The following is a 107,477-nucleotide window of genomic DNA, read 5'->3' as shown; positions in this document are numbered from 1 at the left end:
GCCTGGACTAACTACCAAACGTCCCTTAAGGTTGTAGCACCCTCGGCCAATGAAGCTAGTCAGCAACGCAACATCCCTTCCGGCAGTGTAGGGCCACCATTTTCCGCACCACCTGCAGTATCTGTGCAGGTTTCTTTGCCAGGCCAAAGCAGTCAGGGTCAGGGAATCACCAGTTTCGTAGTAGGAAACACTGCATCTAGGGCACCGGTGGCAACAATACCATCTCCCACCGTCTCTCAGTCTGCCATGTCCACCGGCACCCCCGCTAGTTCCACGATCTCCAGCTCTCCAGTCCAGCTCACCCTACATGAGACTATGGTTAGAAAAAGGAAGTACTTAGCCTCGCATCCGCGTACACAGGGTTTGAACGCACACATAGCTAGACTAATCTCGTTAGAGATGATGCCCTATCGGTTAGTTGAAAGCGAAGCTTTCAAAGCCCTGATGGACTACGCTGTACCACGCTACGAGCTACCCAGTCGACACTTTTTTTCCAGAAAAGCCATCCCAGCCCTCCACCAGCATGTTAAAGAGCGCATCGTCCATGCACTCAGGCAATCTGTGAGCACAAAGGTGCACCTGACAACAGATGCATGGACCAGTAGGCATGGCCAGGGACGTTACGTGTCCATCACGGCACACTGGGTAAATGTGGTGGATGCAGGGTCCACAGGGGACAGCAAGTTTGGGACAGTTCTGCCTAGCCCACGGTCTAGGAAACAATTGGCTGTAGCCATTCGCACCCCCTCCTCCTCCTCTTCGTCCTCCTGCAGAAGCGAGAGCTCGTCCACAGACCGCAGTCGCACAACCACTCCATCCGCAGCTGCCACTGTTGCACACCAGGTCTCCCATTATGGGGCAGCTACTGGCAAACGTCAGCAGGCTGTATTGGCTATGAAGTGTTTGGGCGACAACAGACACACCGCGGAAGTTCTGTCCGAGTTCTTGCAGAAAGAAACGCAGTCGTGGCTGGGCACTGTAGATCTTGAGGCAGGCAAGGTAGTGAGTGATAACGGAAGGAATTTCATGGCTGCCATCTCCCTTTCCCAACTGAAACACATTCCTTGCCTGGCTCACACCTTAAACCTGGTGGTGCAGTGCTTCCTGAAAAGTTATCCGGGGTTATCCGACCTGCTCCTCAAAGTGCGTGGACTTTGCTCACATATCCGCCGTTCGCCCGTACACTCCAGCCGTATGCAGACCTATCAGCGTTCTTTGAACCTTCCCCAGCATCGCCTAATCATAGACGTTGCAACAAGGTGGAACTCAACACTGCACATGCTTCAGAGACTGTGTGAACAGAGGCGGGCTGTTATGTTTTTGTGGGAGGATACACATACACGGGCAGGCAGTAGGATGGCAGACATGGAGTTGTCAGGTGTGCAGTGGTCGAAGATTCAAGACATGTGTCAAGTCCTTCAGTGTTTTGAGGAATGCACACGGCTGGTTAGTGCAGACAACGCCATAATAAGCATGAGCATCCCCCTAATGCGTCTGCTGATGCAAAGTTTGACGCACATAAAGGATCAGGCGTCTGCAGCTGAGGAAGAGGAAAGCCTTGATGACAGTCAGCCATTGTCTGGCCAGGGCAGTGTACAGGACGAGGTAGCGGGCGAAGAGGAGGAGGAGGACGAGGAGGATGATGGGGATGATTATATTTTTAATGAGGAAGCTTTTCCGGGGCCACTGGAAATTGGTGGCGCGGCAAGGCCGGGTTCTGGTTTTTTGAGGGACACAAGTGACGTGGATTTGCCTGAAACTGCCCCTCATTCAAGCACAACCGCAGATTTGAGAACTGGAACTTTGGCCCACATGGCGGATTATGCCTTACGTATCCTCAAAAGGGACACACGCATAACTAAAATGATGAATGATGACGATTACTGGTTGGCCTGCCTCCTTGATCCTCGCTATAAAGGCAAATTGCAAAATATAATGCCACATGAGAACTTGGAACTAATATTAGCAACCAAACAATCAACTCTTGTTGACCGTTTGCTTCTGGCATTCCCTGCACACAGCGCCCGTGATCGTTCTCACACGAGCTGCAGGGGCCAGCAGACCAGAGGAGTTAGAGGGGCAGAAATCAGAAGTGGCGTTGGCCAGAGGGGTTTTCTGACCAGGTTGTGGAGTGATTTTGCTATGACCGCAGACAGGACAGGTACTGCAGCATCAATTCAAAGTGACAGGAGACAACATTTGTCCAGTATGGTTACAAACTATTTTTCATCCCTTATCGATGTTCTCCCTCAACCGTCATTCCCATTTGATTACTGGGCATCAAAATTAGACACCTGGCCAGAATTGGCAGAATATGCATTGCAGGAGCTTGCTTGCCCGGCAGCTAGTGTCCTATCAGAAAGAGTATTCAGTGCTGCAGGTTCAATACTAACAGAAAAAAGGACTCGTCTGGCTACCCAAAATGTAGATGATCTAACCTTCATTAAAATGAACCACAACTGGATTTCGAAATCTTTTGCCCCACCTTGCCCGGCTGACACCTAGCTTTCCTATGAAAAGGTCTTGCCTGTGGACTATTCTGAATGCCTTTTCCAATCTCTTAATTTTCTGCACCTGATTGTCCAGCATACGACATGTTTACACCTCACTAAATGGCCAAACTCCCCACACGGGGCCGTGGTATCGACACTTGGCGACAGCACCCGTGAGAGTGCAGTTTGTCTGAAGAGGTGGGTGAGCCCGCTTTTGGTCGACGGCACTGCCACTGGGTCCCTCCTAGTACAATAATGTGTCTTTGGCGGTGGTGGTGCGCACCCAACGTCAGACACACCGTTGTAATATGAGGGGCCCTGGGCCTGTACCGCCGGCCACAAGACAGTTTCCCCCCACCCCAGCTCAAACAGTGCTCTACCACTTGCAAAATTATCTCACAGCTCCACCAATGTTTAGTATATGCGCTGACATCCTTCAATGCCTGCCACTGACAATACCATTGTATTGACATTTTTGTTATGTTAGGCCTTCGATGCCTGTCTGTGGTCACTCCTTCCACTAGGCCTCCACTGACCACACCACTGCTGCCCGTGTACCCCTGTAACCAATTTAAAATTGCCTACAGCCATGTGTTATTATTTTAGGCCTTCGATGCCTGTCTGCGGTGACTCCTTCCACTAGGCCTCCACTGACCACACCATTGCTGCCCGTGTACCCCTGTAACCAATTTAAAATTGCCTACAGCCATGTGTTATTATTTTAGGCCTTCGATGCCTGTCTGCGGTCACTCCTTCCACTAGGCCTCCACTGACCACACCACTGCTGCCCGTGTACCCCTGGAACCAATTTAAAATTGCCTACAGCCATGTGTTATTATTTTAGGCCTTCGATGCCTGTCTGCGGTCACTCCTTCCACTAGGCCTCCACTGACCACACCACTGCTGCCCGTGTACCCCTGGAACCAATTTAAAATTGCCTACAGCCATGTGTTATTATTTTAGGCCTTCGATGCCTGTCTGCGGTCACTCCTTCCACTAGGCCTCCACTGACCACACCACTGCTGCTCGTGTACCCCTGGAACCAATTTAAAATTGCCTACAGCCATGTGTTATTATTTTAGGCCTTCGATGCCTGTCTGCGGTCACTCCTTCCACTAGGCCTCCACTGACCACACCACTGCTGCCCGTGTACCCCTGGAACCAATTTAAAATTGCCTACAGCCTGCCCAATTTTTTTATTTTAGGCCTTCGATGCCTGTCTGCGGTCCGTTCTTTCTACTACTACTACACTGACCAGGCCACTGCTGCCCGTGTACCCCTGGAACCAATTTAAAATTGCCTACAGCCATGTGTTATTATTTTAGGCCTTCGATGCCTGTCTGCGGTCACTGCTTCCACTAGGCCTCCACTGACCACACCACTGCTGCCCGTGTACCCCTGGAACCAATTTAAAATTGCCTACAGCCATGTGTTATTATTTTAGGCCTTCGATGCCTGTCTGCGGTCACTCCTTCCACTAGGCCTCCACTGACCACACCACTGCTGCCCGTGTACCCCTGGAACCAATTTAAAATTGCCTACAGCCATGTGTTATTATTTTAGGCCTTCGATGCCTGTCTGCGGTCACTCCTTCCACTAGGCCTCCACTGACCACACCACTGCTGCCCGTGTACCCCTGGAACCAATTTAAAATTGCCTACAGCCATGTGTTATTATTTTAGGCCTTCGATGCCTGTCTGCGGTCACTCCTTCCACTAGGCCTCCACTGACCACACCACTGCTGCCCGTGTACCCCTGGAACCAATTTAAAATTGCCTACAGCCATGTGTTATTATTTTAAGCCTTCGATGCCTGTCTGCGGTCACTCCTTCCACTAGGCCTCCACTGACCACACCACTGCTGCCCGTGTACCCCTGGAACCAATTTAAAATTGCCTACAGCCATGTGTTATTATTTTAGGCCTTCGATGCCTGTCTGCGGTCACTCCTTCCACTAGGCCTCCACTGACCACACCACTGCTGCCCGTGTACCCCTGGAACCAATTTAAAATTGCCTACAGCCATGTGTTATTATTTTAGGCCTTCGATGCCTGTCTGCGGTCACTCCTTCCACTAGGCCTCCACTGACCACACCACTGCTGCCCGTGTACCCCTGGAACCAACATCAGAAAATATAAAAATAAGTATTTTGCTTATAAAAAAGAAAATACTGGAGAGATATCAAATGCAGACATTTTAACATTAAAAACAAACACATACAACAAAAATCTGGTACAGTACTAAAAATGGCCACCAGCTACAATAACTTTCTCCTGCAAGTAGTTAACTGAAAGGTTTTTTCAATTTTAAACACAGATATGGCATCCACCGAGTGTTGTCCTGTCGCGTCTTCTTTATATTATTGCCAAGAAGATGCAAAACAATGAAAATAATAAAATCATTATTTACCAAAAAAATAGAGTAAGTCAAAACCACATTGCAAATAAACATTCATTACAAATAAAGAAGCAGGGCGCGTCCGAGGGTGAGTATATACCTAATAAGAATATAATCACCCTCAGACGCGCCCTGCTTCTTTCCGACAGCCTTCCTTCCTAAGAATCAGCCCTTCCGTGGTGTAGAGAGAGGGTTTGTTACACTCCAAGGTGTTCCCCAGGTTGCCTTTCCTGAGCTTCGATCTTCCGGCTCTCGTTTAGTAGTTGTTGGAAACTACGCTGCATTGGGCCTACAAATTGGGTATGGGGTGTAGAGAGATGGTGTGTTCCACTCCAAGGTGTTCCCCAGGTTGCCTTTCCTGAGCTTCGATCTTCCGGCTCTCGTTTAGTAGTTGTTGGAAACTACGCTGCATTAGGCCTACAAATTGGGTATGGGGTGTAGAGAGATGGTGTGTTCCACTGTAGAGAGATGGTGTGTTCCACTCCAAGGTGTTCCCCAGGTTTCCTCGCCAATGCTTCGATCATCATGCTCTCGTTTAGTAGTTGTTGGAAACTAGGCTGCATTAGGCCTACAAATTGGGTATGGGGTGTAGAGAGATGGTGTGTTCCACTCCAAGGTGTTCCCCAGGTTTCCTCTCCATTGCTTCGATCTTCATGCTCTCGTTTAGTAGTTGTTGGAAACTACGCTGCATTAGGCCTACAAATTGGGTATGGGGTGTAGAGAGATGGTGTGTTACACTCCAAGGTGTTCCCCAGGTTTCCTCTCCATTGCTTCGATCTTCCGGCTCTCGTTTAGTAGTTGTTGGAAACTACGCTGCATTAGGCCTACAAATTGGGTATGGGGTGTAGAGAGATGGTGTGTTACACTCCAAGGTGTTCCCCAGGTTTCCTCTCCATTGCTTCGATCTTCCGGCTCTTGTTTAGTAGTTGTTGGAAACTACGCTGCATTAGGCATACAAATTGGGTATGGGGTGTAGAGAGATGGTGTGTTACACTCCAAGGTGTTCCCCAGGTTTCCTCTCCATTGCTTCGATCTTCCGGCTCTCGTTTAGTAGTTGTTGGAAACTACGCTGCATTGGGCCTACAAATTGGGTATGGGGTGTAGAGAGATGGTGTGTTCCACTCCAAGGTGTTCTCCAGGTTGCCTTTCCTGAGCTTCGATCTTCCGGCTCTCGTTTAGTAGTTGTTGGAAACTACGCTGCATTAGGCCTACAAATTGGGTATGGGGTGTAGAGAGATGGTGTGTTCCACTGTAGAGAGATGGTGTGTTCCACTCCAAGGTGTTCCCCAGGTTTCCTCGCCAATGCTTCGATCATCATGCTCTCGTTTAGTAGTTGTTGGAAACTACGCTGCATTAGGCCTACAAATTGGGTATGGGGTGTAGAGAGATGGTGTGTTCCACTCCAAGGTGTTCCCCAGGTTTCCTCGCCAATGCTTCGATCATCATGCTCTCGTTTAGTAGTTGTTGGAAACTACGCTGCATTAGACCTACAAATTGGGTATGGGGTGTAGAGAGATGGTGTGTTCCACTCCAAGGTGTTCTCCAGGTTGCCTGTTGTGAATTTTGTGGCTGAATTCACTCCTGTGGTCACAAGTGGTACTGCAGCTTCTGAGCTTCCTCCCTCAGGTGTTCTGGTGAGCTCGTTAACTGCTTCATTCCTTAACTCCGCCTGATGCTGCTATCCTTGCTCCTTGGCAATGTTTCAGTGTTGGATCTGAGCTTCTCCTGATTGTTCCTGTGACCTGCTGCTCTGTATAGCTAAGTGCTTTTTGCTTTTTTGTTGCTTTTTTTTTCTGTCCAGCTTGTCTTTTGTTTTGCTGGAAGCTCTGAGACGCAAAGGGTGTACCGCCGTGCCGTTAGTTCGGCACGGTGGTTTTTTTTTTTGCCCCCTTTGCGTGGTTTTGCTTTAGGGTTTTTTGTAGACTGCAAAGTTCGCTTTATTGTCCTCGCTCTGTCCTAGAATATCGGGCCCCACTTTGCTGAATCTATTTCATCCCTACGTTTTGTCTTTTCATCTTACTCACAGTCATTATATGTGGGGGGCTGCCTTTTCCTTTGGGGAATTTCTCTGGGGCAAGTCAGGCCTATTTTTCTATCTTCAGGCTAGCTAGTTTCTTAGGCTGTGCCGAGTTGCCTAGGTAGTTGTTAGGCGCAATCCACAGCCGCTTTTAGTTGTGTTTAGGATAGGATCAGGTGTGCAGTCTACAGAGTTTCCACGTCTCAGAGCTCGTTCTTGTATTTTTGGGTATTTGTCAGATCACTGTGTGCGCTCTGATCGCTAAGCACACTGTGTTTCTGGATTGCCTTCATAACACCTGTCATTAGCAAACATAACAGTTGCCTTTCCTGAACTTCTATCTTCAGGCTCTCATTAAATTGTGGTTAAACGGAACAACTGCATTTGGCGTACTAGTTGGTTTGGGGCCTACTATCGGTGTCTGCCGCTCCTTGCTGTTCTCCTGGTTTCCTGTCCTGAAATTCCGTTTTCAGGCGCTCGTTAAGTAGTTGTTAATGTTAGACTGCATTTGGCCTACTAGTTGGGTTGGGGCCTACTATCGGTGTCTGCCACTCCTTGCTGTTCTCCTCCACTGAACAAAGCTGTGCCGCCTGTTTACTACTGTTGCCAATTTTGAACTGCATTTCGACTACTTACTGATTTGGGCCTACTCTCTGTGTCAGCCTCTCATTCCAGTTGTCCTCCACTGCAATGCCCCCTGATTAGTCCTGTGTTACCAATTTTGAACTGCATTTAGCCCATTTTATTCTTTGGGCCTATATCTGTGTTTCCTCCTCATCCTGCCCATTGCCCAGCCAGTGATAGATGAGTCTGCTGGTACATTGACCCATAACGCAACATTTCCCGTGCACGCTACACTGCAAGATTGTGACCCTGCTGAAAGTCAGGTCCCCCTTCCCGCATACCATACCACCTTACACGGGGACAAACAGGAAGGTGCAGATGAAAGTGCAGGTTCCTTCATCAGGTGGGGGGAGGAATACTAATTGGCGACGTCACTGGCACAGGGCCTCTCATGGTACGCAAAAGTGTTGCTGCCGGTGGGAGGCGCCCCCGTCGTGCAAACACACCGCTGTACTTTGAGGGGCCCTGTGCCAGTGCCAATGCCAACGAGTGGGCCCCCCCTGCTTGCTCAGGATCACAGCACTTGCAAAGTTGAAATACTTACCTCTCCCTGCTCCACTGCCGTGACGTGGTCCAGATGTCCTTGGCCCACTAATTGCTTGAACCAGCCGTACCCCCCACAACTTTAGCCAAATGACCCCCAATTTCAAATGCCTTCCAATTATTATAAGGTAAATTACGCTTGACAAGCTTCATTAAGAAGAATGTATGGTTTTGACATTAAAATGGGCACTCTAGGTGTTTTCCTGGCCCCCACTCACTGCCGACTATGCTGCCCTATTGACTTGCATTGGGTTTCGTGTTTCGGTCGATCCCGACTTTACGTCATAATCGGCCGATTTCACTCGACCCGACTTTTGAGATAGTCGGGTTTCGCGAAACCCGGCTCGACTCTAAAAAGGTCAAGGTCGCTCAACTCTACCAGGAAGTACTTGTTTTGCTGCTGCCGGGGAAATTTGCCATTTTTCAGGAGGTCTTCCCTCTTTTCCAGAATTCCCGAATTCATGGCTATTATTAGCCTTGTACATTATTAATTAGCTCTACAATTATGTTCATGTCTATTAGTTCTATGACATCACTGTTTTTATTATAGATGTTCTGTGACATCATAGCTGTAAAACAGCTGTTTGCATGAGACCTCATATCTTTGTACCAGGTGCATGATCCTTTAAGATAAGATTATATTATATATTTTCATTAACAGAAGTATTTAAAAAATTATATTTAATGTTTTTAAAAATACAGCTATATACACAAAAAGATACAATATAACAATATTATACATTTATGGAGGGAATAGAAGTGTCCATTACCCTCAATGGCAGCATACACAATATACATAACTTACAGTATCACTGTTGTAATATTTGTATACACCCTGGTGACAGTAGTATATGTCTTAGTCATGAGATTCACTGTTTTCCAAAAGTTGTTTCTTTTTGCTAAAAAAAGACTTTAAGGTGTGGTCACCTTCAAAGGGCTCACAACTAAATTCCCTGCCAGGGGTAATAATACTGTGTGCCGTGTGGCTTTTTAATGTCACCAGGACTTAAATGTTTCATGCTCAGCATGTTATAGGAATATTTGAGTTCTGTACAGTCTTATTTCAAGATATTACCCTCTTTGATAGTTCCTTTATTCCACAAACTGAATGAATACATTCTCCACAGTATTACATAGTATCAAGATGCTTAAACATATTCTTCCTGATGATGGCACAGATGAGAACCCCATGGCGGTTCCCAATGTTTTGCTGCAGAATACCTAGATCATCTAGTCTTACTGCAGCAATCTTGTGTATGGCCTGTCTTCTTTGCTTTCTCTAGGTCTTCTCTTGTCCTTCTATAATCAATCACTGCTCAGTTTTAAAACATAACTTCTTCACAGCTGCCATAGTCACTTTCTGCCAGATCTGGAGCCCGGAAAGTTGAATTGGTCATTGGTGGGACACTACAGTCAGCATAAGAGGGCTGTGCCACACTCAGCCGTACGTTAAGACGTTGGACTCCATTCTCAGTTGGATAAGGTAAGCCTTTAGGCTGCATGAGTTGTGAGGGATAATAGCTGATGGCAGTGTATTGGTCATTACAAGTAGATGGTTGCTCAAGAAAATCATCCAGGTTGCGGTTGCTATAACAAGGAGAAATTGGGGCTCTTCTTTTGCTTGTTTCCAAAGGAAATGGGAACCCACCAAATAAGGGCTCCTGCTCCGGTTGTCTTGGAAGAGGTGGGATAGGAGGTGCAGTTGAGGGTTTTGATTGTGGATATCTCTGTATTTCCATAGGATTATAGCCAGACTGCCAAAATGATGAGTCTCCTGCATACACTGGAACATAAGAAGAAAAACAGTATAAGAAGGGGGATAATGGCCAAGGAGTAGGCTGCTAGCTCTTAAAGGGCATTTTCATCTGAGATCGAAAAATCCCAATTACGTCCCAAGTTGTTTTCTTATATCAACTGAGCAAAAATTATATTTTAGCGTCATTTCTTAGGTATTAGGTATATTGTGCAAAACCAGGAGTGAAAACCAATATGATCGGAATTATGGTTTTAACGGGAGTTGTCACCTAGCTTTATAAATGGCAGATCTGCCCAGTTGTGCAGTTTTACATCATCCATTTCCATATCGGGCATATCTGGAAAAGATCGTATGCTATGCAAAATAACAGATCTAGTTCTCTTTACTGATTGGGGAAAAAATTGCATTCATTAGACTACTTGTCACAAAGGGTAAAGCTAGAAAGTGCGATAATGTCATAGCCGTCCACTCCCAGAGCCGACAAACAAAGGTAGAGACATTACTCCGACATTCCTGCAGCTTACAGAGAGTAAGGGCTGTCAATCAAAAACATGTAGATACACCGCAGGGAATTCCAGGCCTCTGACTGAAGCCAGTGACAACAAGTAGCATCTTTGCTGCTGTCACTCACACCGGCCACAAGGGGTCAGTAACATCACAAGTCTACACCTCGCAGTGCTGCCTTCTAGCAGATTGGCATTTCTCTTAAAGGGACTCTTTATAAAAGTTTAGAAAAGGTGTAATGTCTAGGGAAAACCAGCTTATAGCAAGAGTTAAAGGGGTTTTCTAGGAAGTAAAAAATTGATTACTAATTTTTTGACTTGTTCATCAATATTAAATTGGTGGGGGTCTGACTTCTGGCACTTCAATAGTATGTGGTGCTCCTCTAAATTGTCCAGTTTTAGCTCCATACTGTTACTAGTGGCTGTGCCTGGTATTACACGTCAGTCCTAGTCACTGTAATACAATGTACAGACACTGCTTTGCCTGGTAATCAAATAAAGGTAGTTGATTACTGTTGGACTCTCAATGATTCCGTATGGTTAAGCCGTTAATATTGTAGTCCTAGGAAACCACTTGAGGAGCTATGTTTGATTCTTTAAAGGGAACCTGCAATCAAATTTTTCCTATAAAAGCCATTGACACCAAGTTTTTGCGGCCTGTCACTAGGATTTTGCTATCCCATCTGAGAACAGAATGATGAAGGAGCAGAGACCTTGATTCCAGCGATGTGTCACTTATATGGCTGCTTGTTGCAGTTTTGATTAAAATCACTTTTGTAGATCTTGCAGTTCTCTGATTGTTGAGCTCTGTATAACCCCGCCCACACCACTGATTGGCTGCTTTCTGTGTACACTGTGCAAAGGCAGAAAGCTGCTAATCAGCGGTGGGGACGGGGTTTTACAGCTCTCATGAATATGGAGGACTACATGGCAGCAGGTTTGCTAGTGAAAATCTCCTGCTGATGACAGTGGTTTTATCAACTACAGCAAGCAGCCCAGTAAGTGACACATCACTGGAATCAGGGTCTCTGTCGCTACATTATGATGCTCTCAGAGTATGTGGCACAAATCTGGTGACAGAGTCCCTTTAATACATTTCTAACATGCCCACTATGTCCCCCAGACAGCGCCATTTCCCTTTGAAAGCGCTGCATCCTAATGAGCACCAAGCATTCTGATGGTAATTTCAGGACCATGCTTGGTGCCCCCTCTTATAACACCTCTTCTCCATCTATGATTGATGGCTTTTTGGGTGAAGTAAAAGACATCCTCCTCATTATTCATGGGTGGAAGGGTGGCATTAAAAGGCAGAGATGGCACCGAGCATGGTCAGAAGAGGCACATTGGACCTCTCGGGGCTCACTGGACAAATCCAAACTTTTTTTTTTAAGGTATACACCGCTGTCTTTTGGGAATAGTGAGCTTGTTAAGAATATATTACAAGGCTAAAGAACGTGGTGGCAACAGCTTTAATAGGGAAAAGCTGATGACTGATTCCCTTTCAAAAATTATTTCAGTGCTGGACATAATATTAGAGTATATTCTTGACTAACTTGCCTGTCTACGATATGGGCCTTTGCCCCAAGAAAGCCCATCTACGGCTTTGTCTCATGTGTTGGTTCCTTCTAGCTGCAACATTAGACCATACAGATATCATAGACTGGGGTTCCCAATTTGGGACCCTATTTTAGCCCTTCTTATCCATACAGATTGCACATTGATGTTCTCTGTGACCCTCTCTTTAGGTCAGGGTGAATGGACCTTAGCTTGAGCCTACTCTTTCTTTACCATCTAGTGGAGCTTGGCATCTGAGAAGATAGAAGAAACACTTACTGCTCTCGTCACAATCCCAGTTGTTCTTGGCAATTGACTCATTGTCAGAACTGGACGGAGGAGCTGGAGGTAGATTAGGAGCCACACTGCAGACGGCCGGACCCCGGGTTCCCTGTGGTTTACAGAAGATGAGTAGCTCTGGAACATTGTTTCTCCTTGATTGACCTTCAGCATCCAACTGATTCCGAGCTACAGAACTGAGAAGGTTAAGTTCCATGGGTGCCCCTTGGGTGCCCACTCCTATGTCCCTGGATATATATTGCTTGATGTCTGGATCTTCTTGTGGAGTGGCTTTATGGCTACTGGCCCGTTTGCAAATACGTTTTCTGAAAATGACGAAAAGCCCCACTAAGAACAGGACTGCAAGGACTCCTCCTAGGATCTCAACGATCTCCTGAGCTCCAGAGATAAGGGATCTTTTATCTTTTCCTGGCATATCCACCTCGGCACACAGCTGCCCACCATTAACATCACTGCAGTTGCACGTGCCGCTGGGTGTGCAGAGGTCAGCCGGTCCACAGGACCCATCTTGACAGCTTCTCGTCGCAACGTGACATCTGAAAGAAAAAAAGGATATTTATAATTGCTGAATTCAAAATGGCTAGCATTCGCATTAAAGGGGCTTGTTTGTGTATCTTTAGTAGAGGGAACCACTTCCAGGGCTGGTTGACACCCTCACAACCTTAACCATTTTAGACCAGAGTACTTGTCGTAACGCTTGTTAGTCCTCTACTTTCAATAATTCTTGACTTGATACCCACACTCAAAGTGAGAAATCTGGATGAAGCCACCTTTGATAACCAAACGTTGGTCCCAATTCTCCAGGACATCACACTACTGCTAAAAGCTACCTAATCTTGTATAAAATAGTGCTGGATACTCACCTCTCACCCTCATATCCCGGAGGGCAGCTGCAGGTGAAACCATTGGACATGGGTGTACACGTTCTACCATGCATGCAAGAAGATGTGGCACATGGGTCTACATCCAGATCGCATTTTGGACCCATAAATGGAGAATGACAAAGGCATGAATATCCTGGAGGAATAAGGGTAATATAAGTATATATATTTGCATACCGAGTACTGATCAGATAACTCTTCGTAGCCGTTCAGTAAAGTACTTACCACCGTTGACCAAGTCTACGCACATCCTGCCACTGGCGCACGGCTCTCGGCTACAGGCGTGGGTATGTTCACAGCAGGGCATTATCCCTTTCTGATGAAGAGTTGGTCCCAGGCTTGAAGCTGTTTGCCCATTAATGATTATGTCGTCCATACAGCCCTGAAATCCCTGAGAGACGAGGTCTTCTAGTAGGAGACCACCAATGATCAGGTGAGATGTCAGCCCAGGGCATGGCGGTAGCGGTTGCTCCATGTCCACACCATCCACATGCAGTTTGACTTTGGCACTTGTTACCTCTAGCAGAATGGTATGAAAAGCCCCATCATTTACTTGTGACTTCAGTCGCAGATTGTGGGTGGTAGCTCCTTGGCAGAGATGCTTATAATGCAGATAGCCATTATCAACCTGTGAAAGGGTAAAAGAAAAAAATAAATATTGCGATAGGCCATATACTCATATGTGACAAGACAATATTGCCCAACTGTATATTCACTATTTAAGACAGAAAAATACATCTTTATAGTGAAACTCAACACATCAAAACCATATTATTTTTTTAGTCTAAATGGATCTAGTCCTACTAATGAGCGTTAAAGGGGCGGTATCATCAGAGGCCGCTGGGGTGATCAGCTGATCGCCTGCGGGAGAGTCACTCTCTTGGCATCCCTGGCAAACAGCTCTCCGATCTGACTCAAGGATGGGCCTCCTAGCGGGGGAACCTTGTTATAATGCCCATGTGCTCTACTATAGCACCTGGACAGGTGTTATTTTCATGAGACAACCCCTTTAAAGAGGACCTGCCACTTACTATAGATATGTCATTGTTATACCTGGCGTAAACGTGGCTGTTCTCCTGAATCCGGCGATGTTCTCCTTTTGTTCCTGCTCCTCTCCGTTCCTGAGATATTGCCTTCTCATCCTCGTGTATAAATCTGGTCTTGTTAGCCAAGTGGGCTGATCCTCAATTCTTTTCTGGGGGTGTCTTCTTGAGGACCACACCCCCTTGTCTTAAATAACTAGATGTTTATGCTGTCAAGAAGGGGCCATATCTCAGGAACGGAGAGGCGCAGGAACAAAAGAAAAACATCGCCGGATTCAGGAGAACAGCGACATTTACGCCAGGTAATGAAATGACATATTTATGGTAAGTGATAAGTCTTCAATAAGTGTCAATATTTTGGTTTTCCTGCAGCCACCACTAGGAGGAGCGTAAAAAATCTCGACAAGACTAAAAATGTATCTGGCATTCAGGTCTGAAAGTAACGGCAGTGCACCCTGTCACATGGTTAAACAATCTCTTAATTATATCAATTATCATTTAAGCTAAGTGTCTACTCATGGCAAATGCCGCCACTGAATTAACGAGCAGTACCCAGAGTGACCAGCAGGGGGCAGTCATAAAACCATAGCGCCATTTCCAGCGTTTTGATAACTGAAGTGATTGTGTAACTGAATAATGACTTCTTCAAGGACACGAACCGATCCTAGGAGTACAGTGAGCCGTCTTAATTACTTCTCGGACCAGGTGCTAAATCTTCAAGCACTTAGCAAGCAGAAACCAGAAGCAGCAAGTCCGGCGGCGCACACATTTACGGACAAATTTTGAAACTAATTTATTTTATCAGCTACAAAATGTCAAAAACACCCAGAACTTGTTTTCTCTTGTAGCGATCAGAGACAATGCCAGCCGCCGCTGCCGCCCGAGGTGCATGAACTCGGGAGTCTCCTCCTCGTTGGTTTGGCAGCAGATCAGGGACTGGTTGTAGATGCAATAATGATTGACACTTCTGATATGGCCGCCACCAGTGATGAATCTCCTCTCCTGCTAAATCGTGAAGTCTTCACTTTCCATGTTTCAAAAAAAAAAAAAAGGACAAGAATTCTAGTTGAGAAGACATCTGGGCAAGCGGAGACGTGTCGGGATCAGGATGCCTCTGGGCAAAGCTGCCTGCTCATCCATACATCCTTCCTGGTCACATTATGTCTTGTAGCTATAAAAACGTCAACAGCGGGCAGGAACATGGCACATGAATTGTAATGCTGATTAAAGTCATGCAACTAAGCCGTAGTGTGCTACATGTATAATAAATGGGGAAAAAATGAAGAAGGACTTGTGTGTTCTGGCTACGAGAATGCTCAGCAGCAGCGCTCAATGTCAAGCAGCAGCTGCAAAAGCAAAGAACATTTTAGGGTATGTGAAAAAAGCTAAACTTGTGATCTCAATGTAATATTACCCCTCTATAAATCCCTTTTAGGAGCACATCTCGAATGTGGAGTCCAATGGTGACATCCACCTAGTAAAAAACAGCGTTTGAGAAGGTTTAAAGGCGAACAGGAATGGGGTAGAAGATCTCTCTTAGGGTACGTGAATACGAATAGCCGCCAAGTTTTCCAAGACAGTTCACGAAAATGCGGGGCATTAAGTTAATTGTTTGAACATTTTTTTAGCTCTTTTTTTAGATGGAATCCACCTGAAAAAAGAGGGTGTGTAACCCTTAGTTTGTGTTCAGACTGAGTTTTTTTTTATTTAGGAGTTTTTGGAGCAGAAACTGTAGGGAAACTCTCAAAATCCTCCTGAGAATTGGAGGTTTCCACTCCGTTTCTGCTCCAAAAAGTCTTAAAACTCGTTTACGAAAACCTCCTTTGTGGGGAAGTTTTTGGAGGAGTTTTATATTTCCTGATGCCGTTTTGAAGAGTTTTTAAAGCATTTTGGAAGAGTTTTTTTTTTCCTGAAACATTTTTTATAGCCTTTTTTTGTGCCATTTCAAAGTGGTGACACGGATGTTCATTTTTCCCAGTATGTTCATACTGGGTCTTTTGCCGCTTGTTTTTAAGAGGGTCTAGTCAACATGACGGAGCTAACAAAACGATCAAAAGAATGTTGCTATTTTTAGGGGAAAATTATCGTGCTTGTTATCTAGCCTTTTTCTTATTTTTTAAGGGATTTAATAAAAACAAAATTAATTAAAAATGTGCTCCAAAAAAAGCAGAAAAAAACGCTTCAATAAAACAGGTGGAAAAAAGCGCTCAAGAAACAACCAAAAAAATTCTAAAAATAAGATTTTTTCAGCTTTAGAAAATTCCTGAGAAAAGGAGAGGTGTTAGCCGAGTGTCTTCGGCGTGCTAGAAAAATATGTCCGAGTTGCATGTCTCACGGCTGTTCGACAGCCTAGTAAACAGGCAATCCCTGCGTGTGTTGTGGCTCGAACAGCCGAGAGACATGGAGCCGCGGGGACTCAGACGTATTTTGCGAGCACGCCGAAGACACTCGGTTAGCGCCCGAGCATGCTCAGATAACACCTGATCCCAGTATGTTCGCTCATCACTAACTGCAATACCAGACACAACCTGTTAACAAGAGTGGCACTGTTACTAGAAAAAAAAAATAATAATTTTTTCTAATCCTGGAAAATCCCCTTTGAAGAAGGTGTAAAAGATTAGTAGGGGTTCTGTTTTGGAGAAGCTTATCTGCAGCTGCACAATGGACGCTGAAAGAGTGGTACTGAAAACTTGGCATCCTGTTATAGCAGGAATTTGGCATGTGTGTAAGGACGGCTACTCTAACAGCAGAGGAGGACGGGGAATGAGATTACAGGGGGCTGAAAACTCCCACTATCCTCTGCCACCTGTACAGGAGATTAATGACCCGCTCCGACAGGGCGCACAGGTCTACGGATTCCCTAATTGGAGCAAATAAAAGATCTAATAATCTTCCATCCTGAAGCTGATGTCTGCTAAGGCTCTGTTCACACATTATTTCAATTTTCTGGATCCGTTTTGATCATAAAAAAACAGAAACAAAACCATCCAGTACAAGACACATTTATCTGAAGGGGGGACAGAAAAGTCATAATATTTTTTATATTTCTTTCCTTTCTAGCCGCTATAAAAAAAAAAATGGATAGGAACTGGGAAACGGATCATATCCAATGTTCATCTATTATTTAATCTAACAGATCCGGTTTTTTTTCAGCACAGAACACTACCTCCACAGTAGGAAAACCGGATCTGTTAAAAACGGAACGAAAACAGTTGAAAAATGGAAGTTTTTAAACTTACCCTTTTTTCGGGGGCTTTTGTAACAATTTTTATTTTTTTAATGCATGTATTTTGGGCTCAAAATCATGTACAAATTTTGCACCATTTGCCTTCTATAGTCTCGGTTTTACACTGTCTATTGCCGGCTGCAGAAAGAGTTAAATGAGGACCCATCAGTGTGCCGGCTTATGATAATCTGATAGAGAAATATCTATCGTTTTATCTGCTGATTTATCATCACATTAATTCTGAATATGCAGGGGAAACAAGAAGCCTGTAAAAACCTAATAATGATTTTTTTTTTATAAAACTCAATTGCTTAAAAGATTTTTAACCCCAAATACATGCATTTAAGTTAAAACAAAAATAAAAATATTGGGCCAAAAGATGGACAACCCTAAAGACGTATCCATCCAAAAATGGAACCTGTGGTTTTGATTTTGCATTCGTTTTTTGCTTTTTTTGTAAGGGCTCCAGTTTTTTTTTTTTCAGTGTTACAGACAGGTGATGACTGGACGTGTGATCGGAGCCCTAACCTATATATACTGTATAATCTAACAGATCGTGATACTAAATGGTTCCACAATCGTCGGTAAAATGTTATATTACATATTGTTAGGAGTAAGATAAATACCACAAAAAAAACCCCTATACTGGATTTGTAAGAATTGGAGATCGAGCATGCCCACTACTGCGCCATACAACTCTATAGGAGTCATGAAATAACTTGAATGACAGTTCTTGGTGGAGAGGAAGTGGAGAACGTGGTCTACTAGCACTTGTCTCTTGGCTTGTTCCTTAACTATCATGGAGCTGCGTGGAGTGGTAGTGGGCATGCTTGACCTCCAAATATCTAAGTTTCCAAGGAATGGAAATGTTGCCGGGGCTTAGATCTTGAAATGTTCTACCATTTCTTTCCTTTCCAGACTTAAACTCAGTTGGACGAAGTCAGGTGCCCTCATTCTAGAGATAGGTCCAGGTCTCAGACATGTCTGATTTCCCATGGATCTGTCGTAAATGTCTAAGATAGAGATAAGGGCTCCATAACTAGTTAACCTTACAATAAAAAAATAGTTTATTTAGTAATACTTTTTGACATACATCCATTAATTTTTTTTCCATCTTTTTAGCTTACCTCCAGCAGAGAAGAGGCAGAACCATTAATATGCAACACAACAAATTGGGGTTGATGGGTCTTAAGCCTTAGCTTGATCTTCCATTCTCTGGAGATGTCTTGACGATAATGCAAAAAGCTTTGCCCATCAAATCTTGAGGCTGTACCTAATGATGAAAGATTTGGATAAAACTTTAGATGTCGATCCTTCTGTATGCCGAAGACTTTGACATTTTTCTAGACCTTCTTGACAAAGAGAAACCAAAATAATTTCATAGGAATGAAGAAAGCCCCCCCCCCCGTAAGGATATACCTACAATGATGGACTTACTGTTGCACGTGCACACTTGTTGTAGACTGTATTGTGGTGTAATAACGCTCAGACGGGCAGTGCTGTAAGAGGATAATACTGACTGGTCCAATTTTATCACTTCATGGCAGGTACGACTTTTGCATTGGGCTCCATGACATGGCAGGTAAAATATGTTGTCCATGTGTAACCCCACAGTCTGGTCCAGCTCACGCCTGGCCGCACTGATTTTCTCTGAAATAATTTGAGGACTTCTAATTGAGTTGGAACTTGTTCCAGTCACCAATACAAGGTCCAGAGAAGAAGACTCCTCGTTCTTCTGTAGACTGGCCATCTGAATCTGTTGGCGGTCCATGGTTAGAAGGTTTCCAAGAAACCTTTGGAAGCTTCTCCAGTGGTCACCTATGAAGTCCTCCGGAGATAGTTTTCTGAAACGTAGAACCAATGCTTGCTGAAGAGCTTCGTCACTAAAGCACCATACATAGATATGTACCGAAGCTATAGATGAAAATGTCCCATCGCTGACTGTGACGTTGAAGAAGTAATGTCCATGTTGAAGACTTTCAAGCGCTATCACTTTGCCATCTGTTATTCCTACAGAGAAGAGGCCTTTTCGCATTTCCTCTTCGGCCAACCTGTACATCAATGTGTCATGAGGATCCTGGTCTGTGGCATGAAGCTTGCCCAAAACGCTGCCATGGAAAGACACCTCACTACTGGTGATGAAGATCTCTAATGGCAGCACTGTAGGCGAGTGTCGGCTTCGGTCAATGACTTGAATACTGATAAATGTGGACGAGGAGAGATGAGGAGTGCCACTGTCCGTAACCTACAAAATAATAATTAGAAATAAGTGGGGGCTAATGCTATTTTAGAGAACCCAAGCTGTCGACTCATTTTTATTTCCAAGTTAACAGGTAGCAAAGATCACATGATTTTATCTACCGTTGGCACGGCATAGTCAATATAGACCATGAGTGATGGACACATTACTTATTGTTTTCTATTAGAATGAGATTCAAGAAAAAGAAATAATGGGTTTCGATTCAGATGACCCTGGTCACCTACTAAGCCTTATTTCACATAAATCCTTCTTAATTATGGACTTTCTTAATAAAAGGAACCCACCTAATTGAAAATCCTGTACACTCTGTAATCACCATCTTTTAGCCAAACAGACCAATATATAGTTTGTGGGAAAGTATTTAGTAAAACTGATAATTTATTCATGATTATTTAGTTTAGAAGTCCAGTGGGTGGTCCTTTTACGTAATCGGGCACTATGTTTGGAGTTCAGGCTTGTATATTATATAATTGTCTGATTATTCCAGTTTTTCCACTTGAAGTACACTGTGGTTAATCATATTTTCTAATATGAAGAACCCATTCTTACCTGGATCTTTAGCACATACTTCTCCCTCACACTTTTGGTGAGAATAGACGTCGTAGACAGGAGACCATCTTGGCTAATGTGAAACACATTGTCCTCATTTCCTTTAAGGATTCGGAAATTGAAGGGTGGTCCATGCTTGGGGGAATCTTTATCGGTGACTATGAGTGTCATAACACTAGTACCGGCTGGAGATCCATTCTGAGGAAATGAAGTGAAAAGTCAATTAAGAGAAATCTTTAGGAGTTGATGAAGAAGCTCGCACATAGTAGTGACCCGTACCTGAAGCACAAGACTGTAGTTGGACTGTAAGAACATGGGAGGGTTGTCATTCACATCCAGTACGTGGACATGGACGAGTCCTTCACTGAAGAGTGACGGGACACCGTTGTCTGTGGCTCGCACCGCAAGGGAATATTTGGATTTCTGGTAAGGATGAAGAACGTAGAAATATGTGTCATGGAGAGGAACAGATTTACATATTAGATGATCTCCAGGAGAAGACATTTAGAGATCATCAAATCTTTTGAACTTCGAACATGGTAGCTTTAGTGATTTTTTTACCAAAAATATTTACTCCAATTGCCCTAAACACTTTGAAGACTCCAAGTACTGTATCCAACTCATTTTAATCTCACAAACACAGAGTTAATAATGTCAAAATTACCCCAAACTTTATGACTTTGGTAATGTTCCTCTTTCCTGACTTGTCACTCACAATATCTGTACAGTATATTTGGAGATTTTTTACTTTTTCACCCTATTTCTAATGCTAAACAGTGACATTCTCTCACTAAACAGATTCACCCCAAAATGGTTGCAGCGCTTCATTCCCTGCTTTGGCTTTTATATAGGATATGATAGCCTGTGCCATACTATATAATGGGATAGCTGCCTTGGCATTAAAGGGCGCAATCGCACCCAAGGTCATGTGAGCCTTCTATGGCTAATGCAATCTTCTGAATTGTAGCAGTCAGAATATTTGGCGATTCACTCAAAATCTCAGATTGTTCGAATTTGCCAGGTCTAATTTCCAAAAATTCAATATGAACTCGATTGGTTCATCTTGAGAAGCATTTTATTATATTTTGTGCTGTGTTTATTGTTAATATTTAATTTCATACTTTACTTTATCACCAGCAGAATTTCGTATCTGATTACAGCAGGCTGCATTTTGTTAAGTTGATTTTTTTTTTTTTTACCATCATTTTTATGTGCAAATCAATGAGGGATGGGATCTGGGCACAGTTCATCATTTTAGATCTTCCAAGAAAGTGAGCAAAATTTATATACAGATTATTTTACAATTCCCATGTGCTGAAATCCAATCCTAATTTTGTACAAATGATGTATGGAAGAGCCATCTCTCAAAAATGAAACGCAAAGGGCCTTATACTGACACTGATTAGTACATGGAACAAGATGCTTCAATGTGATAAGACGTACATTATACAGGCAGCATAGCATGTGAAGAGTAAATTAACCAGAACAGGACACACATCAAAGCTAAAAACTCGCATAACATTTTGAATCAAACTCTAAAAATAGCTGGAAGAACAGAACCAGACATGCCCTGAACGCTCAACCATTTTGTGCACAAGATCTCACCTTCTCTCTATCTAGCCGACTTAAAACCCTTAGGTCTCCTCGCTCGGGGTGTATTGAAAAGTGGCCCATAGGGTCCCCTCTCACAATTTGGAAGGTGACCTTATTGTTGCTTGGTCCATCCAAATCGATAGCCGATACCTACAGGAGGTAAGAAAATTTAACCAATGGAAAAAACACACACACACATAGCATTACTCTTACTGACATGAAAAGAACATGTCAGGTCACTGTCTCCTGCATTATCAACATACTCATCTCCTGCTGTAAACATTCTAGTGATAAGGTCACCACTCACAACAGATAAAAGTGGACCAATGAATGACCTCGTTTTGGTTTGTCAGTGGTTAAAAAAAAAAAAAAGCATTTCAGGCCTCCTCAACCTTGCTAGATGATACAGCCAGCACTGATCTTCGGATAAAAAAAAGTCCAACATGCTCGATTAGTATTTTGAACAATAATAATCACTTTTTGGACGAACATAGCTAAAAGGTCTCCATGCATATTAGATAAAGGTGGCCCGAAGGTGGTCAGAAGAACGGTTGTTCGTTGGTGGTAATAAAAAGTCTCTCAGGCCTGGTTAATAGTGTTAGTTTTGTTTCACTCAATGATGCAGCCAGTGCTGATCATCTGCCGAAAAGTGATGTTTGAAACAATAATTTAAGATCAGGCAGTGACCAAAAGGAACATTCATTAGCTTCACCAAAACAGTCGAGGAACATTTTTACGGTCAAAATTTTGGCCAACTTTTATCTTATGTCTTTGGGGTCCTATAGGCTCAGTTTGAAGGTAATGGGTCCAACATACCACGTGCCAATTCCGGTGTCTCATTTGGCAAAAGAGCCTTTAGGGACTTTCAGGGAAAAAGGCCCATGTGCTACTGCTACCTCTGTATTCTCTTGATTTCAATAATGTAATTTTGCCCTCTTTAAAACCACTTCAATAAAATGGCTCCACAAATTTGTAAGTCCTCGTAAACAACCATGGCTGGGAACCCAAGAAGAATAACATCCTGACTGCCCTTCTCTATTTTATAGTGTATAGTAAAATTGAAGAATGATCTTATTCACCATCACAATTAGGTCGCCCACAACAGCATCCTCTCGGATTTCGGTCTCGTACTCCTCCAGGCTGAAGATAGGCTTGTTGTCATTTACATCTGTGATGTTGACCACAAGGACCGTGACGTCACTCAGGGGTGGAGAACTCGCCCTTGTGCCTTCGACTGACAGGTAGAACTGATGTTGAGATTCATAATCCAACTTTTTGTTCAAGTATAACTTGCCTGCGATCGAAATTAAAAGTTTTTGAAATACAACAATAAGTTACACCTATCTGAATGAAACCTGAAGAAAATGGAACAAGCAAATAATGTCTCCACACATTGGGATCCAGGATGGATCATCTGGGTAAAGACATATTGGGTATGCTAGGTTAGATATCAATTTAGCATTAAAAAAAAGTTTATGAAATCACATTAAAATCACTGCAGATAAGACAGATTCCCTTTAAGTACAACTATGTTTTGTCTTCCCTTAGGTTATTACACGCAGAACCGTTTTCTAAGTAGACCGAGAATTCAAAGCTTTTCATGATGTATTGCTCTTAGTTTTACTAGAAACAAGACAAGACTAAAGCCTAAAATAGTTTACAACAAGGAAATTATGCCTGTAGGGATTGAAGAATTTTCTAACATTGGTGCCCGGGGTGCCAAAACACCTTGTCTTCCTACTAATTTGACCTACCGTGATTTCTGTAGTCAAGTAAATCTAAACTTCTATACATACAGACAACCGTACCTGTATCATGCAGAAGGAATATTCCATTTTCATTTCCACTCAAGATTTCATAAGTGATCTTTGATTTGCCATCCAAGTCTTGAGTCAACTCTGACAGATTCAAGAGCTCTGATCCTAAAGCCTGGTTTTCCGGCACCAATATAATTTTTTCAGGGTTTCCGAAAACCGACCGGTAATAACTCAGAGACACTACAGATACTGAAATGGGCTGACATGTTGAAAGTGGACGGGGGAAACCACGGTCCGTGGCACAGATGATCAACTCAATCACTTGGTCTTCCATGTTTTCTAGAGGCTTTTCAAGATAGACCACTCCGGTATTTTCGTCTACAGTGAACAGTCCATTGGCAGAGTTTTTGAGGGAATATCGAACTTCAGAATTCAAACCTAAAGGACAAAACCAACAGAACAATTTTATTCTCGCTATGAAGACTGCCCAAAGGACGCCCTTGCCATGATGATTCCCACACACAAAGAGAAAGAAAAATTGTTCAATCAAGTTCCTTCTGATAATTCAACCAATTTTAATTGAATCCCATTTTACAATTCGCCCATCGACATCTTTATTTTGACTATCAAGTACAGTGTCATAATTATTTTCTATTACCTTCATCTGGATCTTTCGCGGAAACGACTGCAACTGGAGTCTTCAAAGTAGTGTTATCAAAGACGGTGACGGAGTAGTGGTCCATGGAGAATGCGGGGCTATTATCGTTAACATCTTCTAAATATAAGACTACATCTGCTTGACACGACAGTCCTCCTCCATCTGTGGCCTTTGCAATCATGTGGTAAGAGGGTTTCTTCTCTCTGTCCAGTGGAGCCAACGTTGTAAGCTCACCTGGTGGACGTGATGAAACATTAAATGGTTATATCAGTCAAAAAAATGTAATACCGATATTTAATGCTCTTCTAATAGTAGCAATGATAACATGTTTCTAGGATTTGTGGATCATGGGGTCCGTCTGCTGAGACCCTAGCTAGTTGTTAGGTAGGACAACAACAATTGCAAGGACCACAGTTCCGATATGCTTCAAGATAAGCACCACTGGCTTTTCGACACTGGATGGGATCTTCATTGAGAAGATCACCTTCAGTCTCTTAATTGGTAGGGGTATATGCAATCAAACCCAAACATGGAATAATTTTTGACTATGTGTGCATGTTTTTTGTTTTTCTTTAAATAGGGATAAAGGAATAGCCATGTCTAGACATTGTCCCAACTCCACCAAAAACTGTCTATTCAGCTTCCTTTTTTTTTCAAATGAATGGCCAGCTCAAAGGTCGACATACACCTAAAGGTACCTTCACACATAACGATATCGTTAACGATATCGTTGCTTTTTGTGACGTAGCAACGATATCGTTAAGGAAATCGTTATGTGTGACAGCGACCAACGATCAGGCCCCTGCTGGGAGATCGTTGGTCGCTGAGGAAAGTCCAGCACTTTATTTCGTCACTGGACTTCCCGCTGACATCGCTGGATCGGCGTGTGTGACACCGATCCAGCGATGTCTTCACTGGTAACCAGGGTAAACATTGGGTTACTAAGCGCAGGGCCGCACTTAGTAACCCGATGTTTACCCTGGTTACCAGCGTAAACGTTAAAAAAACAAACACTACATACTTACCTTCAGCTGTCTGTCCCCGGCGCTGTGCTTCTCTGCACTCCTCCTGCATCCTGTGTCAGCGCCGGTCAGCCGTAAAGCACAGCGGTGACGTCACCGCTCTGCTTTCCGGCTCTGTGCTTACACAGTGCAGAGGAAAGCAGAGCACCGGAGGACAGACAGCTGAAGGTAAGTATGAAGTGTTTGTTTTTTTAACGTTTACGCTGGTAACCATGGTAAACATCGGGTTACTAAGCGCGGCCCTGCGCTTAGTAACCCGATGTTTACCTTGGTTACCGGGGACCTCGGGATCGTTGGTCGCTGGAGAGCTGTCTGTGTGACAGCTCTCCAGCGACCAAACAGCGACGCTGCAGCGATCGACATCGTTGTCGGTATCGCTGCAGCGTCGCTTAGTGTGACGGTACCCTTAGATCAGGGGTGTCAAACTGCATTCCTCGAGGGCTGCAAACAGGTCATGTTTTCAGGATTTCCTTGCATTGCACAGGTGATAATTTAATCACCTGCAGAGAATGATTCCAGCACCTTGTGCAATGCTAAGGAAATCTTGAAAACACGCATGGTTTGAGGCCCTCGAGGAATGCAGTTTGACACCCCTGCCTTAGATATCTGTTGCCAAAGAAAGCTATCTCCCCCAAACCTTTCAAAACTTGCCTACTGGTTCAGAGTTCTGGTGGCGACTTATCTCTCATGAGAATAAAAGGATCAAACTTGCTGAAATCCAATATGCCTGATCCTCCTTTCCTCCAACATCAGGACACTAGATGCATAGACACTGGATGCATGCTTCCCAATATTTCTGTTGGAGGAATAGGGACAAATATTGCCCAGTAATGCCTCCTTCTTATCCAGGAACGTCCTTTATAGATTTTAGATGCTCTAAATTTGCTGCATCGTGTCTGAAAAGTTTTGACATGTAGATAGTTGTTCAGCCGAAACAAAGAATTGGCCATGTTGAAGTCTATCGTGGCTGGTCCTTTTTTCCGTTGTTGTGAATACCTGAGACACCACATACACATTTAGATTCAACAGTCATCTAATATATAGTCATGGATGAAATTGTTCCATAAAATTAAGTATTTCTCCAAGAAAATTACTGCAATTATACATGTTTTGTTATTCACATATTTATTTCCTTTGTGTGTATTGAAGCAACAAAAAAAAACAGAAAGGAAGGCAAATTGGACATAATTTCACACAAAACCTTCAAAATGGTCCGGACAAAATTGGTGGCACCTTTCCAAAATTTTAGGTAAACAACTTTGTTTCAAGCATGTAATGCTCGTTCAAACTCACCTGTGGCAAGTAACAGGTGTGGGCAATATGAAAATCACACATGAAATCAGATAAAAAGAGGGGGCGTTGACTCATTCTTTATATTGTGTGTCTGTGTGTGCCACACTAAGGATGGAGAAGAGAAAGAGGAGAAGAAACTATCTGAGGACTTGAGAACCAAAACTGTTGAAAAATATCAACAATCTCAAGGTTACAAGTCCATCTCCAGAGATCTTAATGTTCCTTTGTCACTGGTGGATAAACAGCCCCAATCAAGTTCCAAAGAAATTCAAGCTGTCCTGCAGGCTCAGGGTACATCAGTATCTGTGCAAACTATCCATCGACATTTGAATGAAATGAGACGCTATGGCAGGAGACCCAGGAGGACCCCACTGCTGAGACAGAGATATAAAAAAGTTAGACTGCAGTTTGTTAAAATGTACGAGTAAGACAAAATTCTTCTGGGAAAGTGTCTTGTGGACAAATGAGACCAAGATAGAGCTTTTTGGCACAGCACATCATTCTACTGTTTACTGAAAATGGAATGAGGCCTACAAAGAAAAGAACACAGTACCTACAGTCAAATATGTTGGTGGTTCAAATATGTTTTGGAGTTGTTTTGCTACCTCTGACACTGGATGTCTTGACTGTGTGCAGGGCATCATGAAATCTGAAGATTACCAAAGGATTTTGGAAAGCAATGTAGTGCCCAGTGTCAGAAACCTGGGTTTGTGTGTTAGGTCATTGATTTTCCACGAGGACAATGACCCCAAACATACGTCAAGATGCACCCAGAAATGGATGGAAACTAAGTGCTGTAGAGTTCTGAATTGACCAGTAATGAGTCCAGATCTAAATCCAATTGAACACCTGTGGAGAGATCTTAAAATTGCTGTTGGGAGAATACGCCTCCAGATATGAGAGACCTGGAGCTGTTTGCAAAAGAAGAGTGGGCCAAACTTCAAGAAGAGAGGAGTAAGAAGCTTGTTGATGGTTATAGGAAGCGATTGATTGCAGTTAGTTATTCCTAAGGGCATGCAACCAAATATTAAGCTGAGGGTGCCAACAATTTTGTCCATCCCATTTTGGGGCTTTTGTGTGAAATTATGTCCAATTTACCTTTTTTTTTTCCTCTGTTTTTTTTTGTGTTGTTCCAATACACATAAAGTAAATAAAGGTGTATAACAAAACATTTATAATTGCAGTAATTTTCTGGGAGAAATACTTCATTTTCTGAAACAATTTCAAGGGTGGCAATACGTTCGTCCATGAATGTATATGGCTGCCTTATATTATGCAAAGGAGATTCCAAAAATGTGGGTGCCTATACAGTGACATCACAGAGCAATGTTTTTTTCGGTAAATACCTACCAGTATATTGGTCCAGTCGGAACTGATCATCTCCAAGTCCATAAAGTCCGTACGTGATCATGGCATTGTTGCCGATGTCGGAGTCTCTGGCTGATATCTTGAGGATAAATACGCCAGGAGGGGCATCTTCTGCTACTTTTGCTGTATAAAGCATCTGATAAAAAAGAGAATTATCTTGGTTTGTTTTTTTTTTTCTTGATTCTCCATGGAACCAATTCAACCGTTTCAGGAATGTGGAATCCTAAACAAAGCTGAATAAGAGCGTCTGTTCTGTAATGTGCTGTTATTTCTAGCTGAGTAGGGACTAGGTATCTCCTACCAGGTTCTCCGTGCACTCAAACAAGACACGTATCAAGATGCCGCGGCTTATTATCGGGGTGATCAGAGCAACTCACATTGACAGCCCCTTTCATCTGCAATTTTTGGAATCAGCCAAAGCAAAAAATTAAATTTCAGCCACCAGAGAGCTGGTTCTTCTTATCTTATCCCTTCATTTGAGTTATGAAGATGTGGCAGACTGCTATCCTTCAGAAGTCTTCCTCGTTTGAAGCATGTACACTTCTACATATGAGCCATAATCCACTGCATAACTGTCCCCAAAGTCCATGAAAAATACATTTTTGGGCCAGTACTGCATTATGGTGTCATGCATACTATTGAGGCTTAAAGAAGTGTGGGTGCAAAATTGATGCACCGTATTATGCCAAAAGTGGTGGACATTCATGGATTTTCTTTTTAGCGTTCTCAAATTTTTGTGCGGTGCTATACTACAGGTCCATCACTACTTGTCAGTTTTACCTAACCTAGTGGTTGGAGAATAGTTGGTATGATGTTTCCCATACAAAGTACAAAGAGACACAAGGGATTCCTGCTTCAGACGTGGCATGAAAGACATTACTCAGAAGTGCTAAGCAGTGTAGCTGTGAATCCAGCACATGCACAGATAAAAATATAACAGAAGTAGCGGTGTCTGCGTGTGTGTCACTGTCTCTTACCAAATCTTTTCTTATTCTTCCCTATCCCTTTTCCAAAATATTAAATCATCTCTACTCTCATCCCTAAGTGAAGGGTTAAGTCAGCTTTATTGGACTGATCATCACAAATGGCCGGGAGAGGAGAACAGGAGTCTGATAAGTGGAGAAAGAAGCATTTCTCTTAAATCAAATAAATTATTATCAATCTTCTTTCATTTACTATTGATTTTTTTGTGGGGAGAAAAAAACACCAGTGACCCTTTAAAGAGAACCTATCGCTTGCCACGAATATATCATTTTTTTATTACCTGGTGTAAATACCACTGTTCTCCTGAATCAGGCATTGTTTTTTTAACCTGCTCCTCTCCGTTCCTGAGATATGGTCCCTCTCCCTTAAATATAAATCTAGTCCTTTTATCCAACTGGGCGAGGTCCTCAGGAAGTCATGAATAGAGAAGAGTTAAGGACTACGCCCACTTGGATAAAAAGACTAGATATACACTGAGAATAAGGGGCCAAAGCTCAGGAATGGAAAGGAGCAGGAGCAAAAGAAAAACAACACCGGATTCAGGAGAACAGGGACATTTACACCAGGTAAAGAACAAAAAATGATTGCAAGTGACAGGTCCTTATTAATGTAACTTATGGCAAATGGAATTTATTTAGCAGTTATTTAGATGTAGCTTTTTTTTGACAAATTGTGGAAAAGGCCTTCACAAAATCTCAGCATAGATCCCTAAAACGTGAAATACAAAAGAACTCACAATTATGGTTTTCCTGCCTTAAGGCTTCACTCTTGTTTTTGTCTCAAAAAAGCAAAAATATATATAAAAAAAAAAAACAACTATAAAATTGAAAGTAAATAAAAAAGAAAAGTCTTATTCAAAATTTGCCAAGATTATAGAAATATACAAATTTTGTATTGTTTTATTAACTTTTATAACACATATTTATCGACCACTTACCTGCTGACAATCCGGAATATTATCATTGATGTCCAACACAGTGATTTCCACATCAGTAGTTGCCTGGAATTTCCCATCAGAAGCCGTCACTCTCAAAAAATGTCTCTCTGTCTCTTCCCTGTCCAAGGAGCTTTTAGATAAAATCACCCACTGGTTCCCAACTTCGTTGATGCTGAAGAGGCCATATGGGTCTCCGTCTGTCAACAGAACATTATATTTTCCATTGATGACTACTATCTCTACTGATGTCATGTAAAGAAGCTGCATGAGGCTATGAAGTCCAGGAATCACAGTCATAATCTTTAGAAGGTCTACAGGTTACTTTTCTACATTTACTCTTGGCTTAATAGACTCAACATGAGTGACACGAGATGACCAGATTAAATTACTTTTTTGACCATTACAGGTCATGTTTCACTCCACTTTGGGCATCTAGAGCCAAGAGGAAAGGTAAGGGAAGACATACCAGTATATTATGGAAATGTGTCTAACTTACCTGTTATGTAACATGTGACTTTCCTGTTGTTTTCGGTTATATCACTATCCCCTGTCTTGATGGTTGAGATGACCTGTCCTGGTTGGCTGTTTTCAGCTACAGATCCTCGGTAGACCTGAGAGGTGAACCTTGGAGGGTTATCATTATCATCAGTGACGGTGACCTCTATGAGTGCTTCTGAAGAAAGACGTATTTTTTTGCCTAGATCTGATGCCACCACGTAAAAACGGTAGACCTCTTGATTCTCACAGTCTAGCTCCTTAAGGGTTGTGATCCAACCATTGTTAGTATCGATGGTAAAGAATGTATGGATCATGTTATTATCTCCTTTCAGACTGTAAACCACTATTCCATCGTAGCCAGTGTCCTGGTCATTGGCAGTAACCTGTATTACAGTGGTTCCGGCAGGCAAATTTTCCATTAATGAAGCTCGGTAGACATCTGCTTCAAAAACAGGTTGATTGTCATTAATGTCCTTCACTTGAATGCTGACTGAGACTAAACTCACCAAGTCTTTCCCCAAGTGAGGGCAGTTGGCCTGAACATCTATATGGTACCATTTGGTTGTCTCATGGTCTACACCCTTCTTCATTATCACAGCTCCCGTGTGCTTATCTAAACTAAACACCCCATCTTTGTTACTTTCTGGGGTCGTTCCTTCAACCAGGCTGTAGACGATTGGTTCTGCAGCCATTGCTTTCACCAAACCTAATTCAGTACCTGTAGGCAGATCTTCCGATGCTGAAAAACTATACAGTGGTTCTGTGAATTTGGGCAAATTGACCTCTGTTGGCACAACGTGAAGTTGAACAGGTACCAATGTACTCCAGTTGGGTGGTGCCCCATCCTTGGCTATAACTGTAAAACTAATATCTTTATTTTCCAATCCAAAAAGACTTCTCTTGGCTATGATAGTACCATTGTAGGGATTAATCTGAACCAGATCTTCATCATATTTATCTATAGAGTATGTGACATCAGCATTTTGTCCTTCATCAGCGTCATATGCAACCACCTGAATAATGGGCATTCCATTACTTAAATTAGATTGGACAGATAATACATATTCATTTGCTATGAACACTGGAGCATTGTCATTTTCATCCGTGAGAATTATTTTTACTGTACAGAAAGAAGCCCTTCCACCTCCATCTGTGGCCATGACTTTAATAGCTATGAATCTCTCCGTTGCATTCTCTCTGTCTAATTTTCTTAAAGTTGCAATATGTCCTGTATTATCTATTGAAAACATTTCCAAAGCCAACTTATTTATTATAGTGTAATTCACAGTCCCGTAAGGTCCTTCATCAGGATCGATTGCTATCACTTCAACCACAGTTGTCCCAATTTCTGCATTTTCGGCAAGTTCTACCTCATACAAATCTTGTTGGAAGAACGGCGTATGCTTATTTGCATGGGTGATATTGACATAAACCGGTACAATATCCCTGTAGACACCATCTGAGGCTGAGACTTGTAAATGGTAAGAGACATTTAAACTGCTCCGGCATAGGTTCGAAAGGGATATAACTCCAGATGCCTTGTTTATGGTGAAATGTCTATGGTGATTACCAGAAAGGATCAGATATTCCAGCTTTCCAGCATCAATATTATCCATGTCAAGAGCTTGGACTTTAACAACAATATGTCCACAGTTGGCCAGTTCGCTTACATTGGCCTCATATTTCTCTTGCCTGAATTTTGGAGGGTTGTCATTCACATCAGTAACATTTATGATAACCAGAGCATCTGAGTACAGAGGAGGAACACCATTATCTGTAGCCCTCACTTTGAGTTGAAACTGACGTGTGGTTTCATAGTCCAGTTCTTGGGCGGTAGAGATTTCGCCTGTTTTGTGGTTTATGTGGAAGAATTCATGAGTTCCATCTGTGTCATTTCCTATAATGTGATATGAGACCTCTTGGTTTTTTCCTGAGTCTTGATCTGAAGCCAGAAGTTGAATTACGGCTTTGTAAGGAGGTAGTTTTTCCATGACATGGCCTGTGTAAACTGACTGTGAGAAGATGGGTGAGTGGTCATTTATGTCCTCCACATTAACTGAGACCTTTGCTTCTGAAAAGTGACCCAAGGCTGAGTCTGTAGCTCTTACTGTTATCAGATGAGTGGCTTTTGTCTCGAAGTCCAGCTGCCCTGAAACGCTCAGGGACCCTGTCTTAAAGTCTATGCTAAATAGACTAAGGGCCTCATTCTCAACAATATTGTAAATTACTCGAAACCCCTCGGGACTCCGAGCCTGGATGTGCAGTATGGGAGTGTAAGTTGGTACATTTTCTGGCACGGTAACCCTATAGTACAGACTTTGAAAAATTGGGTTAGATTTGTTTCTTACAATGATGACTACCTCTTCTTCGGCTTGCAATGCAATTTTACCATGATCTCTGACAATCACTTTCAGAACATACTGATTTAATGCTTCATAGTCAAAGGGTTGTTTGAGAATGATATCTCCAGTCGAAGGATCAATCCAAAAATATTTGAAATCTTCTTTCAACTGGTATGACAGTTCACTATTTCTTCCATAATCTTTATCAATAGCGGACACTTGGAAAATAACATCTCCAGGCTCTAGGTCATCCACCACAGCTATGTAATATGGGGTGTTCATGAATATCGGAGCGTTGTCATTGAGATCTTCTATATACACCTCAATCTTACTTTGAGATACTCGAGGTGGATTTCTACTGTCTTTTACTTCCACCATCACTTCATATTTGTCCCGATACTCTCTGTCAAACCCCACGCCTTTAGTCTGGAGAAGTCCAGAAGATGCACCTATCTGGAACTGCTCTGTACAAGTAAGAATGGAGAAATAAACCGGCTCATTTATTTGGTTTCCGACCACATCTACCACCATTAGATCCAAGATGCGAGGATCATTTTCAGTAACATTTACTGTATAAAATGGCTTATCAAATTTTAGGTTGGTTGTTTGCATCTCAGTCACGTTAATCTTTACAATTGCGGTATTTTGGAACATCCCATCCCAAGCTTTTACTGAGAGTTCATGGTAAGAGCTCAAGTGGGAAGAATCATTTACAACAAGGCGACCAGTGTGGGGATCAATGGAGAAGATCTTGTCTGTGTTGCCTTTTAAGATACTGTACTCCACTTTGGAATCTTTATCTTCGGCCGACAAATTCAGGAGCTGCATATTGGTATAAACTGGTGAGTATACATTGAGTTCATACACGTCTTGTCGGAACTGAGGTGGGAAATCATTGACGTCAGTGACTTGGATGGTAATCTTGGTTGGCTGAGAGGCGTACAAAGTTGGATTTCCTGAATCATATACATGTACATAGAAAGAAAACTGTGTAGTCTGTTCGTAATCAAGTTCTGCCGCTGTAAATATTGTTCCCATATTTGGATTGACCATAAAGTAATTCTGCATTTCAGGGTCCAGAATTTGGTAAGTCAACAAAGCATTCAACTCTGTGTCATTATCAGTAGCATGAATGATTAGAGGAGTAAGGTCCAAATGGGTCACCATGGTTCCAACTGGAGCATCTTCACTGACTTGACCCAAGTAAGAGGCTCGTGAGAAGACCGGGGCGTTGTCATTCTCATCAATGACATAGATAAAGACTGTTGTGTCGCTGGAAAATCCAAGGGAGCTGTAACTGCGTATCTTGAGCTGGTAAGATGAGGTTGTTTCAAAATCCAATTTTTTTTGAGTAGTGATAATTCCCGAATAGCAATTGATGTAGAACACTTCTTCCTTGTTCCCGTCTTTGATGTCGTAATTGATGGAGGAGCAGCTGGTTGCAGACACCATCGTGACAAAAGCTCCGACAGGCACTGATTCACTTATCTCCACCACGTGTTCTGTAGAGATAAATTTGGGTGGTGAGGCATCAGATGCTTTGACTTTTAGGATGACTGAGGCTACGTCCTGAAGTTGTGGTGTGCCTTGATCAACTGCTAGAATGCTCAAGGAAATTTGGCTTTTTGTAGATTGCTGCAGTGGTTTTGCGAGGGTGATCAGACCTGAAGATTCATCAATCTGAAAATATCCTTCATTGTCACCTGTTAAACAAAAACAAAAAAAGGTCAAATTTCTACAGTTACATGACAACAAAAAGTTATTTTTTTTACTTCTAGAAACAGCACCACGATTTTCCATGACTGTTGAATGTCACCTCCATTCAATTAGGGATCACACATGCGGTCTTGTGGTGGTACATGGGGTCTTGACAATTATATATCACACACACATAGACATTTAGCTTCCCCGTAAAAGTGCCTGTGTTCTCCCATACAATCAAATCTTCTAGCGCAATACAGCATAACATGGGTTAAGGAGGTACTTTAAAAAAAAACTTTTTTATGTTTTCCATATTAATATATGAAAAAACACCCTGTACAACAATAGAGGAAATACATTCTGCATCCAGACTATAGGAGCATTGGAGATGATGACTCCTTTGCCATACATATGAATGTGACTTTGCTTAGTATTGCAGTGTACTTTAATGGGTTTTCTGTGATTAATTTTTTTTTATTCTACATTCTGTTTTATTCCTCTCTGCCGCTGCTCTGTTCTTTGTTGACAAGTTGCAGCGGTGACCCAATTACACCAAATGACACCACTGCAGTCAATCACTTGGCTATGGTCATGATGACTTCAACACTACAGCTTGTCAATAAAAAATGGTGACAGCGGCAGACAGGCTACAGTAGAACAGCGATCTGTGAGAATGACAGCTTTTGATATTTTTAACCTTCCCAAGTCCATAGAATAAAATTATTTAACAACAGAAAATCCCTTTAATTTTTTTTACAATACCAGGCAGAGCGAAATTCATATGTTCAGCTTTGGGTTTCGGTAAAAATGAAAACTCCTTTAAAAAGGTTGTCCCACAATTAGAAATTATCACCTATTATTGTGCTTGATTGTTTGGATTTTCCCCCACCTTCAATCTTAAAGATGGGGGCCTGTGTCTTACATTTGAATGGAGTGGAGATCACGTATGAGCATTGCTGTTCCACTCATAGTTTACGGCACTTATGGGGATATGCGAGAATTTCACTATCTTTGATAGCCAGTTTAAGTGTGCAGTCCCTGACAAAACCACACTCGTGATTGGTACTGTGCCAGTGTGTGGTGCTGTGCCTATGTATAGTACTGTTCCCATATATGGTGTTTTTCCCGTGTATGGTGCTGTGCCCATGTATGGTGCTTTTCCCATGTATGGTGCTGTGCCCGTGTATGGGTCTGTGCCTGTGTATGGGTTTGTGCCCGTGTACGGTGCTGTACTTATGTATGACGCTGTGTGTGGATGGTACTGTACCTGTGTATGGTGCTGTATCTATATAAACAATGAAAGGACCATTGATTTCACTTGTAATATTCTGGTCAGCCCCAAAAACATGAATGACTGCTGCTTCATTCAAGCAGAGGACACAGGACCCTATTATGGTGATCTGTGGGGTCCTGGTGTAAACAAAAGAGGACCATGACCATTTCATTCTGCTGATGCTACAGACAGTTCAGATAGAACTACCGATGTAGTGAGGAATGGCGCTGTTATGGCACAACTGAATACGACTCAGCTGATTACAGGACAGGAATGGCGAGTCAGCAGTCTGCACACCTATCTACTATACTGCTCTCAGCACATTCTTCTGTTAATAAAATCCTTTGTCTCAATCGTGGAAGGCTGCTGTTTATCCGGTTTGACAAACTATTGTTATGAACCATTCAGTACATTTGCGGAAGGATTCAGATGATATATTTAAGAAGAAGAGCTATTCTACATTATTATATTGATCCATATTCTAGTCTAAAACTATAGACTGGATTTGAGTAAATACAATGTGCTACATAAATTTTAGCCGAAAAATCACAGTCAATATTTTAATGGAATAATCACCTGACTGTATGGAGTACTGGATATTTGCATTAAGTCCTTGGTCCTTATCTGTAGCACGTACTTGAAGAACCTCAGTTCCAGCACTCCATGAGTCTGAAACGCTTCCTTCATATGCAGATCTAATGAAGTGAGGTGAATGGTCATTAATGTCTTCTACCTGAATGGTGACTCTTACAAAGTCTCGCTTTGTTTGAGCTCCCTGATCTCGTACCTAGAAGAGAAAAAAAATGAGCAAATTAGTTCACTTATAACAGATTTGTCATGGTCAATGATTCTCTGGTAAAGTCTGTTGGAGATCTGAGCCTCACTCCTGGGTTTTACAATTGTCCTTGGTGCTCCACAGCCAAACTTGGATTGAGTTGCACAATGATCACCGTGAGTTTTAAAAATAATCGGCCTATGCCCTTGCCTTCTTTGCTGGTCTTATGATGTCCTGTTCCCCATTGTCTACTGTCTTTCATTTCTTTTTGTATGCTTATCACCTCCAAAGCCCCTTTTATAGTGGGCCTCCTCAGATGTCCACTTAGAAGCTTCTACCCTGGTTGTCATACCGATAGCCTATTTTCCAATGTGTAGGAAACTTTTTACACTCAAAAATACCTGCTGACACCCATGAAATAATATTTGTGCCATGTTTCGTGGTGGAGAACACACAATCTACAATAAAGGACCCAAAGGTCTAGCAGAAGAAGACAACCTCATTTGGAACCAATCACTTGCCACTAGAGTCTACTTTTTGTGGGTTAACATACGAAGAACCGATTGGATCTGACTTATGATATGTCTTGTATGTGCAATGCATCTTCTGTATCGATGGATAATGGGCCCTCAGAATCATCTGGTGGGCAAAGGAACCCCAGTCCAATGGTGTTTCTGTAATACAATCTAGCTGGTTGGTTTATGAACAACTGTAGAACCTACCATAACTGTGAGAATGTGAATTGGCATTGACTCAAAGTCCATTGTCTCTGTGATGTACAAGGCACCGGATTTGGAGTCCATCCTGAACATTTTGGAACTTCTTGGGTCTGCACTGCCTTGTATAGTGTAAACCAGGCTGGTCCTACTGTCTTCATCGGTTGCGTTAACGCTCAATACTTTGGTTCCCAACTGCACATCCTCCGGAACATGAACTGTGTAGTGATCCTGTACAAACTTTGGACGGTGGTGATTAACCGGGAGAACATTGATGTGAACCTATAAAGGAGGTATAGATAATGAACCAAGGTCCTCCAATAATATATACAGGAAATCAATAATTCACCTGTCAACTAATGCATTCCCGACTATTTGTAATATAAATGAGTATGTAATCAATTGCTGATTCACTAACCTTAACTGAAATGATCTGAAGAGTATTAATTATGTTAATTACAAGGATGATGACATACTTCATCCATTATTCAATTGTTTAGAACAAGTCGCCAAGTGCTCATGTAGGGCTTGGCCAGAACCATGCATCAGTGAAGGTGAGAGTATAATGAGAGCATACACCATACAATGCAAAATTGTGAATGATGACTATTGACGAATAGCTCTGGAATTTGCATTGGTCTCTCACATTTCCAACTGGCGCTATTATTACAGCCACATCTGCTACAGATTTCCAAATTTGCGCCTTCCAATACATGATCATTGCAATGGAAGAGCGAATTGGCCTAATCCAAGGCAGTAAGGACCGGGCCACCCACATTATTATATGGCTGCTGTTTTTAAGGATTTACACCAGTTCTACAGGATGTATGGTCCTCCTCAAAAAGGTTCTGCAACCTCAATGTCAGGCATGCATGAATTTGTGGTTGGAAGATGATCTTAGGTTGGTAACTGCATATTAAAATGAAATATGGCAACATAAGCCATCTCGACGTTGAAATGTTCAGTAGATGTTAATCCACAGACTGTATCCAACTAAATAAAAATGACATCATGAAAAATTACCTGGGTGCTTATTGAACGGGAGCCATCCGTGACCTGTACAGTGAGGTTGTAGAATGATTTTCTGCTTGACTGCAAAGGTCGAGCAATGACCAAACCGCTTGTGCTCTTGTCGATGTCAAAGTCTAGGTCATCGTTGCCACCTTGGGACAAAAATTGGAAATAACTCTGAGCTCCATGTAATCTCAAAAATGTTAGTTGGCTTCATTGCTCCTAGAGATAAATCATACAACTACTGTATATAGTAAGGGGTTGAAAGGGTAAACTTTACCTGTAATATTAAACCAACACTGACTGTACATCGGCTCTGTACTGATCAGCCCCAACATGTGGTTCACGGGATCGCTTTCCATGACTGTGAAGGCAAACTGCAGGTCATCGAATGCCAGAGATTCATCTGAAGGTCCGGGATTTTTGATCCACTGGATGTGAAGTCTCACAGTGGAAGATCGAGAGGGATTACCCATATCTGTAGCTTTTACCTAGACAAATGACCAGAAATATTCAAAATTTGAAGCTTTGAATCTCTATATTCTACTGTAATTGCGGGGAAAATAAAGACCTCAAATCTAGGAAGCTGGAAAATTAATTAAAATAGAACACAAACTCCATGGTTCCTAATTTTGGACAACCCTTCTAGCAAATTAATGTATCAACAGCTAAAAAGTATTATATCCCCTTAGTAGGATAGGCAATGTTTTTGGCTGTATTTTAGCAAAAATTATACCAAAAATTTATGGTTGACCACCTACTTATGAAGATTCCCTAACTTACCGTTAGTATGTTATACTCTCCAGCTGGAAATGAAGCAGCGGAGGAAATGACACCAGTGTTGGGATCCATAATAAATTTTTCATCGTTTTGTTCCATGATACTATATGTCACTTGGCCATTGTTCCCTTTGTCCCGGTCCATAGCTATAAGTCTGTAGATGGGAGAAGGTCCGGTGGAGGCAACATGTTCTGGAAGTTGTACAGTGAACAGTTTCTGGGAGAATGTTGGAGTATTGTCATTCACGTCTAAGACTTGTATTACAACACGAGAGACAGACTGAAGAAGAGGCGCCCCGTTATCTGACACTGTGACCTATGGGAAAGGCAACATATAGCTTAAAATCTGACCCTAAAAGATGCCAAAATCTAAGCAAATCATATTTGAGGTTCTACCTCGAGAATGTGTTCTTCACGATTTTCTCGGTCCAGCTGTTTCTCAGTGGTAGAAATCAAACCTAAAGAAGGAGGGACATTTAATAAAGTTATACTAAACTTTATGCAGTGCTTGAAATTGGGTGAAATACTTGAAATATCAAATGCAGTTAATAAAGTCTCTATAAGAGAGTAGTCTCCAACTTGTGTCTCTCCAGTTGTTCTGAAACTACAATTCCACATATTTTTGTACTTTCATGGCAAGAGTGCCATAGGTTGAACATCATAGAACGAAGATATGATAAATCCAATTGAAATTTCACTGGCTCCTTAGAAACAGACTACAAGATGCCACTTTGTAGTCTGTTGCCAAGGAGACAAAGAATTGTGCAAGATTAAAGGGAACCTTAACATTGATGGCCGACTATCCTTAGGATAGGTCATCAATGTCTGATTGGGTGGTTGCAACAACCGACACTCCTGCCGATCAGCTGTTCCTGGTGTAGTCGGAGGTTAGAACCGCTCAGATAAAGAGCTACACATCACAGCTCCGTCAACTGAGTAGTGACCACTGTCGGGTACAGCACATCCACCAGTTATTCAAATCAATAGGGGGTCGACTATTCCGTCGACAGAAAAACAGTTCTGGCTGCTGCTGACACCGAGAATAGCTGATTGTCAGGGGTGACAGGAACCACCCCCCCACCAATCAGACATTGATGACCTAGCCTAAGGATAGGCCATCAATGTTAAAGTCCAAGACAACCTCTTTAATAAAACATCACTGCTATCTTCAAAAAACAGCACAACATCTGTATATGAGGTGTGCCTGCTATTGATTTTTACCTTCACTGAAATGAACAAGGCCAAGCTACAATACCAAAAACAACCTGTGGAGAAGTGTGGTGCTTTTTTGGGAAAAAATAGGTTTTTCTAATCGCGGACACCTGCTTTACGGAAACTGAAGTTGAAATGGCATGTGGCACACTGGAAAGATTAATATTAGCTCAAAATACTCTTTACAATAAAGCCGATCTACTATTTCACAGCCTACACTGTCAACTATAATAGGATAAATGCAAAAAATACTGTTGCGTTACCTTACCAAAAATCAGTTTTCCCTCCCTAAATGATCTCTCCAATTTATCAAAAGCAGCATCTACAGCAATGCCTCCATGCTGTGCCAGTCATTACACTGGTTGCCCTTTTACTAGAAAATGAAATTTAAACTTCACACTAAAGCTGACTGACTATCGTAGATTTTTTCCCAATAATAGGGCAGTATAAGCAGGTAGTCAATCACCTGATGAACGAGCAAAACACTTGTTCGTTGGGTGAAATGATTTTTAAACATGACGTGTGTTGCTGAGAACAATGGCAGTTTAGAATGATCTATTATTGACCATTCTGTGCACATGGGAAATGTGGTCTGTTCTAAACATTCTATTAAATAAGCACCAATTAAAAAGCAAGTAGCTGATCAGCATTCATTTAATACTCAGTTCGGTTGTTGAAAGCTCTCCGCCGTAACGTACTCACACTTATGACTTATGTCGACCACTCTATCCAGGCTCTATGTTCCATCAACAATTTACTACTAAGATCCTCCATAATCTGAACATGAAACACTCATCTATAAAATAAGCACGTCGACACCTGGAGTCACCCAATTTTCTCTTGTAATATCTTGCATGTAGGACTCTCACATCTTTTGTTAAAATTCTTAAAGGGAATCTGTCATCAATTTTTTACTACTCCAACTGAAATCAGCATGACTTAGACGCAGAGGCCCTGACTCCAACAATGTATCACTAACTGGGCTGCTTGCTGCAGTTTTGATAAAAGTTTTATCTGACTCAGATCTAGCAGTTCCTGAATGCCGAGTTCTGTATAACTCCAACCCACACCACTGATTGCCAACTTTTTGTGAACACTGTGCATAGGCAGAAAGCTGCCAGTCAGTTGTGGGGATGGAGTTATACAAAGTTTATGAATATGGGGGACTTCCTGACAAAGGTTTACCAATCTTCCAGTGATAATCTCTTGTTGTTAAAACAGTGATTTTGTAAAAACTACAGCTAGCAGCCAAGTAAGTTATACATCAATGGAATCAGGGTTTCTGTCTCTGTCTACATTATGCTGCTCACTGATTAAGCGGAAAAAACCTGGTGACAGATTCCCTTTAAAGCATACTTGCCAGCTCTTTCAAATTTTTGGATGCAGAAAGGGCAAAATTGAATGCCGTGCCAAAAAGTGGGTGTTCCTGGGCGGGTAAGGGTGTTCCCAGGAGGAACAGGGATGTTTCCAGGTGAGCTGGGGGTGGAACATAAATGTTCCTTTACCCCCAACAATAAAGTTATTAAATATTCTCCGACAAAGCCCCCCAAAATTAACTGTATATGGTACATGGTGCCCTTTTTATGAAGCATCCCCTGCCGACATTCCTGTTTTTTCTCTAGCTAGACCTGTGCCGATGATGTCATAGTTGCTCCCCCAACCAAGGGAGATGGGAGAGGTAGGGGCACATGTTAGATTTTTTCTAAAGCTCCTCATAGTGCTGTTTGAATATGCAATAGCCAATTTTGGAAGAATTGCTCTGGGAGCCGAAATAGAGGAAGGGTGGCAAGATCATAGAGTCATAGAATGCTAGCGTTGGAAGGGACCTCCAGGGTCGTCGTGTCCAACCCCCTGCTCAATGCAGGAGTCACTAAACCATCTCAGACAGATGTCTGTCCAGCCTCTGTTTGAAGACCTGCATTGATGGAGTTGGAAGGGACCTCCAGGGTCGTTGTGTCCAACCCCCTACTCAATGCAGGAGTCACTAAAAACCATCTCAGACAGATGTCTGTCCAGCCTCTGTTTGAAGACCTCCATTGGTGGAGTTGGAAGGGACTTCCAGGGTCATCGTGTCCAACCCTCTGCTCAATGCAGGAGTCACTAAACCATCTCAGACAGATGTCTGTCCAGGATCTGTTTGAAGACCTCCATTGGTGGAGTTGGAAAGGACCTCCAGGGTCATCGTGTCCAACCCCCTGCTCAATGCAGGAGTCACTAAACCATCTCAGACAGATGTCTGTCCAGCCTCTGTTTGAAGACCTCCATTGGTGGAGTTGGAAGGGACCTCCAGGGTCATCGTGTCCAACCCCCTACTCAATGCAGGAGTCACTAAACCATCTCAGACAGATGTCCGTCCAGCCTCTGTTTGAAGACCTCCATTGGTGGAGTTGGAAGGGACCTCCAGGGTCGTCGTGTCCAACCCCCTGCTCAATGCAGGAGTCACTAAACCATCTCAGACAGATGTCTGTCCAGCCTCTGTTTGAAGACCTCCATTGGTGGAGTTGATGGCGGTTGTGCACCTCAATGTTATTGCTCCTCGATCGGGAAGTACCGGTCGTCTTTAAGTCTTTGCAAACCGTTCTTCGTACATTACCGAGTCTTGAAAGGACCCAGCTGTGTGGGAGGGGAGCATTGTGCCTACAGCCATAGTGAATAGCTGCTCGGCATTGTTAGCGCGAAGCTCGTGTTGGGACAGGCAGGAGGAGGATCAGCTGGGGTATTGTTATTTGTTAAGCAGAACCTTTCACCAGAGGTTGTTGCGTTGTTTATCTGTGTGAATGAAAGCCAGGAATTTTAGGGTTTAACCAACTTCAGACAGGAGAGGCTACCAATGCCAACGTGAAAAAAAAGTTCCCCATGGTATATTGTTTACTCTTACAAATAAAGAATCTGTAGGTGCTGGGTGCAGACAAGCAGAAAATAGCTTTGCCTAACCCCAAATTTTCTTCTTCACAAAGGAACCATCAAAAATGTTGGCACCGATCCGCCGTAGGTTGTACACTTTATATATTGTGTGAAGCCATTTATTCAGCGCAGCTGGGTATGCTAAGCATGCAACCTCTTGTCTACTCCGGCATCCTTTTAAGAGTTTTCCAATGAGTTGGGTTAGAGTAAACCAGGGCTGGTGGTGATGGGGCTTCTAGCATCTGCTAACCTAGGTTCATAGCACTGGGTCATGGATCAAAAGGTAGGACCAAGGTTCCCACTAAAAACTATGGAGACCCTGGTGTTGGACATTATCTCTCGTCTTCGAATTTATTTTTTTACTGTAATATTGTTTTTTTTTGTTTTTGTGCCGTTACATCAAAAAATTGCATTAAACCAGCATAGTAACATTCTTATTTGATTGGGGTCTAGGAGACAATGCTTCTCCTTATGGCCTATAAGTCTCCTGACACTGGCATGTCACTCTCCTTAAGGAGAAACATTAGCCCTTAGAGCCCAGTCAGAGGCCTTTCATACATTCAAATCAGATCTCTTGTTTAACACTGAGGAGGGGCAACATCCTGAAACACGTTTCTGCAAATTGAGATTTTGCTTTGGCTTTGATCCAAGGCTCGTTAAAAGGTCTCCATTCCTAACAGCTTTTAAAGGCATGAGATGGATGTCGGTTCAAGCGGTGGGACCAGCACATATCGGACATTTATGGCATGTCTTGCTGACTTACACCTTTTATATAAACTTATAATTTTCTGTGATTGATGTTGAATGTGCTTTCTAGCCTCAAACTTGCTTGTCAAAGAGAATGTGTCATTGCAAAATTATCTATTACTTAAATGTATTTTTTTTTATTAAAAATTAAAAAAAACAATATTTATGTTAAAAAAGTCTTGCAATTCTCATATTGACCACTAGACCTAATATTAGACCCCCTACTCCTGCTGGGCACATGGATTTTAGAAGCAATAGACTGACTCAGACCCCATTGATCGGTAATGAAGTATTTAATCCTGTATTATCTACTGTCTATCTAGGTGTTACCGCTCTTTGAAATCCTGGCAGTGATGATAATGAAGCTGCTGAAAAGTCTTCTGTCCAGAACAGAAAATTTAGTATAAGACCAAGTGACCAGTGTGAAAACTGCAACATTTCTGATTTACAGATGAACAATATAAAAAAAAAAACTTAGAGCCTTATTCATCAAAGTATTTATGCCAGAATTTTTGGTGTAAAGGTTGGTGTAAACACCTTGTAATATCAGAAATTTTTTGCAGTTGTACAAAACTTTATCAACTTTTTCCAGTTTTACGTCAGTTTTGCCAAAGTGGGCAAAGTTGGGCTAGGACAGGGCTCGGTGAATCCCTTCTCATGAAAGGATGATGTATAGCTGTGACTTGCCATCGCTTTATGATCGATTGAGGTCCGACCTGTGGGACCCCACGTTATATAGTCAGTCACATACATGAGCTATTAAAGGAGATTTATATCCCATAAAGTGATGGCACATCACCAGATTGCAGTGTTTAATCACTTTATGATCGACTGGGATCTAAAATTTGGAACCCCAGATTTTTCTAACTTTCCTTACCCCGAGAACTGGAGCTGACTCCATTTACTTGTACAGGAGGGGGCTGAAAAGTTTGTCATTAGACCCTTGCCTATCTTAAAGTGTTGGCACATGTTAGTAATAAGGCATCACTTTATGAGACAAGAAAACCCCTTTTATGACTCCATACTGTTTCCGAGTGGTGCAGAACCACAATATCGTGGTAATGTTGCCCGATCTTGGTTTTTGGACTGCTTTGTGATGTTATACGTATGTGCCGAGATGCTTTAATACGCTCTCCATATGTCATAACATGGAATGAAATGTGCCATTTTTCATCGGGAATTTTCTTCTATCGAAATCATTGTAGAGTGAAAAAAGTATCTCTCTATATGGCTCCATGAGAAAATCATTCTAAAAGTTTCATACATATTACACTAAAGTCTTCCCAACCCACCAATACCGGCAGCCTTATGTGTATGGTGGCCTGATAAAGATGTTGGGAGAGAGAAGGATCCAACTTGTTCGATTTCTAATGGCTGATCCTTTTGTTCTCACAGACATAAGCCACCGCCGCAGGAGCCTACCAGCATCTCTCATAGAGTACACAGGATCACTCGGCCGAGCTAAACGTTCCTATGGCTGCCTAATGTGCCAGGGGCTTAAGACCCAACCTCAATCTCTACAAAACATGCACCCGACCACATCCAACTGCTCGTAATCTTTGCAATCATCACTGTGCCCAAAGGATATATCATCGATAAGATGTAGTAGGTCAGTGGTGAACCATCTCATAAGAAATAGATCCTAGAAGCAAGTGATTGGCTTCAACGTCATCTTCTGCTGGACTTTTGGGTTATCTAGCTGCGTGAAAGCCTAGGACCACTGGAGGAGCCTTTGCGGTTCTGGTGGGACAGTCAAACGCTACGGGCACAGTATATCTTTTCTCCTTGTAAGGCTCAGTACATGGTGCAACCTTTGAAGGGCTCCGGAGACTGAGTCTAACCCTTGTACCAAACAAGACCCGACCTGCCGTTAGACTCTGCATCTTGTACAAATCCTTCAGGCTTTTGTTTCTAAAACACACATTTTACCTGCCGCCTCCCTCAATTATGTACAAATCCAGAAGTGAGAAGTGAACACAGCAGCGTTTGTCATTTTCACTCAAGAGTTTTTTTTCTTCTCTCCCCAAAATTGAGGTTATCTGTTGTAAAGCCGAGACGTCAAACAATAGAGCATAGAACATCGAGGCTCATCCCTCACAATAGTCTTTGTGTCTTTCGAGCACAGAGAGAGATAGAGCCTGATACTTGCTGAGGGATCAGTTATGATTATGACAGAAAAGGTGCAATTAGTGCTGCCCTCCGTCCTTCCACTATTATCATTGTGTCACGTTACTAACAGTAAACTATCACTCTTGAATCTTAGCCGCTGCTCACTTGACAAATTGAAAAGAGATTTTTGAAGCTGTAGCTGAACATGCAGTAAGAGATCACTCAAGCATTTCAGATCCTACAAAACATGTTAATATTTGGAGGCCTAGACTGGTTGGGATTGTATAAATACTAATTCCTAAAAATCATGTAATAAGGAAGGACACTGTAATCTTGTCCTACTCGTTAAAAAAAGTTGGCTAAATTCTGTAAATTTGGCAGAATCTGCCTAATTTAGTTTGACCCGAGACTGTCCCCTAAAGGAAGATGTCCGAGGTAAGAAGGATTGGTCATACTGGATTTCAGCATGGTCAATAATTTGTTCTTACAGGAGATAAGCTGCTGTCAGGCGTGTTTGGAATGTGAAAGGCCATCCTAATGCTTTCTTCTTAACCTGCATATTCCCTCCCTACACTTCCATTCGGTTGTGGTCTTCTTCCAGTCTTGGCTCCACTAGCAATAACTTTTCTGCCACCTAAAACCCAAGAATACTTTGCTTTTCTGCTGCTGTAAAGGGAATGTGTCAGCGCAAAATGACTGTTCAAACCAAGCACAGATGCTCAGTGCACCCTTGGTGCGGCCAAATTGATCAGTGCACCTTCAGGCCTACTGGTTTTCCATCTATCTCCACTCTACTCTTCCTTGATTGACAGCTCTGGTTTAAAAGGAGCCCTGGGAGGGCAGAGATAGATGGGAAATAAATAGGTAGGGAGGTCCAAAGAACTATTTGGCCATGCCAACCGGGGCACCTAGTGCCTGCGCTTGGTTTGAACAGTCATTTTGTGCTGAAAGAGTCCCTTTAAACACTCAGATCTCCCATTTTCATACCCTGCTTCCTCGTCAGTTGTTGACTTTCTGTAAGGGTGACCGCACTGTCCACAGACATCAGAGGCCACAGACACAATACCTGTGGTCATCAATAGTAGCACATTCTTACCAAAATTTGAAAGGCTGCTCTAAATCAAGTGGAAATGTCAATTTTTGGATGGGATTTACATGAACCCCATATATTTTGACACACGACATGCCCAAATTTTCCTGGATTGCTCCCAAATATTTCAGATAGTCCTAGAGAAAATGGGACTGTAGGCATTTATGGTTAGAGGTGAAATATTACCTATATGAACCGCTTGGCAGATCATGATAGCGCTGCTGCAATAAAACTACCATAAAGTTTAGATTTTTCTTTGACTCAAAGTTGTTCCCAAAACCATTGTGGCCTGGAAAATGGCTTTCAATTTTTGGGGTATTCATGTCATGTGGCAGACCCTCAGTGAGTGTCAACTAAAGGTCTCTCTACACATTACATAAGTCATCTGCACCCACCATTTTTGGTCTGATGACCATCTAATGACATAGGTCCTCCTGACTCTCCCCTGATGATGTCAATGAGGAGGAGGATCAGATGATAAATTTCAATGGCTGATCCTTTAGTTCTCTCGGGAGATAAGCTTCTACAAGGGGGACAGAGAAGTCTGGCAGGGGCTCTCTCATAGAGAACACAGGAACACTCGGCTTGGCTGAGCATGGAAGAGTTGGAAGATATAGCTGTTAGCTTCAAGGGGTTGTCCTCTTTCAGAAGTCCCCTGGTCCAAGGCTGAGTCTCCTCTGCTGCTCTCAGTGTCTGGTATTGGCTGCAGAACTGATGTCACGTCGAAAACACTGCAGATGTACCCATGGAGAAGGAACGCGTCAGAGCTCATTGATGGTCTGCAGCACTGATGACACATTGACAGCGTGGCTGCCAATTACACTCCCTGACAGAAGTTATGTCGCTTATCCATGTTATGTAAATAAAAGCTTATAACCTGACGTTAAATTCATCCATTGGTTGTATAAATTATTGTTTTGAAAGCTGAAACCCCCCGAAATGTGGTTTAGGTTAAGAAAATAAATTGGCATCAATGCAGAAATATTGATCAGTTAATGGACCCAGAATGGTCAGATTTTGGCAAGACAAAAGTTTTGTCGCCGGGTCATATAATGTACCCAATCCTAGTTTACATCCTCACCTGTGCTCAGGGAGGGGGAAAACGGCAAAGTTTGCATATTTTCTTTTTTTATAACAAACTACATCTGGGGACAAGATATTTTGAAAGGGACAACCTCATAATTCTTCTGGAACTTATACAATTTTCAATTAAACTCAGCCCATCTCGTAATGGGTATTTCAATGCCAGTAAGTGATATCATATTGCTAGAATCATGATTATGATTATGGGGGATCCTGCTGATGCTCAGAATGAAGGAGTAGAGATAGTTTTTAAGTGTTGTCCAAAGTAAAAGTTTGAGGGATATGGGTCTCGTCATTGTCATTTTCAATAGTGGCCCAAGAGGTCAGAACCATTCTCCAATCACAATGTTCTGGCATATCCTAGCGATTTTACAATAGAAATAACCTATTTCTTAACTGGGCTTTACTGTTAATGGATGCTTCAACTTCAATTAGAACATGATCTCAGTAAACATCCAAACTCTGACTCCCTTTGAACTTCATTCATGTTCATATTTTATGCATTGGGTGCAGTTTTATTCCTGAGAAGATTAGATGACATAAACTGATAGCTAAGTTTCAAATAATATCACAGTGCAAATCTATCCTTAATCTGTTTATTATTATTCATCCGATCACTCGCTTGCTCGTGTCACCTGCATTTTAAAAACATCTCCAGAATTCGACCTTTGAATTTGCAAAAACTCTTACTGTCGCTCTCACTCACTCTCGTCTGGACTACTGCAACTCTCTACTGGTTGGTCTCCCACTAGCCAAACTCTCTCTTGCCCAATTCATCCTGAATGCTGTGGCCAGGGTCGTGCTTCTGTCCAGCCGCTTCACCAATGCCTCTTCCCTGTGCCAGTCATTACACTGGTTACCCATCTGCTACAGAATACAATATAAACTTATCTCTCTCACTCACAAAGATCTCCATAGTTCTGCACTACCCTATATTTACTCCCTCATCTATGTCTACCACCCTACCAGTGCTCTCCGCTCCGCAACTGATCCAACAGCCTCCAGTATACAATCCTTCCATTTCCATTTCCAACACTTCTCACGTGCTGCGCCAGTTTTCTGGAATGCGGTTACTCATCCGATGAAGGGGACAGATCACCCCTGAAACACGTTGTGTGTTGAATTATTCGACTTTTCTTATCTGACCTGGGTAGTTCCTGACTCAGAGCATGGTGCCAGGTGGATCTCCACTGCCCACCTTTCATTATTTTTCACTATTTGCACCAGAGGGAACTCTCTTTGTGTTTCCTCATAGGGTATCTGCATTGGATAAGTATTTGTTGCGGATAGTTCTGAATCAAAAACGTGTCTCTTGACAGGAAAAACTCTGCATAAAAAAGCACGTTTTTACCTTATTTGCCTTATTTCACCTAGGAGCAGCTTGTTTGAAAATAACAAACTGTGCCTTACTCACCATCACCAGGTCCAGTACTATTCTCTGCCTCAGTTACTGGGCTGCCATCATCACCACAGCCCTGCAACAAGTGAGTGATCTCAGCTGTTCTGCCCGAGTTGGGAGCCACTGATTTCACTGATTAGCTGCAGCGCTGTTGACGTTATGTCAGTGCTGCAGACAAAAAAGACATTGGGAGCAGCGACACAGGACCTGGGCAGGGTGTGTAATAACTATATTTTTTTTATGAATTGCAGCCAAGGGAGAGGAAAATTCTGAAACAAGAAAAACCCTTTAAGAAGACAACAACCAACATGTGTCGTAATCCTGTGGTTAAAAGATTATCTTAGGTTTTATTAAAAAAATGGTCATAAACCACAGAATGCCATCATATAATTCAATAGCCTTTACTCACTCGATAAATCTCCGACCACTCCAGAGCTACTCGAGGTGGTCCCACCGATTCTCATGAACTAATGACATTCCGAACACAAGCCCATGACCACAGTAGGCAGTCACTGGCCTTATAGTAATGGTAGCAAGGATGGTGTGTCATTGGTGAAGCCTATGGTTAGCTGTAGTCTTTGTTTTGTGACCATTATTTGAAATATTTGGACAACTCCATTAACTCACAAGAAGAGGAAGTGCTATACATGAAATGTACAGTCCAGATGCTCTGGCGTTGAACAACTAAAAACCAAGTTCCTTACGTGTAAACATCAGCTATTGGAGACCATAAGGCCATTATTATTTAGTGGCAGTCAGAAGAGTTACATCAAAGCAATCGCCTGGGATTAAGACATTAATTAATTAATTCCTATCCTCAGCAATCAATAGCCCCATCAACCAGCTGTTGCCAGGTCCCTCAAGGCGAAGAAGTACTAAGGGTATGGAGCCAGAACATCACATCTCAATAGACAGTGCAGTGGCCGTTCTTGGGAATTGAAGTTCATCTTCCATTTGTGTGTCCTTCTGGAGGCCACAGAACATGATTAAAGCTGGCCATGGTGGAGCCGAAGGTTGGACCCACACTGATCTGACATTGATGTCCTATCCTAAATTGATCTCGACAACCTCTTTACTAGAAATCCCAAAGCAATCACCAATGTCTGAATGCATCAAATAATTTCTTCTCTGGTGACCATCTAAATTGTATGTTCATCTTTGCGATCTTTTGACAACAAGCTGGACAACACCTTTCAATGACTACGACCAGAGTTGTCAGTGCATTGTAAAAAAAAATAGGCTGTAATAGTGAGGCGAAACTGGAAGCACCAATGAAAAATCTGTAAAGGGCCATATGTAGTATTCGTGTTCTCCATCAGGCTCATTAAGCATCAGGAACCTAGAAGTGAATGCAACCTATGCAGACCTTCAGACTTGGACACAGACTAAATGTGGCGCCTCTTTGCAAATCATCGGGTGAACAACAGACTAAATCTGGCACCTCTTTGCAAACCCTCAGGGGTGGACACAGACTAAATCTCAGGCCTCTTTGCAGAACCTCAGGGGTGGACACAGACTAAATCTCAGGCCTCTTTGCAGAACCTCAAGGGTGGACACAGACTAAATCTGGCACCTCTTTGCAGACCCTCAGGGGTGGACATAGACTAAATCTGGGGCCTCTTTGCAGACACTCAGGGGTGGACACAGACTAAATTTGGCGCCTCTTTGAAGACCCTCAGGGGTGGAAACAGACTACATCTGGGGCCTCTTGCAGACACTCAGACACAGACTGAATTTGGTGCCTCTTTGAAGACCCTCAGGCATGGACACAGACTAAATCTGGCACCTCTTAGCAGACCCTCAGGGGTGAGCACAGACTAAATCTGGCACCTCTTTGCAAACCCTCAGGGGTGGACACAGACTAAATCTGGCACCTCTTTGAAGACCCTCAGTGGTGGACACAGACTAAATCTGGCACCTCTTTGCAGACCCTCAGGGGTGGACACAGACTAAGTCTGGCACCTCTTTGCAGACCCTCAGTGGTGGACAGAGACTAAATCTCAGGCCTCTTTGCAGACCCTCAGGGGTGGACACAGACTAAATCTGGGGCCTCTTTGCAGACCCTCAGGGGTGAACACAGACTTAATCTGGCACCTCCTTGCAGACCCTCAGGGGTGGACACAGACTAAATCTGGGGCCTCTTTGCAGACCCTCAGGGGTGAACACAGACTTAATCTGGCACCTCCTTGCAGACCCTCAGGGGTGGACACAGACTAAATCTGGGGCCTCTTTGAAGACCCTCAGGGGTGGACATAGACTAAATCTGGCACCTCTTTGCAGACCCTCAGGGGTGGACATAGACTAAATCTGGGGCCCCTTTGCAGACACTCAGGGGTGAACACAGACTAAATCTGGCACCACTTTGAAGACCCTCAGTGGTGGACACAGACTAAATTTGGCACCTCTTCAAGATCAGGTCTTTTTCGGTCCAGTGACAGAAGACACTTACTGCTTTGGAGGCTCTTAGTCCCGTGAGTGACTGCACTAATGGTATGTCAGCCCTTGCACCCCCAATAGCTAAGCTCTTGCTGAAATATATGTTATATAACCTAAATGCCAGACAAAGCTTACTATGCAGCCATCTCCTGTTCTCACAAGCCTTACAGTAATGCTTCTTAGAAAGAGATAGTTGTAATATGGGAACATCAAGGCCTGAAATGCATTTTTAAAGACTTCTTCTGTTCTACATTAATGCACTCATGAAAAAAGAGATGGGCTGCAAATGATCAAACTGTAATTTACAGTGAAAGTGTAAGCATGCAAGACAAACATTTTCAGCAATGTCACTCTTCTAATCTGTTTCATAGTACGCAGTGGATCAGAGTGGGGATCAGTGTGCGGTTTCGGGAGTGGCTGTGTGGAGGAGTAAGATTAGCAAGGAGAAGTCAAGGGTGCAGGACAGGTTTGTAGCATAATGAGTCTGGTAGTATCCTATATTAGCCTGAATAAATTGCTGTACAAAAGAAAATATCTTAAAGGGAATCTGTCACCAGGTTTTGCTTCCTAATCTGACAGCAGCATAATGTAGGGTCAGAGACCCGGATTCCAGAGACGTGTCACTTACTGGTCTGCTTAGTGTAGTTTTGATAAAATCATTGTTTTATCAGCAGGAGATTATCACTAGAGGACTAGTAAGCCTGCTGCCAGGTAGTTAAACCACGCCCCCACCACTGATTGGCAGCTTTCTGTGTACAGTTTGCATAGGCAGAAAACTACCAATCAAGGGTGGGGGCGGGGTTATACAGAGTTCAGCATTCAGATATCTTGTAGATCTTCAGCAAATAAAACAGTTTTTAATCAAAACTGCAATACCCAGTAAAGTAAGTGATAGATCTCTTGAATCAGGGTCTTTGCCCCTACTCTTCTCTGCTCTCAGATTGAGATTCGTCAGAATAATCTAGTTTTTTTTATGTTTTGTATATTTAGGGTGCATTAGGGTTATTGAGGGTAAGCCCACGTGAGCGGCGACGCCATATCGCAATCTTAGTGCACCAACCTCCTCAACGTTGATGAGTTGTCAACAAGGAGACAGGTCATTTGGCTTATTTATTTTGAAAACAAAGGATTGGGCATGTTGAAAATCAACATGTCCATTCCTTTTCTTCTCAGCATCTGTCAAATGAACATTGGTCTAACAGCAAATCGCCAGGTTCGGGTTGAATCAATTTTACCCAATGTATAGGCCACCATACAATGACCATAGTCTTGGAAGTAAGAGTATGAGAAACCCATTTTCAACACATATCAAAGTCTCATAATGGCCAAGTAAAAAATAACAATTCTGAAAAAAGGAAACACTAAACCAAATAACCAAATAAAACTTACCAGTGCTTGGGTTCAGTGTGAAAAACCCTTGATTATTTCCACTGGAGAAATGGAAGGAAAGTTTGCCGGCTGAAACCAGATCTGCATCGGTAGCATTTAGTTGAAGGATGGAGACATTTGGAGCAGAGTTTTCCAGTACGGAAGCATAGTATACAGCCTTAGATAATTGAGGGATGTTATCGTTGACATCTGCAACTTCTATGTAGACTTCAGCCATAGCAGACAGGGGAGAGGAACCCAAGTCTGTTGCACAGATGGTCAACCAGTAGCGTGATGCAGACTCCCGGTCTAGAGGAGCCACTGACCGAATTAACCCTGAAAGATGCATCAAGGGTTACTGGTTAGTTCACACATTATAAAAGACAGAATTACAAAGAGATTGCCATCAAAGAACTTTAAAAAGTGGTTTCTAGCCATTAGATGGCAGCTGGGGCTGTAAATATTCTGCCACAACTGACAACATTTGTTAATTTCTCATATTTATTCTTAAACAGCTGATCTCACTGCAGAGCTGTGCCTGATTAGAACTAACACAGTAAAGCAGAGCTGAGCTTTGTCTCTTTACAAACACATCTGCAGCTCCAGCAGTCCTCTCATAGTGCCGACAATTCAGCTGTACTCCCCTCCTTCCACAATGGCTACCTGTGAGAGAAGCTGAAGAAGTGTTACTTGTAATCAGGCACAGCTCTGCAGCAGAGCTAACGGCACTGTAAAAGGAGAGCTACAAGTGCAGATGTGTTAATGAATGAGGCAAAGCTCAGCTTTGCTGTACGTCCCCCCCACTGTGGCTGCTTGTGAGATGGAAGCTGAAGAAGTGTTAGCTATAATAACACACAGCTTTGCAACAATTTTGAGATACAAGGGGACCTTGCCACTAAAAGTTTACCGCTTAGTATGTATTTTTCTACAGTGGAAGCCAATGGCCGATGCATGCCACAATTAAATATTATGAAATTACACTTTCATTATAACTCACCTGTCTCTTCATCTATGCTGAAAACTGAGAGGTCCGTGCCATCCTTTATGGAATAATGTATCTCACCATCCTTTCCTTTATCTTCATCCTGAGCCGTGATCGAAAGGACTTGTGTCCCAGGTGGAGAGTTTTCCAACACTGACCCAGTAAAGACGAAAGTTTTAAATACAGGTGGTTGTAGATTTTCATTTACATCCAGCACTTCCACCTCCACATGACATACAGAAGAATGTGAGAATGGGTGGCCATCATCAGTAGCTCTGACGGTCAAATTGTAGAAGGTTTTAGTCTCAAAGTCAAGTTCTTTCTCTAATATCAAAGCTCCCGTTAACTTTTCCACGTTAAATATCCCTTGCTCATTGTTAATAAGGGAATACGATACATCTCCATTAGGTCCAGAGTCAGAGTCCTGAGCATCCACAAAGTACAAAACAGTTCCTACAGGAAGATCCTCTGCAATTTTCACGTTGGCCGTTAATGGACGGCAATATGGGGCATTGTCATTGACGTCTTCCAATGATATAACCACGTCAGTTACCGAAAAAAGTTGCCTGTCTTTTTTCGATTGATCTCTGGCCTCTACTTTGAGTCTATATTTTGGCAATAGCTCCCTGTCCAACATGCTCTTAACTGTTATGTCACCTGTGATAGTGTCAATGGTGAACTTATCAGTTGGTGTTAGTAGTGAATACCTTACCCAGCCATTGTCATCTTTGTCAACATCATCTGCCTTTACTTTAACAACAACACTACCAATTTTAGAATCCTCTCTTACCATTACACAGTATCCTGATGAAGGAAACTTCGGTTCATTATCATTTACATCCAACACGTTAATAGCTAGAATTTTCCAAGAAGATTTTTGAGGTGTTCCAAGGTCATACACTGTAATATTAAGAATATATGAACTTGTGGATTCATGGTCCAATGATGATGAGACATAAAGATCTCCAGTCTCCATATCGATGTCAAAGCATCCATCATCACTTCCATCAGATATGGCATAGACTAGTTTGCCATTAAAACCAGTATCCAGGTCAATGGCAGTCAACGAAGCAATGGAAAAGTTGACAACTGTATCCTCAGCCACATCGATAGATCCTGGAAAATTGTCATCAAATTGAGGTGCATGGTTATTTATCAGATGATTATTAAATGATGTATCCTCCTCGTAATTCTGCTTTTCAGATTGAAAGCCGAAGGAATTTTTCATATTTTCCATTATCTTGTCAACCACACCAGTTTCTTCACAAAGGACATATTTGGGCGAACCTTCATTTAATATTGTGATATTGATAAATGTGGGCACAGCTTCATTTTCTCCATCGCTAGCAGTGACAACCAAGGAGAGATGATGGTCTGATGATGATAGGTCATACAAGTCCCCTCTGATGGTGATTTCTCCAGAAGTGGGGTCTAATCTGAACTTTTTTAGCTCATTGCCAGATAAAATCTGATATTGTACTGTCTGAAGTTCATCTACGTCCACCGCGGAGAGTTCTACCACCTTCTCACCAATAGACATGTCTCTCGTGATGCTTATGTTGCAGTTGACCTTCTCAAAAATTGGGGCATTGTCATTCAGGTTGTTCATATTAACAGAAACGTAAACTTCAGTTTGTCTACGATAAGGTGAGCCTAAATCGGATGCCCAGACTTTCAGATTATATATCCTTTGATTCAACTCATAGTCAAGCACCCTACTGTTAGAAATAACTCCTGATATTGGGTCAATTACAAAAGGAGAAGATTTTGGACTAATTAGCTTGTAGTTTATCTTGCCATTGTTCCCCTTGTCTACATCAGTTGCAGAAACTTTTAATATCTTTGTTCCAATGGGAGAATTTTCATTGAAAGTTCCCTCATATTTAGATTGAGTGAATATAGGGGCGTGATTATTACAGTCTATAAGGTCAACAATAACCTTAGTGGAGACTTGGCCGTCAAGTGCCGTAACTTCTAATCGGAACTGGGATTGTTCGTTTATATCCATATGTTTACTGGTAAATATCAAACCACTTTTGCTTATAAGTCGGAAATTATCTGTCGAAGTTTTCATATAATATCCACCCAATGGAGCTGCAGGGTTTATTTTAACGGTAGCCACGTGACTGCCAGGTGGGGCGCATTCATCAATCTGGACTTTATAGATATCCTTTTCAAATCTTGCCGTAGCATATCTCCATGGAGGAATGTAAATTGTTTTGAGGGGGGAATAAACTGGTGGCTTTCTCTTGTCTTTGGCTCTAAGACTTAAATTAAAGCCTTGTGAGTGTTCCAGCCAGTTGATCTGTGCAGTGGAAACCACAGTAAATTCATTTTTCCCCACGTAGGACCTTAAAACTTTGAAGTAACCAAAGGAATCTCCATCAACAATCTCAACTGAATCAATGCTACACCCTGGATCTAAGTAGTCCATGACCACAGTGGCGTAAAGGAGCCTCTCAGATGAATCGGCCAAGGCCGTTGTAACCGATGAAATGAAAGGAGGTTTCCTCAGAGCCGGTTGCACCGATACCTCCAATGAAGCTACATTCCCAAATCCATTACCCTCTGCAATTTTTCTCATACGGTCAACAGCTAAAATTTCCAGTTTGTGGTGACTTATTTCAGTTGCATTCAAGTGTCCAATTAGCATGACTATACCACTTGTTGGATGGATACTGAAGAATGAGGACTTGGCGTTGAAGGTATAGTAAAACATAGCATTCTGACCCAAATCAGCGTCTGTAGCACTAATCTTACCAAGGATAGTTTTAAGAGGAGCATCTTCATTAATCGTAAATTTGTACAATGTTGTTGAGAAGAGAGGTTTTAGATCATTCATATCTAATATTTGGATGGTAACTTTAGTCCGGGCTTCATAATTTAACGATTTCTCAGAGACGTGAATGATGAGCTGATAATTGTCTTTAACTTCCCTATTTAATAAGGCTGTATTGCCACTCCTTATCCTAATACGTAAAAAGCAGAAATCCCCAACCACCATTTCCTCCATTTTAAAAAGTCCAGCTGGGTCTTCTGATACAATCCTATACTTTACTGTCCATTGAGGATCCTTCAAGTAAACACCCATCTTTACATGACTAAGTACATAGGTCTTAGGAGCAGAATTTTCATGGATGGTTGTGTGATACGAACTTTGAGTAAAACTCAAAGAAGAAGAATCTTCATTGTTGGGTCTTTGTTCGCTAGTTGTGTAATGAAGCAGCAATATTACAATAACCAGGGCTTCTTGGGTGGTGGTGGTAAAACCAACCATTGTGTGACGTCTCCCTGAAATAAAGAAGGAAAAAAAGACACTTTATAAGTCAAAATGTAGTCTGAATATGTTAGCAAACATCAAATATAATATTGCATTGATGAATATAACTCGTGTGTTTCGGAAATTCTATTTTCTTTTCTGAGTTTGACAACCGAGACCACTAGCTATCTCAATTTTGTCTCTCCACCTGATGAGAACCTTACCAAATCAACCAAGTGGTAAATGTCGGATGCCTAAAATGAATGTATGCACATGGATTCCTCAGCATTTCAGTACATACTGTAGTAATCTATTCATAGTTCTATGTTCAGTTGTAACCTAAATTGCTCATGTTGTACACAAAAAATTAAAATTACAGGGTTAGTATCCACAAAGAGTTAAAATATGCAAAACTTTTAATGCCAAAGGCTAAAAATATGAAGAAACAAAACAACAAGAAGGCTTGCGTACGGAAAACCTGTTGACTTTTTCAGAATCGGGAAATCAGCCAAGAAACACCCTAATTGTGGTTTTACTTCCACAATCTAAATAGGAGAATGTTTCATAAATCCGTTTTCCTTATGATCCAGCTTCTAGATGTTCCAGACTGTAATTTTAGAAAATATTAAGACATTTCGTTTGAAACTTTGGGCAAAGAAGATTATAGTTGGTGGATTTGTTTACGAAGACCCAGTTCAGCAGCCAGGTCAGAAGTTTGTGGCCCTGGACGGGAGCTCTTTGAACTGCCTGTTCTTTTATATCCATTTGTTTACTGGTAAATATCAAACCACTTTTGCTTATAAGTCAAAAAATATCTGTCGAAGTTTTCATATAATATCCACGTAACGGAGCTGCAGGGTTAATTTTAACGGTAGCCAGTAGCCACCTGATAAAAACCTTACCGTCTCAGGGATTTTGGCCCACTTCTACATAAGAAACATTTCAAGGTCCTGGAGTAGCCTAGAACGTGAACCCAATAAAAAACCTTTGGAGGAAGTTGAAACGCAATGTTGTCCAGCGACAGCCCCGAAACTTGAGAGATCTGGAGAAGATTTGTACGGAGGAAGGGGCCAAAATCCCCACTGCAGAGTGTGCAAACTTGGTCAAGAACTACAGGAAACGTCTGACCTCTGTAATTGCAAAGAAAGCTTTCTACCAAATATTAAATTCTGTATTTCTATTGTATCAAATACTTATTTCATGCAATAAAATGCAAATTAATTATGTAAAAATCCTACAATGTGATTTTCTGGATTTTTTCAAAGATCATGTCTCTCACAGTTGAAGTGTACCTACGACAAAAATTACAGACCTCTCTACTCTTTGTAGGTGGGAAAAGTTGCAAAATCGGCAGTGTAACAAATACTTGTTTTGCCCACTAAATATATATATATATATATATATATATATATATACCTCTGGGTGCATGATGCACCCCATTTATCCAAGACGCAGGTTTGCTTTTTTGTTTTCACTTCTCTTTTTTATTTATTATGCATCTTTACGGAGTGCCAAGATATTCCGTAGCGCTTTTCAGACATTTCGTGAAACCAAGTGCACTTTGCAAGTATGAATAGCCTGGATAGTTAAACAATATGTGTATAGGAAGCAAATAGCGGATGTATGCTTTCATCTACTTCATGTGACTAAAACGCATCAAAGCAAAAAATATGACTTCCTTTTCTTAAGCAAACATCCAGCTATTTGCTTTTCCCTCTCCTGCCTATAAGACACCTGTGTATCAGATTTGGGTTAGAATATTAGGGTCAGTAGATACTGTGGTGCCACATGCTGCATAAAATGAGGATGGGAAATTGTACACCATTCGTTTAAAAAAATCCAACTCAAAAAAACTTAGTTACCGTAAATACCTTGTAAAAATCCCTGAACTCCCCTAAATCTGGCACTGTTTTACATTTTGCTTTGCGTTACTCCATTGCACAGATATTAAAATTATTTTTTAAGGAGCGCAATATGTGAAATTTCTTCTCGGAGTTCAACTGGGCGTTTCTTCACAGTCTTCTTTGGAGGCATATCTTCACCCACCCAGGTGAGGCCAACTAATGCCCGGCAGCTGATCTAGCGGTCTATCAGTCTCAGACATTGCTGAGCTGTAATTGGAAGTATCTGGGTGGGAGGGGCAAAAGCACAAGCCCCCAGAGAAGACTCTGTAGAAACGCCCAGTTGCGGTGCTGAGCAGAAATTTCACATACGCTGCTCTTAAAAAAACAAATGTGAATATCTCTGCAATGGAACGCAGAAGCGCAATGCGAAAAACAGCAGCAAAATCAGGGGAGCTCAGGGATTTTTACAAGGTAAACATTTTTGACCAAGTAACATGTGATCTTTTCTATCTAAAAGGATAGCAAAATATGTGGTAAGGGTACATTCTTGGTCAAATTTAACGTGGTGTTTGGCAGAAACCATGGTCAAGGTACTCATCTGGCATGTTGCATGAAAGTGGGGGTCCTGGCTGGGTGTGTGGATTTATGCTATGGGGGCACTACATACCTTGCAGGCCGCATGTTGCCAATTATTTGGCTGGCTGGCCAGGACCAGATGTTAAACAGTTCAATGATGGAGACCATCAGCCAAAAATAAACTTTTTACTGAATAACTTGGTTTGGGTTATATACAGTAGGTAGCCGTTACACAACGTTCTGAACGTTTCCTTCACATTACGGAGCATTTTTGTAACACACAATTTCTATTCCGTCCTCTTTACTCGCTTGTTAGCTTTCCTCACTGTTCCTCTCTACTTCACCACTGCCCAGCTCAGTACTACAGTCCAGTTAACAAGAGTCCTATTCCCAACCCACAGTTCTGCATCTTCTTTGCCATCAAGGGAACATTGCTGTCAATATGACCGGTATTTAGCTTCTCTACTGACGCTATGGAACTCCCGCAATCTGGCACTCGCACTCGTCAGCTCTCTTTTTCTGTCCCATCTTGGTCCGTTACCTCTGTGAACGGTAAGCTCAGTGTCTTAATACTAGATGTTCTCTCCTGGGACCCATCTCTGAATTACCACTCTGCCCTTCCTTCGGTTTTCCTTTCCTCTTTGCGTCGGTTCATGCTAGACACCGTATTGGTCTCCCCTCACTTCAGGATACCCACGCCATGCAGCACTGCTACTGTCTAGACCTTAGGTTTACTTCAGGCACACACTGGGTCCTATCTGAAGTCCTGACAGTAAACTGTCTCAGTCGCTTCACCTTATCCCTCCCCACTTTGGGCTAGTCCCAACCATTAACTTTAACTCTCCCTAGTGTCGGGCAGAAAATAGCATAACACCATTAACACATGTCACAATTCACATTACACAATACAATGATACACTTGTTATTCAAAGGGAAGCGTGGGTAGTATGTCCATCTCCTTACACACTAGTGCTAGAGAGGTGCCACAATGGGTCAGTTTTTGGCTTTGTTCTTTGGCTGTGTTGTATTTTAAGAGATAAAAAAGGACTGATTTCTAACTAGCACTTTCAGATACACTCAAGGTTCTTGCACCAGGATACAAATAATTTGCACAGTATTCATGCATTTTTTACTTTTGATGTCCCATGGAGAAGTTCATGACTGCTTCTTAAGAGAAATCCACAGACTTGGGATTCAGAGCCCATAATTGGTGGTTATGCCATGTTTTAGTTTTAAGGCTGTCTCCAGCAAAACTCTCAGTGATGAGACACCCTGATCAGTATACCGTTTTTGACCTGACATACTAACCCAACGTACCGCCATTTTCTTGTTCCCTTTCTGTGTTCTGCTTCCATGGTGAATATTGTACAACGCTAGGTCTAACCAAACACCTCTAATTTCTGCTTCCATGTAAGCTCACGCCCCTTAAATTCTTTTAAAACTGAGATCTGGTTGATAATAATTCTCACTGCTTTGGATGTCACTCATGGACGTCTCATAATCACCAAAGTGGACATGAAATTAATTGACTAGTCAAGTCTGTCACTGCCCGTCATTTACATTGACACATGTCAGCTCGTTGCTCACTGGAGTGTGGTGCGTGTTTGTCTTTCGCACTGCCCACAACATAGACATCGCACGTCTGATCATTATGTGATTGCTACCAGCAGTCTTGGGAGTGAAATTTCCCCCAAACATCCTGTTTGCCATTGAGAGAAGAGTCTGGCTGTGGGTGGCTTGTGCATGAAGCTGGTGGGATAGAAAGGATAAAGGGCCAGGAAGACAAACAAGACCATCATTGTGTGACCTGGATTATTAATAGAAACCTAATCCTTGGTGGTTCCCCATTGATAACTTTGTCAAACGTGTCTTCGATATAGCACCTTAGATACAAAAAATACACGACAACCACACCAAGACTGTCTTGTAACAAGGATTACGTAATTAATCTAGGTTTTAATAAGGATAGATTAAACATGTATGATCACTGAGGGTGTTACTACTGCAACCTCACAAATCAATAAAACGGGAGTCCCAAATACCTAATTGCACAATTCATCAGTACCGTAAATCTTGGATGGAGTATCCATGTGCAACTCAAATTCTTTCTCACTGTAATCTTGTGGTGAATGAAAATGTGGACTTAAGACCACTACTCTATTAATTAGTGAAGGTCAAGGGAGTGGGATCTCCAGAAATCATCGATTTTGGTGGGAGTGACTTTACTGACTTTATTGATGAACTTGATGAAAGTTATATACACTTGTTAGACATATAACTTGATCATCAAGTCTTCTTTTATCTTTCACTGTTCACAGCCACCTTTGTGCAGGACCCGTGCCCAGGTCTGGCAAGTCTAGTTTCCTTCACTAACACTTCCTGGTCTGGCCTACACATTGCCTCAGCCTCAATCTTTTCCTTTGCTGTCTCAGTGTCCCCACCAATCCACAGCTTAGGCTACGTTCACATTAGCATTGCGCCGCCGTGCGTCGGCGACGCAACGCGCGACGCAACGCGCGACGCACGCTAAAACGCGCGCAAACGCGCGCAAAAACGCGCGCGTTTTGCGACGCGTGCGTCGTTTTCCGACGAAAATCGGACGCACAGAAAATGCTACATGTAGCGTTTTCTTGCGTCCGACGCTAGCGTCGGAAACGACGCACGTGGCGAAAAACGCCACCAAAACGACGCACGCGTCCCCTATGTTAAACATAGGGGCGCGTCGCCGCTGCGTCGCCGGCGCAACAGCGACGCACATTGGCGGAACGCCAATGTGAACGTAGCCTTACCTGGTCCTAACTCCTTGCAGCTGAGCTCTTTTCTTTCTCTGCTCCACTTCGCATGGCATCAATTATCCAAAAATGCCATTTTAATCCTGTTACAGGCTTGCTACCAAAAAGCTCCTTCCTTTCAGACACCTTATATGCGACCTTTGCTTCTGCTTCTCAGTCTCACTGCAACATCAACCAACTACCAACCAGTGCTCCTGTCCACTGTAGAATTGGCTACTTGCTAACCATTCCCTGCCCACGTGAATTGCCTTAACATATTTCCTACTATAAAACTGCCTAACAGTCGCATCTCTGCACAAATATGCCACAGGTGAATATTGTCATACAATTTAGCATAAGACTGGCACTAACAGGTCTTCAGGGGAGTGTCAGCAATCTTCAACTCCTTTGCAGGTGAAAGGAGGATCAGGCTGTTGGATTTCAACATGCTTAACCCTTTTGTTTTGATAATGATGATTAGCCTGTGTCTGGCAGTGGCCTACTTCCCTCTCCTAATTTGTAACACAAACATGTAAAGGTACCATCACACATTAACGATATCATTGCTTTTTGTGACGTAGCAACGATATCGTTACCGAAATCGTTATGCGTGACAGCGACCAACGATCAGGCCCCTGCTGGGAGATCGTTGGTCGCTGGGGAATGATCAGGACTTTATTTTGGTCACTGATCTCCTGCTGACATCGCTGAATCGGCATGTGTGACGCCGATTCAGCGATGTCTTCACTGGTAACCAGGGTAATTTTCGGGTTACTAAGCGCAGGGCCGCGCTTAGTAACCCGATATTTACCCTGGTTACCATTGTAAATGTAAAAAAAAACCACTACATACTTACATTCCGGTGTCTGGTCACGTCCCTCGCCTTCAGCTTCTCGCACTGACTGTGAGCACCGGCCGGCCGTAAAGCAGAGCACAGCGGTGATGTCACCGCTCTGCTTTACGGCCGGATGGCGCACCACTCACAGTCAGTGCGGGAAGCTGGAGGCGAGGGACGTGACCAGACACCGGAATGTAAGTATGTAGTGTTTTTTTTCTTTACATTTACAATGGTAACCAGGGTAAACATCGGGTTACTAAGCGCGGCCCTGCGCTTAGTAACCCGATGTTTACCCTGGTTCCCCGGGGACTTCGGCATCGTTGGTCGCTGGAGAGCTGTCTGTGGGACAGCTCTCCAGCGACCAAACAGACGCTGCAGCGATCAGCATCGTTGTCTATATCGCTGCAGCGTCGCTTAATGTGACGGTACCTTAAGGCTCACCTAATGATGGATGCGTAAGGGAATGTCAATGTGACACTAGTCACTACTCATGGACAGACCGTGAGGCTGAGAAGTCAGATGCTCCGGGGTCAGTACCAAGAGAGCATGTCGATAACCAAGGGAAAAAGACAAAGGCGTACGTTAGGTCACGTTGAAGTGTCAAAATACCAGAAGATAGCAGATCAAGCAAAAGGGACAAGACAAAGGGATAGTCAGAACAGTCCAAAGTATCAGGAAGCAGAAGATCAGAACAACAGAATCAGGTAAATGTTCACCAGGAAGCACAAACTACGTCTGTCAGGGATCAGGGGCAGGCAGCTCAGTTAAATAGCTTGGGCAATCTCTAGAACACAGAACACCTGGAGAAAGTCCCGCACCTTCCATTCACAGATTGAACAGCTGAGCTGTCGATCAAACCACAGACAGCTCAGCACGCCCATCACAAGATTGAACAGCTGAGCTGTCAATCAAAACACTGATAACTCAGCATGACCCATATTCCATAGGACAGCATAGGACAATCACTCACTGAGTGGAGGAATTTTGACAGTCAGGAGCAACAGATGATACATGGTATGGATAGAGTAATGTTCCAGTCATGGTGAGTGCTAACTTTGCTTGTTTAAAAGATTAAGCCAAAGATTCTTTCCAAAGTTTCAATATTTATGTTGGAAAAAAAGGCTTATGTACACTAATTTGGTGGAAGCATTGGATATTATTCTCTAATTTTACTCATTATTTCTTTTCTGTCCTCACATATTTACTTTAAACCCTCCATAGCTGCCTGGTAGGAGGTTGCACTAGGCCAAAAAGTCAGAAGAATACAGATGTCCCCTGAAACACAAGAGATAGCAGCTTATCTTTCCTGAGATCAAATCAGGTGTTGAAATTTAGCATGCCGATCCTTCTCCACCCCACACCCCTATCATCCCATGTCAAGGAAGAGTACAGACACCCCCCAGACATTTTGAAATCAATGGATTTGTCAACTTTCTTGAAATGTGTTTGAGCATATTATCCCATGGTTTTATTAAGATTAGTCACCCTTTGCTAAGCCACCTTGTAATCTTAAGGTCTCCATACACATTGGATAGAATCTGTCCATCTTGACACGATTCACTGACCATCTAATGTATATAAGGACCTCCCAACTCCACCATACCCAAGAACATTCAGCATCTTACAGCAGCTTATCTACCGGCAAAACAAAAGGATCCGGTAAATACATGCAAACCACAAGATCCTTTCTTCCCAAAAACTCCTGTCCGATCTTGCGGTTTGAGATTATCCCTTGTTCTGCAGGCAGATAAGTCACGGGGAGATGCCAAGTGTTCATGCCTGCGGGAAGAAGTGGCTGTCAGTTGAACGAATGATTGGCCAGCAGTTATCTAATATATATGGGCACGTATATTCAGGTGCAGCTAAGGAAGTATGGTTCTTGTGACATAGCTAGGCTGGCCGCCATGAAGGGAAGATGGGAACCAACAAGCCACTTTGCCTTTGCCAAAATATGTAGATACATATCAGCAAACTTAATCTTTGCCTTAGGTGAAAGTCTACTTGTGTTCATCATATTTCACTGAAAGATAAAGTGAAAGTAGAAGGATCATTTACCATTTCTAAGAGTGCAACCCATTGAGAATTCGTCATATATTTTAAGTGAGGAATACAAGTTGGATTAATTTTGGCTGAACCTACTGATTTTGGCTGAACATGCCAACCATCTAATCTGTATTCAAGCCTCCTGACTTTTCTCAATGGCGGAGGTCGGGGAGAAAAAGACCCAACTTTTAGATGTCAAAATGCCCGATCCTTTTGTTCTCATTGAAGAAAGGACTCCAACAGAGGTGTCTAGCAGTGGCTTACTTCTTTGTCCCATTGATCCTACAAGAATATGGGGGTGTTGGGTGGAATAGCTGTTGTCCGAATGAGCAATAGTAACATGTTGCCCCCATACACTTAAGATAATTGTTGGCTTCAATGATGGTTTGTCTAATTGTTCTGCGGCAGCTACATTGCCGTCTCTCCAATACAAAGGAGCACCCGTTCTGCTGGCGGCTTATCTCCCAGAGGATAAAAGGAACAGCCATCCGAAATTGGACATGCCAGAACCTTATCTTTCCCGACATGATCTAAATAACAGAGACCCCCGTGCACATTAAATTGTTGGCCAAACCAGTTAATACACGTTATTCTAATGTGTGTTGGGGCCTTAACGCTTATGATAAGCCTTATAGTGGTCACTTATATGACCTTAGTATGATCTGAGCATCTATGATTTCCAGCTAAATTGTAGGAACCTGCCTAAAACATCATTATTGGTTACTGTCTTTTTTTCTTGTTGCTAAAATGGTATCTTTCTTTACAATCTTGGCCAATATTGATGTTTAAGAAGATTAGTGGGACAAGGTCTAGAGAAGTGTAAAGGTACCTTCACACTGAGCAACTTTAGAACGATAACGATAGCGATCCGTGACGTTGCAGCGTCCTGGATAGCAATCTTGTTGTGTTTGACACGCAGCAGCGATCAGGATCCTGCTGTGACATCGCTGGTCGGAGCTAGAAGGCCAGAACTTTATTTCGTCGCTGGATCACCCACTGACATCGCTGAATAGGCGTGTGTGACGCCGATCCAGCGATGTCTTCACTTGTAACCAGTGTAAACATCGGCATCAGGGGCTTATCTACAGCATTCTGTAATGCTGTAGATAAGCCCCCGATGTTACCTGAAAAAGGAGAAAAAGACGTTATATTATACTCACCCAGGGGCGGTCCCGCTGTGGTCCGGTCGGATGGGCGTCTCTGGTCTGCTGCGGCGCCTCCCATCTTCATTACAAGACGTCCTCTTCTGATCTTCAGCCACGGCTCCGACGCAGGCGTACTTTGCTCTGCCCTCTTGAGGGCAGAGGATAGTACTGCAGTGCGCAGGCACCGGAAAGGTCAGAGGCCCGGCGCCTGCGCACTGCAGTACTTTGTCTGCCCTCAACAGGGCAGAGCAAAGTACGCCTGCGCCGGAGCCGTGGCTGAAGATCAGAAGAGGATGTCTTGGAATGAAGATGGGAGGCGCCGCAGCGGACCAGAGACGCCCATCCGACCTGACCAGCAGCGGGACCGCCCCTGGGTGAGTATAATATAACGTCTTTTTCTCCTTTTTCAGGTAACATCGGGGGCTTATCTACAGCATTAAAGAATGCTGTAGATAAGCCCCTGATGCCGGTGGGCTTACCTCACCCACGATTTTCGGGGTGACAGGTTCCCTTTAAGGCAACAGACTAGGACTTAAAAGTAATAAAGTGCAATATTGTGTGAAATGCAAAATATATAAAGTGAATAGCAATAACAACAAAACACATGTACAGGGCGTAAATATCTAAAAATTTGATGACATACGGTTGAACCACTGGCAAAATGATTATTCATGTTGATTGTGTTGAGAAACGATTGAGATTCAGAACATGCACAGAGCAGGTCGTTTTCGGCTCTTCATTACGACTAAGCCTTGGCAGCCGGCATTGTGTAATACCAGTTCCGTGCAGATTTCACAGGTTTCTGAATACCTTGTATGTCCCTGCATTGTAAGTTGCAGCAAATTCATGTTTTATGCGTCCCATATGTTTGGGAAACGAGGTTCCTCTGAGTTCTCCGCTCTACTGTCAGCTATTTCTGATCATAGAAGTTCATTACTGGATCACTCTTTGTAAAGTTCCATGATCTACAATTCAAAGAAACCTCTGGAATCTTTTATGTTATGGACAATGACCTAAAATTCCCGTAGGTACCACACCCGATAAGATAATTATGCTCCGTTTTGTTATATTGAATGACACAAGGCAGAGTTTTGAATTGACATGGGTCAAAAATGGATGTGTCTTCACCCCAAAAAAATGTGTTATCACTTTCCATTTAACATATAAGCCCCTTCAATGAGATGCCATTAGGCCGATACCAATTTTGCTGGAAGGAAATAAGCAAATTAATGAAGTATTTTAATTGCCTGTACGATAGAGATTGACAAGCTCCGAGGTCTTAATTGGTGCAGCCATGTCATACTAAAGTGCCCTGTTCTGTTTCATGACTTGACTGGCGTGATTAGGCATTCTGCAGGCCGGGGCATGTAGAAGCCATTCACCGTCTTGCTTCATCGTTGACTCTGTGACCTCTGCAGAGAAGACTGATGCATAAACACGTACGACTGGAAAAGAAGAATGCCGAGACCACTTGATTCCACAAACTATTCATCGCAAACATAAAGCTCGATGATAGACACTTGCTATGTTAGCGATGGTGGTTGACCAGCGGACCCCCATAAGGTTTAAATCTGAGGCTAAAGATCAAGTTGCAAAAAATACGTTAAAGTTCAGCACAAGATTTGGGATTTCTCCTGTTACAATATCTCTTACCACTGCCATATATACAAAGAATACAGGTGCGGAGATTGTCCCATTATGACAACCTTTCTCCAAATATCTTATGAGTGTATATGGGTGTCAAAGAGGGGTTCATTTGCTTGGAAACACCTATTCTTTGCCAAAATGTACAGTCTCTGCAAAAAATATTACCTATTTTGGAGTACTTGATACTATTCACTGTAAAGCCATGTTCTCCATGACATATGGTGCATATATTTGTCCTGAGGAACACAAGGAAACAGTAGTTGTGTCTGGTTAACAGTCACCCTCTCTCAGTAAGGTATCAACTCAAGATGTCTAGAGGGGTTTTTATGGTCTTCAACATGGAACATTTTATCCTTAAAACAAGGTCCAACTTCCAACCGATCAACTGATTAGAAGTGCCATGGCTCCGCACATTGCATAGTGGCTGTGAACGTTACTGCAAGCTTTCTCCCATGCCTGATATTCATAACGCATGGTGCCTTTAATGAGCTGATTGGTGAAAGTGGCGAAAGTTACACTCCTACCGATTTAATATTGATGACCTAATTCCAGAAATACTCATTTTAATTCCATAACTAGAAGCTTGTTTACACTGACAGCACCTACTAAACGACTCATGATCGGCTGGTAGGAAACCAATCAGCAGTCGTATAATAGCCTATCAAGCAAGCTTGAAAAATCATGTCACCCGATTGAATGAGCGATTTTCTCACGTGTCGGTTGGTTGGAATACTTGGTCACGATAATTGGCCAATGTAAATGTACCCTAAGTTTCTGTGAAACCAGATCATGATCACTGGCTTGCCTCAATTTATAACTTCAGTGATGGAGACCTCTCTAAAGACAGCTTTAGATTGGGTTGTCTTCTGCTGGACCGCAAAGTCCATGTCGTTGATGGGTCTAAATATATGATAAGGACGTCTACGCATGAGTGTTTGACTGGCAAAAATATTAACTCTTCTCCCTCAGTGGTAGACAATCCTCTTTTTTTTGTGATGGGATTGGTTCTACTGGACCTTTACGAACCATTTATTGACCCTATTAAACTGTCTGAACTTAGATTATCAGAGATTATACTGATCGGTCAACCCAATCCCAGTGAGGTTATTACTATAGATAAGGGCTTCCCAAACTCCAGACATCATGGCCCCCAACAGATCGTGTTTTCAGTATTTCCTTAGTATTGCACAGGTGATGGAAGTATCATCAAGGCATCAGCAATTCTCTCACCTGGGCAATAATATAGAAATCCTGACAGGTGGGAGGCTGTGAGGACTGGAGTTTGGGAAACACAGGTATAGATGGGAATTTCCCAATCAGAATTTTTTTAATTATCACTCTCGTTTTTTATTTTTACAAATTTATATCACAAAATCACAGTCCTTAGGACACAATAATGTATAATACAGTGAGTGTTGGCATACTCATCTTCTTTTGTGATATATGCTGTAAAATTCGATAGCATCTCCTGGATAGAAAAAGCGCAGAGAAAAGCAATCATTCTAGTTTTCTTAATTAGATTCACAATGGTTTATAAGAGGAAGAGACGTGACTCCGTGGTTGTTACAGTACCCAACAGAATAATCTCTGGATGTCTCATATTCCAGGAGGAGCTAAGTGAGCATCTCATAGAAATGTAAAGGCCGATAAGGAGGTCAGAGAGATAACATCATGTACTAAGTGAAAGGTGTGTACAAACAAATACATCAATCTAATTATCACTATGAGCCTAGCCTTGTAGTGGCCACTTTGTCGAAAATTCAGACAGTCCTGAGATAATCCCTGTTTTTATTCTGTCTCATGAAGGGAAATATGGTCTTCGATGCGGGAGGAATATTGAATATTAAAATAAGACATTGCCTATTGGGAAAGGGAAATAAGACATTGCCTATTGGGAGAGGGAAATAAGACATTGCCTATTGGGAGAGGGAAATAAGACATTGCCTATTGGGAGCGGGAAATAAGACATTGCCTATTGGGGAAAGGGAAATAAGACATTGCCTATTGGGAGAGGGAAATAAGACATTGCCTATTGGGAGAGGGAAATAAGACATTGCCTATTGGGAGCGGGAAATAAGACATTGCCTATTGGGGAAAGGGAAATAAGACATTGCCTATTGGGGAAAGGGAAATAAGACATTGCCTATTGGGAGAGAGAAATAAGACATTGCCTATTGGGGACAGGGAAATAAAACATTGCCTATTGGGAGAGGGAAATAAGACATTGCCTATTGGGGACAGGGAAATAAGATATTGCCTATTGGGAGAGGGAAATAAGACATTGCCTATTGGGAGAGGGAAATAAGACATTGCCTATTGGGGACAGGGAAATAAAACATTGCCTATTGGGAGAGGGAAATAAGACATTGCCTATTGGGGAAAGGGAAATAAGACACTGCCTATTGGGGACAGGGAAATAAGACATTGCCTATTGGGGACAGGGAAATAAAACATTGCCTATTGGGGAAAGGGAAATAAGACATTGCCTATTGGGGACAGGGAAATAAGACATTGCCTATTGGGAGAGGGAAATAAGATATTGCCTATTGGGGACAGGGAAATAAAACATTGCCTATTGGGAGAGGGAAATAAGACATTGCCTATTGGGGACAGGGAAATAAGATATTGCCTATTGGGAGAGGGAAATAAGACATTGCCTATTGGGGACAGGGAAATAAAACATTGCCTATTGGGAGAGGGAAATAAGACATTGCCTATTGGGGACAGGGAAATAAGATATTGCCTATTGGGAGAGGGAAATAAGACATTGCCTATTGGGGACAGGGAAATAAAACATTGCCTATTGGGAGAGGGAAATAAGACATTGCCTATTGGGGAAAGGGAAATAAGACACTGCCTATTGGGGACAGGGAAATAAGACATTGCCTATTGGGGACAGGGAAATAAAACATTGCCTATTGGGGAAAGGGAAATAAGACATTGCCTATTGGGGACAGGGAAATAAGACATTGCCTATTGGGAGAGGGAAATAAGATATTGCCTATTGGGAAAGGGAAATAAGACATTGCCTATTGGGGAAAGGGAAATAAGACACTGCCTATTGGGGACAGGGAAATAAGACATTGCCTATTGGGAGAGGGAAATAAGATATTGCCTATTGGGAAAGGGAAATAAGACATTGCCTATTGGGAGAGGGAAATAAGACATTGTCTTTTGGGAAAGGGAAATAAGACATTGCCTATTGGGAAAGGGAAATAAGACATTGCCTTTCGGGGAAAGGGAAATAAGACATTGCCTATCAGGAGAGGGAAATAAGACATTGCCTATTGGGGACAGGGAAATAAGACATTGCCTATCGGGAGAGGGAAATAAGACATTGCCTATTGGGGAGAGGGAAATAAGACATTGCCCATTGGGAGAGGGAAATAAGACATTGCCTATTGGGAGGGAAATAAGACATTGCCCATTGGGAGAGGGAAATAAGACATTGCCCATTGGGAGAGGGAAATAAGACATTGCCCATTGGGAGAGGGAAATAAGACATTGCCCATTGTAAGAGGGAAATAAGAAATTGCCCATTGGGAGAGGGAAATAAGACATTGCCCATTGGGGAAAGGGAAATAAGACATTGCCTATTGGGAGAGGGAAATATGACATTGGCTATTGGGAGAGGGAAATAAGATATTGCCTATTGGGAAAGGGAAATAAGACATTGTCTTTTGGGAAAGGGAAATAAGACATTGCCTATTGGGAAAGGGAAATAAGACATTGCCTTTCGGGGAAAGGGAAATAAGACATTGCCTATCAGGAGAGGGAAATAAGACATTGCCTATTGGGGACAGGGAAATAAGACATTGCCTATCGGGAGAGGGAAATAAGACATTGCCTATTGGGGAGAGGGAAATAAGACATTGCCCATTGGGAGAGGGAAATAAGACATTGCCCATTGGGAGAGGGAAATAAGACATTGCCTATTGGGAGGGAAATAAGACATTGCCCATTGGGAGAGGGAAATAAGACATTGCCCATTGGGAGAGGGAAATAAGACATTGCCCATTGGGAGAGGGAAATAAGACATTGCCTATTGGGAGAGGGAAATAAGACATTGTCTTTTGGGAAAGGGAAATAAGACATTGCCTATTGGGAAAGGGAAATAAGACATTGCCTTTCGGGGAAAGGGAAATAAGACATTGCCTTTCGGGGAAAGGGAAATAAGACATTGCCTATTGGGGACAGGGAAATAAGACATTGCCTATCGGGAGAGGGAAATAAGACATTGCCTATTGGGGAGAGGGAAATAAGACATTGCCCATTGGGAGAGGGAAATAAGACATTGCCCATTGGGAGAGGGAAATAAGACATTGCCTATTGGGAGGGAAATAAGACATTGCCCATTGGGAGAGGGAAATAAAACATTGCCTATTGGGGAAAGGGAAATAAGACATTGCCTATTGGGGACAGGGAAATAAGACATTGCCTATTGGGAGAGGGAAATAAGATATTGCCTATTGGGAAAGGGAAATAAGACATTGCCTATTGGGGAGAGGGAAATAAGACATTGCCTATTGGGGACAGGGAAATAAAACATTGCCTATTGGGGAAAGGGAAATAAGACACTGCCTATTGGGGACAGGGAAATAAGACATTGCCTATTGGGAGAGGGAAATAAGATATTGCCTATTGGGAAAGGGAAATAAGACATTGCCTATTGGGAGAGGGAAATAAGACATTGCCTTTCGGGGAAAGGGAAATAAGACATTGCCTATCAGGAGAGGGAAATAAGACATTGCCTATTAGGGACAGGGAAATAAGACATTGCCTATCGGGAGAGGGAAATAAGACATTGCCTATTGGGGAGAGGGAAATAAGACATTGCCCATTGGGAGAGGGAAATAAGACATTGCCCATTGGGAGAGGGAAATAAGACATTGCCTATTGGGAGGGAAATAAGACATTGCCCATTGGGAGAGGGAAATAAGACATTGCCCATTGGGAGAGGGAAATAAGACATTGCCCATTGGGAGAGGGAAATAAGACATTGCCCATTGGGAGAGGGAAATAAGACATTGCCCATTGGGAGAGGGAAATAAGACATTGCCCATTGGGGAAAGGGAAATAAGACATTGCCTATTGGGAGAGGGAAATATGACATTGGCTATTGGGGAAAGGGAAATAAGACATTGCCCATTGGGGAAAGGGAAATAAGACATTGCCCATTGGGAGAGGGAAATAAGACATTGCTTATTCGGAGAGGGAAATAAGACATTGCCTATTGGGAGGGAAATAAGACATTGCCCATTGGGAGAGGGAAATAAGACATTGCCCATTGGGAGAGGGAAATAAGACATTGCCCATTGGGAGAGGGAAATAAGACATTGCCCATTGGGAGAGGGAAATAAGACATTGCCCATTGGGGAAAGGGAAATAAGACATTGCCTATTGGGAGAGGGAAATATGACATTGGCTATTGGGGAAAGGGAAATAAGACATTGCCCATTGGGGAAAGGGAAATAAGACATTGCCCATTGGGAGAGGGAAATAAGACATTGCCTATTGGGGAAAGGGAAATAAGACATTGCCTATTGGGGAAAGGGAAATAAGACATTGCCTATTGGGGACAGGGAAATAAGACATTGCCTATTGGGAGAGGGAAATAAGATATTGCCTATTGGGAAAGGGAAATAAGACATTGCCTATTGGGAGAGGGAAATAAGACATTGCCTATTGGGAGAGGGAAATAAGATATTGCCTATTGGGGAGAGGGAAATAAGACATTGCCTATTGGGGAGAGGGAAATAAGACATTGCCTATTGGGGAGAGGGAAATAAGACACTGCCTATTGGGGACAGGGAAATAAGACACTGCCTATTGGGGACAGGGAAATAAGATATTGCCTATTGGGAGAGGGAAATAAGATATTGCCTATTGGGAAAGGGAAATAAGACATTGTCTTTTGGGAAAGGGAAATAAGACATTGCCTATTGGGAAAGGGAAATAAGACATTGCCTTTCGGGGAAAGGGAAATAAGACATTGCCTATCAGGAGAGGGAAATAAGACATTGCCTATTGGGGACAAGGAAATAAGACATTGCCTATCGGGAGAGGGAAATAAGACATTGCCTATTGGGGAGATGGAAATAAGACATTGCTTATTCGGAGAGGGAAATAAGACATTGCCTATTGGGAGGGAAATAAGACATTGCCCATTGGGAGAGGGAAATAAGACATTGCCCATTGGGAGAGGGAAATAAGACATTGCCCATTGGGAGAGGGAAATAAGACATTGCCCATTGGGAGAGGGAAATAAGACATTGCTCATTGGGAGAGGGAAATAAGACATTGCCCATTGGGGAAAGGGAAATAAGACATTGCCTATTGGGAGAGGGAAATATGACATTGGCTATTGGGGAAAGGGAAATAAGACATTGCCCATTGGGGAAAGGGAAATAAGACATTGCCCATTGGGAGAGGGAAATAAGACATTGCTTATTCGGAGAGGGAAATAAGACATTGCCTATTGGGAGGGAAATAAGACATTGCCCATTGGGAGAGGGAAATAAGACATTGCCCATTGGGAGAGGGAAATAAGACATTGCCCATTGGGAGAGGGAAATAAGACATTGCCCATTGGGAGAGGGAAATAAGACATTGCCCATTGGGGAAAGGGAAATAAGACATTGCCTATTGGGAGAGGGAAATATGACATTGGCTATTGGGGAAAGGGAAATAAGACATTGCCCATTGGGGAAAGGGAAATAAGACATTGCCCATTGAGAGAGGGAAATAAGACATTGCCTATTGGGGAAAGGGAAATAAGACATTGCCTATTGGGGAAAGGGAAATAAGACATTGCCTATTGGGGAGAGGGAAATAAGACATTGCTTATTCGGAGAGGGAAATAAGACATTGCCTATTGGGAGGGAAATAAGACATTGCCCGTTGGGAGAGGGAAATAAGACATTGCCCATTGGGAGAGGGAAATAAGACATTGCCCATTGGGAGAGGGAAATAAGACATTGCCCATTGGGAGAGGGAAATAAGACATTGCCCATTGGGGAAAGGGAAATAAGACATTGCCTATTGGGAGAGGGAAATATGACATTGGCTATTGGGGAAAGGGAAATAAGACATTGCCCATTGGGAGAGGGAAATAAGACATTGCCCATTGGGGAAAGGGAAATAAGACATTGCCCATTGGGATAGGGAAATAAGACATTGCCTATTGGGGAAAGGGAAATAAGACATTGCCTATTGGGGAAAGGGAAATAAGACATTGCCTATTGGGGAGAGGGAAATAAGACATTGCCTATTGGGAGAGGGAAATAAGACATTGCCCATTGGGAGAGGGAAATAAGACATTGCCCATTGGGAGAGGGAAATAAGACATTGCCCATTGGGAGAGGGAAATAAGACATTGCCCATTGGGGAAAGGGAAATAAGACATTGCCTATTGGGAGAGGGAAATATGACATTGGCTATTGGGGAAAGGGAAATAAGACATTGCCCATTGGGGAAAGGGAAATAAGACATTGCCTATTGGGGAAAGGGAAATAAGACATTGCCTATTGGGGAAAGGGAAATAAGACATTGCCTATTGGGAGAGGGAAATAAGACATTGCTTATTCGGAGAGGGAAATAAGACATTGCCTATTGGGAGGGAAATAAGACATTGCCCATTGGGAGAGGGAAATAAGACATTGCCCATTGGGAGAGGGAAATAAGACATTGCCCATTGGGAGAGGGAAATAAGACATTGCCCATTGGGAGAGGGAAATAAGACATTGCCCATTGGGAGAGGGAAATAAGACATTGCCCATTGGGGAAAGGGAAATAAGACATTGCCTATTGGGAGAGGGAAATATGACATTGGCTATTGGGGAAAGGGAAATAAGACATTGCCCATTGGGGAAAGGGAAATAAGACATTGCCTATTGGGGAAAGGGAAATAAGACATTGCCTATTGGGGAAAGGGAAATAAGACATTGCCTATTGGGAGAGGGAAATATGACATTGCCTATTGGGAGAGGGAAATATGACATTGCCTTTCGAGGAGAGGAAAATAAGTCATTAACTATCGGGAAGAGGGGACTAAGCTGTTGCCTATTTGAGAGAAGGAAATAAACAATTGATTATCATTGAGAGGGAAATAAGACATTGTCTATCGGGAAGAGATATAAATTATTGCCTATCGAGGAGAAGAAAATAAGCCATTACCTATTAGGAGAGGGAAATAAGCCATTACCTATTAGGCGAGGGATTTTAGACATTGCCTATTGGTCGAGAGGGAAATAAACCGTTAACTGTATGGAAGAGGGGAATAAGCCATTGCCTATTGAGGGGAGCTCAAGCTCTCGCTCATCATATAGGTCATATTTGGACACTAAAGATTAACCTATTTGGGTATATTTGTTTCCTTCCCGAAGAATATTCTCAATGTGTCCGGACACAAGACTGATTTCATTTTCTCCGTAAGAAGGTCAGGACAGAACAAGCGATTCATGTAGTTCATGTACATATCTTTTATAATAATAATACAGAATTTCCTGTAAAGACAGTTGAAGAAAATGATGGGAATGTTGAGTGATTAGTCATCTGGTTATATATTAATGTTCAGAGTCACATCTGGGATTAGGGCTATAAACCCATTATACATACTTCATAATATTAAGCAAACATTACAGACTGAATTGGACGTGTATTTTTTTCCTTTTGATTGCCAGGTGTGTTCCTTCAATGAAACGCCCTCTCCAAAATGATCGGACCATGAATTGCTGACACATCTATCCTGCTGACATGCTGTGCAAGTGGTAATTCACACCAAGCATTCATCTGTTCCAGCTTTATGACTGTTTACAAAGACAAAAAGCATTTTAGATCCATCTATCTATTATCTATCTATCTATCTATTATCTATCTATCTATCTATTATCTATATAACTATTATCTATCTATTATCTATCTTTTATCTATCTATCTATCTATTATCTATCTATCTATTATCTATTTATTATCTATCTATCTATTATCTATATATTACCTATCTATCTATTATCTATCTATCTATCTATCTATCTATTATCTATCTTCTATCTATCTATCTATCTATCTATCTATCTATCTATATATCTATTATCTATCTATCTATTATCTATCTATTATCTATCTGCTATCTATCTATCTATCTATTATCAATCTATTATCTATCTGCTATCTATCTATCTATCTATCTATCTATCTATCTATCTATCTATCTATCTATTATCAATCTATTATCTATCTGCTATCTATCTATCTATCTATTATCAATCTATTATCTATCTGCTATCTATCTATCTATCTATCTATCTATCTATCTATCTATCTATCTATTATCTATCTTCTATCTATCTATCTATCTATATATCTATTATCTATCTATCTATTATCTATCTATTATCTATCTGCTATCTATTATCAATCTATTATCTATCTGCTATCTATCTATCTATCTATTATCAATCTATTATCTATCTGCTATCTATCTATCTATCTATCTATCTATCTATCTATTATCAATCTATTATCTATCTGCTATCTATCTATCTATCTATCTATCTATCTATCTATCTAGTATCTATCTGCTATCTATCTATCTATCTATCTATCTATCTATCTATATATCTATTATCTATCTATCTATCTATCTATCTATCTATCTATCTATTATCTATCTATCTATCTAGTATCTATCTATCTATTATCTATCTATCTATTATCTATCTATCTATTATCTATCTAGTATCTATCTATTATCTATCTATCTATTATCTATCTATTATCTATCTATCTATTATCTATCTAGTATCTATCTATCTATTATCTATCTATCTATTATCTATCTATTATCTATCTGCTATCTATCTATCTATCTATATATCTATTATCTATCTATCTATCTATCTATCTATCTATTATCTATCTATCTATCTAGTATCTATCTATCTATCTATTATCTATCTATCTATTATCTATCTATTATCTATCTATCTATTATCTATCTAGTATCTATCTATTATCTATCTATCTATTATCTATCTATTATCTATCTATCTATTATCTATCTAGTATCTATCTATCTATTATCTATCTATCTATTATCTATCTATTATCTATCTGCTATCTATCTATCTATCTATCTATCTATATATCTATTATCTATCTATCTATCTATTATCTATCTATCTATCTATCTAGTATCTATCTATCTATTATCTATCTATCTATTATCTATCTATTATCTATCTATCTATTATCTATCTAGTATCTATCTATCTATTATCTATCTATCTATTATCTATCTATTATCTATCTATCTATTATCTATCTAGTATCTATCTATCTATTATCTATCTATCTATTATCTATCTATTATCTATCTATCTATCTATCGATCTATCTATTATCTCTCTCTATTATCTATCTGTGAGATATCTAATATCTGCTTTTTGCACTAGTCTTCTAGAGGTGGGTTTGGAATTAATATTCTGCGTGATTCTCTCATAGGATTGGTCTCACTCTATAATAGATTTAGTTTTAGCATTTTCCAATCAGATAAGGATATTGGTCGGATACTGGAGATGCTGCAGATTCTCCTGTCGTCACAATGAAATCAGTCTCACTTCCAGCGATACTTTCCCATCTTACTAAACAAGCTGCAGAATCAAATATTAGGCCCGAGGTTCTGAACAATCCGCAGTCTTTGCCACACGTGGCGTTTCGTGGGAACAGATTCAATCAAAGCTGACATTAATCATGCTTTTCTTTCTTTCTTCAGGGCTTAGGTGTTTAAGGGAAATTTCTGGCTTAAAGGGATATCACAGAGTTTAAAAAATAAAGTCAAAAGAAAAAAGGGATGTGTCATCAAAAAATTACCTTTGGTTTTAATCAGGTCTTTATGTTAAATGCCTTATTGTAAATTGCTGATAATTTATTCATTTTCTTCACATCATGATCTGTAGTAAAAAATAAATTTTGGAATTTTCACAATGTCCACTAGGGCATGTTCTGGATTCACACTTTCCGTTCGTTCAGGAAATTCACATGTACATTAGCAGCAATAGTCTGACCCTATCCTTTGTATTGAAGCATCTAATGGGCGTGTGCAAAGGCCATTGTGAAGGGAGTAGGAGAGCAGGGGCAGCGGTGATGGCAACTATTGTGATTGGTAAATGCTGTGTCACCTACTACGGTAGGTGTTACTTACCTGTCACTGTGATCCTGTCTGTGATGATCATGAGACTCCTGGAAAGTCTTCTGAAAATAACAGGAAGTATGAGTCTAAAATAGTCCCAGTGATCAGTGTGAAAATGGAAAGACAAAATAATAAAGCTTATACTCACCTCCTGTGCTGGTGCCGTTCCCGCGGTGTCGTCAATCCATCTCCCGGGCCTCTCCTGCGGTATTGTGACATGTGACTCCGGCGCCCAATCAGCGCTGGTGTTACTGTCCCCGCCTCCTGTGCATCTGAGCAGGAAGAGGAAGTCCGAGATCAGCCGCAGCTGCCTGTATCCTCCCTTTTGCTTCCTCCCCTGCCCAGGAGCTGTGGTATGATCAGACCATGTTCCTGCAGGGTCACACGGCCATTACACAGTACACAGCAGGGGAACATTTATAAGATTATCTCAGCACAGGAACATTTTTTTTTAAAACATCCAATTGTGGAAATTATTATTATTCCAAGATTATTACAATCTATAAATCAATAGTATATATGAAAATAAACAACTTTGTCATAAATCTTATCATATAAATCTGCTTCTTTCTCTTCCTGGACTGATCATGCTCTCTCAGAATTGTCAATATACGGGTACAATCTTTCTTCAGTGAATATAGATTTTACCGATTTTACCCCATAATTGAGAAAGACCAGTCCAGGAGGAGAAAAAAGCAAATTTCTGTGATAAGATATATTATAAAGTTTCTTATCCTCACATGTACTATTGATTTATGGAATACAAACTAAAAGCACGATTAGGCTAATTTTGCACATCAGGTTTTTTGTGTCAGGCTAAATCCGGCTAATGTTGTAAAAAACGGATCCGACTTTTTTTGCGAAAAACTGATGCGTTGGATCCATTTTTTAGCCGGATCCGGTATTCCTTAATGCACATGTATGAGAGAGAGAGAGAGAGAGAGAGAGACCAGAACGGAAAATCTCAATGATTTGCATAGAAAATACTGTGAAAATCTGATCAGGACGCCGGATTCTTCTTTCACACCTCCGTTTCATCTGTTTTTGGCCGATTCCGTCACTGTGCGTTTTTTTCCACCGGACAAAAAAACGTTGCAGTGGACGTTTTGTCCGTCCGCCAGAAAAGACTATTTGGACGGATCCGGCTAAAAAACGGATGAAACATTTGGCCATCAGGCACAATCCGGCACTAATACAACTCTATGGGAAAAAAAACGGATCCGTTTTTTTCAAAAATTGCCAGATTGTGCCTGAAACAAAAAACCTGATGTGGGAAAGCAGCCTAAGTCTTTAACATTCAGGGAGTGCTTTACAGCAGGATAAACGATGTACGCACTACAGAAGGTGAGGTATTCTCGAACATGAGGACAGCTTGACCTTGTCTCCTTGCTCCTTTACCCAGCACTATGAAGATGTCACTCATCCCAAACCACAAGCTTCCCAAAGCTCTCCCAGTAAGACCTGTGAGCACACGCCTCTCGCTTTCAGAGACATGCTGGTAGCGAATTCTCTGGTTACACGGCTTTTTTTTGTTGCAGTCATTCTGCCTAGGGTCATGAAGGAATAGGAGGCACGGCCAAATCTTTATTATAAGACATGAGAAGCGGTGAAGGGGGTTGGGGAGGAGAACTTACGGAAAAAATGCTTACTTTGATGTTCTTGACAGAATGAGCTGGTTCAGTGGTGGCACGTGTTGGAATGAGTTACTTCTAGATGTTCGCTAATCATGATTCATGGCCACTCTAACCATACGGTGTGTTGTAAGGGTTAGAGCAGGGCGTATAACCTGTGGCCTGGGGGCTTCATGAAGCCAAAAATGTCGCTCACTGTGGACCTCAGCCACTCCTAGCACCATTGGGACTCTTGTCTCGTACAGTAGTCCAGAGCAAAAGTGATGGCAGTGCATGGCGTGCCGAAGACCGGTAGAACGCAACCCTTGGCTATCTTTGGTGGTCACATTAGGAAACAATGGAGCAGCAGTGATCTCGATTGACCATGTCCCCATTCACAGAGGGCTCTTCAGAACTCAGGATTGGTGAGGGTGCCAGCAATTGAACTTCCAGATATTGGGAAGTTTTCCACCTTTATTGAGCTACGTTAGGTTGCTTAGGATTAGAGTATCATGGCTGATTTCTTCCTGAAACATCTACAATCCTGTCCATAGGACATGCCTGCTAATGCAAGTGATGGGAGCTGAGTTGCAATACCACACTTAAACCTGTTGGCAGGTGTGGCACCATTTCTGGAAGAAAAGTAGTCATGTATTGGGTCTACCAAAGTAGAATCTCTGAAATTTTGTTGCTTTCGAGGGTCTCAAGCTGGCGACTCCTAACTCTCTACAGTCAATATGCCCTCATAAATTATATGGACAGGGGGTCGTGTTATTAGAGAACCCCTTTCACTAAGAAGTTTTCTGACCATGGCAGGCTCTTTAATGTCCAAATGTTGAATCTGCCCTTGGATCCTGAATCTCTAACGTGTCTATGGATGAGTATGTTCCTTTCCATCGTTGTTGACTTCACTATGGTCAATGCCAAAGAACTAAGCCACTATCAGAAAGATATAGTATCTATCTGAGCATTATTTATTAAAAGAAAACCCAATCCCCCTTTAAGACTTACTTTTCTAAAGGTGTTTTAGAGGGGCACGAAAGCTGAGAACATCCAGAATAAATTTTCCGGAGGTTCAACTTTCTATAGGAAATGTTAAGGTTGTCTTTCTTAAACTTCTGTTATGAGAAGGGGATAGAAATGTTTGGAATGGACTAGAACCTATCCAATCACTCTTCATGTGCTCTTGATATGACACACAGATATTCAACATCTGTCAAAGGGCTGAGGGCAATCCTTATCCTTCAAAGGTATGACAAGATGGAATCTGGAAGGGTACTCCATTCCAGCTAGAGGCCAGATAGGGGTCTGCAGATAATTTGCTGTTCTCCTAGCAATTCTTAATTGATCTATTTTCTGTGAATGTTCCTAATGATTTACTATTCCCCATCTTACACTTAAAAGGGGTGTTCGGGATTAGTAAAAAGAGGAAAAACAGAACCAGTCTGGTCCATTGTCCAAGAACATGAGCTGCAAAACTAAAAACAGCCTAAGGACAAGAGTGGCGCTGTTTCTTATCTGAATGGTTTATTTTTCATCCTACATGTGTTATTTGTCAACTGCAAAGTCGTCAGGCAGGGTTTTATTAGAAACCAATCTGTCTCTGACTATGACTCCTCAAGACCTAATGGTAGAAGTATGAGGGTAAAGCTGGCTAAATAAGATGTCAGGTGCCAGATGAACACATTTGACCAGTCTCTTATTGATGACATCTGCTATTGGAGAACACACATGAAGTCCCCATATATATGTATATGGATGTTCTGATATACAGTATATATATATATCTTGCACCTCTGTTGCGTTACATACCCAGTAGCTAATATGTTGTGTCCTTCTTTTACTGAATATTTTTGGCAGGTGATCATTAACACGCACAGACCTGAGTTGATTCCCAAGAGCACAAATTATGAAAGTTGAAATCTCTTAAAGGGGATCTTTCATTTCTTTTTTAAATTTAACCTGAGTACATACTCCAATTAGTGCTACTCCACTGATTCGGGAACAGTTTTTCTTTTTTTTCTGTGTCCCTCAGCTCCAAAGTTATTCCCCTCGGTAATAATGATGCAAATACACCCTTCAGTCATCTGGGTGTATAGCACAGAACTTCTCTGTGGGAGTTTGCGTTTTCTCTTCCGATGCCGACCAATCAAAACATGGCCACGCCCACAGGGAAATTCTGTGGTACACGCCCAGTTGATTGAAGGGAAACTTGCATCCTTATTTCCGGGGTCATAACTTTGGAAAGGAAAAGCACAGAAGAAAAAGGAAAACTGTTCCAGAATCAGTGGTACAGTACCAATTGGAGTAGGAACTCAGTTTTTTAAAAAATTCAGTGGACAGTGATCTTGTTGCCATGGAAGCTCGAAATCCAAAGATACATTTGGTGATGGGTCTAAGACTGATGTTAGTAGGACCAGTGCCAGTGTACACATGCCAAGCAGGATGCCGACTGGATAGTTGACGGGTTTTCTTGTATGAGTGCTCATACAGATAATATTATTATTATTAGTCACTGAGTAGGACCGCCCACTGGACTCCTCAGATTAGGAAGTGCAGGGATTTCAATTAAAAAAATAGAAGATATACTGAATTTTCTCCCACGCAACCATATATCAGTCTGTTTAGCTCCTTTGGCTCTATAACAAACTGCCTTTATTTCGTCCAATGTGACAGGTTCCCTTTAATTTTTCCAAAAATGGCAATGAAAAATTATATGAAAGACAGTTGTCACATAAGTTTCCAGGCTTTCCCATGCAATAATACTTTGAATATACATCATACCTTAACTAGGTTGATTTGCCATTCCGGAACCTGACAACAGTAGATGACAACCTCTGTGAGGTGGACATTATCTGTCTTAGAAAAATACAAAACTAAAAAATGGATGAATAGAGCTGTAAAAAAAAAAAGATAGAAGAGAACAATAGCAACAAAAACGGTATAGAAATGTGACGCAAGAGAAGATAAAAATAATAGCAATAGCTGAATAAAAATCGGCAGAAAAGAACCAGAGAAATGGATACTGTCATATATGCATTGAGAAGGCTTAAAAAAGAGTTGTGACTTGCCATAAATATGTATTTTTTTTAACCTGATCTAAATGTTGATTTTTTCCTGAATCGGGCGCTGTTTTTCTTTTGTTCCAACTCCTCTCCGTTCCTGAGATATGGCCTGTATATAAATCTAATTTTTTTTTTAGCCAACTGGGTGTGATCTTCAAGAATACGCCCACGAAGAACAATTGTTGACCACACCCACTTGCTAATAAGACCAGATTTATATAAATAGAAAAGGAGGCAATATCTCCGGAACAGAGAGGGTCAGAAACAAAAGAAAGACAACACCGGATTCAGGAGAACAGCGGCATTTACACCAGTGGAAAAAATTATATATTTACGGCAAGTGATTGATTTTTTTTCAGACTATGTCAACAGGTTCTGGTCAAAATCTGTTTGGCCTAGCTTGGAGGAAACGTCTTGCTCCCCATCCCCTATCATTAGTTTATTAGGTGGTTTTGTTTTCGCAGCAGGATATGGTATCAGTAGTAGTTTTATGCCATTTTACTTAGCAGTGTTCCTCAAGAACAACATCAGAATAACAGTGTGCGTAGATATTGATTGTATTATCCATTGTTGCATTGCAATCTTTCTTCATGATCAACCAAAGGTCATTAAACAGACTCAGCCGGACCTGGATTTGTTAAATGAGCTCAACCCAGGCTCACCTTATCTCCTACTAGAGGATTTGGTGTTCCCTTCTTCCTTTGATCTCCCACCCTTTGATAATGTTTTCCTAATTCGGGCAGTGTAATTATGACCAGGAGGGGTAGATATGGCTCCAAGCACCTGAGCAGTCGTCACCTTTAGGGCATGCAGAATTAGATTTGTTTTGAGGGTGGGCATCAAAAGTGCTAATAGGAGATTGGAATGAAGAAGAATTGCCTCCTACACCTTAGATAACGATCCCCTATACACATACAAAGGGGAAAAAGCCATTGCCATCCACCTCTGTGATAGGCCTGCACAAATATTTGGCTTCTGATACAACTTGATATTGGGGATTATGGGGTATTTATATTCATTGATTCACTGTGAATTTTGTCAATCTAGTGAAGAATATGGCATCTTGCAGAGGTGTCATTTGCAGTGGCGTACCGCCAATGGCGGCAGACCAGGCAGCCGCTATGGGGCCCCTGAGTCAGTGGAGCCAGTTGCCAGCATCCTGGATGCCAATAAAGTTGAAAACAATGATAAGAGAGGGAGCAATCAGCTTACACTCCCTCTCCCATCATTCCCCCTCTGCGTCTGAGTTCTGACGTCTCAGTGTAGAGGGCGCGATTACGTCACTACAGCGCATCCTCTGTGCCGAGCAGCGCAGAGAGTCAGAAGTCTGGAGCAGCTGGGGAATGGGGAGAGGAGTATTTGCTTATTCTTTTTTTTATGTATGAAGCACTATATCGGGCCCATTATACTATATGGAGCACTATGTGTGGCCCATTATACTGTATGGAGAACTAAGTGGGGCCCATTATACTGTATGGAGCATTAAGTGGAGCCCATTACACTATATCGAGCACTATATGGGGCCCATTATACTGTATGGAGCACTATGTGGGGCCCATTATACTGTATAGAGCACTATGTGGGGCCATTATACTGTATAGAGCACTATATAGGGCCCATTATAATGTATGGAGCACTATGTGGGGCCCATTCTAATGTATGGAGCAATATGTGAGGCCATTATACTGTATGGAGCACTATATGGGGCCCATTCTACTGTATGGAGCACTGTGTGGGCCCATTCTACTGTATGGAGCACTATATGGGGTTGAGTATACTGTATGGAGCACTATGTGGGGCCATTATACTGTATGGAGCACTATGTAGGGCCCATTATACTGTATGGAGCACTATGTGGGGCCCATTATACTGTATGGAGCACTATGTGGGGCCCATTATACTGTATGGAGCACTATATGGGGCCCATTATACTGTATGGAGCACTATGTGGGCCCATTCTACTGTATGGAGCACGATATGGGGTCCAGTATACTGTATGGAGCACTATGTGGGGCCATTATACTGTATGGAGCACTATGTAGGGCCCATTATACTGTATGGAGCACTATATGTGGGGCCCATTATACTGTATGGAGCACTATGTGGGCCCATTATACTGTATGGAGAACTATATGGGGTCCTTTATACTGTATGGAGCACTATATGGGGCACATTATACTGTATGGAGCACTATGTGGGGCCATTATACTGTATGGAGCATTATATGGGGCCCATTATACTGTATGGAGGACTATGTGGGGCCATTATACTGTATAGAGCACTATATGGGGTCCTTTATACTGTATGGAGCACTATATGGGGCACATTATACTGTATGGAGCACTATGTGGGGCCATTATACTGTATGGAGCATTATATGGGGCCCATTATACTGTATGGAGGACTATGTGGGGCCATTATACTGTATGGAGCACTGTGTGGAGCCCATTATACTTTATGGAGGACTATGTGGTGCACATAATACTGCTCATAATGGTGCCCTTTTATCCCAGTTTAAGCAGAGCACCAGTGGACATGCTCGACCACAGTTTCTCTCATTCCCAGTGGGGCTCCAGACTGTTGTGTTTGGCTATTTCCAGTAGCCACATAAATAATGAATGGAGTGACTGTGGGGAATCTGATCTGTGGCTCCTTTTTGTAATGGGGATAGAACTACCCCATCGGGATAAAATTTTTCTGTTTTGCCGATCAGAGCGGGACCTAGCGTTAGGAGGACCCCTTACCAATCAGTAAGTCATCACCAATCCTGATGGGTTTTTTCTATGTCTCGGATAGGGGCATCTCTAGAGTTTGTGGATCCCACCAACCACATCTCAGCCTCTTGCATCAGTTACCTCCAGTCACAATAGGATTTAGGCTTTTACGTCTATACATAGTCGTTGACCCAAAGACTTTGTGGCGTCAGATATTCTCCATTGATGTGGTATATCTGACGACTGCTCTAATTACAAGTAAATCCAAGCATTTTGTCATATTAGATGACAGGACCAGCGCAAAGATACAGATCACAGACTATAAAAACAAATTATACTGTCATTTAAAGGTGCAGTGATCATGACTCATGGGTCACCTCACATGTAGGAGAATAATTTTGAGAAGAATCAACCTCACGTCGGCTTTGAAATTTTTGAAAGTCATAATATAATCAGACCCGGTTTCCTTAAGATCAAGCGCTTTACACTTTATGATCACAGCGGGATTGTGCTAATGATCTGTTTACATAGGGAAGGTATTTAGGGCATATTAGGACCTGATATAAAAATGACGAAGGTTATATTACTTTACAGGTGCAGGCAGATCACGCCGATGCCTGGGAAATGTACAAAGCTTTCTTTGGGTGGATACCTGCCAATCTGATGATAACACTAAAGTTATGGTTTTGATGCCAACTCCAATCTTCTGAGCCCAAACTGGCCATATGCAATTGTCGCATTTTCTAAAAAAAAGAGGGTGCAACATCAGATAGCCACCATTTGGACTACTTGTCTTTTTACATATGCTAACGCAATCTGTATGGGTACCAAACAATTTGACCCCACCCAATATCGACAGGTTCGGCTGATGGTCCAATGTGTATGGGGGTTCCGGCCAACTGAAGGTTGGGTGGGAAGACGATCGCACATGTCTGATTTTGGAATGCTGATCTGATTGTTCTTCCTGAGATAAACTGCTGGTTGATGTGTCAACTGGTAGCTTTCCAATAGAGAACACAAGAGGGCTCAGTTGAATGAGTGCTCCTGTGTATGGGAGTGAGATGGCTGTTGGCTGAATGATCGGATGAAGCATCGTTCGTCGAAAGTCATCTAATGTGTATGGCCGGCTTTAGTCCCACCTAAGCTATCCAATCAGTTGTCAAATGGGCCTTTTGCTTGTTTATTGGCTGCTCATTGACCGGTTTACAAGGGTCATTGATTGGAAACAAGCATTCCTATGAATGGTCGTTTGGACAACTAATGGCACGTGTAGAGGGGCTACAAAAGTGACATGTAATGGGGGTGTCCTTGCTATCCATCAGTGACCGGTGAAAGCAGGATCAAGCTGTTGGATTTCAACATGTCTCATCCTTTTGTTATCATTGGATATAAGTGGCTTTCTTTCCTCCCTCTATTGGAATCACAAGAATCACCCATGAATACCATGTGCATGGGGGTCTGGACACACTAATGCTGAATTAGATGGGCCCATAATTGGGGAATGCTCCTGGGAATGCTCATTGCCATCAAGCCATGAAAACACTCATTCGTTGGGTGAGATGATCTCTAATTAAGCATATCATTTTCGGCAACACATCACCCAATAAACGGCTTTGTGGGGTTGATCCTACAGACAGATTCCCTTTAAATTGTTTTTTTGGGTTATGCTTTGGATGCATATATTCTAACAAGTAAACCTTGCCCCTATACTAAAAACTCATGCAAAAAATGACCAACAAAAAGTCAATCAGGCTATGTTCACATGTCCAGTAGTGATCCATAAGAAGGAATCCAGCAGTAATCCGTTGGCAAAAAAGTTGTAAAGACCAAACTTTTTAGTGCGTTTTTAAATAACTTATCTCTGGTAGATCAGTTTTTTAACATTGAAGTCTATGGAAAACAGATCCCGTAATGGATAATTTTTTTTCCTACTGGATTCAGTAAGCAAAAAATGGAACTGTTACAAATTAAAGAAAAATGGATGGCTAATCAACGGATCTGCTTTTTATAGACTTCAATGTTAAAAGAATGGATCCAGCACAGATCAGGTATTGAAAAACGGACTAAAAAGTTGGGTCTCAAAACTTTTTTGCCAACGGATTGCTGCCGGATACATTCTAACGGATTACTATGGGACATGTCAATATAGCCTAAGTCCTCCTCCACCAGGTTTAGAGAAATGCCTTATCTTAAATTAGTTTCTTAAGGTGCCAATACACCTTAAAGACCAGTCGGCCAGCAATTTTCTCTCCTGACCCACTCACATACACAGGTAGGCTCAGCGTCACCAAGCTTGCATGTGTTTTCAATGGAGAGAGGGAAGTTAGTCATTGTCAGAGTTGGTTGATCTCCCTGAGAAGAAAAGGCGTTAATAAATATCATATCGGAGAGTCGGGAGGCTCCATACAAATTGGTTGAGGAGTCGGTTCTACCGAACTCGGCTGCCAATCTAGCGGACAAAGGGGATGTCCACTATTGGGACAATCCCTTCTGGATCAAAATGTTCCAGAAGGATCAAAATATTTGGCCCCCATAAAATAATAAAGCCTATACTCACCTCCCGTTCCGGCGCAGTTCCCTCTTAGGTGGCAGTGAACATTTTTACATACTGTGCTCTAGCACAGCCGTACAAGTTGCACATATGGTTTGTTTTTCTCTTATTTTGCCACTGACAAGTTAGAAGGACAGCCCTTGGCAGAGATGAAATGACAAGATTGTCACTACCAAAAATGTATTCTACTTCATAGTAACGGGAAACTACCATAATTTTGTTTTAGTTTTTTTGCATTTTTCATTTTAGGGAGAAAGGCTTAGTCCGATATTTAAAGTGCTACTTTTTCTTGGGGATAATTATTGTGAGCCTTGTTCCTACCTGCAGAGACAGTGTTTTAATGAAGAGCACAGTGGGGGGTTTGTCTTGTCGGTTTACTGCAGTGTTACAAGGACATGCACCATTTCGGCATAGGGGTAGGGTTTTCTTGTTAGGATACATGCAACCTACCCAACGTATGACAAAGAGAAACATTTTTAACATATTGTTAATCACTGTCAGCTCGGAGCCGTTGTAGAAAACTCATCTGTGTAGATGTCACAAGAACCACAGAAATTAGAGTTGCAACATATTTTGGAAACCCACTGAAACTTTTCAACTCTTGACCCCATAGACAGAACTTAAAGGGGTCTTCCAAGGATTGGAATTGTTGCCCTATCTGTAGGGAAAAAAATATATTGGCTTACTCCAGCAGTCCTGTAGACAATAAATGGAGTAAAGGTGTGCATAGTAGACCCCCTCTCCATTCAGATGAGGCTTTGCACAGCTCCACTCTTAAGGTACCTTCACACTGAACAACTTAACAATGATAACGATAGCGATCCGTGATGTTGCAGCGTCCTGGATAGCGATATCGTTGTGTTTGACAGGTAGCAGCGATCAGGATCCTGCTGTGACATCGCTGGTCGGAGCTAGAAGGCCAGAACCTTATTTCGTCGCTGGATCACCCGCTGACATCGCTGAATCGGCGTGTGTGATGCCGACCCAGCGATGTCTTCACTGGTAGCCAGGGTAAACATCGGGTTACTAAGCGCAGGGCCGCGCTTAGTAACCCGATATTTACCCTGGTTACCATTGTAAATGTAAATAAAAACAAACACTACATACTTACATTCCGGTGTCTGTCGCGTCCCTCGCCGTCGGCTTCCCGCACTGACTGTGACCGCCGGCCGTAAAGCACAGCAGTGACGTCACCGCTGTGCTCTGCTTTACGGCCGGCCCTCACAGTCAGTGCGGGAAGCTGACGGCGAGGGACGCGACAGACACCGGAATGTAAGTATGTAGTGTTTTATTTTTTTTTTACATTTACAATGGTAACCAGGATAAATATTGGGTTACTAAGCGCGGCCCTGCATTTAGTAACCCGATGTTTACCCTGGTTACCCGGGGACCTCGGCATCGTTGGTCGCTGGAGAGCTGTCTGTGTGACAGCTCTCCAGCGACCACACAACGACTAAACAGCGACGCTGCAGCGATCGGAATTGTTGTCTATATCGCTGCAGTGTCGCTTAATGTTACGGTACCTTTAGGATTGCTGGGTGCCCCAGTTATGACTTTCAGTGTTAGGAAAAATATATATATTTTAAAAGAATGGTGATTTTTGGGCAGTCATCTTCCACAAGACTCACTATTGATACACTTCATTAGATTAGGCCACCCATGCACATTAGATAGCTGCCAGCTAAGAGCTCGTTCAGTGACAGCTAACTCAACCAACCAACCCAGGCTTGGGAAAGAGAAGGCTTGGAAGAACAAAAGATCAAGCAGTTGAAATCCAATGGCACAATCTGGATCTCCCATGTCATTTGCTGTTGGGGTTTGGTTGGGATTCCCTCATTAACATTACAAAGTTGATGGGTCCCACCAAAATCCCTGGGTTTAGCCAAAAATCATCTTTTGTGTATGGATACCTTTCTTAAGCTCTGTTAAGGCCCTCATACACATTAGACTAAAGTCCTCAAAACCTAAATATGTCGACGAGATCAACTGACCATCTAATTGTATGGAGACCTACCGACTATTCCACGACAAATGATGTTGGGCAATTGAAGGTTTGCAACTTCGAGTCCTTTTGTTCTCCCTGTTAGTGGGTCTAACAGAGAACATACGTGGCAGTGCATGAGGGACTAGATAGCTGTTGACCGAACAATCATTCAGCCGACAACTACCAAATGTGTATGGGGTCTTAAATTAGTTAGCCATTGTTTTGTAATTTAGAGCATTTCTGGACTAGTGTTCCTTGGGTCCACAAGAGGACCCACCATTCATCTATACAAAACATGTGCAGACTTTCATTCATCGGGGCAAATGCTAATTTTGATACCTAAATGTCCTGGTTGACCGCCCTCTTTAGCTATGACCCAATTAGTTTGTTATCATTAAACACACAGGACATAATATTAGTAAGATTTAATAGGTTATTTGTAAATCATCCCATAAGAAACAGACCTTTGTAGGGTCATCTGTACCCTATAATTATGTCAGAGCCTGGGTGTTCAATTGATGCCATAGATTCAACATTGGCAGTCCGAATTTGTCCGGAATTATTCCAATCATGCCCTGAAATAATGGTTTGTAGGTGGGGTTTGTGTGAACCCTACCCCTTTTTAGCTCTATCCTCCCAGGACTATTTAAAAAAAAATGGTACATTCCCTGCAAATTAAGGACAGTTGTTCTGTGTATAGCTATTGTCCCCGGATGGTGGTTGTCAATACCTGGCAGACCCCATCGATGCTGACTTGTTGGCCGATCTCATTGAAATCAAGGAAATCTGCCAACAGAAATCAAATGTTTAGACCGCCAATACCACTTCTCATTGTGAAAAGTTCTAAATATCCACCAATGTGAAATCTTTCCTTACATCTACCCAGAGATATCGAGATTACCTGGGAAAACAGAATCATAAAGGGAAATGCAATATGACACCTCTTATTAGCTGGGCTAATGGAAGAATACACAAGTGAGTACAACACCATGAGCCTCAAGCATCCGGGGTGGAATAAAAAAAGGCATCCATGCTGCCTGTATTTCCATGTCCTTTTGTAGTATTTATTGACGAGAATGCAATAGCTTGCACCAGCGTCGTGTTCTCGGACTTGTCCCCATCAGATAAGTGCCATGTTCACCAATGAACTGGGAGACAAAACAATTCATAATGAGGAGATTATCTGTAGGGTCGTATTGACATAAGTCAGGGGTAGGAGTTCAGTCCTATCCTAGCACACACATGTGGCGGCCTAGTATTGAGTCCTATACACAGCCCTCCCCCACAAGCTCCACGGCTCAAGGGTTTTTTTCATTCCCTCTTCCCTTGAGTATACTTTGGTTTTCCATTGACCACTTTCACACCCCCTACTACTTATTATCAACACCCTTTTGTGATGGTGGGGGATGGGTAGCATGTGAAGTAAAATAATGATATTTTAATGAAATCGCTTAGTAAGCGCTAATTGAGGCGAGAGTTTGTCTGGTGCACCTTGTATAGAGCTGTTACCAACGCCATTGACGATATCAATGCAGAAGAGCCTAATTTTTGTTCTAGAGTTTTCTTTGCCTTTGACAAAGATTCAATCTGGTGACCTAGTTCTGGATCTAAATACCCTGGACAAGACAATATGACTTGTTGGCATCCGAGCTCCTGGACACGTACCCCATGAGTCCCACCAGCCCCTGGAACCAAGGGTGTAACTATAGTAGGTCCATGGGTTGCAATCGCACCCAGCCCTTTGAACGTAAAGGGGTCCGAAATATCTCTTTGGTCGATATTAAAAAACTATTACCATTAACAACCTGTGATAGTTGGGGGGCCGTGTTGGACAATTTGCATCGGGGCCCATGAGTTTCAAGTTGCCTCACTGCCTGGAACTATATAAAACATCAGATAAAATATTGGTTCACAGTTACTAATGAGGATGCACTGGAAATCTGGTGTAGGTGGCACTGCCATTTTGGCACAAATCAATTTCGACAAATGTATGACAGAGAATTTTTGCACCTCACTAGACAATTTTTTCAAAGTGTCTAAAATAAGGGGCAAAGGCTTCAGTGAAATGAACAAGGACCGAAATGTATTATTGATGCGCAATAGTTTACAGGAACAAAATTTTGGCTGAAAGTAAGCCAACTAAGACATATTCACATAGCTCACATATTCGACTTCCATGGCCCAAGTATGGGCCGCAATTTCGAAAGTGGCCCAGATCTGTTACCCTGAACTTAACAGGCTGTTATGAGGCTGTTGAATTCGGGTCAATAGACCTGCGGTCAGTCAAGATATCGCGGTCCGTTGTTGGGAAAACAAAGTCGGATGCGCGAAACTGGTCTAACAGACAGCGTGCGCCACTGGGATACAATTAGTAAATGTGGGTCACTGCGATATCATCTGTGAAATCAGGCGTGCCAAATTTCGAAATCAGCACAGCTGCCTCTGGATTCTCATAAATTCTCATAGACTGAATGGAGATTTCAGGGATCACAAGTTAGTATTTTATACCATTTTCCTAATATGAAATACGATAGGTGTGTGATTATTTTGACCACTATAACCAACCATTTTCTTTAATATTGTACATGAACGATCGTTCGTTATGGACGATGGTAGACTACTTTCTGCCAAAAATGTGCAACCTACTGAAGATCAGTGGCGGACATATCATTGGTGCAACCTGTGCAGCACACAGAGGTCCACGAGATAACGGGGGACATTTGAAGCTCCAAAGCAGGCGGACTTGTGTATTATGATGAGCTATTGGACTGCAAGGGCCCCGATACTGTTCTTACACAGGGGCCTCTCCTCTCTGTGTCCACTTCTGCTGAAGGAACGTCCAAAAGCAGATAATCATTCTCCTCTTCGTGCCAGTCTACTCTGTTGTTGAGCTCCCTCTGTGATTCACTAGTTCAGTCTGGATTAATTAATCGATATTTGATTGATTGACACATTTTGGCTGAAATCGATCTTAAGAGTAACCATCATTTTAATGTCATTTTTTTGTAATATATCTTATTGGTGAAATCTTCTTTCTCCTCCTGGACTGATCATTCATGCTCAATTAATTGGTAAAATCAGCGAAGACAAATTTCCCCATTACTGAGATAGGAGATGACAGTTGGTGCTTTACAGTTCTATGGAGGAGGGAGGAGCTAGAGGAAGTTGCAAGTTCTCCTGAAATGTTAGTTACATTTCTCCATAGAACTTTATGAGCACCAACTGTCATCTCCTATCTCAGTAATTGAAAAGTCTGTATTCACTTAAGATGCATTTTACATGTGCATTGAGAATTTTGAGAATGAAAGATCAGCCAGGAGGAGAAAGAATGGGATTTGTTTAATAAGATGTATTATAAAGTTTCTTATTTTCACGTGTACTATTGATTTATGTAGAAAAAAATTAATAAAAATGACGGTTACGCTTCATGGCTAGCTTTACATCTAGTAGAAGTCTTTACAGGTCGTTACACAGACATAGAATAATATCTACAGAAGATACAGATACATAACAAGGTACACATAGAGAACAAGTAGACTTATAAGTACAACACATAGAAAGACATCTTCCTTATGCATTAGACATCAAGCTCAGATTCCGTGTCCAAAATAATTCACTCACATCAGTCCCTGCTTGCAGTGAAGCTCACAATACACTTTTCCTATCACTCACTACATATATACTATGTATATAGCGCTAGTTAAAAAGACCTTTATTACCCCTGACATGCAAGCATGGCAAGCTATACACATAGAGCACTCGCTGATTGACACGTCCATTAAAATAGGTCATTGTAAACATCGCCTGCATTCAAAACTGACCCCTCAGTGCATTAACTTTTGCAGACTGACAAAGCAAGAGAATAAAACCTCACATATCAATCAGAAGAAGTATATTACTGTGCAAAAATATATCATGAGAACATCGTATGTCATCTTACATATAATGGAAAGTTGCTGATGTCCCATGATATGTTTTATCCCATCAAATTGGGTCATTATGACCTTGAGAGAAAAGGGTAATACTGTGCATTTCTTCACTTTGTATCTTTACAGTAAATTTATAGTTTGTTTATGGGACACAAGGGCTTTGGGGGCACATGGGAGTCTCAATGGGTTCATATCATAGACCCGTAGACCCTCCATGTGCCCATGAGGACAGGTCATCTACAGGATGTGGTATCTGATAGACCATGCCAAAACTTCTGCGTGCCTCCAGATAACATAGGAGAAGGTGAAGTACTGGCCCATTGCAGTCGATGAGCATCACCAAATTATGGATGAGTTCAACACTATAATATGTCCATGTTCATCTGCCCTTACGGTGAAGGACAAGAGGCCGGGTTTCGAGATGGCTCATACATATCCTATCTAAACTGAGAAACATATAATGCTCAACAAACTCCCATCTTAGTGTCATAACCAACATAGATTATCTAAAGTCCTAAAGTATCTACTTCTTCCCTGTTGACCCTAAGATAACAATTTAGCAACCTTTGCTCTAAACCAGAAGACACTGACCCTAAAACAGTCCTAATAATCCTAAACATTTTGATAACACTTGGCTACTGGAAATTCAACCAGTCTATGTTTTTAATTGTGGTCAACTAGGGTTAGAGATGAGGAACTATTCTTGAAAGCCTAAGGAACATTTTTGTTAGAATTTTCTGTAAAGAAAAAATCGAATTGAGTTAGACCTCATCCATGTGTGCTCTACCAATGACGTATAACTAAGACCAAACATATTCATCTTACAAGCGATCATTCTACCATTTTATACATATTTTAGTTAACATTTCTTTCATTATAATATGAACACTCTGATCAGCCAAAGAAATCAAACACGACCAAGATCATTCTAGATGAAGGTGTCTTAACGAAAGGCAAAAATGATCATTGTTAAATCCCACCTGACAAGAAATGGTTGAAATCGTCCATTTTCATCAACCTTACTGTAATGTGTATAGACACCTTATGTTTCTAGCCAACATTTTTTCCACATACCACAGCCACATTTCATAATTAATTATTATCCAAATTACCCATGGCATTCTTAGACATTCCAACCTTGTTCATCAGCTCCAAGACTTGTACCTCAGCACTAGACACAGTTGTCCTACCTAGATCCAAAATGCCTCTAGCCGGTTTAGTGAGTTTCTATTACAGATTAATATATTTTAAGCTTCATAGAAAGATAAACTTTGTTCAAGTGGAAAATTGGAAGAGAGGATTAGTCATGTTGCGCAGCCAGATGGTCTTCAATGTGCATCTGTCAACGTTACTTCATGCTATCCATGCTAGCCACACCAAACTACGACCTCAAGCTTCTCCCAAAATCAAACGAATAACCCAAAACTAGAAGACGCCAAGCTTCTAGTTCAAACTTTTTCCAAAATTCAAGGAGCCACACCAAAATAGAAGAAGACATCAAGTTTCTAGCTCAACCTTCTTCCAAAATCACAGGAGCCACACCAAACTAGAAGTAGACCTCAATCTCCAAGCTCAAACTTCTTCCAAAATTCAAGGAGCCACAGCAAGCTAGAAGATCTCAAGCTTCTAGCTCTTATTTTTTCCAAAATCCAAAAATCCAAGGAGGTCAATCCTTGTAGGGTGCTTAAGCCTGGAGCTAAGACTTTCCACAAACCTTAACAATGCCAGTGTTATGTGTAATGAAATCATTAAAGTCTTTACTTAAGTTCCTTTTCAGTGTTTTTTGCATTTCAAAAATGGGCATCCTCCACCGCCATAGGACTCCCACCAGCACTGATAATGACCAATTTATTTCTCCTTTTTTCCTGGTCTTCTCTCACTTATGCCTTCTGGCATCCTTCCATTGTTTGACCTTCTCTTTTGTTATCTCTTTGTTCTTCGATACTCTTTTTACTTTTTGACTTACTGTAAGTTCCTGTTTGAATGCTTTTTTTTCCATGTGCGCTACAGCTAACTCTTTCCTATCCCATCGTCAACTTTCTGCAAATATAAAAAAAATGTCACTTACCGTAAGGGGATTGACTTTTGTTTTTTAGGGTCAATTAGGCCTTGGCAGCCATAGACAGGGGGTGTCTGACTCCCCTAAGATGCAGGAAAGTCCACTGCTCCATGTCTTTACTGAATGGAGATACGCCTGATGTAGTAGTAAGAGTGTCCTACAGTGGAAGCCGAACAGGTAGAAGCAAAGGGCTAGCAAGCAGGAGAGGTGTGTCCTGAGAGCCCAGCTCCTGTCAGACAGGCTAGGGTAGAGGAGGAGGAGGGAGTGCTTCGCTCCCCCAAGGTGAGGGATTGTGACAGAGCCAAATCCTAGATCTGTATGCAGATACTTATATTCACTGCAGCAATTACAGTGGGGGAAGCGTGAGCCATTGTTACAAACCGTGCAAAAAAAAAATACTTTTCTAATGAAAATCGCATTAGTCAGGGTAATATACACCATGCACTGAAAGTATTGCAACCTGGCGCAACTCACCTGCATAAAACTGGTTGATATGCCGTATGACTGTGCAGATCTAAATTTGCAGGTCTAATGATTTCTGGTTATACTGCCGGTGGAGTCATTAGGGCTTTCTATTTCTTTGAAGCCGGCCATACACATCATACATTTTGACCAGTTTAGATGTTTGGAAATTATAAACGAGCAATCAGTTGTGATTCCAAAATTGGAAACCGCTTAGTCCGGAATAGGATGATCAATTCGAACATACAAACGACCTAAAGGATGATTATACCGTCAACTATGATAACCAGGAAAGAGGGACACATACAGCAGCACCCGTTTACTTTACGCTAAGCTATTTCCAGAAATTCGCCCAGTCCTTTATATGCGACCACACATTAACCTTACTCCTAGTGAAACCCACTAGAGATCCCACACAGTACAATACCCCTTTCATGACCTCCACATTGCCCACCATACACAGTATGATGTGATGCCCCTGAAGCCCTGAAGGGACCAACATACAGAATGACCCTAAAGTGAAAGATACACAGTATGATGCCTCCACATTGCCCCCATGCACAGTATCATGTCTTCATAGTGCCCACCAAACATAGCATGTTGGCCTCACAATATGATGCCTCCACATTGTCCCAACAAACAGTATGATGACACCAGATTGTCCCGCCACACAATAAGATGTCCCCACAGTCCTGCCATACAATATAATGCACCCCCACAATATGATGCCTCCACATTGCCCCCACACACAGTATCATGTCTTCATAGTGCCTACCAAACATAGCGTGATGCCCTCACAATATAATGCCCCTATATTGCCCCAACACACAGTATGATGATACCTCATTGCTCCGCCACACAATAAGATGTCCCCACAGTCATGCCATACAATATAATGCACCCCCTCAGTATGATGCCTCTATATTGCCCCCACGCACAGTATCATGTCCTCATAGTGCCCACCAAACATAGCATGATGCCCTCACAATATAATGCCCCTACATTGCCCCAACCCACAGTATGATGATACCTCATTGCTCCGCCACACAATAAGATGTCCACACAGTTATGCCATACAAAATAATGCACCCCCGCAGTATGATGTCTCTATATTGCCCCCACACACAGTATCATGTCCTCATAGTGCCCACCAAACATAGCAGGATGCCCTCACAATATAATGCCCCTATATTGCCCCAACACACAGTATGATGACACCTCATTGCTCCGCCACACATTAAGGTGTCCCCACAGTCATGCCATTCAATATAATGCACCCCCACAGTATGATGCCTCTATATTGCCCCCACGCACGTATCATGTAGCTATAGTGCCCACCTAACATAATATGATACCCACAGTCCCCTCACATTATGATGTCCCTACATTACCCCAACAAACGGTATAATGACAGAACTTTACCTCGCCACACAATGTGATTCCCCCACAGTCCTGCCACACAATGTAATGTACCTCCACACAGTATGATGCCCTCACAGTTCCACTACACACAGTATGATGCCCCCAGTTATCCCCACAAAGTAGAATGCTATCACAGAATGAATTTTCCACAGTGGTCCCCACACACGTGCCCCATTTGCCTGAGTATCCTGCTTTTCTGCTGAACTGCACTCTGCTCGCCAGTCACATGATCTGATGGTCCTTTCAGGTTCTTCAGTCTCTACCGAGATGGAATGGTAGGGCGTGGATCTGATGGGCTCCCTGCTGTTTTTCAACTGTATCTGTGCCACAGATATAGTTGAAGTCAGGACATACCACCGACTTCACGGGACAACGGGACAGCTCCCTAAATTAGGTATGATTGATTGACTATGTTCTAGAAGATCTATGTCTTGTGTGTAAGTCTAACAGGGCTGTACTTACCAATAATGGCACTTAAGTTTTCAAGTATCTTGGAGCTCCTCTGAAATATCAATCAACATGCAATTAAATAAAGTCTGCTGACCTCTCTCTATGCAATCGTTCTTTGCTTTTTAAATACTGACTTGTACATGGGTGTAAGTTAGGCTACGTTCACATATGCGTTGTTGGGCGCAGTGTCGTCGACGCATACCGACTCATGCGTGATGCGCCCCTATCTTTAACATGGGGGGGCGCATGGACATGCGCCGGCATGCGTTGTATTGCGTTTTACGTCGCATGCGTCAATTTGACGCACCAGATAGGGCGCGGAAGACGCTACTTGTAGCGTTTTCCCTGCGCCAAAATTCAAGAACATTACTAGTTTATGGCAACGCATGCGTCAAAAAACGCAGCGTTGTTTTGCGTTGTTGGTTGCGTCGACGACGCTGCGCCCAACAACGCAAATGTGAACATAGCCTTAATGCTATTGCCTGCGCCCCTGCATGGTTCCCCTTCCATGCAGGGATGCTGGCATTCTCACCGCCCTGGCCCCGCGGCGTGGTCCCCGGTGTGTTCTCTGCTTCCTGTTTGGTGTGCGCACTGCACCTTCCGGCAGCGCACCTAGGGCACTCTTAAAAGGGCAGCATGCGCATATAGTAAAATGCCCTCAGCCTGTAGTTTGTTTGTGCACCTGCAAGATGTCTCCCAGCCAATAGCTTGGAGGCACTTTGTTTAATCATTAGGTAGTGTGGTGTTCTACCAGTGCAGCTGTGAGGTCCCCTTGTCCTGGTGTGGCCAGTGTCTTGAATCCGAATCCCAGTGTTAGTGCGGCCAGTCCTGGACCTGAAGTCCCTGATCCTGGTGTGACCAAGGTCCTGAACCCATATCCCTGGTCCTTGTGCCACTGTGTATTATCCCTATACTGTGACATCACTGTTTATTATGTGACATCACTGTGTATTATCCCTGTACTGTGACATCACTGTGTATTATCCCTGTACTATGACATCACTGTGTGTATTATCCCTGTACTATGACATCACTGTGTGTATTATCCCTGTACTGTGACATCACTGTGTTTATTATCCCTGTACTATGACATCACTGTGTGTATTATCTCTGTACTGTGACATCACTGTGTTTATTATCCCTGTACTGTGACATCACTGTGTTTATTATCCCTGTACTATGACATCACTGTGTGTATTATCTCTGTACTGTGACATCACTGTTTATTATCTCTGTACTATGACATCACTGTGTGTATTATCCCTGTACTGTGACATCACTGTGTTTATTATCTATGTACTGTGACATCACTGTGTTTATTATCACTGTACTGTGACATCACTGTGTGTATTATCCCTGTACTGTGACATCACTGTGTTTATTGTCTCTGTATTATGACATCACTGTGTGTATTATCCATGTACTGTGACATCACTGTGTGTATTATCTCTGTACTGTGACATCACTGTGTTTATTATCACTGTACTGTGACATCACTATGTTTATTGTCTCTGTATTATGACATCACTGTGTTTATTATCTCTGTACTATGACATCACTGTGTGTATTATCCCTGTACTGTGACATCACTGTGTGTATTATTCCTGTACTGTGACATCACTGTGTGTATTATCTCTGTACTGTGACATCACTATGCTTATTATCCCTGTACTGTGACATCACTGTGTGTATTATCTCTGTACTGTGACATCACTGTGTGTATTATCCCTGTACTGTGACATCACTGTGTATTATCCCTGTACTATGACATCACTGTGTGTATTATCCCTGTACTATGACATCACTGTGTGTATTATCCCTGTACTGTGACATCACTGTGTTTATTATCCCTGTACTATGACATCACTGTGTGTATTATCTCTGTACTGTGACATCACTGTGTTTATTATCCCTGTACTGTGACATCACTGTGTTTATTATCCCTGTACTATGACATCACTGTGTGTATTATCTCTGTACTGTGACATCACTGTTTATTATCTCTGTACTATGACATCACTGTGTGTATTATCCCTGTACTGTGACATCACTGTGTTTATTATCTATGTACTGTGACATCACTGTGTTTATTATCACTGTACTGTGACATCACTGTGTGTATTATCCCTGTACTGTGACATCACTGTGTTTATTGTCTCTGTATTATGACATCACTGTGTGTATTATCCATGTACTGTGACATCACTGTGTGTATTATCTCTGTACTGTGACATCACTGTGTTTATTATCACTGTACTGTGACATCACTATGTTTATTGTCTCTGTATTATGACATCACTGTGTTTATTATCTCTGTACTATGACATCACTGTGTGTATTATCCCTGTACTGTGACATCACTGTGTGTATTATTCCTGTACTGTGACATCACTGTGTGTATTATCTCTGTACTGTGACATCACTATGCTTATTATCCCTGTACTGTGACATCACTGTGTGTATTATCTCTGTACTGTGACATCACTGTGTGTATTATCTCTGTACTATGACATCACTGTGTGTATTATCTCTGTACTATGACATCACTGTGTGTATTATCCCTGTACTGTGACATCACTGTGTGTATTATCCCTGTACTGTGACATCACTTTGTGTATTATCTCTGTACTATGACATCACTGTGTGTATTATCTCTGTACTGTGACATCACTGTGTGTATTATCCCTGTACTGTGACATCACTGTGTGTATTATCCCTGTACTGTGACATCACTGTGCTTATTATCCCTGTACTGTGACATCACTGTGTGTATTATCTCTGTACTGTGACATCACTGTGTGTATTATCCCTGTACTGTGACATCACTGTGTGTATTATCCCTGTACTGTGACATCACTGTGTGTATTATCTCTGTACTATGACATCACTGTGTGTATTATCCCTGTACTGTGACATCACTGTGCTTATTATCTCTGTACTATGACATCACTGTGTGTATTATCCCCGTACTATGACATCACTGTGTGTATTATCTATGTACTGTGACATCACTGTGTTTATTATCACTGTACTGTGACATCACTGTGTTTATTATCGCTGTATTATGACATCACTGTGTGTATTATCCCTGTACTGTGACATCACTGTGTTTATTATCACTGTACTGTGACATCACTGTGTTTATTATCTCTGTACTATGACATCACTGTGTGTATTATCCCTGTACTGTGACATCACTGTGTTTATTATCTCTGTACTGTGACATCACTGTGTGTATTATCCCTGTACTGTGACATCACTGTGTTTATTATCACTATACTATGACATCACTGTGTGTATTATCCCTGTACTGTGACATCACTGTGTGTATTATCTCTGTACTGTGACATCAGTGTGTGTATTGTCCCTGTACTGTGACATCACTGTGTGTATTATCCCTGTACTGTGACATCACTGTGTTTATTATCACTATACTATGACATCACTTTGTGTATTATCCCTGTACTGTGACATCACTGTGTGTATTATCCCTGTACTGTGACATCACTGTGTGTATTATCTCTGTACTGTGACATCACTGTGTGTATTATCCCTGTACTGTGACATCACTGTGTGTATTATCCCTGTACTGTGACATCACTTTGTGTATTATCTCTGTACTATGACATCACTGTGTGTATTATCTCTGTACTATGACATCACTGTGTGTATTATCCCTGTACTGTGACATCAGTGTGTGTATTGTCCCTGTACTGTGACATCACTGTGTGTATTATCCCTGTACTGTGACATCACTGTGTTTATTATCACTATACTATGACATCACTGTGTATATTATCTCTGTACTGTGACATCACTGTGTGTATTGTCCCTGTACTGTGACATCACTGTGTGTATTATCCCTGTACTGTGACATCAGTGTGTGTATTGTCCCTGTACTGTGACATCACTGTGTGTATTATCCCTGTACTGTGACATCACTGTGTTTATTATCACTATACTGTGACATCACTGTGTATATTATCTCTGTACTGTGACATCACTGTGTGTATTGTCCCTGTACTGTGACATCACTGTGTGTATTATCCCTGTACTGTGACATCACTGTGTGTATTGTCCCTGTACTGTGACATCACTGTGTGTATTATCCCTGTACTGTGACATCACTGTGTGTATTATCCCTGTACTGTGACATCACTGTGTGTATTATCTCTGTACTATGACATCACTGTGTGTATTATCCCTGTACTGTGACATCACTGTGTGTATTATCCCTGTACTGTGACATCACTTTGTGTATTATCTCTGTACTATGACATCACTGTGTGTATTATCTCTGTACTATGACATCACTGTGTGTATTATCCCTGTACTGTGACATCAGTGTGTGTATTGTCCCTGTACTGTGACATCACTGTGTGTATTATCCCTGTACTGTGACATCACTGTGTTTAGGCTAGGTTAGTGCAGCGCCCCAGAGATCTGGTCGTTGCAGTATGACACTCTGCCACTAAGGGGAGTGATGGTACGTCTGATGGCACTGAAGGAATTCTACTGACCAGGTATCACCAGCACACATTACACTTCACACTCCGGCCACTAGGGGGAGCAAAGGGTTTTATTTATTGGGCCACTCCTCACACTGGTAAGACTAGGGGTTGGATAGGAAGTTAGTCAGAAGCTGACTGGGTTGGATTCAGGCAACATCCCGTGGCAGGGGGTGTTGCAGGGAGAAGACACAGGGGGGTCCCTGTCAGGCGTGGGAACCTGGCAGGCACCTAGCGGCCAGAACAGAACGTTACGGAACCGCGCCTGCACACCCCGCGGCAGTATCCTAAGAAAGAGACACGAAGCGAAGGATATTGTGGAACAGTGAGAAACGAGATCAAGCACAAAGGAGAGCCAGTAGGAGTCATGCCGTGAGACCAAGGCAACATCCTACTGAGGCGCGTAGCCGGTGGCCGGAACACCGAGGGAGTAACTGACTCTACGCTTTACTTCAAACTCCGCAGGACAGTTAATTATAGGTTGGCTGTCTACCTTAAATTTACTACGAAGACATAGGTGGCAACTGTGGGAGAGGGGCATCTCTAGGGTCCCGGAAGAACTCCAGGCCTTCCCGTCATACGGGTGCGTCCTAGCCATAACATACCTGGGGGACGTTGAACTAGAAAGATCTGGAACAAATTAGAACGAACGAACGAGAACAGAAGTTGTGAGGACTATTCTGAATGCTCAGCAGGGAAGCACTACAACACCCAGGCGCTAGTGGTAGGCAACGATTTCCACCTGCAAAGGGAATTCTGGAAGTGCCTATCGGACCGGCCAGTCTCAGATAGCCCTGTTAAACGTGCTCTGGATTGCAGATCCTGAAGTCTTCAGTAAAGAGGTAAAGAGACTGCAACCCTGTGTCCTCGTTATTGACTGCACCTCACACCATCACCATCCACCTTACTGGGAAGCCCTGGGGACATACTTCACCTGTGGGAAGGTATACCATCCAGCTGCCATTCCATCACCCCAGTGGACCCCACAGCAGCGTGGGTCACCCTGACCGAACACCACAGGTGGCGTCACGAAACCTTGACAGACTCCTATCCCCTTTTATTGGACGCCCCTTAGCAGGGTCGCGGACCGGTGTAACAGGCCAAAGTAACCCCGTCCCAGATTAACCCCGGGTATAATTTGGCCTAGGCCAGAGTATACCCCGGGGTATAAACTGGCCTAGGCCAAACTATACCCGGGCATAAAATGGCCTAGGCCAAACTATACCCCGGGGTGTAAAATAGCCTAGGCCAAAGTATACCCCTCCAGGCCAGATTATACCCCCCAGGGTAAGCTGAGGGAAAGCTGCTCATTCTTCTAGGTCACAGCTCCCCCTCCCATCGGGCACTGCTCCTTTTCAAGCTCCTCCACCTCTGGTGACGCCAGGGATCTCCCTTTCTAAGCCCCACCCCCTCCCTATAGTCACATGTGACATGAAATCTTCAGCCCTGCTCGGGCCAGCTCGTTGTCTTGGCGCCTTGGATATGCTTGGAAAAGGGCTTTGTATACCTAGGGGGCACTGACGAGCACTGAGGGGTGGGTGGGGAACCCCTTTACTGGTTGCTATGGGATATAGCATGATCACTCTATCCTAGCAACACCTTGGATACGCTTGGAAAAGGGGTTTATCTATCTTGGGGGCACCATTGCAGCACTGCGGGTGGGTGGGGAAACCTTTTACTGGTTGCTATGGGATTTTACATGACCAATTTATCCTAGCAACGCCTTGTATACGCTTGGAAAAGGGGTTAATCTACCTTGGGGGCACTCTCGCAGCACTTAAGGATAGGTGGTTAACCCCTTAGGTGGTTGCTATGGGATTTTACATGACCACTTTATCCTAGCAACGGCTTGTATACGCTTGGAAAAGGGGTTTATCTACCTTGGGGGCACCCTTGCAGCACTGCGGGTGGGTGGGGAAACCTTTTACTGGTTGCTATGGGATTTTACATGATCACTCTATCCTAGCAACGCCTTGAATACGCTTGAAAAAGGGGTTAATCTACCTTGGGGGCACTCTCGCAGCACTTAAGGATAGGTGGTTAACCCCTTAGGTGGTTGCTATGGGATTTTACATGACCACTTTATCCTAGCAACGGCTTGTATACGCTTGGAAAAGGGGTTTATCTACCTTGGGGGCACCCTTGCAGCACTGCGGGTGGGTGGGGAAACCTTTTACTGGTTGCTATGGGATTTTACATGATCACTCTATCCTAGCAACGCCTTGAATACGCTTGAAAAAGGGGTTTATCTACCTTGGGGGCACTCTCGCAGCACTTAAGGATAGGTGGTTAACCCCTTAGGTGGTTGCTATGGGATTTTACATGACCACTTTATCCTAGCAACGGCTTGTATACGCTTGGAAAAGGGGTTTATCTACCTTGGGGGCACCCTTGCAGCACTGTGGGGAAGCCGGGGAACCCTTTTACTGGTTGCTATGGGATTTTACATGACCAATTTATCCTAGCAACGCCTTGTATACGCTTGGAAAAAAAACTATACCCCTCCAGGCCAGATTATGTAACTAATCTGGGGTTAAAGTTGCCTAGCCCAATTTATACCTCTCAGCTCATATTATACCCCAATGAAATCATTTGCATTGAGTGATATACACAAGAATTACTTAATGCTTCAACATTTTATTGAGAAACCAAACTGACAATTCTTAAAGAGTACCTCCCACTATACAAAACTTTTGGGAGGGGGGGCAATAATTTCTCATTAGCTATAAGTCACTTATCATGCAATGCAATTATCTGGGGCAACAAATCGCCCAACAGTCATTCTGTGTATTATGACATTTAGTCTAGCATGTCCTTGCTACCAAATTAATGTTTAAAGCTAAACACTGATAACAACATTGAAATGATCGTGCTTATTTTCAAGATACAGTGCATGTTCAGTTGTTGACTGCAGATTGAAGCTTGCAGGATATGTCAACCAATCCATGGAGTCACCGACGTTTGTGTAGATTATTATGTCGCAACTCAACAGATTCGCCGTGGTCATGATCTCTGCATCAGTTGCCCAGACTCCATCACGAGAGATTCCAGAGATGTTCACATATTCATTCACATTTTGGTTCAAGTAGTCCTGTAGTTTTTTTGTCAAGTCAGTTTTCATATGGTGGATGACTTTATCTCTGAGAAGGGAATGGTTGTCCTCTGTTCCTGTCAAGATGTAGCTGATGGCCCGGAAGAAGCAGTTTCCATCACCTTTGGTTTTATATG

At 42.3% G+C, this 107,477-nt stretch overlaps 1 protein-coding gene across 1 annotated transcript; it reads right to left on the bottom strand.

Moving 5' to 3' along the window:
• Positions 1–8,738: 8,738 nt before the first annotated feature.
• FAT2 (FAT atypical cadherin 2) lies at positions 8,739–97,571 on the bottom strand. The gene is made up of 24 exons (XM_069763544.1): positions 97,417–97,571; positions 54,197–57,472; positions 53,221–53,535; positions 39,248–39,309; positions 38,856–39,167; positions 38,353–38,563; positions 38,085–38,224; positions 37,068–37,343; positions 36,147–36,357; positions 30,253–34,299; positions 29,757–29,953; positions 27,818–27,971; positions 24,153–24,386; positions 23,546–23,932; positions 22,817–23,031; positions 21,750–21,887; positions 20,424–20,567; positions 20,145–20,342; positions 18,773–19,580; positions 18,463–18,608; positions 13,292–13,694; positions 13,049–13,202; positions 12,165–12,721; positions 8,739–9,855 (listed from the first exon to the last, which is right to left on the bottom strand). Exons 2-24 carry the CDS (start codon positions 57,456–57,458, stop codon positions 9,395–9,397), a joined length of 13,032 nt encoding a protein of 4,343 aa, XP_069619645.1. The 5' UTR covers positions 57,459–57,472; positions 97,417–97,571; the 3' UTR covers positions 8,739–9,394.
• Positions 97,572–107,477: the final 9,906 nt, after the last annotated feature.

Source organism: Ranitomeya imitator, chromosome 4 (genome assembly GCF_032444005.1).
Source record: "Ranitomeya imitator isolate aRanImi1 chromosome 4, aRanImi1.pri, whole genome shotgun sequence".
Taxonomy (NCBI): Eukaryota; Metazoa; Chordata; class Amphibia; order Anura; family Dendrobatidae; genus Ranitomeya; species Ranitomeya imitator.
The sequence above is the reverse complement of the archived record's forward strand: the minus strand, read 5'-3'. Positions and strand labels throughout refer to the sequence as shown.

Excerpts from the sequence above, each read along its gene's own strand:
- FAT2 (XM_069763544.1), bottom strand. The coding sequence starts at position 57,458 with ATGGTTGGTTTTACCACCACCACCCAAGAAGCCCTGGTTATTGTAATA. Across the intron at positions 36,358-37,067 it reads TTCACATTCTCACAGTTATG|GTACGAGATCAGGGAGCTCA; the intron begins GTAGGTTCTACA and ends TTTCTCTTCTAG. Across the intron at positions 18,609-18,772 it reads ACAAGTGTGCACGTGCAACA|GTACAGCCTCAAGATTTGAT; the intron begins GTAAGTCCATCA and ends TTTCATCATTAG.